The sequence below is a fragment of the Nerophis ophidion genome, linkage group LG13 (assembly GCF_033978795.1).
Source record: "Nerophis ophidion isolate RoL-2023_Sa linkage group LG13, RoL_Noph_v1.0, whole genome shotgun sequence".
Taxonomy (NCBI): domain Eukaryota; kingdom Metazoa; phylum Chordata; class Actinopteri; order Syngnathiformes; family Syngnathidae; genus Nerophis; species Nerophis ophidion.
In genome coordinates this window covers 31,948,890-32,093,068 of record NC_084623.1, presented here as the reverse complement: position 1 = coordinate 32,093,068, position 144,179 = coordinate 31,948,890, and the positions used below count along the sequence as shown (strand labels likewise).

At 40.3% G+C, this 144,179-nt stretch overlaps 3 protein-coding genes and 2 long non-coding RNA genes across 8 annotated transcripts in view; 4 read left to right on the top strand and 1 right to left on the bottom strand.

Moving 5' to 3' along the window:
• timm8b (translocase of inner mitochondrial membrane 8 homolog B (yeast)) overlaps positions 1–5,723 on the top strand; it is a 6,556-nt gene extending 833 nt beyond the window's left edge. Inside the window, exon 2 of the mRNA XM_061918788.1 lies at positions 5,325–5,723. Coding sequence (XP_061774772.1) covers positions 5,325–5,492 — 168 coding nt within the window. The 3' untranslated portion in view covers positions 5,493–5,723. The remainder of the gene's footprint in view (positions 1–5,324) is intronic.
• Positions 5,724–15,436: 9,713 nt separating this feature from the next.
• LOC133564454 (uncharacterized) lies at positions 15,437–19,737 on the top strand. The gene is made up of 2 exons (XR_009809283.1): positions 15,437–15,973; positions 16,028–19,737. It is a non-coding gene; the product is annotated as an uncharacterized LOC133564454 (long non-coding RNA).
• Positions 19,738–19,973: 236 nt separating this feature from the next.
• Positions 19,974–36,828, bottom strand: il4i1 (interleukin 4 induced 1). Its single transcript, XM_061918787.1, has 7 exons — positions 36,697–36,828; positions 35,999–36,213; positions 34,425–34,537; positions 31,628–31,829; positions 26,706–26,774; positions 26,468–26,604; positions 19,974–21,627 (listed from the first exon to the last, which is right to left on the bottom strand). The coding sequence occupies exons 1-7, from the start codon at positions 36,725–36,727 to the stop codon at positions 20,862–20,864; spliced, it is 1,533 nt and encodes a 510-aa protein (XP_061774771.1). The 5' UTR covers positions 36,728–36,828; the 3' UTR covers positions 19,974–20,861.
• LOC133564453 (uncharacterized) lies at positions 22,151–32,821 on the top strand. Its single transcript, XR_009809282.1, has 2 exons — positions 22,151–32,430; positions 32,515–32,821. It is a non-coding gene; the product is annotated as an uncharacterized LOC133564453 (long non-coding RNA).
• A 28,548-nt stretch (positions 36,829–65,376) lies between the features above and the next one.
• On the top strand, positions 65,377–128,267 carry LOC133564450 (sorting nexin-19-like). Of its 4 annotated transcripts, none has more exons than XM_061918784.1 (14): positions 65,379–65,508; positions 70,705–70,765; positions 77,566–77,760; positions 79,900–81,105; positions 81,203–81,401; positions 82,207–82,307; positions 82,401–82,520; positions 86,053–86,162; positions 90,452–90,545; positions 90,648–90,801; positions 93,112–93,238; positions 120,752–120,936; positions 121,379–121,466; positions 127,927–128,267. In XM_061918784.1, exons 2-14 carry the CDS (start codon positions 70,757–70,759, stop codon positions 128,048–128,050), a joined length of 2,712 nt encoding a protein of 903 aa, XP_061774768.1. In that variant the 5' UTR covers positions 65,379–65,508; positions 70,705–70,756; the 3' UTR covers positions 128,051–128,267. The 4 variants fall into 4 exon arrangements, with proteins under 4 accessions (XP_061774769.1, XP_061774768.1, XP_061774767.1 ...); XM_061918783.1 differs by having other exon boundaries at positions 70,705–70,960; XM_061918786.1 differs by lacking the exon at positions 81,203–81,401 and having other exon boundaries at positions 65,386–65,508; positions 70,705–70,960; positions 79,900–80,035.
• Positions 128,268–144,179: the final 15,912 nt, after the last annotated feature.

The window sequence follows — 144,179 nt, the reverse complement described above, 5'->3', positions numbered from 1 at the left end:
CTGGATGTATCTGGAAAAGTGCAATATATTTATCTGTACAGTACTATATTTATTTATATCTGCATCTTATTGGTCTTTCACCCTCCACTACCATGAGCTAATGCAACAAAATTCCGTTCTTATCTGTAGTGTAAAGTTCCAATTTAAATGACAATAAAAAGGAAGTCAATCAATCAATGTTTATTTATGCAGCCCTAAATCACAAGTGTCTCAAAGGGCTGCACAAGCCACAACAACATCCTCGGTTCTGAGCTCACATGAGGTCAAGGAAAAACTCCCAACCCAGTGGGATGTCAATGTGAATGACTATGAGAAACCTTGGAGTGGACCGCAGATGAATGTTAACCTTCATTTGACACTGCCTCTAGGTCACATTGTTGCAACCCAGCAATTTCATTGTTGTTGATTAATGAAGCATTTTTATAATGCTTGTGTAAAAAAGCAAGTATATCTCCACCTTGATAGGTAATGGATGAATATGAGTTACAAACATTGTATTCGATGATATCTGGATGTTCTGCTTACTAGTCTAAAGTCTTTTAAATTTGAATAACGTACGATGTGGATGAATAAAAGTTGTTGACATTTTTAAAGCGTACTCGTTGGGTATTTGACGTTTTTAAAAGATATGTTTGCGAACTCGTAAAAAAATGGTCAAATGCCTACATTTTGGAAAAACCTCCACTAAGAAGGTGTGAGCGTATTGAGTTAAATATTGATAGTATCGATGGATGGATTGAACTTAAAATTTACAACGAAAAGGATACACAGTTTGGGGTGGAAAGAACATGAACGCTGTTTGATTTGCTACAATGGCCGCACCCTGTAAAAAAAGGCGAGGAAAATGGTAAACATGAAGGGGGGAGAAGAGCATGAAAAAAATCAAGTCCCAAATTTGACTCCTTAACTCGGGGTGGTTTAGTTAGAGACCAGGAAAAAAAATTTCAAGCAGAGCATATACACATATTACAACATACAACTAGAGACTTGCAACAAGCAGTGATAGCTTGCGATGGGAAGTTAAGACCATTCAAAACAAAAAAGCAAGCGGGCGGGATGAGGGAGAGGGCTAGAGAGTGTCCATTCTTGATGAGTGCCAGGGAGAATAAAAACCTGGGTATTGGTATCAGATCAATGGAATCGATGCTTTTGATTCAGTTTCTTGTCTGTACGTCCATCAAATTACGTGCTTTTCCTCAATAGTTCATGTGAGTGCTGCATCTCTCTGTCTACTACTCACTCAGGCACACTTTTGTTTATTTCTTTAACAAATCTATAGGTGTGTGTCGACATTTGTTGTAGTTCTGTTATTTTTATCAATATCGTATTAAAATGTGTACTCTGACTTCCTGCTCAGAGTAACGTAAGCTTCAAAATAATAGCAGGACATTATTAACCTGGATTCTGGCACAGCAACTAACAAACTGCACCTGTTTAAAAATGTTTTGGATTCATATTTGTGCATGTGCAAAAGCTTTAAAACTTAAAGGCCTACTGAAACCCACTACTACCGACCACGCAGTCTGATAGTTTATATATCAATGATGAAATACTAACATTGCAACACATGCCAATACGGCCGGTTTAGTTTAGTAAATGGCAATTTGAAATTTCCCGCGGAGTTTCTTTTTGAAAATGTTGCGGAATGATGACGCGTACTGTCAGGAAATATTAGCGCAGCACTACTTGCGGCTAAAAGTCGTCTCTTTTTTCATCGTGCAATCAAACAGTATTCTGGACATCTGTGTTGCTGAATCTTTTGCAATTTGAAGTCAAAGTAGAAAGATGGAGTTGGGAAGTTTTAGCCTTTAGCCGCACAAACACACGGTGATTCCTTGTTTAAAATTCCCGGAGGTGAAGCTTCACTATGGATCAGAGCGGTCAAGCGAACATGGTTCCCGACCACTTGTCAACCGGCAGGTTTCGGTGAGAAAATTGTGTTAAAAAGTCCCCTCTTACCGGAGATCTGTGGAGTTTGCGCCGTCCTTGTATCTGCCGTCAACTTCCCTCAGACACTGGCCTCAAGACACCCGTGGACACACCCCTCTGACTATCAGGTACTATTTAATCTCGCTAAAACACTAGCAACACAATAGAAAGATAAGGGATTTCCCAGAATTATCCTAGTAAATGTGTCTAAAAACATCTGGATCCGTCCCAATGCAATCGCCTTTTTTTTAAACTCAATTTTTATTTATTTATTTTTTTCTAGTCCTCTGCTATCAATATCATCATCCACGAATCTTTCATCCTCGCTCAAATTAATGGGGAAATTGTCGTTTTCTCGGTCCGAATAGCTCTCGCTGCTGGAGGCTCCCATTCAAAACAATGTGAGGACATGAGGAGCCCTCACCCTTGTGACGTCATCGTCTGCGACTTCCGGTAAAAACAAGGCTTTTTTTCAGCACCAAAAGTTGCAAACTTTATCGTCGATGTTCTGTACGAAATCTTTTCAGTAAAAATATGGCAATATTGCGAAATGATCAAGTATGACACATAGAATGGACCCGCTATCCCTGTTTAAATAAGAAAATCTGATTACAGTAGGCCTTAAACTTTGGTCAGTTTTGTTTATATCAACAACCCTTTTGGTAGACATGTCAGCTATTCAGAGGGGTCTTAACTGTTAATATATTTGTTAAGGGAATGCTATCTTATTGTCACTACGTTTTCATGCACTGAATTATTCCGATTTATAAGATAGCTCGACTCTAAAGAAGCATCTTACAACCCATGGAAACACCTTAATCTGATCATGTTTGGCTTTTGAAAAAACGGACAAACACACCTAGATTACGCGTTTGGAAACCAGATCTCTCAAGTAGGTGTATTCTGTCGAATGGGGACCCTTTGTATTGGTCACAACAAGTGAGGTATTTCACCCGGAAGCAGATACCTTATAATCAAAACAGGCAACAACTGGAAATAAGGGGAAACTTTATTTGGCTTCCAAAGACATGCACCTGGGGATAGGTTAATTGGCAACACTAAATTGTCTCTTGTATGCGGGTGTGAAAGTTTTTTAATCCGTGTTGACCCTGCGATGAGGTGGTGGCTTGTCCAGGGTGCAGCAGGGATAGGCTGGGGGGGTTTCTTTCTCTTTGTCAAGAAAAAGGGAGGGTTTTTTTGGGTGGGTGCACTAATTGTAAGTGTATCTTGTGTTTTTTATGTTGTTTTAATAAAAAAAATATATATATATTCATATTTTTTTTAAATTAAAAAATAATTAAAATTAATACAAAATTATTCTGCGGCCCGGTACCAATCGAGACGTCACAAACACGCATCATCATACGCGTCATCATTCTGCGACGTTTTCAACAAGAAACTCCGCGGGAAATTTAAAATTGTAATTTAGTAAACTAAACCGGCCGTATTGGCATGTGTTGCAATGTTAATATTTCATCATTGATATATAAACTATCAGACTGCGTGGTCGGTAGTAGTGGGTTTCAGTAGGCCTTTAAGAAGGTAGCTTAAGCAATGGAGAGTGCGGATACTTGCGGATTCCCGTACAAGAAGGAGTGAGATGGAAGACAAGGGGTAAATTAAAGGCAAATAATCAAGCACACACGCAAACCTCTTCATGCTGCATGTGTGCACTCCAAACTTATTAGCAATTACTCTGTATTCCACACAATTGGCAGATTTGTACAGAACAATAGCGACCCCACATCTGAAGCGGCATCAGGGCACAATTAGTCTTTTCCTTTGGATTTAAAACTCCTTCCATCAATCCGCAGAGCCTTTTGAATGTACCCAACGACATTCGAAACATTTTGCTTCCGAGATTCTGTATCCAAAAATTCCTTCGGAACAATTCTGCCCCACCTGTCTTTCTGTGCTTCGAACATGCATCTGCTCTGAAACCTTCTTTGGAATAGCTTCATATTTTGGCGCAATCTATGATCATTTTTTATTTATTTAACATCAGCATAGTCAAAGTTGTATTCCTAATATGTACCAATTTTACAGCAAACATCAGGTACAAAAAGAGCTGCACTTTTGACTTGTAAGGAGCCTTGGACACCTTGTTAGGGTATGACATCATAGTCAACCGAAAAAGTAAAACCTTAAAGGCCTACTAAAATGAGATTTTCTTATTTAAACGGGAATAGCAGGTCCATTCTATGTGTCATACTTGATCATTTCGTGATATTGCCATATTTTTGCTGAAAGGATTTAGTAGAGAAAATCAACGATAAAGTTCGCCACTTTTGGTACTTCCTGAAAAAGCCTCGTCTTTACCAGAAGTCGCAGACGATGACGTCACATGGCTCCTCATATATTCACATTGATTTTAATGGGAGTCTCTAACAAAAACAGTTATTCGGACCGAGAAAATTACAATTTCCCCATTAATTTGATATTGTTAGCGATGGAGTAGAGGAAAAAAAAAAACACGATAACATTGGGACGTATTCCGATGCCTTTAAACACATTTACTAGGATAATTCTGGGAAATCCCTTATCTTTCTATTGTGTTGCTAGTGTTTTAGTGAGTTTAATAGTACCTGATAGTCGGAAGGGTGTCTCCACGGCCGGATGTTGACGCGCAGTGTCTCAGGGGAGTCGAAGGCAGCTATGGACGGCACAAGCTCAGCTTTTATCCGGTAAGAACTGACTTTTTAACCACAATTTTCTCACCGAAACCTGCTAGTTGACATTTGGTCTGGATTCATGTTGGCTTGACCGCGCTGTGATCCATAGTAAATTTTCACCTCCGGGAATTTTAAAGAAGTAATCACAGTGTGTTTGTGTGGCTAAAGGCTAAAGCTTTCCAACTCCATCTTTCTACTGTGACTTCTCCAATATTAAATGAACAAATTGCAAAAGATTCAGCAACACAGATGTCCAAAATACTGTGTAATTATGCCGTTAAAGCAGACGACTTTTACCTGTGTGTGTGCGTAGCGCTCACACTTCCTAAAACCCCGTGACGTCACGCGTACACGTCATCATTACACAACGTTTTCAAGACTAAACTCCCGGGAAATTAAAATTGCAATTTAGTAAACTAAAAAAAGGCGTATTGGCATGTGTTGCAATGTTAATATTTCATCATTGATGTATAAACTATCAGTCTGCGTGGTGGGTAGTAGTGGGTTTCAGTAGGCCTTTAATCTGCGCTAAAAATTAATAAGCGACCACAAGTGTATGGAAGGCATATGGTGTATGACCAATAGTCACATTAGAGAGTGCGCATGGATATTGAGACCTCACACGTTTGTGTGAAAATACAAAACAATATTTCAGAATTCAGACTAATTTTGTGCATGGAAATGTATTTTGATTAATCATTCAAATGTTTCTGTTTATTTTAGGTACACACCTTCACTGATGTCTGTTGGGACAAGTGCGTGCAGAGCCCCGGATCGAAGTTGGACAACCGGACAGAGATGTGCCTTGTGAACTGTGTGGAGCGATTCATTGACACAACCTTGAGCATCACCAACCGCTTCAGTCAGATGGTGCAGAAAGGCACTCATTAATGATGGACTGCAGACCTTTTATTAGATTGTATTCGAGCATATGAAGTTGTGTTGTGTCCCAAACATGTTTGTTGGGTAGGGACAACATCAGTTCATGTGTCCTGCTGTCAGGCATGTCTGTAGCTGCGTGTTTGAGTTGAAATTTTCAGAACACCCCCACCAGTAAATGTTGGAAGAGAAAATATTGTCAGAATGCTTATTGATAAATGCTGAGAGAACTTTTTAATGTTACTTAAATGTGATTCCCAATCCTGAATCGCACACAATATTGAAAAAGTCAGTGTAAAGGTTTTAAAATCATTTTAACAAGCATCATTTGAAATGTTTAGTGGGAGGAAAAAGTGAACATTTAACATGTACAGGCTGTGCTATGCTCCAGCATCATCTTTTCATCACATTTAAACTCCTTAAAAAATATTTGTTTTATTAAGTCATTATTTCATGCCTACAGAGTAACAAACAAAACTGAAATTTTGAAGTAGTGTACCATAAATAGTAAGGGTGTGGGAAAAAATCAATACGAATCGAATCGTTTGTGTTGTGCGATTCAGAATCGATTCAAATTTTTTAAAAATCGATTTTTTTTTTTTAAATAAAAAAAAAAAAAATATATATAATTTTTTTTTAATCAATCCAACAAACCACTAAACAGCAATACCATAACAATGCAATCCAATTCCAAAACCAAACCTGACCCAGCCAGACTCAGAACTGCAAAAAACAGAGCACTTGAGAGGAGACACAAACACGACACAGAACAAACCAAAAGTAGTGAAACAAAAATTAATATTATCAACAACAGTATCAATATTAGTTATAATTTCAGCATAGCAGTGATTAAAAATCCCTCATTGACATTATCATTAGACATTTATAAAAATAAAAAAAAAGTGTCACAGTGGCTTACACTTGCATCGCATCTCATAAGCTTGACAACAGACTGTGTCCAATGTTTTCACAAAGATAAAATAAATCATATTTTTGGTTCGTTTAATAGTTGAAACAAATTTACATTATTGCAATCAGTTGATAAAAAATTGTCATCTACAATTATAAAAGCTTTTTTACAAAAATCTACTACTATGCTAGCATGTCAGCAGACTAGGGTAGATCTTGCGGAAATCCTATGTATTGAATGAATACAGAATCCTTTTAAAGCGGGCAAAAATCATTTTTGAATCGAGAATCGAAAAAAATTGATATATTATCGAAACGTGACCCTAAGAATCGATATTTAATCGAATCGTGGGACACCCAACGGTTCACAGCCCTAATAAATAGGGCTTCACGGTGACAGAGGGGTTAGTGCGTCTGCCTCACAATACGAAGGTCCTGAGTAGTCTGGGGTTCTATCCCGGGCTCGGGATCTTTCTGTGTGGAGTTTGCATGTCCTCCCCGTGAATGCGTGGGTTCCCTCCGGGTACTCCTGCTTCCTCCTACTTCCAAAGACATGCACCTGGGGATAGGTTGATTGGCAACAATAAATTGGCCCTAGTGTGTGAATGTGAGTGTGAATGTTGTCTATCTGTGTTGGCCCTGCGATGACGTGGCGACTTGTCCAGGGTGTATATAGCTCGGTATAGCTCGGTTGGTAGAGCAGCTGTGCCAGCAACTTGAGGGTTGCAGGTTCGATCCCCGCTTCTGCCATCCTAGTCACTGCCGTTGTGTCCTTGGGCAAGACACTTTACCCACCTGCTCCCAGTGCCACCCACACTGGTTTAAATGTAAATTAGTTATTGGGTTTCACTATGTAAAGCGCTTTGAGTCACTAGAGAAAAAGCGCTGTATAAATATAATTCACTTCTGCCCGATTGTAGCTGAGATAGGCACCAGCGCCCCCCGTGACTCCAGAGGGAATAAGCGGTAGAAAATGGATGGATGGATGGATGTACCATAAATTGCAGTGTTGAATCAGTGTCACCCTGTCTAAAGTCCAACTCTCGCTCAACTGTGACCTTGAACAAATGAAATATATGTATATACATTCACAAATATGTATAAAAAATAGCAAATTAAATTGACCTTAAATCATATAATACATTGAAAACTGAATATTAATAATCCAATGAATGTGTGGGCCATTATCATTAAAAAGTGTCCCTAATAAGTGCTGTCAAATGATAAGCTTGTTAAAATCTTATATTTGGTATTACTGGTAATTGTAATTTAAGCATGTACTATTTAAAATAGAAAAATAACCCAATATTTGGACACAATTAAAATTGTATTTATTCTTTCAGCGCTTTACTTGAAATCACATCATTTGTTTGCACAAACTTTGGTAACAGTATTGTATGAAGTCAAGTCAGTGTATTTCGAAATGAAATTTACCAGCAGGCACACGAGTCGGGAGTCTCCTCACTCTTCAACGTATGTTGACCTACAAGGAACCTGCGTCGCTTTTATCAAAATCATCCACAGTTAAAGTAGAGGAGCATGTATTGGCAAATTAAATTGCATGATTAATCTGCATATATGCGTTAGTGATAATTTTTTTTCAAATCAGAATCAGAAATACTTTATTAATTCCAAAGGGGAAATTAAAATTTTCAGCACAATCCCATTCAAGAGCAGACAAACATTACAGGGAGACAGAACAGGATCGCTGGCGGATCTGCCAACTTCCGGTAGCCCTTACAAAAGAGGTAAGATGCAGGTAAACAAAGGTAAAAAAAAAATCTGTCGAAGCCTGGGCCCCTGGAGAATGGGGCCAGACTGAGGCCAAGGGAAAAAACAACTCATAGCCATAGCACACATCCCTCTTACATGTGTGTAAGAGGGAAACATCAAAGAACACAAAGGACATTAAATACATTAAAAGAGCAGAGCTAATGCAACCAGCCACCTCTACATACAGCTATGAATAAAAAGTAAAAGAAACATATACACTGTGGTGGCCTCTGTGGTGTTCCACGCCATTGTCTGCTGGGGTGGAGAGAGCACGAAAGTCCCACCCCTTGTCACACAGTCCCAAAGTGTCCCGAACCAAAAGGCAAAAAAAAACCATATACCGGTATATGTATATATACATATATTTACATATATATATATATATATATATATATATATATATATATACAGTGGGTCAAAAAAAGTATTTAGTCAGCCACCGATTGTGTAAGTTCTCCCACTTAAAATGATGACATAGGTCTGTAATTTTCATCATAGGTACACTTCAACTGTGGGAGACAGAATGTGAAAAAAAAATCCAGGAATTCTCATTGTAGGAATTTTAAAGAATTTATTTGTAAATTATGGTGGAAAATAAGTATTTGATCTACCATTCAACGCTCTCACTGATGGAAGGAGGTTTTGGCTCAAAATCTCACGATACATGGCCCTATTCATTATTTCCTTAACACGGATCAATCGTCCTGTCCCCTTAGCAGAAAAACAGCCCCAAAGCATGATGTTTCCACCCCCATGCTTCACAGTAGTTATGGTGCTCTTGGGATGCAACTCAATATTCTTCTTCCTCCAAACACGACGAGTTGAGTTTATACCAAAAAGTTCTATTTTGGTTTCATTTGACCACATGACGCTCCTCTCTGAGCTGCAACCTTATCGTGGTAGAGGAGTTTGCGTGTCCCAATGATCCTAGGAGCTATGTTGTCCGGGGGCATAAAGCCCCCTAGTAGGGTCTCCCAAGGCAAACAGGTTCTAGGTGAGGGATCAGACAAAGAGCAGCTCGAAGACCTATATGAAGAAGAAACATCATGGACCCAGATTTCCCTCGCCCGGACGCGGGTCACCGGGGCCCCCCTCTGGAGCCAGGCCCGGAGGTGGGGCACGATGGCGAGCGCCTGGTGGCCGGGCCTGTTCCCATGGGGCCCGGCCGGGCACAGCCCGAAGAGGCAACGTGGGTCACCCCTCCAATGGGCTCACCACCCATAGCAGGGGCCATAGAGGTCGGGTGCATTGTGAGCTGGGCGACAGCCGAAGGCAGGGCACTTGGCGGTCCGATCCTCGGCTACAGAAGCTAGCTCTTGGGACGTGGAACGTCACGTCACTGGGGGGGAAAGAGCCTGAGCTAGTGCGCGAAGTCGAGAAATTCCGGCTGGATATAGTCGGACTCACTTCGACGCACAGCAAGGGCTCTGGAACCACTTCTCTCGAGAGGGATTGGACCCTCTTCCACTCTGGCGTTGCCGGCAGTGAGAGGCGACGGGCTGGGGTGGCAATTCTTGTTTCCCCCCGACTCAAAGCCTGTACGTTGGAGTTTAACCCGGTGGACGAAAGGGTAGCCTCCCTCCGCCTTCGGGTGGGGGGACGGGTCCTGACTGTTGTTTGTGCTTATGCACCAAACAGCAGTTCAGAGTACCCACCCTTTTTGGGAACGCTCGAGGGAGTACTGGAAAGTGCTCCCCCGGGTGATTCCCTTGTCCTACTGGGAGACTTCAACGCTCACGTTGGCAACGACAGTGAAACCTGGAGAGGCGTGATTGGGAAGAATGGCCGCCCGGATCTGAACCCGAATGGTGTTTTGTTATTGGACTTTTGTGCTCGTCACAGTTTGTCCATAACGAACACCATGTTCAAACATAAGGGTGTCCATATGTGCACTTGGCACCAGGACACCCTAGGCCGCAGTTCCATGATCGACTTTGTAGTTGTGTCATCGGATTTGCGGCCTCATGTTATGGACACTCGGGTGAAGAGAGGGGCGGAGCTTTCTACCGATCACCACCTGGTGGTGAGTTGGCTGCGATGGTGGGGGAGGATGCCGGACAGACCTGGGAGGCCCAAACGCATTGTGAGGGTCTGCTGGGAACGTCTGGCAGAGTCTCCTGTCAGACAAAGTTTCAATTCCCACCTCCGGAAGAACTTTGAACATGTCACGAGGGAGGTGCTGGACATTGAGTCCGAGTGGACCATGTTCCGCACCTCTATTGTCGAGGCGGCAGATCGGAGCTGTGGCCGCAAGGTAGTTGGTGCCTGTCGGGGCGGCAATCCTAAAACCCCCTGGTGGACACCAGCGGTGAGGGATGCCGTCAAGCTGAAGAAGGAGTCCTATCGGGTCCTTTTGACTCATAGGACTCCGGAGGCAGTGGACAGGTACCGACAGGCCAAGCGGTGTGCAGCTTCAGCGGTCGCGGAGGCAAAAACTCGGACATGGGAAGAGTTCGGGGAAGCTATGGAAAACGACTTCCGGACGGCTTCGAAGCGATTCTGGACCACCGTCCGCCGCCTCAGGAAGGGGAAGCAGTGCACTATCAACACCGTGTATGGTGCGGATGGTGTTCTGCTTACCTCGACTGCGGATGTTGTGGACAGGTGGAAGGAATACTTCGAAGACCTCCTCAATCCCACCAACACGTCTTCCTATGAGGAAGCAGTGCCTGGGGAATCTGTGGTGGACTCTCCTATTTCTGGGGCTGAGGTCGCTGAGGTAGTTAAAAAGCTCCTCGGTGGCAAGGCCCCAGGGCTGGACGAGATCCGCCCGGAGTTCCTTAAGGCTCTGGATGCTGTGGGGCTGTCTTGGTTGACAAGACTTTGCAGCATCGCGTGGACATCGGGGGCGGTACCTCTGGATTGGCAGACCGGGGTGGTGGTTCCTCTCTTCAAAAAGGGGGACCGGAGGGTGTGTTCCAACTATCGTGGGATCACACTCCTCAGCCTTCCCGGTAAGGTTTATTCAGGTGTACTGGAGAGGAGGCTACGTCGGATAGTCGAACCTCGGATTCAGGAGGAACAGTGTGGTTTTCGTCCTGGTCGTGGAACTGTGGACCAGCTCTATACTCTCGGCAGGGTTCTTGAGGGTGCATGGGAGTTTGCCCAACCAGTCTACATGTGCTTTGTGGACTTGGAGAAGGCATTCGACCGTGTCCCTCGGGAAGTCCTGTGGGGAGTGCTCAGAGAGTATGGGGTATCGGACTGTCTTATTGTGGCGGTCCGTTCCCTGTACGATCAGTGCCAGAGCTTGGTCCGCATTGCCGGCAGTAAGTCGAACACATTTCCAGTGAGGGTTGGACTCCGCCAAGGCTGTCCTTTGTCACCCATTCTGTTCATAACTTTTATGGACAGAATTTCTAGGCGCAGTCAAGGCGTTGAGGGGTTCCGGTTTGGTAGCCGCAGGATTAGGTCTCTGCTTTTTGCAGATGATGTGGTCCTGATGGCTTCATCTGACCGGGGTCTTCAGCTCTCGCTGGATCGGTTCGCAGCCGAGTGTGAAGCGACCGGAATGAGAATCAGCACCTCCAAGTCCGAGTCCATGGTTCTCGCCCGGAAAAGGGTGGAGTGCCATCTCCGGGTTGGGGAGGAGACCCTGCCCCAAGTGGAGGAGTTCAAGTACCTAGGAGTCTTGTTCACGAGTGAGGGAAGAGTGGATCGTGAGATCAACAGGCGGATCGGTGCGGCGTCTTCAGTAATGCGGACGTTGTACCGGTCCGTTGTGGTGAAGAAGGAGCTGAGCCGGAAGGCAAAGCTCTCAATTTACCGGTCGATCTACGTTCCCATCCTCACCTATGGTCATGAGCTTTGGGTCATGACCGAAAGGATAAGATCACGGGTACAAGCGGCCGAAATGAGTTTCCTCCGCCGTGTGGCGGGTCTCTCCCTTAGAGATAGGGTGAGAAGCTCTGCCATCCGGGAGGAACTCAAAGTAAAGCCGCTGCTCCTTCACATGGAGAGGAGACAGATGAGGTGGTTCGGGCATCTGGTCAGGATGCCACCCGAACGCCTCCCTAGGGAGGTGTTTAGGGCACGTCCAACCGGTAGGAGGCCACGGGGAAGACCCAGGACACGTTGGGAAGACTATGTCTCCCGGCTGGCCTGGGAACGCCTCGGGATCCCCCGGGAAGAGCTAGACGAAGTGGCTGGGGAGAGGGAAGTCTGGGTTTCCCTGCTTAGGCTGTTGCCCCCGCGACCCGACCTCGGATAAGCGGAAGATGATGGATGGATGGATGGATGACCACATGACATTCTCCCAATCCTCTCCTGTATCTACCATGTGCTCTCTGGCAAACTTCATACAGGCCTGGACTTTCACTGGCTTAAGCAGGGGGACACGTCTGGCACTGGAGGATTTGATTCCCTGTCGGCATAGTGTGTTACTGATGGTAACCTTTGTTACTTTGGTCCCGGCTCTCTGCAGGTCATTCACCAGGTCCCCCCGTGTGGTTCTGGGATTTTTGCTCACCGTTCTCATGATCATTTTGACCCCACGGGATGAGACCTTGCGTGGAGCCCCAGATCGAGTGAGATTACCATTGGTCTTATATGTCTTCCATTTTCTGGTAATTACTTCCACAGATGATTTTTTCACACCAAGCCGCTTGCCTATTGTAGATTCACTCTTCCCAGTCTGGTGCAGGTCTACAATTCTTTTCCTGGTGTCCTTCGACAGCTCTTTGGTCTTGGCCATAGTGAAGTTTGGAGTCTGACTGTTTGAGGCTGTGGACAGGTGTCTTTTATACAGATAACGAGTTCAAACAGGTTCCATTAATACAGGTAACGAGTGGAGGACAGAAGAGCTTCTTAAAGAAGAAGTTACAGGTCTGTGAGAGCCAGAAATCTTCCTTGTTTGAAGTGACCAAATACTTATTTTCCACCATAATTTACAAATAAATTATATAAAATTCCTACAACGTGAATTCCTGGATTTTTTTCCACATTCCGTCTCTCACAGTTGAAGTGTACCTATGATGAAAATTACAGACCTCTGTCATCATTTTAAGTGGGAGAACTTGCACAATCGGTGGCTGACTAAATACTTTTTTGCCCCACTGTATACATATATATGTATATGTATATATATATATATATATATATATGTATATATATATATATATATATGTATATATATATATATATATATATGTATATATATATACATATATATATATATATATATATGTATATATATATATATATATATATATATATATATATATATATACAGTATATATGTCAATATATTATTTTAATATATAAAATAACCTATAAACTCATGTTCAATTTTTCTTTTCCAAGAAGAGGGCCGCTGTAGTGGCTGCTGTTGGCAGGAGTTCTGTGCTCTTGTGTCATCCTTTCGTGTTTCCCTTTTGTTTTCATGTTATTTTATATATATATATATATACATATATATATATAGGGCTTCACGGTAGGAGAGGGGTTAGTGCGTCTGCCTCACAATGCGAAGTTCCTGCAGTCCTGGGTTCAAAGCCAGGCTTGGGATCTTCCTGTGTGGAGTTTGCATGTTCTCCCCGTGAATGCGTGGGTTCCCTCCGGGTACTCCGGCTTCCTCCCACTTCCAAAGACATGCACCTGGGGATAGGTTGATTGGCAACACTAAAATTGGCCCTAGTGTGTGAATGTGAGTGTGAATGTTGTCTCTCTATCTGTGTTGGCCCTGCGATGAGGTGGCGACTTGTCCAGGGTGTGCCCCGCCTTCCGCCCGATTGTAGCTGAGATAGGCGCCAGCGCCCCCCGTGACCCCAAAAGGGAATAAGCGGTAGAAAATGGATGGATATATATATATATAAATATATAAATACATATACTGTTGTGGTCAAAGCAACATACCTGACCACGATCCTGACCTCATGGTAAACTACCGGCCGGTGTCCCACCTCCCCTTTATTTCGAAAATCCTCAAAAAAATTGTTGCACAGCAGCTAAATGAACATCTAGCTTCTAACGTTCTCTGTGAACTTTTTCAATCCGGTTTCAGGGCAGTTCACGCTAAGGAGACAGCCTTCGCAAAAATTACTAATGATCTATTGCTAATGATGGATTCTGATTCGTCATCTATGTTGCTGCTTCTTGATCTTAGCGCTGCTTTCGACTCAACTCAACTCAACGCTAAGAAAACGGAAATGCTGATTATCGGTCCTGCTAGACACCGACACCTATTTAATAACACCACCTTAACATTTCACAACCAAACAATTACACAAGGCGACTCGGTAAAGAATCTGGGTATTATTTTCGACCCAACTCTCTCTTTTGAGTAACACATTAAAAGCGTTACTAAAACGGCTTTCTTTCATCTCCTTAATATCGCTAAAATTCGTTCCCTTTTGTCCACTAACGACGCTGAGATCATTATTTATGCGTTAGTTACGTCTCGATTACTGTAACGTATTATTTTCTTATTTTCTGTTCTCCCTATGTATAGCATTAAAAGATTACAGTTGGTAAAAAATGCGGCTGCTAGACTTTTGACAAGAACAAGAAAGTTTGATCATATTACGCCTATACTGGCTCACCTGCACTGGCTTCCTGTGCACTTAAGATGTGACTTTAAGGTTTTACTACTTACGTATAAAATACTACACGGTCTAGCTCCAGCCTATCTTGCCGATTGTATTGTACCATATGTCCTGGCAAAGAAATCTGCGTTCAAAGAACTCCGGCTTATTAGTGATTCCCAGAGCCCAAAAAAAGCCTGTGGGCTATAGAGCGTTTTCTATTCGGGCTCCAGTACTCTAGCATTCCCTCATGCACAGTTAGAGATGCTACCTCAGTAGAAACACTTAAGTCCCATCTTAAAACTAATTTGTATACTCTAGCCTTTAAATTGACCCCCCTTTTAGACCAGTTGATCTGCCGTTTATTTTATGCTCTGCCCCCTCTCCATTGTGGAGGGGGGGCACAGGTTCGGAGGCCATGGATGAAGCGCTGCCTGTCCAAAGTCGGGACCCGGGGTGGACGGTTTGTCTGTGATCGGTTGGGGACGTCTGCGCTGCTGACCTGTCTCCGCTTGGGTTGGTCTCCTTCTGGCCCCACTATGGACTGAACTCTCACTTTTATGTTAAAGCCACTATGGACTGAACTCTCACAATATTATGCTGGATCCACTCGATGTCCATTGCACCGGTTTACCAGGGGCGCGGGGGACGGGGGGGTCCTCTCCAAGGTTTCTCATTGTCCCATTGGGTTGAGTTTTTCCTTGGCCCCGATGTGGGATATGAGCCGAGGATGTTGTTGTGGCTTGTGCTTTCCTTTGAGACACTTGTGATTTAGGGCTATATAAGTAAACATTGATTGAGTGATGATTGATTGACTTATGCAACGCATACCATCTGGTATGCATCAGGGAGGGTGATGAGTGGAAAACGGCATTTAATACCCACCTGGGCCACTTTGATTACCAGGTCATGCCGTTCAGGCTGACCAACGTACCTGCCGTTTTCCAAGCCTTCGTAGACGACGTACTCAGGGACATGATTGATCGACCGTTTCGTGGTTGTCTACCTTAACAATATCCTTATCTTTTCTTAGACCCTGCAGGAGAATCACCAACACGTCCGCCTTGTCCTTCAATGACTACTGGAATATCGCCTTTTCGTGAAAGCCGAACAATTTGAGTTCCACACCATCAGTTGACATCCTGGGCTTTGATATTGAGAAGGGTCACATCAAAGCTGACCCCAAGAAGGTGGAGGCGGTGGTGGAGTGGACCCAGACCTCGACTCGGATGGAGCTGCGGCGCTTCCTGGGATTCGCGGTATTCCACAGACGCTTCATCAAAGACTTTGGTAAGCTGGCCGCACCTTTTCCATGCTCTCACCTCAACCAACATTCCCTTTCAGTGGACCCGAGAAGCCAGGATGGCATTCTGGAACCTCAAGAGGAGCTTTGTATCCGCGCCTATCCTAGTTCACCCAGATCCTGACTGCCCATTCATTCTGGAGGTGGACGCCTCTGACTCCGAAATTGGGGCTGTACTTTCCCAGCACTCCAAACGGGACAACAGTGTCCACCTATGTGCTTATTTTTCCAGACGCTTATACCACGCTGAACAGAACTATGATGCCAGTAACAGGAAATGACTGGCTGTGTATCGTACACTTCGGTTTACCTGGACGGATTCTCGCTCATCCACGCGGACTGGAGATTGGCCGAGAACCAGTTGGCAGCCTAGGACCTCTTGGTTTCTTTGATGGATCTGTTCCTTTCTCCAGTAAGCAGTGGAGAAGCCACCGCAGTGTACAGTGTGTGAGTATTAAATTGGTATTTTTGTGATGTTTTGCAATCGTATGTGTACAATGTATTCATTGCTAATTTTTTGTTGTGTTTTTTGTAGCCGTATGTAGAAATGGCTGCATCAACTGTGTGCTCGGTTAGTGTCTTTTATGTCCTTTGTGTTTTTCGGTGTTTCCCTCTTATTTTCATGTGTTTTCTTACCCTATTTGTTGGGTTGTTTTTGTATACAACTTAAAGGCCTACTGAAACCCACTACTACCCACCACGCAGTCTGATAGTTTATATATCAATGATGAAATATTAACATTGCAACACATCCCAATACGGCCTTTTTAGTTTACTAAATTGCAATTTTAAATTTCCCGGGAGTTTCGTCTTGAAAACGTCATGTAATGATGACGTGTATGCAAGACGTCACAGGTTTTTAGGAAGTATGAGCGCTACACACACACATAGCTAAAAGTTGTCTGCTTAACGGCATAATTACACAGTATTTTGGAGAACTGTGTTGCTGAATCTTTTGCAATTTGTTCAATTAATATTGGAGAAGTCAAAGTACCAAGATGGAGTTGGGAAGCTTTAGCCTTTAGCCCCCCAAACACACGGTGATTCCTTGTTTAAAATTCCTGGAGGTGAAAATTTACTATGGATCAGAGTGCGGTCAAGCGAACATGAAACACGACGGAATGTCAACCAGCAGGTTTCGGTCAGAAAATTGTGGTTAAAAAGTCGTTTCTTACCGGAGAAAAGCTGAGCTTGCCCCGTCCATAGTTGCCGTCAACTCCCCTGAGACACTGCGCCCGTGGATGTACACCTCCGACTATCAGGTACTATTTAACTCACTAAAACACTAGCAACATAATAGAAAGATAAGGGATTTCCCAAAATTATCTTACTAAATGTGTCTAAAAACATCGGAATCCGTCCCAATGCAATCAGGTATTTTTTTATTTTTTTTTACTTTTTATTATTTTTTTTCTAGTCCGTGGCTATCAATATCTTGAAACACGATTCTTTCATCCTCGCTCAAATTAATGGGGAAATTGTTGTTTTCTCGGTCCGAATAGCACTTTTTGTTGGAGGCTCACATTCTAAACAATGTGAATATGTGAGGAGCCCCCACACCTGCGACGTCATCGTCTGCGACTTCCGGTAAAGGCAGGGCTTTTGTCCTAGCACCGAAAGTTGCGAACTTTATCGTGGATGTTCTCTATTAAATCCTTTCAGCAAAAAATGGCAATATTGCGAAATGATCAAGTATGACACATAGAATGGACCTGCTATCCCCGTTTAAATAACAAAATCTCATTTCAGTAGGCCTTTAACCACATAATTTCCCCAATGGGGTTTGAGTCAGGCCATTAAAGGGAACATTATCACAATTTCAAAAGGGTTAAAACCAATAAAAATCAGTTCCCAGAGGCTTATTTTATTTTTTGAAGTTTTTTTCAAAATTTTACCAGTCCCGGAATATCCCTAAAAAAAGCTTTAAAGTGCTTGATTTTCGCTATTTGCTTAAGCCACTGTCTATTTCCCTGTGACGTCACATAGCGATTCCAATACAAACAATGGCGAATAGCACAGCAAGATACAGCGACATTAGCTCGGATTCAGACTCGGATTTCAGCGGCTTAAGCGATTCAACAGATTACGCATGTATTGAAACAGATGGTTGGAGTATGGAGGCAGATAGCGAACACGAAATTGAAGAAGAAACTGAATCTATTGAGCGAATAGCTATTGATGCTATTCGGCCATGCATGTCTGCGTTAGCATCGCCGGTAAAATGTGCAGACCAACCGTTCAGGACTTTTGCATTAACTCTGGATCAACTTAAATCTGTCGATTGGTAAGTGTTTGTTTCGCATTAAATGTGGGTGGAAAGAAACACTGGATGTAAATATAGTATCAAATGTACATTCAGGTAGCCTGAATAGCATGTTAGCATTGATTAGCTGGCAGTCATGCCAAGACCAAATATGTCTGATTAGCACATACGTCAATAACATCAACAAAACTCACCTTTATGATTTCGTTGACTTTATCGTTGGGAATGCATCTGCTTTGAGTGTCACAGGATATCCAGACATTCTTGTAATCTCTGTGCCATCTCTGTCGTAGCATCCCCGGTAAAAACCAAATGAGGGACTTTCGCATCTCTTGACACTGGAGCAACTTAAATCTGTCGATTGCTAAGTGTTTGTTTGGCATTAAATGTGGATGGAGGGAAAGGCTGGATGTAAATATAGCTACAAATGAGGCGTAATGCTGCAATATGTACACACAGCTAGCCTTAATAGCATGTTAGTGTAACAAACAGTTCAGGGTGTCCCTCCAGTGTTGCCGTAGGGCTGTGACGTAAGGGGTCTATATAAAGGTGGGTTGTTGAAGAAGGTGAGGTATATGGAGAGAGGTGTAAAGAAGGGAACAATGAAGAAGTGGTGGAGACCGGACCTGCTCTCATGACTCCCTTTTATTATTTTATTTTATCAGTACCCGGAATATGCGAACCCAGGATACTCGGCTACAATGGTGGCAGCGGTGGGATTATTTTAACTGCTGTGTTAAAAAAAAAAGAAGAAAGTTTTACACGGGACACGTGAGTTTCCAGTTAGCTGCTAAGCTTCCCGGCCATTTTGCGGACACGTAGTGTGGTGACACGACTCTTTTTAAGCCCGGAAGCGCTGTTTGACGGACACTCACATGGCATGAATGTCGAAAGTGGACTTTTTTATTAAACCGCTTCTTTCACCGACGGACGGAGCCGACCGCGACTGCAACCAGGAGCTGGTGAGGATTTTCGGATCCTCCCGACTCGTCCCGTGGGAGACTGGGGGCAGTTTTTAAACAAAGACAATTAATGGACCGCTTCGGGGCCAACCTGCCGGCGAGTGTGCGTGCTCCGGGGGAGAGCTTGGAGGTGTTTGCTGCGGGCGTGGTCCGGCTGGTTGCGGAGGCGTTCCCGCGGTCTTGCTGCTGGCCCTTAGCGCCGAGAGACAGCCGACGGTGGCGTGAGAAGTACAGAGCGTGTCGGACCCGTTGGTGCCCTTAACGTCCCCGTGGGCGGGTCCCAGGGTTGTCGCCCCCCCGGAGGGTGGTCATGGACGTTCTGGATGTGGCCCGGAGGTTCCCATGGGGGGCGTGGGGGGCCCAGGGTGTTTCCCCTTCAATTAGACTCTGTCAGTTGCTTGAAAAAAAAGGACGCGCACCACTGCCTATAACCCCAAGTCTGACGGCATGATGGAGCGTCGTAAACGAACTATCTCACAAACGGACTATCTCGCAGGGGGTGACTGGGGTAACCTCATGCGCACCATCGTACCATCTCGCTGGGTGCGACCTCCTCCACATAATTGACTATCTTACAAATGGGGCGATTGGAGTGACTTCCTTCGCATCTGGGAGTTTTTGCATGTTTTGAGGGGCCAGTGTGTTAGCCTATGCAATACGGTGTGAAAAAAAAAATAATATTGTTGATTTATTGTGTGCATTAATATGTTGATTTTTTTTCCTTTTCTCTGTTCTATTTCACCTTGTTTGTTACCTATTTTGTTAGTGATGAAACGGGGACGTTTCTACTTGAGGGGGGGATGTATGTAACAAACAGTTCAGGGTGTCCGTCCAGTGTTGCCGTAGGGCTGTGACGTAAGGGGTCTATATAAAGGTGGGTTGTTGAAGAAGGTGAGGTATATGGAGAGAGGTGTAAAGAAGGGAAAAATAAAGAAGTGGTGGAGACCGGACCTGCTCTCATGACTCCCTTTTATTATTTTATTTTATCAGTACCCAGAATATGCGAACCCAGGATACTCGGCTACATTAGCATCGATTAGCATGCAGTGCTAATCGATGCACATTCTACGTAAATCAACTTGAATCCGTCCCTGATCATGTTGTTACACCCTTTGACAACACCGACGAGGCATGATGTCTCCAAGGTATCGGAAAACAGTCAAAAAAACGGGAAATAACAGAGCTAATTCGACTCGATGCGTGTGATGTGTAGGGAAAAATGGCGTTGAGTACCGATGTGACGTCACGTTCTGACGTCGTCGCTCAGAGAGGGATAAACAGAAAGGCGTTTAATTCGCCAAATTTCCCCCATTTAGAGTTCGGAAATCGGTTAAAAAAATATGTGGTCTTTTTTCTGCAACATCAAGGTATATATTGATGCTTACATAGGTCTGGTGATAATGTTCCCCTTTAAGTTCACACCAATAAAACTTAGTTCTCATGCCATAATAACGGAGTGCAGGCCGCAAACAGCCCGGAAGAATTTTGTACACACAATAATGCTTTTCCCGGTTTTGTGAGATAATCACTACTTTATAAGCTCAAATCCGCTACAATATGTACCAGCATCAATAAATATATGTATACAAATACAAACAAATAACAAATACATAATATAATGTGTGTTGAAATAAAATATTATGTTCTCGATTAAATGGTGAGGTCATTGATATTTTTTGCGGCTCTCAGAGCAGATTTCATGGATGTTTCTATCCAACCATGAGGTAAGGCAGTGTGTTCTCCTGCAAAGTGCACACGTCCCTCACTTTCAAACAGTTGACTTGTAAAGATGCGCTGGTAAGGCGTCAACAGGGCAAAGGCTCCAAAGCTGTAAGGATCTAATCCCCACTTTTTGACCAGTCCTCCTGTAAATAGAGGCCTGATGTCCTCTCCGTGGATCTTGACCAAGTCGTCCAGTACGACAGCCATCAGATCGTCCTCGCTCATACCTTGGAAGAGGGTGGACTCATCAGAGCAGGTGTAAGAGGCCAGTAGGGCACCTGCATCTGTTCCAGAGAAACTGTGGCTGGGGTAATAAATAAAACGAGAGGTTCTGTCTGTTATGCTCTTGCCTCCCCTGATGCCTTCTTTCTCCCAAAAGCGTTCCCTGAAGCTGAGTATCACTTTGGTGCTGCTGGTGTAGTGAGCCGAGCGTAGGGCTTCCATCTTGTCCCTGGAAAGAGGAGGCTGGAAGTCAATGAAAAGGGTCGCCTTGGCTGTGGCCGTAACCATGGCGTAGTCCACCGTCAGGTTGGTCAGGGATCCTGGATTATGGCGGTCCTGGTATGTGATTGTCACATTCTTGCCTCCCGTTTGGTTGATGAATTTGACTTTGGAATTGAGTAGAGTGGTGGCGTTTAACATCTTGTAGAAGGCCGTGATGATCTTGTCAAAGCCACCTGTCACTTCAAAGTACCTGTAGAAGCATCCAGAGGATAACCTTTACATTTACATTTACGAGTCATACTAAAGACTATAAAAATGGGAACCATTACCTCCCTGCTTGGCACTCAGCATCAAGGGTTGGAATTGGGGGTTAAATCATGAAAAATGATTCCCGGGCGCGCACCGCTGCTGCGTACTGCTCCCCTCACCTCCCAGGGGGTGAACAAGGGGATGGGTCAAATGCAGAGGACACATTTCACCACACCTAGTGTGTGTGTGACAATCATTGGTACTTTAACTTTAACTTAACTTAAAAGTTAAAGTACCACACACACACACACACACACACACACACACACACACACAGACACACAAACACACACACACAAGGTGTGGTGAGATTACCCTCTGCATTTGACCCATCCCCATTTTCCCCCTCTGTGAAGTGAGGGAGCAGTGAGCAGGAGCAGTGGCCACGCCCGGGAATCATTTTGGTGATTTTACCCCCAATTCCAACCCTTGACGCTGAGTGCCAAGCAGGGAGGTAATGGGTCCCATTTTTATGGTCTATGGCAGGGGTAGGGAACCTATGGTTCTAGAGCCAGATGTGGCTCTTTTGATGACTGCACCTGGCTCTCAGATAAATCTTAGCTGACATCGCTTAACACGATAAGTAATTAATAATTCCGCTGGTAATCACAGTGTTAAAGATAACGTTCAAATTATTCTCATGCATTTTAATCCAACCATCCATTTTCTATCGCACCTGTTCAAAATGTCGCATTGATGGTAAGAAGTATTATATTAATTATTGGTTAACTTTGGCATAACAATGTTATTAAAAAGAATAAGACACTTATTATACTCTAAAAACGTTAGTCTTACTTAAAAATGCACGCATTTAGTTGTATTCAGTGCTAAAAAATATTTTATGGCTCTCACGGAAATACATTTTGAAATATTTGGCTTTAATGGCTCTCTCAGCCAAAAAGGTTCCCGACCCCTGGTCTATGGTATGACTCGGGTTGGGTTTGAACTCACGACATGCCGTTCTCAGGGCAGACACTCGAACCACAAGGCTACTGAGCAGCTTAAACGCTATAGGTTAACATCCCTTGGCTGACTCACGTCAACATAAGCGGTTGTTGACACAACCCAAAATAGCTTTGACTTTGCCTTAGTAACGGGGGTGTCAAACTCGCTTTCATTGAGTTTGTACTGGTTAGTAGTAAACAAATATAAATGATAAGAATTTGCCTAAAAATTTTTGACAGACAAAAAAAATCAAGTGAAGTATATTTATATAGCGCTTTTTTCTCAAGTGACTCAAAGCACTTTACCTAGTGAAACCCAATATCTAAGTTACTGGGAGCAGGTGGTTAAAGTGTCTTGTCCAAGGACACAACAGCATTGACTAGAATGGCGGAAGCGTGGATCGAACCTGCAACCCTCAAGTTGCTGGCACGGCCGCTCTACCAACCGAGCCATACCGCCACCAGCTCTGTTGCAAGAATTTTCTTGCAAAATTTACTGTGACTTTTGGAACATATTACTGTAAATAGAAAAACATAACAGTTATTTTTACCATAGAGTCTTCGGTTGTTGTTTTTACTGTGTGTTACTGTAAATGGTAAAACTATACTGCAATTTTTTAAAGTAAAATTCTGGTGCCTGAGCTGCCAGGTTTTTTTTTCACTTAATGTCGTATTTCCTTGAATTGCCGCCGGGGCGCTAATTAATTTAAAACCTCTTCTCACTCTTGCGCTTACCAAAGGCATGCGGTAAAAGTAAGCATGCGCTAATTAATTTAAAACCTCTTCTCACTCCGGCACTTACCAAAGGTATGCAGTAAAAATTTTAGTGTGATGTAACCTTGGACCTTAAATCCTACTGAAAAGCTCTTAATCTTCTTCCCTTTATGCGATTTCAAATTACCGGCATTGAAATCAGCCTCCTCCATTTTGAAAATGATGACAGTGGAAGTGTCACTCGTGACGTCACGAGTTTGACCAGGCGGTAATACTAAGAGTGCGCGAATCATTTTGGTAAGCGAGTTTGACCCGGCAGTAATTCAAGGCAGGCGCATATTATATGCCCTGCGGAAATTCAAGGAAATACGGTAATCTACTGTGATTTTAAAGTGTACAATTTGATGTATGACTCGCTATTGAGTACATTGACATTTCATAAGTTTCATGTTTAAATTATGCACTGCATTTTCCGGACTATAAGCCATTACTTTTTTCCAACCCATTGGACCCTGCAACTTACAAAGTGTGCGGAAAATTTGATGGATTTTGCTTTGCAAACGGCCATAATGTTTTGTATTCAACAAATATTTTCATAAAACACCCACAGAGACACTCAAAAGGTGTGTTTTTGTTTGTGCTTCGTTCAAGTTTGCTCACTGCAGGTGCTGCGAGTGAAACGGCAACAGTATTTCCTTCTGTTTAATGCCTTGAACCAGAAGTACAAGTGCCGTTCCGTCTGCCAGTCATCCATAGCGATTATACTCGTATGGTCTCTTAATTTATCACTCCAAGCAATGTTTGCAAGTTTTACAATGTAACTAAAATAATTAATATTTACCGGTACTAAACTCGGACATGTTTGATAGTAGTGTTTTCATGCATATTTATACATGCTATCATAATGTAATCAAGTCAGCGTTGTTAGCATCAGTTAATATGCTAACACTTTTACAAGTGTCCGTGTTAGTATTATTATTAACTTACAATAACATTGTTTTTGCATTGTTTAGGTTTCCCAAATTCCTCAGCAAATTCGCCAAAACGTCACCGTGGAGTTACTGAGTCTGTTTAGCTGATTGGAAAACTAGTTTCCGCTGCTATTGGGTCCATGACGATGACTTCTGTTCTGTTTGATCAGCCGTTTTACTGCCGTGGAACAGAGTATGTTTTGACACAATTAAGGTATGTAAATAAACATTTACAAAATCTTTTTATGTAAATAACTCATTTCATAACGTGTATATATGCGGCTTATAGTCTGGTGCAGCTGATAAATGGAAACATATTTTTTATTTAAAATTTAGTGAATGCGACTTTTAGACCGGTGCGAGCTATTGTCGGGAAAATACGGTCGGTTGGAAAGTATATGAAGTGATTTAAGAGGTTTGAAGGTGTTTATATGTGTGTGTGAAAGCAGTAGGTAGGGTTTACACAAACTTTAAATGCATATAATCAGAGGTGGGTAGTAACGCGCTACATTTACTCCGTTACATTTACTTGAGTAACTTTTGGGATAAATTGTACTTCTACGAGTAGTTTTAATGCAACATACTTTTACTTTTACTTGAGTATATTTATAGAGAAGAAACGCTACTTTTACTCCGCTCCATTTAACTACATTCAGCTGGCTACTCGCTACTTTTTTTTTAATCGATCTGTTAGTGTTTGTTTTGGTTTACGACAGAGCTTCAAAGTAGGATCTACGCATGCCTGTGTTTCACCAATCACATGCAGTCACTGGTGACGTTAGACCAATCAAACAGAGCCAGGTGGTCACATGACCTGACTTAAACAAGTTGAAAAACTTATTCGGGTGTTACCGTTAAGTGGTCAATTGTACGGAATATGTACTGAACTGTGCAATCTACTAATATAAGTTTCAGTCAATCAATCAAAAGTGTAAAGGAAAAAATACACTTTTTATTTCAACCGTACTTCCTGTCACAAGCCTAAAGACTGATCGCACAGTTCCTATCTTCACAATAAAAGCGCCGCTTCATCGCGCCTGCGCTAACAAAATAAGAGTCTCCGAAAGCCAGAGCAAACAAGCTAGCAAGCTACGGAGTTTGCCGCCAATGTATTTCTTGTAAAGTTTATAAAAACAAATATGGAAGCTGGACAAATAAGATGCCAAAAAGCAACGACATTCATGTGGTATTAAACAGAAAAGAGGAACTTTTTTTCTCCTCCATTTGAAAAAGTGGACGTTATCAACACTACAATGCAAGTCATCAGAATCAGGTAATACACCAACTTATAGTCTTATCTTCATGAAAGATAGGAATCTATATGTTAAACATCATGCATGTATATTCATTAAAACACATTTAACATGTCAACAAAAACGGCATAATAAATAAATATAAATTATATACTGTATATATATATATATATGATATGTGTGTGTATATATGATGTGTGTGTATGTATATGTATATATGAGGTAGATCACTTGGTAATTTATTAAGTAATTGATTAACGTTGAAAAACTTATTGGGGTGTTACCATTTAGTGGTAAATTGTATGGAATCTGTACTGTACTGTGCAATCTACTAATAAAAGTTTCAATCAACCAATCAATCCATCAATCAGTCAATGAATACCTGTTGAGCCTATGGTGCTGTTAAGTTATTGTGGCTCAATGTGCCTAAATGTTTTATTTATTTTAATGTACTATTATTTAAAATATATTATTGTTTTAGTTGCTTAAGAGATATTCATGGCTCTGAATTTGCTCATTGCTATTTTTATGTTTTTGTGCATTATTTGTCCCGTAATCAGGTTACTCATCAGTTACTCAGTACTTGAGTAGTTTTTTCACAACATACTTTTTACTTTTACTCAAGTAAATATTTGGGTGACTAATCCTTACTTTTACTTGAGTAATAAATCTCTAAAGTAACAGTACTCTTACTTGAGTACAGATTCTGGCTCCTCTACCCACCTCTGCATGTAATATTCATAAAACTCATGAAATGGTGTGCCTGCTTTGCGAAAATTCCGTTATCGGGAGGGATACGCTCCAGAGATCCTTAAAAAACATACAGGTTTCTAAATACAGAACATGCCAACCCTTAACTCACCCACATAAATGTAAAAAAAACCCCATATATTTCTTACTCTGTGTTGTCATTGATGTCCATCTGTATGTAGAACATCTCAACAATGGATGCGTAGTATATGCTGTCCTCATTCAGGATATCTCCAATCATTTGCAAGGCGCCACGACTTAGATTGCCCTCCTTTACCAAGTAATGCTATTGATAAGACAGTATGTTCATCAAAAAATAATTAGTATATTTAAACTTTATTCTTTGCGTAGTTGAACTAAAACTTTGTTGACATGGATATTTCTTACTATGACGGAGTAGGAATCATATTTGTCCAATACAGCAGTGCAGCTGCTCGTCTGAAGGTCATCCTTCACCTGTGCAAAGATTGCAGTACAGTTAAAAACCAGAACTAACACATTCATAAAACATTTTTTGAAACCAAAGAAGAAGATTGAATAGAATTTGTGTGTGAAATGAGAGGTGCTGAAGCTGAACAAATTCTGAAAAGATTTACAAAAAATTTTGATCTACAAGAAAAATATTTTTGCTGTTGATCTGATTGGTGTTGGGATGATTGGCATCAGTTGATATTGTGGAGGCAGTAAAACTTCCCAAGACCTAATGGAGTTAGTGCTACATGGAATTGGGAATTGGGAAAATTTGTGTCTGGCAGGTAGTTTCATGTTGAAATGGTTTGAATAAGTTAAGACATTTGAAGAAAAAAAATCTATAATTTCTGTGGGAATTTTTGTGCCGAATTTTTGTGCCGGAATATGTGGAATTCCAGGAAAAACCTGGAATTTGTTCAATTCCAAAAATACATAGCCTGAATGTTGTCAGTGAGCTGAATATCTTGGGTTTGGAAAGGTGTGACTCAATTGGAAAATGTGAAAACAGCATAGATTTTTGAAAGCCAAATACAGTCAAACCTGTCTATTGCGAGCACTCAAAGGCAACAGCAAAAGTGACCACAATAGACAAGTGGTCACTATATGCAGGTTAGGAGCCATTTTGAGCCAGGTTTTGTGATAGTTGGACCAATGCCGTACTCAAACGTTGACGCTGGATACGACGGGCGGCGTTGGATTTATAAACACAAGATATTGGATGTTAGTAATGGAAATTATTTTTTGTGATGGGGAAAGAAGAGAGCTGCTTGTTGTTGTTATTAACAAATCATTACATTATAATGTCACTCGCAGCAAAAAAGTAAACAAATAACTGGGACTTCTTCTATCTTTGGTATTAGTGGCCGATATACGGAGTACCATACAAGAATTATTAAGAGATGCAACATAAGTGGTCGCTGGTTGCATTTAGGGTCAGGGTAAACTTCATTGTACTTTTAGGAAAATGTGTCTTGAGCATTGTGTTACTTTATTGCTTCCTGGAGCAGAAAAGATACAATCACCTGGACTTAAAAAAAGATCCACGGAGACATTGGACAATTTCTAATGTGAGTTAAGCACGTGTGTTCATTGCACATTGCTCTATTGCATTATATATATTTGTATGTATTTTTCAACAGATTGATAGAAACGGAAACAAATGATGATTTAAGATGGTTCTGTGTGGAGTTTGCATGTTCGCCCCATGACTGCGTGGGATCCCTCCGGGTACTCCGGCTTCCTCCACCTCCAAAGACATGCATCTGGGCGGGGCAGGGGGTTGTTAGGTTTGGTTGATATCAGCACTTCAGTCATCAACAATTGTATCATCAGAGAAATGGACATTGAAACAGTGTAGGTCTAACTTTGTTGGATACGTACAACAAGTAGTGGACATAGTGAGCTCAGAAAGCATAAGAACAAGTATATACATTTAATTTTTTACAATTGATTATTTACAATCCGGGGAGGTGGGATGTGGTGGGGGGAGGGTGTTAGGCTAGGGTTGAAGTTGCCTGGAGGTGTTCTTTTACTGCGGTTTTGAAGGAGGATAGAGATGCACTTTCTTTTACACCTGTTGGGAGTGCATTCCATATTGATGTGGCATGGAAGGAGAATGAGTTAAGACCTTTGTTAGATCGGAATCTGGGTGTACCGTGGTTTGTGGAGCTCCCCCTGGTGTTGTGGTTATGGCGGTCATTTACATTATGGAAGTAGTTTGACATGCACTTCGGTATCAGGGAGCTGTAGCAAATTTTATGGACTAGGCTCAGTGCAAGTTGTTTTACTCTGTCCTCCAACCTGAGCCAGTCCACTTTGGAGAAGTGGGTAGGAGTGAGGTGTGATCTGGGGTGGAGGTCTAGAAGCAACCTGACTAGCTTGTCCTGGGATGTTTGGAGTCTAGATTTGAGGGTTTTTGGAGGTGCTGGAGTACCAGGAGGTGCAAGCGTAATCGAAAAAGGTTTGAATGAGAGTTCCTGCTAGAATCTTAATGGTGATTTGTTGACCAGAGAGGGGATTCTGTAGAGAAATCTTGTTCGTTAGTTGGCCTTTTTGATTACCTTGGTTGCCATTTTATCACAGGAAAGATTAGGGTCTAGAATGGTATCTAGGTAGGTGACCTCATCTTTCCCGGTGATAACAATGTAACCAACTTTAATAGTGAAGTCACTGACTTTCTTGAGGTTGATGTGGGACCCAAATAGGATGGATTACGTTTTACCCAAAAGTATGGATAACTTGTTGTCAGCGAGCCATGTGCAAATTCTACAGAGTTCGGCACTGAGAATTTTTTCCACCTGTGACTTGTCCTTGCCGGATACCAGCAGGGCCAAGTCATCCGCAAACAGGAATAATTCACAGTCGCATGCTAATGACATGTCGTTCACGTATATTAGGAACAGTAAAGGTCCTAGTATATTGCCTTGGGGGACTCCACAGCTTACTGAGAGGGGGAGGGGGACACACGGTGCCGTTCATCTCTACCACCTGTTTCCTCCCCTCCAGGTACGATTGCATCCAGCTCGATGAGGTTTTATTGAATCTGATTGCTCTGAGCTTATCCAACAGTATAGCGTGGTTAACAGTTTCAAAGGCCTTCTGAATGTCCAACATGACCATGCCGCAGTATTTGCCCGCATCCACCTCATGGTTGATGTGGTCGGTCAGATAGAGAAGGCATGTGTCAGCGGAGTAGTTAGTTCTGAAGCCGGATTGAAATCTGTACATGAGTTTTTTAGTAGTAAAGTAACTATCGACCTGTTCATAAACAGTTTTTTCCATTACTTTCGAAATGGAACTGAGAATAGAAACCGGTCGGTAGTTGCCAGGTTCTAAATTGTTTATTATGTGTGTGATGATTGGGTCGATGGTGGTGGCAGAGTCCCTGAGGCCTGTGGCCTTGTTTAAATGGTAAATAAAAACAGAATACAATGATTTTCGAATTCTTTTCAACTTATATTCAATTGAATAGATTGCAAAGACAAGATATTTAATGTTCAAACTCAGAAACATTATTTTTTTTGCAAATAATCATTAATTTAGAATTTAATGGCAGCAACAGTTTGCAAAAAAGTTGGCAGAAGGGCATTTTTACCACTGTGATACATGACCTTTCCTTTTAACAACACTCAGGAGACCAATGTGGAATTTTTTCCCATTCTTTCTTTATGTACAGCTTAAGTTGTCATATTTTACGCTTCATAATGCGCCACACATTTTCAATGGGAGACATGTCTGGACTACAGGCAGGCCAGTCTAGTACCCACACTCTTTTACTAGGAAGCCACGCTGTTGTAACACATGCAGAATGTGGCTTGGCTTTTTCTTAAGCAGGTACATCCTTGAAAAAGATGGCAGCATATGTTGCTTCAAAACCTGTATGTACCTTTCAGCATCAATGGTGCCTTCACAGATGTGTAAGTTACCCATGCCTTAGGCACTAATACACCCCCATACCATCACAGATGCTGGCTTTTAAACTTTGCGCCTATAACAGTGCGGATGGTTCTTTTCCTCTTTGGTCCAGAGGACACGACGTCCACAGTTTCCAAAAACAATTTAAAATGTGGACTCGTCAGACCACAGAACACTTTTCCACTTTTCATCCGTCCATCTTAGATGAGCTTGGGCCCAGCATAGCCGGTGGCGTTTCTGGGTGTTGCTGATAAATGGCTTTTGCTTTGCATAGTAGAGTTTTAACTTGCACTCACAGATGCAGTGACAAACTGTAATTACTGACAGTTGTTTTCTGAAGTATTCCTGAGCTCATGTGGTGATATCCTTTACACACTGATGTCGCTTTTTATTGCAGTACCGCCTGAGGGATCATAGGGGACAGGAATTCAATGTCAGTTTTCGGCCTTGCAGCTTATGGGCAGTGATTTTCAAGATTCTCTAAACCTTTTGATGATATTATGAACCATAGATGGTGAAATCCCTAAATGCCTTGCATTAGCTTGTTGAGAAATGTTGTTCTTAAACTGTTGGACGATTTGCTCATGCATTTGTTCACAACATGGTGACCCTCACCCCATCCTTGTTTGTGAATGACTGAGAATTTCATAGAAGCTGCTTTTATACCCACTCTTGGCACCCGCCTGTTCCCAATTAGCCTGTTCACCTGTGGGATGTTCCAAATAAGAGCATTTCTCAATCTCAGTCTTTTTTGCCACTCATGCCAGCTTTTTTAAAACAGGTTGCAGGCATCAAATTCTAAATGAGCTAATATTTGCAAAAAATAACCAAGTTTACCAGTTCGAACGTTAGGTATCTTGTCTTTGCAGTTTATTCAATTGAATATAGGTTAAAAAGGAGTTTCAAATCATTGTATTCTGTTTTTTTTACGATTTACACAACATGCCAACTTCACTGGGTTTGGGTTTTGTGGAAAAGCAGTGCACTATACAAGTATGATGAATTTACCATTTAACCAATAAATGCCACAATAAACGAGAAAGAGGAGTATTTCCGATGATTAATACTTGTGATCAGAAACATGCTGCAAAATTGTCAGAATCAAGTCGTAAAAATATACAGGCCATTACACAAAATAATGAACTATCCGTTACTAGAAAACAGTAACAGCGTCAGTAACATAGCCCTATTCCAAATATTGACACTAATGTGCGTGTTAGTGCTCTTTAGCTTTAACACTGATAAGTTCCAGGTTTGAAGGGTTATACACCCTGGACAAGTTGCCACCTCATCGCAGGGCCAACACAGATAGACAGACAACATTCACACACAAGGGCCAAATATGTTTGGTCAGTTGAACAGTCTGTGTAGGAGAAGCTGTAGAGGATAATGATGGACAGGCACTGAATGTGACAAGTACAAACCTTGTCCAGAGTTTCACTGAAGAGTTGGGCTGCAGACTTCCCCCTTTCTCTTTCATTCAACGTGTAGTTCAGCACGCTCAAGTTGTCTTTAACCAGATAGGTTTTCTGCAGTATTCCGTTCACCAGATAGTATGTGTTCAAGTCTTCTTGGATAAAGGGGTTCAAGGGAATTTGTAATTTGGAGGCAAAGGACAGCAGAATCCTGTGAACATACAGCAAACTGGGATGTATATTCATGTATGTAAATTGTTTTATTCGATGCATGCAGCGCACACAGGTAAATATGGATATTCCTTTAATCATCTTTTTTTGTTCTCTTCCAACACCCTAAAGGGTTTTGCAACAAAAAACGATATGTCTAATGCTCTACTAGTACTAGGCAGATTGATCAATTCATTAATAGTATCAATGCCAAGGGTATTATCAGTACATTATAGGATTGACACGAGTGGAATCAATATTTTAAAAATTATCTTAAATGTTTATTTTGACTAGTATCTGTGTTTTGTATGTGTTGTACATATTGTTGCAATACACATATTGTTAAAATGTGAACAAATACGTTTAGTTTAAACAGATATTTGTTATGAGTCATACTCCTGCTGCCTGTCATCCTGCTGTGTACTCTGCTGAGAGCACCGCGGGCCAGGGCCACGGGCGTTTCCTCTCCGTTGCGGGCGCGTTTCCATGCGGCTGCAGAGGGTCTGCAATCAGTGCACCTGACCCTTGATGAGTGACTAGCCTTCATAAGCCAGCGCAGCCTGAGATCCAGTGCCAGAACGTAGTTTCTCGTACGCAGCACAGTAAGCCCACACGTCTCCAACCTTTTCTCGCATATGCATTCTTACCGCCGTGTTCACCGTCTCTCGTGTTGTGTCCTCCTTTAGCTTCCCGTCGTCGAGCTGTGTGTCTCTGCAATACCCTTTTGGATCCCCTCTTGCCTTCCTGGACTTCGACCTCACGCCTGCCCACCGACCACGAGGCCTCGCTCCTGTCCTCGACCATCCGCCTGCCCTCTGACGTCCGAGCCTCTTTTTCCCCTTTTGGACTTCCGCATCGATCTTAACCCGTACACTCAACAGCCTCAGGTAACCACGCTCAGATAATACTTACACATAGTCACATTACATCTCTTTGGGCTAATCACACACCGTACTCACATACTGAGCTGTCAATAAACACGCTGACAACTAACGACGTCATCGCCTCTCTACCCTCTTCTTCTCCCGCTGTTCTGTCACAATATTTTTTTGTTTAACATTTTTGTGCTGTGTTTTTTACGGGGCGGCGCCAATGTGGCAACCCGATCAGTGTTCCCGTTCTGTACACCCTGTAACTGCATGTCTGTTCTTGGACGGAGTTGTCCTAAAATTGAATTACGTTGTACTTTTTAAGCGCAATGCCAATAAAGTTCCATCTACATTGATTATAATCATGTACAACAAGTTACCGGTAAAATTACAAAATCATAAAATTAGCTTTACAATTTCAGGAAAAAGTATCAGCATAATTACCGTATTTCCTTGAATTGCCACAGGACATATAGTATGCGCCTGCCTTGAATTACTGCCGGGTCAAACTCCCTTCCCAAAATAATTAGCGCATGCTTAGTATTACCGCCTGGTCAAATTCGTGACATCACGAGTGACACTTCCCCTGTACTCATTTTCAAAATGGAGAAAGCTGATTTCAATACCCGTAATTTTAAATTGCATAAAGGAAAGAAGATTAAGAGCTATTCAGTAGGATTTAAGGTCCAAGCTTACATCACAGTCACATTTTTACTGCATACCTTTGGTAAGTGCCGTACTGAGAAGAGGTTTTAAAATAATTAGCACATGCTTACTTTTAACGCAGGCCTTTGGTAAGCGCAGGAGTGAGAGGAGGTTTTAAATTAATTAGCGCCCCGGCGGAAATTCAAGGAAATACGGTATACTGGATCGATCCCAAAATTTGTAGTATCACCCGTCTCTATGCAAACGTTTGGGCGATATAATAAAACTTTATTTAGAATTTTTGCAAATACTAATATACAAGAATACATATTTAATGTTCAAACAAGTACGTATATGCTAAAATCGAACATTTTTATTTGTTAAATAACCTTTATTGGAAAATAAATAACCCGCCATTTTTGGAAAGCCATATGTTGGGATATTCAAAGTACTGTCACATGACAACCACTCCAAAACATTTCCTATACATCACTGAGGGACTTAATCAGGTCAAGTCATGCTAAATTTTAGGACCTTTAAGGAGGCTTCTTTATTTTTGCAGCCAGTTGAAAGGCAGTGTCTGTGTGGCTGCATCATCTAGCAAGGCCACACAGTATTTGAGAGTTAATCTGTTATTACTGAGATGTGTTATTAGATATTACACTAATTTGCTTTGTCGTCTATAATACAAAGCTAATGAATGCCGACATAAACATTATTTTCAGATATCATGGTACAGTATGTATTGACCTATATCAGATTGGTTTTAGTATATTTAATGGTCAATGGGGTTGCATCCTTCAATTCAATTCATGAATGTGTCCCTTAGAGTGGAAGCAGTTTGGACAACCCTGGCATAGTGGTGTCCATGATCATGCACCATCATTCAGGGAGTGCTGCAGCACCCCATCATACAGTACCTACTTTTCATTGTGTTGTGCAGAATTACTTTTTAAAATAGTGATGCTGGTTTAAAACTTGGATTTGGATTCTACATCGAACGTTTGATTTGAAATGATATATAACATTCATAGCTGGCAACATAAGAAAGCTAAAATGTTAAGAAAAAGCAGCACACTCACTTGTGGAAGCTGGGGATTCGCATGGCGCCCAATTCTGCATACCAGCCTTCTCTTGTGTTCCTGAAGGTCTCTATACGACCTCCGATGCGGTGGCTGGCTTCTATTATGGTTACCTTGGTGCATCAGGTCACAATTTCAGTCATGTATTGTTGACAATACTGAGGAAAGTAACTACTGTATTTTTTGGACTATAAGCTACTACTTTTTTACATTGCTTTGAACCCTGCAGCTCATAAAACGGTCCAGCTATTTTTTTTATTTTTCTTTAATAATGGCAGTAATATTTTGTATTCAAGAAGTAGTTTTCATACACTGAAAAGGTGTTAGACTTCTGTGGCATATTGTTGCCGGATTCGGTCCTCCGTGGATGCGTCAGCAAGAACACAGCAAAAAGGTAAGAACTAAGTGATTTATTAAACAAAAATAGCTATGAACAAAAACACTGGTACAAATAGAAAAGGCAAATAAAAGCGCTAGCATGGAAAGCTAGGTCAAACTAACCGAGACACAAACCCTTGGCACAAAGAGAAAAAAACAAAACAACTAGCATGAAAGGTAGGAATAAAAAAACAGCTTAGCGTGAGAGCTAGCGAGATAGAGAGTGAGAGACAAGTCATAAGCAGTTGTATGAGAACAAACTAAGATCCGACAATGAGTGATCAGAAAAGGCTGGCTTATAAAGGGTGGTGATTAGTAAAGACAGGTGTGCTGGAAACGAGAGTAGCAGCTGAAACTAATGAGTGACCATGGAAACGAACAAAACAGGAACTAAGCATGTCAAACCACAGAGTGATATAAAAATGGAATGGTGATGATCCGACCATCGGATCACAACAAAAGGTTTGTTATTGTTTGTGGTATGGTGCCATCCTTTGTACGAGTTGGCTCACTGAAGGTGCTGCGGGTTAAAAATGTACTTCCTGTTTTGTGCCCTGAACCCGAAGGGTAACCATCCACAGCGTTCTGCTTGAAAATATTCTTATTTTATCTAGCAATGTTTGTAAGTTTACAACTTAAAAAAATAATATTTATTAAACCGTCCCATGTGAGATGTCTGTAAGAATGTTCTCATGCATATTTTTACGTACTATCGTTAGCATTAGCGAATATGCTAACACGTTTACAAAAACATTTTTTGTTATTATTAATTTACAATGGCATTCTTTTTGCATTGTCTCAGTTTTGTTAATTCACCAAAATGTGGGCTCGGCAACAAAAATGATTTCTTTGATGCTCTTCTAGTCATGGGCGCATTGGTCAGTTTATTAATAGTATCAATGCCAAGGGTATTATCAGTACAGTATAGGATTGACACCAGTGAAATCAATAGTCTGTTTGATGGTTGGAGAGCTTGCTTCCGCAGGTAGCCGGTCCATAACGATGACTACTGTTTTGTTTGATCATCCGTTTTACTGTCGTGTGTCAGGTACCGTTTGGAAACAAATAAGGTAAACAAACACATAATATTTCGTACGGGTATGTATCTGCGGCTTAAAGTTTGGTGCGGCTAATATATGTACAAATATATTTTTCTTCTAAAATTTAATACTAGCTCGAAAAAATACCATCTTTACCTTGTGTCCGACGTCTTCCAAAAACTTGGCTGCAGTTAGTCCAGCGATGCCGCCTCCAATAATTGCGACATGTTGAGGCGTCTTTGTGGCAGGAAGACCTTTATCCACCATATTCAGAAGCTCACTGTAATCTGTGTCTTGGAGACAGTCAAACAGAGGGTCTCCGGTGATCCCACTCACTGCAAACACTACTACCCCCACGACAACCAAAGGAACTGATGAGACAAGGGATGGAGACAAAATATGCATGTAAGTTTATAAAACTGCAAAGTAACGGCCAATCTATTTTCTTTGTATCGCTTGTCATTAAGGACACATATATTGTATGAACCACACTTAAACCTGTGCAAAATCTTGAATAATGGTAGTATTTTCTGTCTAAAGTTATAAAATATAAACATAGACTTTCTTATTAAAAATGCATGCATGTTTATGTGTTTAGACTTTACCAAACACCTGGATACATACATCATACCAAAACAAATGAATTCAATTAGAAATGACTTTATTAAGATAAATAAAGACGTAGCAAGTTATTTGAACAAAACAGGTAAAATTAAGTAATTGTAAAAATAAAAACAAATTTACTTAAAAATATAACATAAATACAATTTTACACAATTTGAATATATGCATTTTCATATTTACTGTAATAAATCAATCTGTGTAAAGCTTGATACAAATGAACAAATACTTACATAATTTGCAGAGTGACATGTGAGTGATCATGTCGACAACGGAGCACCACAGACTGGATAGTTTCCTCTTTCTGTTGACAGTGTCAGAGGCAAATGACGCCTACAGGCAAAAACATATTGTATTGTAGGTTATGAGCTCATTAACACGGTTCAAAACAAATATCTTCTCACAAATGTTTAGTTTAAAACTTGACTGTTGACAAATGAGCTTGGATTCTGATCTTACTCACCTTTAACAAAGGCAATCTCTCATCAGTTGTCATCAGTCTATTCATGATTGAGAAGCGTAAGGAGCTATACCCTTAACAAGAATACGTATGATATTTATCTCTACAAAAGCAGCCTCTAAAACCCGTTAGGTATGTGTGGATTGGCACACAAAAGTAATTTAACGGGGGACTGTGTGGATCCTCAGGTCTTCGAGCAAGATTTTCCCACACCAGCTCAAGAGTCAACCATACTGAACAAATAAGATTAGTGAGGTTTTACTAGGCAGCACAGCTCATTTCCTCCATATTAACACATTTTAGTGCTTAAAACTGCCAAATTGGTATTACTCTAAATGTGCTTTATCTTGTTAGAACTAACCAATTTCCTCTTTATAAAAGGTGTATAGTATTAAGTATAGTAAGGCAAAAAGTAAAGAAATCGAACTTACCCTTTCTCAATTTGTATCACACAACATCCCTTTATACAATATGATATTAAAATACAAAACGCGAGAAAACTATTTGAATTTCTCCACCTTGCATAAAGATGGGAGACGTTACCATGAGAATTGACTTACAGTCACATGCAGTGTTGTGTACTGTATATTGCAGGTAGTGAAAGAGTCCATATAAAGAGGAGACAGTGCTGAACACAGCATTGTTTGAGGTCAAAGGCAGACTTTATTTAAAATGTTGTCAATAAATGCAGAACACAGGTAAAAATGCTTTGTTAATGTATAATATGCATGGTCTAAGGTGACTGCAACATTGCACAATAGCAGAACTCAGAACCATCAGAAAGTCAGGCTAACTACTCTGCTTAATATACATTTAAATACAAATATTTTATTTCAATTAAGAAAATGTTTAGGAACTTTGTGAAAAGTAATTAATTTATTATATATAACCTCCTCCTGCCCCCTTTGTTGGAGACAGGCCAGTTGAGTACCTTCTGTGGGCCCCAGCGTACAGTGGGTGTTTTGGTACAATAGATCGATTGCGTTCATCATGTTTGATTTAAACATTTAGCTAAATCATATATATTTTTTTGGTAACACTTTAGTATGGACAACATATTATAAGTAACAAATACTTAATTAAGAGTTATTTGGACAGTAGGGGAACATATTCTAAGTAACAAATACTTAATTTAGAATTATTTGGTTAGGGTTAGGGTTAGGGTTGTACTGGTTGTATAATAAGTCCATGCACAATAAGGCATTAATAAGTACTTATCCATCCATCCATCCATTTTCTACCGCTTATTCCCTTTGTGGTCGCGGGGGTTGCTGATGCCTATCTCAGCTACAATCGGGCGGAAGGGGGGGTACACCTTGGACAAGTCGCCACTTCATCGCAGGGCTAATAAGTACTTAATAATGACTAATTAAGAGCCAATATGTTATTTTAGGTTGTTTTTTGTTGTTGTTTTTTTTCCAAGATGGTGCTGCTGTAGTGGCTGCTGTAGGCAGGAGCTCTGTGCTCTTGTGTCATCCTTTTGTGTTTCCCTCTTGTTTTCATGTGTTATTATATTTTTTTGCCTTTTGGTCCGGGACCCTTTGGGACTGTGTGACAAGGGGTGGCACTTTCGTGACCTCTGTGGTGCTTTTTTTGTGGACTTCTGGATCTGCCTCCCGGGAGCCTTTTGGCCATGGAGACCAGTGCTGGGTCTCTGCTACACCAGAGTCTGTTTGGATGTACTGGAGGAGATGCGGATGAGGGGACAGGGCTGCGGAGCTAGCACTGAGCGCTGGGACGGAGAGGCTTCGCGGTGTCTTGACTGGGTGAGCAGGTGTCGGACACCTCAGTCACCTTGGACGTATCCTTGCTCATCCATGCGGACTGGACATTGGCTGAGAGTGGAGTCAGCTGTCTTGGTTGCTTTGTTGGGTCTGCTTCTGTCTCTGGCCATGCTCCCTCCTCCCCAGCAGACGATGGCGTGGAACACCACAGAGGCCACCACAGTGTATATGTTTATTTTATTTGTTTTATTCATAGCTGTATGTAGAAGTGTCTGGTTGTATCTGCTGCTTTAATGTCTTTAATGTCCTCTGTGTTCTTTGATGTTTGATGTTTCCCTCTTACACACATGTAAGAGGGATGTGTACTATGGCTATGAGTTGTTGTTTTTTTCCATTGGCCTCAGTCTGCACCCCCACTTCAGGGCCTAGGCTAAGACCGATATTTTTTAATTTTATTTTAATCTTCTATTCCCCCCCCCCCAACCCCCCCCCCCCCCCCCGTCCCTCCCCCCTTGTTTACCTGTATGTCATCTTTTTTGTAAGGGGCGCTGGAAGCCGGCAGACCCGTCAGCGATCCTGTTCTGTCTCCCCGTAATGTTTGTCTGATCTTGAATGGGATTGTGCTGAAAATTGTAATTTTCCTGAAGGAACTCTCCTGACGGAATAAATAAAGTAATATCTAATCTAATCTAATCTAATTAATTTGCATGTTAATAGGCAATTAATTAATGGTGAATATTTTCCCCATACTAAAGTGTTACCATTTATTTATACATAAATAAAAGATTTGTGTGTGCAAATAAATATTTTGTGGAGAGTAGGTGTAATTCTTAAGTACTTATAATTTCGAGCTGTCACTTCAGCCTTCCTCAGAGCTGTAGCTGCTCCCTGATGTGACGTGTCTAAAAACGGGTGACCTTGTTTTTCGCCTCTCACAGCTCTTACCATCTAAACTATTTTTCTATTTGAATATTTTTTCAATAGTGTATGGAGGAATTTCCTACGTGGCTGTCAAACATGGAGCTTGTGGGATTTGCCGGAAATTGGACATGGCACACCTCGTACTGAGGTGTAGGCAGGAATAATGATCTTTCTGCAGGTTCACATGCGAAACCTTTGTTAAGACTTCTACCTTATTTACTCAGTCAAGTTTGATGTCTTCTCGGCATTGCATCAGAGCCAAGAACTTCGCTAAATCATCCAATCTCTTCTGGTTTAGTCTTTTTTTGAGGGTGAAAAAGTTGCATCTGAGATCTCTGTTTCGTTCACTTTAATGAAAATGTTATTTCTTTTTTAAGTTTGTTTAATTAATTTTGGAAGATTCATCGAATAGCCACTAGATCTGTATCCATGTGACTTTACTGACACTTGGTGATTATTCCGTAAACAGTACTACATTTCAAGACAATCTGTTTTTTTCTCCCCTAAAAAACAAACAAAAAAATATATATAGATTTGACTGGTGGGCAAAATCAAACAAATCACATTTGATTGAAAATCCTTAGTAGAAGACAGCCCTAATTTGGAGTATTGCAAATATGCATCTCTTTTCAAGGCAATTCTTGCTCTGCAGTAAAAAGTGTTTTGAAAGTTGTTTTTTTCTGGATCTTAAAGTTTCATATCTATGACTGGATGATACCAGTACAAACGGGTAATATTGTGAGTGTGATGGATCCCTAAGGATGGTTTTGGTTTTCCTTAGAGACTGTGTGGTATCTCATAAAAGGAAAGTAGTGGGAAACAGATGATCTTCTGGCCGGTGTTGATGACTCTCTGGAGCACTGCTGTGCAGATAGTATACCACACACACGCATTATTATAGGACAGTAATAGAACCATTAGTACCTGGTAATTCCTGATGAATCTCTGGAAATAACCATTATGCTGTGCCTTCTTGATTTCCCTTGGGAATCAATAAGGTTTGTCTCCGTCCAAGTCTATGCCTTCCTTAACCTGGAGGTTTAGGAGCAGGAAAATCAAAGAACCTCATTAAGTAGACCTCATTGATGATTAGTGGATGGACGTCTAATGGCTTCCTTCTTGAAATCTAACAGTTATCAACTCTTTAATTTTAGTAGTCTTTAGAACAAGGTTGTTGTCCTTACACCACCCTGAGTACTCCAGTCTGTCACAGTGTGTTGATGACGAACCCCAAGATGCAGAGAAGGCAGGCTTTGTGTAGGAAAACATGATTTAATGTCCATAAGATCAATAAAAAAAACACAAACCAGGAACCAGAAGACAGGAACCAGAAGACAGGAAACAGGATGCGAGGAAAACAGGAACTAGAAGACAAGGGACCAAAAGACAGCAAGCTACAAACAGCTACAGAATACAGTTTACCGCTACCGCACACAGCTATACTGACATCAACAGGTCTTAGCGACAATACTCCAGCACAGACTGGATGGCAAGGCAGGTTCAAATAGCAGCTGGCTGATTGACACCAGGTGTGGCCAGGTGCCAATCAGCCACTAGGGGACACAGCACTCAGAGGGACAAACAGGGAAACTGAACCAAAATAAGAGTGCTGACAGGAAATAAAACAAACACAGACGAAAAACTAAAACTTAACCAAACTGTCAGGGACAAGCCTGACACAATCTACTTTATTTTGTCGCTAAAAGGAGAGTGTTATAGCAGCTACAACTAAATAATGTGTTGAAAAACTCATTTTTATGGCAACTATCGAAAAAATTGGAAGAGAAGGCATTCGCAATGATGTTCTAGATACCCTCGTAATGAGTCACATAGGCACAGAAAAGACTGTTGACAGCCTTTCAGGTTGTATTATACTAAAGCATGACAGCGACTGTAGTATAATATATCCAGGCTCGTCCTAGTCCTAACTCCCCGGCAGACCTTGACGTGCACCTCCAAAAAAAACCTAATTTCATGTCATCTGCAGCATGGACCGCAGAGTTGTGATCGGTTGTCTTTTTTTAGCGCATCATTTCAAGTACATATTTTTCCTATTACTTCCTCCTGCAAAAGCGCCATTTTAATAATCCGCCAAAACGTCACTACACCTCAAAGATTATTTTGGAGGTGCACTAAACGCTCAGCAATAGGTTTTGCAGGGGGAGGAGCAATTTGTGTAGCGTGGTGCCTCAACACGAGCACATAATCCAGGCTTTAAGACATTGAACACAAAACTGAAATGCAACCAATTGCATGTTCAAAGGTCAAAATGAGTAACCTGACTCTCGCCAGATCCTTGTAGTTCCCTGAGATCCAGACAAGGATCTGGGCTCGAGGGCATTGCAAACTCCTTCAAGATAGCAAAAAATAATGAACCAATCAGGATTGCTGGGCGAGATTTCATAGATATGACTGTTGTTTATTTCAAAAAACAATGGCGGCAAGCAACAAGAATTCGTGTGCTGACATTGATTCCGCTATTGCAACTGTTTTGCGACATCGATTGTCTACTGACATTGCTGTGTGGTTTCAGTAAAAGTTCTCTAACTTTTCGCTCTGTCGTTATCCAATATGTTAGATGTTCTGTTTTGGACTTCCCAGCGTCGCTCTAATCAGCATCACGATTTCGATGTGAGTGGTTGAAGCAGCATGTCATTGAAGATAACGGCCAAGTGGTTTATCCAATCACATACAATGATTTGTTTACAAGGCTTCGGAAAGACATCTCCTTGAGAAACCCCAGATCCTTGTGTGGAGCTCAGCAAACTACAAGGATCTGGCGAGAGTCTGGACACAAAGTGAGTGCCAAGCGCAAAAATATATCCAGGCAAGTGAGCCATTTTTCTTTTTAAATAAACATTATAGCAGCAATAAAAACAATGATAATTAAAGAATGCAATATCCGTAGAAATTGAGGTTGATCTGAATTCAAGCGAAATTAGAATGTGGAAATTTTGTTCACAAAAATACAGAATAATGGAAAAAAAATAATATGCTGTTTAAAATAGGACAGTTCAGAGATTGTAAAACTTTTTTTAGATCATGGATGATTGACAGGGGATTTTTTACAATGTTGTTTAGAAAAAGAAACACATGTTTACTATTTTCACAAGATGCATGGACATATTCTAAACCAGGGGTAACCAAACTTTTTGACTCGGGGGCCGCATTGGGTTAGAAAAAGGTGCCGAGCTGTATACAAACCCCGTTTCCGTATGAGTTGGGAAATTGTGTTAGATGTAAATATAAACGGAATACAATGATTTGCAAATCATTTTCAACCCATATTCAATTGAATGCACTACAAAGACAAGATATTTGATGTTCAAACTCAGAAACTTTTTTTTTTTTTTTCGCAAATAATAATTAACTTAGAACTTCATGGCTGCAACACGTGCCAGTTGTTGGAAAAGGGCATGTTCACCACTGTGTTACATCACATTTTCTTTTAACAACACACAATAAACGTCTGGGAACTGAGGAAACTAATTGTTGAAGCTTTGAAAGTGGAATTCTTTCCCATTCTTGTTTTATGTAGAGATTCAGTCGTTCAACAGTCTGGGGTCTCCGCTGTCGTATTTTTTGCTTCATAATGCGCCACACATTTTTGATGGGAGACAGGTCTGGACTGCAGGCGAGCCAGGAAAGTACCGGCACTCTTTTTTTACGAAGTCATGCTGTTGCAACACGTGCTGAATGTGGCTTGGCATTGTCTTGCTGAAAAAGACGGCGCTTAGATGGCAGCATATTTTGATCCAAAACCTGTATGTACCTTTCAGCATTAATTGTGCCTTCCCCCATACCATCACAGATGCTGGCTTTTGAACTTTGCGTCCATAACAGTTTGGATGGTTTGTCCGGATGACACAATGTCAAATATTTCCAAAAACAATTTGAAATGTGGACTCGTCAGACCACAAAACACTTTTCCACTTTGCATCAGTCCATCTTAGATGATCTCGGAAAAGCCGGCGGGGCCCTGGACAAGTCGCCACATCATCGCAGGGCCAACACAGATAGACAGACAACATTCACACTCACATTCACACACTCGGGCCAATTTAGTGTTGCCAATCAACCTATCCCCAGGTGCATGTTTTTGGAGGTTGTGTCAAATGCTCTCCGACTACATATGCCTGCACGTTTAAAAAAATGTCTATAGCAGTAACTCGACCGCGTCCTCAACCTCAAAAGAGAATACACCTCCAAAAATATGCATTTTTTTTGTATTTTAATTTGTTTCCTCTTAAAGGCCTAATGAAATGAGATTTTCTTATTCAAACGAGGATAGCAGGTCCATTCTATGTGTCATACTTGATCATTTCGCGATAGTGCCATATTTTTGCTGAAAGGATTTAGTAGAGAACATTGACGATAAAGTTTGCAACTTTTGGTCGCTAATAAAAAAGCCTTGCCTGTACCGGAAGTAGCAGACTATGTGCACGTGACGTCACTGGTTGTAGGGCTCCTCACGTCTGCAAATTGTTTATAATGTGAGCCTCCAGCAGCAAGAGATATTTGGACCGAGAAAGCGACAATTTCCCCATTAATTTGAGCAAGGATAAAAGATTTGTGGATGAGGAAATTTAGAGTGAAGGACTAGAAAAAAATTAATTAAAAACAAGGCGATTGCATTGGGAGTGATTCAGATGTTTTTAGACACATTTACTAGGATAATTCTGGGAAATCCCTTATCTTTCTATTGTTTTGCTAGTGTTTTAGTGAGTTAAATAGTACCTGATAGTCGGAGGGGTGTGTCCACGGGTGTGTTGACGCCAGTCTCTGAGGGAAGTCACAAAGCTGCAGCAGGACAGAAGCTCCGCTAATTTCCGGTAAGAGGCGACTTATTACCACAATTTTCTCACTGAAAACTGCCGGTTGACATGTAGTCGGGATCCATGTTCGCTTGACCGCTCTGATCCATTGTAAAGCTTCACCTCCGGGAATTTTAAACCAGGAAACACTGTGTGTTTGTGTGGCTAAAGCCTAAAAGCGTCGCACCCCCGTCTTTCTACTTTGACTTCTCCATTATTAATTGAACAAATTGCAAAAGATTCAGCCACACAGATGTCCAAAATACTGTGTAATTGCGCGATGAAAAGAGACGACTTTAAGCCGTAAGTGGTGCTGGGCTAATACTGTATGTCTCCTCCAACCAATAACGTCACAAACACGCGTCATAATTCCGCGACGTTTTCAACAGGAAACTCCGCGAGAAATTTAAAATTTTAATTTAGTAAACTAAACCGGCCGTATTGGCATGTGTTGCAATGTTAAGATTTCATCGTTGCTATATAAACTGTGGTCGGTAGTAGTGGGTTTCAGTGGGCCTTTAAAGTAAAAGTGTCCCCAATCGTTGCATTTACAGCACTTTATATACTTACATTTCATTTAAGTATCATCTTATTTCTGTAAATGTGACCCCAGACAGGCTTTGTTTATTTTACAGCACTTTATATGTATAGAATAAAGTAGGCCAGGCCTATACGCTCAAGTTCAGGCTAGTTACATGGACGTAAGAATTTATGAATTTATGAATACATGTATACACAAGTTCAAGTGTTTAATTTGTTTTTTTGGGTGTTAAACTAGGGCCGCACAATGGAACAGGGGTTAGTGCATCTTCCTCACAATACGAAGGTCCTAAGCAGTCCTGGGTTCAATCCCGGGCTCCGGATCTTTCTCTGTGGAGTTTGCATGTTCTCGTGGGTTCCATACTACGGCTTCCTCCCACTTCCAAATACATGCACCTGGGGATAGGTTGATTGGCAACACTAAATTGGCCCTAGTGTGTGAATGTGAGTGTGAATGTTGTCTGTCTATCTGAGGCAGCGACTTGTCCAGGGTGTACACCGCCTTCCGCCCGAATGCAGCTGAGATAGGCTCCAGCGACCCCCTTTTACCCTAAAAGGGACAAGCTGTAGGAAATGGATGGATGGATGGATGTTTAACTGCAAATCTTTGTTTAATTTATAGCATTTTAGCAATTTTTATTGCTAATAAAGCACTTTATGTTATGTTCAGAAAAGGGAAGGAGGCGACAACCAGGGCAGAACTGCGGTATTTCAAGGTTTATATAAACCTTTGATGAATACGTGACGTGTGTATGCTACTCCAAGTGAATGAGTGTGACTGTGTGTAATATTAATAATGTAAATGTTACCAAGGGTTGTCGTCTGTGAGTGTCTGTTGTAATCTTTCGTCGAATCACAACGGGCAAGACAAAGAGGCAGTTCGTGGACAGGCAAGGGGTTGTGGGCAGGAGCGAGGCAGCTTGGTCTGGGTCCGAGCAGGGAGGTCGTGGATCGAGGAGGACAGATAGGAATCCGGATGGATGTCGAATGACAAAACTGGATCACGCTAGGCAGGGGAGTCACTGTGAATACACAAAGGGACATGGACCAGGGATACACGGAGAGAGAGAGCAGAGCAAAGGCGAGGAAAACACGGGGAAGGGAATGCCAGACATGAAACTTACGGGAAGGTTAGCGACGTTCTGGCAAAGGTTCCTCGGGTCTGCAGGTCTTAATGCCGCTCCCTTTCATCAAGTCCAGGTGTTTTGATTATTGATTGAATGCAGGCTCGTTGCTGCGTGGGCGTGCTGCGCTCAGCACGAGCGGGGGAATGTTTGAGTGCGCTGTCAGCGGAGGCGCATCTTAGCGCGCTGTCACAGAAGCGCCTCTTAGCGCGCTGTCAGCGGAGGCGCCTGCAGCTCGAGCTGCCAAGGAAACGCGGGTTCGACCGCGCGTCATGACACTTTAAACTTTAAGTATGACTAGATGCTTTCTTGACTACCCCTTCCTCACTGACCACCAAGTGACCCCAGAGGCTAATATGACATGTGAAATAATGTCAATTAAATCAAAGCATTTATTTTTTTCATGTACAAGATACACGTTTTTATGCATTTCAGGGGTTTCGGGGATCCAAACTCTCAAATTTCTTTCGGCAGTGCAGTTTTGCCGTGCCGCCGTGAGGAGTGTTCCTTATTTCCAGGTCTGAAAGGTGGCAACCCTACCTATAGCCCAGTTTCTGCTCCCTCTCCCTTCTCCGACTGGGCCGCCTCCCAGACCTGATAACATTACACGGAGAGCCCGGCGATCTCGCTATGTCTTCTGGGATGTTGTGCGTGTAGTGAAATACCACCAGAGACCGATATCTGGCATTCGACGCCGATATCCAAAAGTGTCTGGCAGATGTACTGTGTGTAGAAAGAACTGATAGTGAAAGCACAGGTAAGAAAGAAGTAGAAAAACAATAAAGAATGGCACCAAAGAGGAGAGCCGTTAGCCGCTGCAACCGTGTGTGCCGTCATCTTGAATCAATGATTAACAATATTATTAATATTAATATTGTAAGGATAATTTCAGATCAGTGAAATGATATTTGAACTGTTTCAATATAGTTTGCTGTGTCAGGCTTGGACTTGGATTTGGTTGACTCCTTCGACGCAGAGGGATTACAGGACGAGCCAGGCGAGAATTCAGGTACATAATGTTTTAATTTTACTCAAAATACCAAATGGCAAAACAAAAAGCACGCTCGATGGCGGATAATAATCAATGCTAAAACTTAAAACAAAAACAGCACAATGGAAATATAATCTACAAAACAAACAAAAGATACTAGCAAAAACATAACTTCAATCAAAAACTTACTGTGACAAAAAACGAGAGGCATAAACAGCAAGGTGCGTGGCAGGGGATCAATGAGCAGCAAAGGTCGTAGAATATAATGATAGTTAATGTTCCCAGACTGATGGACAGAAAGAAAATGACTTAAGTAGTGGCTGTGATAATTAGGAACAGGTGCAGGACTGAGGGCATGGGCGTGACAAGGAGGGCAAGGTGAAAATCAATGAGTTGTCATGGTAACAAAAACAAACCAGGAAGTGAAAAAACGGAACAACAGTCCAGAAAACAAAACAAAACATGATCAAACATAAAACCAGATTTACAGGCGTGACAGAGCCCCCCCATTAAGGACAGCTACCAGATGTCCCACAATGATTCAGTCATGGGAGGGCGGGAGGGGGACATGACGGTGGATCGCCACGTGTCCCCGTATCCATCGGGGCAGAGTCAAGTGGCGGCGACGCGTGGAGGACCGAGCTGGGCGACCCGGAAATGGCTATATCCGTGGCCGACCCCCTTGGCGTGGCGGACGACCACGTAAAGACCACATGGGGTGGTATAGCTCGGTTGGTAGAGCGGCCGTGTCAGCAACTTGAGGGTTGCAGGTTCGATCCCCACTTCCACCATCCTAGTCACTGCCGTTGTGTCCTTGGGCAAAACACTTTACCCACCTGCTCCCAGTGCCACCCACACTGGTTTAAATCTAACTTAGATATTGGGTTTCACTATGTAAAGCGCTTTGAGTCACAAACAAAACAAAGGAAACATGAAAACAAAACAAAACATGATCAAACATAAAACCAGATTTACAGGCGTGACATGCTGATACATTGTGTCTGCTAATATTAACATGTGCACAATGTTATAGCACATAAGCATCACACCTTGCCTGTAAAAAAATGAGCAAAGGCACACCCTGCCCAAAGGATGTATGTCATGAGGGTGGTTCTCCTGCTCTTTTTCCTCTTGTCTTCTTTTAGAGAGGGCCCTTAGGGAGACTTTAGGGTGTGTTCGTTCACTTTTGTCAGCGATCCTGTTCTGTCTCCCCGTAATGTTTGTCTGATCTTGAATGGGATTGTGCTGAAAATTGTAATTTTCCTGAAGGAACTCTCCTGACGGAATAAATAAAGTAATATCTAATCTAATCTAATCTAATTAATTTGCATGTTAATAGGCAATTAATTAATGGTGAATATTTTCCCCATACTAAAGTGTTACCATTTATTTATACATAAATAAAAGATTTGTGTGTGCAAATAAATATTTTGTGGAGAGTAGGTGTAATTCTTAAGTACTTATAATTTCGAGCTGTCACTTCAGCCTTCCTCAGAGCTGTAGCTGCTCCCTGATGTGACGTGTCTAAAAACGGGTGACCTTGTTTTTCGCCTCTCACAGCTCTTACCATCTAAACTATTTTTCTATTTGAATATTTTTTCAATAGTGTATGGAGGAATTTCCTACGTGGCTGTCAAACATGGAGCTTGTGGGATTTGCCGGAAATTGGACATGGCACACCTCGTACTGAGGTGTAGGCAGGAATAATGATCTTTCTGCAGGTTCACATGCGAAACCTTTGTTAAGACTTCTACCTTATTTACTCAGTCAAGTTTGATGTCTTCTCGGCATTGCATCAGAGCCAAGAACTTCGCTAAATCATCCAATCTCTTCTGGTTTAGTCTTTTTTTGAGGGTGAAAAAGTTGCATCTGAGATCTCTGTTTCGTTCACTTTAATGAAAATGTTATTTCTTTTTTAAGTTTGTTTAATTAATTTTGGAAGATTCATCGAATAGCCACTAGATCTGTATCCATGTGACTTTACTGACACTTGGTGATTATTCCGTAAACAGTACTACATTTCAAGACAATCTGTTTTTTTCTCCCCTAAAAAACAAACAAAAAAATATATATAGATTTGACTGGTGGGCAAAATCAAACAAATCACATTTGATTGAAAATCCTTAGTAGAAGACAGCCCTAATTTGGAGTATTGCAAATATGCATCTCTTTTCAAGGCAATTCTTGCTCTGCAGTAAAAAGTGTTTTGAAAGTTGTTTTTTTCTGGATCTTAAAGTTTCATATCTATGACTGGATGATACCAGTACAAACGGGTAATATTGTGAGTGTGATGGATCCCTAAGGATGGTTTTGGTTTTCCTTAGAGACTGTGTGGTATCTCATAAAAGGAAAGTAGTGGGAAACAGATGATCTTCTGGCCGGTGTTGATGACTCTCTGGAGCACTGCTGTGCAGATAGTATACCACACACACGCATTATTATAGGACAGTAATAGAACCATTAGTACCTGGTAATTCCTGATGAATCTCTGGAAATAACCATTATGCTGTGCCTTCTTGATTTCCCTTGGGAATCAATAAGGTTTGTCTCCGTCCAAGTCTATGCCTTCCTTAACCTGGAGGTTTAGGAGCAGGAAAATCAAAGAACCTCATTAAGTAGACCTCATTGATGATTAGTGGATGGACGTCTAATGGCTTCCTTCTTGAAATCTAACAGTTATCAACTCTTTAATTTTAGTAGTCTTTAGAACAAGGTTGTTGTCCTTACACCACCCTGAGTACTCCAGTCTGTCACAGTGTGTTGATGACGAACCCCAAGATGCAGAGAAGGCAGGCTTTGTGTAGGAAAACATGATTTAATGTCCATAAGATCAATAAAAAAAACACAAACCAGGAACCAGAAGACAGGAACCAGAAGACAGGAAACAGGATGCGAGGAAAACAGGAACTAGAAGACAAGGGACCAAAAGACAGCAAGCTACAAACAGCTACAGAATACAGTTTACCGCTACCGCACACAGCTATACTGACATCAACAGGTCTTAGCGACAATACTCCAGCACAGACTGGATGGCAAGGCAGGTTCAAATAGCAGCTGGCTGATTGACACCAGGTGTGGCCAGGTGCCAATCAGCCACTAGGGGACACAGCACTCAGAGGGACAAACAGGGAAACTGAACCAAAATAAGAGTGCTGACAGGAAATAAAACAAACACAGACGAAAAACTAAAACTTAACCAAACTGTCAGGGACAAGCCTGACACAATCTACTTTATTTTGTCGCTAAAAGGAGAGTGTTATAGCAGCTACAACTAAATAATGTGTTGAAAAACTCATTTTTATGGCAACTATCGAAAAAATTGGAAGAGAAGGCATTCGCAATGATGTTCTAGATACCCTCGTAATGAGTCACATAGGCACAGAAAAGACTGTTGACAGCCTTTCAGGTTGTATTATACTAAAGCATGACAGCGACTGTAGTATAATATATCCAGGCTCGTCCTAGTCCTAACTCCCCGGCAGACCTTGACGTGCACCTCCAAAAAAAACCTAATTTCATGTCATCTGCAGCATGGACCGCAGAGTTGTGATCGGTTGTCTTTTTTTAGCGCATCATTTCAAGTACATATTTTTCCTATTACTTCCTCCTGCAAAAGCGCCATTTTAATAATCCGCCAAAACGTCACTACACCTCAAAGATTATTTTGGAGGTGCACTAAACGCTCAGCAATAGGTTTTGCAGGGGGAGGAGCAATTTGTGTAGCGTGGTGCCTCAACACGAGCACATAATCCAGGCTTTAAGACATTGAACACAAAACTGAAATGCAACCAATTGCATGTTCAAAGGTCAAAATGAGTAACCTGACTCTCGCCAGATCCTTGTAGTTCCCTGAGATCCAGACAAGGATCTGGGCTCGAGGGCATTGCAAACTCCTTCAAGATAGCAAAAAATAATGAACCAATCAGGATTGCTGGGCGAGATTTCATAGATATGACTGTTGTTTATTTCAAAAAACAATGGCGGCAAGCAACAAGAATTCGTGTGCTGACATTGATTCCGCTATTGCAACTGTTTTGCGACATCGATTGTCTACTGACATTGCTGTGTGGTTTCAGTAAAAGTTCTCTAACTTTTCGCTCTGTCGTTATCCAATATGTTAGATGTTCTGTTTTGGACTTCCCAGCGTCGCTCTAATCAGCATCACGATTTCGATGTGAGTGGTTGAAGCAGCATGTCATTGAAGATAACGGCCAAGTGGTTTATCCAATCACATACAATGATTTGTTTACAAGGCTTCGGAAAGACATCTCCTTGAGAAACCCCAGATCCTTGTGTGGAGCTCAGCAAACTACAAGGATCTGGCGAGAGTCTGGACACAAAGTGAGTGCCAAGCGCAAAAATATATCCAGGCAAGTGAGCCATTTTTCTTTTTAAATAAACATTATAGCAGCAATAAAAACAATGATAATTAAAGAATGCAATATCCGTAGAAATTGAGGTTGATCTGAATTCAAGCGAAATTAGAATGTGGAAATTTTGTTCACAAAAATACAGAATAATGGAAAAAAAATAATATGCTGTTTAAAATAGGACAGTTCAGAGATTGTAAAACTTTTTTTAGATCATGGATGATTGACAGGGGATTTTTTACAATGTTGTTTAGAAAAAGAAACACATGTTTACTATTTTCACAAGATGCATGGACATATTCTAAACCAGGGGTAACCAAACTTTTTGACTCGGGGGCCGCATTGGGTTAGAAAAAGGTGCCGAGCTGTATACAAACCCCGTTTCCGTATGAGTTGGGAAATTGTGTTAGATGTAAATATAAACGGAATACAATGATTTGCAAATCATTTTCAACCCATATTCAATTGAATGCACTACAAAGACAAGATATTTGATGTTCAAACTCAGAAACTTTTTTTTTTTTTTTCGCAAATAATAATTAACTTAGAACTTCATGGCTGCAACACGTGCCAGTTGTTGGAAAAGGGCATGTTCACCACTGTGTTACATCACATTTTCTTTTAACAACACACAATAAACGTCTGGGAACTGAGGAAACTAATTGTTGAAGCTTTGAAAGTGGAATTCTTTCCCATTCTTGTTTTATGTAGAGATTCAGTCGTTCAACAGTCTGGGGTCTCCGCTGTCGTATTTTTTGCTTCATAATGCGCCACACATTTTTGATGGGAGACAGGTCTGGACTGCAGGCGAGCCAGGAAAGTACCGGCACTCTTTTTTTACGAAGTCATGCTGTTGCAACACGTGCTGAATGTGGCTTGGCATTGTCTTGCTGAAAAAGACGGCGCTTAGATGGCAGCATATTTTGATCCAAAACCTGTATGTACCTTTCAGCATTAATTGTGCCTTCCCCCATACCATCACAGATGCTGGCTTTTGAACTTTGCGTCCATAACAGTTTGGATGGTTTGTCCGGATGACACAATGTCAAATATTTCCAAAAACAATTTGAAATGTGGACTCGTCAGACCACAAAACACTTTTCCACTTTGCATCAGTCCATCTTAGATGATCTCGGAAAAGCCGGCGGGGCCCTGGACAAGTCGCCACATCATCGCAGGGCCAACACAGATAGACAGACAACATTCACACTCACATTCACACACTCGGGCCAATTTAGTGTTGCCAATCAACCTATCCCCAGGTGCATGTTTTTGGAGGTTGTGTCAAATGCTCTCCGACTACATATGCCTGCACGTTTAAAAAAATGTCTATAGCAGTAACTCGACCGCGTCCTCAACCTCAAAAGAGAATACACCTCCAAAAATATGCATTTTTTTTGTATTTTAATTTGTTTCCTCTTAAAGGCCTAATGAAATGAGATTTTCTTATTCAAACGAGGATAGCAGGTCCATTCTATGTGTCATACTTGATCATTTCGCGATAGTGCCATATTTTTGCTGAAAGGATTTAGTAGAGAACATTGACGATAAAGTTTGCAACTTTTGGTCGCTAATAAAAAAGCCTTGCCTGTACCGGAAGTAGCAGACTATGTGCACGTGACGTCACTGGTTGTAGGGCTCCTCACGTCTGCAAATTGTTTATAATGTGAGCCTCCAGCAGCAAGAGATATTTGGACCGAGAAAGCGACAATTTCCCCATTAATTTGAGCAAGGATGAAAGATTTGTGGATGAGGAAATTTAGAGTGAAGGACTAGAAAAAAATTAATTAAAAACAAGGCGATTGCATTGGGAGTGATTCAGATGTTTTTAGACACATTTACTAGGATAATTCTGGGAAATCCCTTATCTTTCTATTGTTTTGCTAGTGTTTTAGTGAGTTAAATAGTACCTGATAGTCGGAGGGGTGTGTCCACGGGTGTGTTGACGCCAGTCTCTGAGGGAAGTCACAAAGCTGCAGCAGGACAGAAGCTCCGCTAATTTCCGGTAAGAGGCGACTTATTACCACAATTTTCTCACTGAAAACTGCCGGTTGACATGTAGTCGGGATCCATGTTCGCTTGACCGCTCTGATCCATTGTAAAGCTTCACCTCCGGGAATTTTAAACCAGGAAACACTGTGTGTTTGTGTGGCTAAAGCCTAAAAGCGTCGCACCCCCGTCTTTCTACTTTGACTTCTCCATTATTAATTGAACAAATTGCAAAAGATTCAGCCACACAGATGTCCAAAATACTGTGTAATTGCGCGATGAAAAGAGACGACTTTAAGCCGTAAGTGGTGCTGGGCTATACTGTATGTCTCCTCCAACCAATAACGTCACAAACACGCGTCATAATTCCGCGACGTTTCAACAGGAAACTCCGCGAGAAATTAAAATTTTAATTTAGTAAACTAAACCGGCCGTATTGGCATGTGTTGCAATGTTAAGATTTCATCGTTGCTATATAAACTGTGGTCGGTAGTAGTGGGTTTCAGTGGGCCTTTAAAGTAAAAGTGTCCCCAATCGTTGCATTTACAGCACTTTATATACTTACATTTCATTTAAGTATCATCTTATTTCTGTAAATGTGACCCCAGACAGGCTTTGTTTATTTTACAGCACTTTATATGTATAGATAAAGTAGGCCAGGCCTATACGCTCAAGTTCAGGCTAGTTACATGGACGTAAGAATTTATGAATTTATGAATACATGTATACACAAGTTCAAGTGTTTAATTTGTTTTTTTGGGGGTTAAACTAGGGCCGCACAATGGAACAGGGGTTAGTGCATCTTCCTCACAATACGAAGGTCCTAAGCAGTCCTGGGTTCAATCCCGGGCTCCGGATCTTTCTCTGTGAGTTTGCATGTTCTCGTGGGTTCCATACTACGGCTTCCTCCCACTTCCAAATACATGCACCTGGGGATAGGTTGATTGGCAACACTAAATTGGCCCTAGTGTGTGAATGTGAGTGTGAATGTTGTCTGTCTATCTGAGGCAGCGACTTGTCCAGGGTGTACACCGCCTTCCGCCGAATGCAGCTGAGATAGGCTCCAGCGACCCCCTTTTACCCTAAAAGGACAAGCTGTAGGAAATGGATGGATGGATGGATGTTTAACTGCAAATCTTTGTTTAATTTATAGCATTTTAGCAATTTTTATTGCTAATAAGCACTTTATGTTATGTTCAGAAAGGGAAGGAGGCGACAACCAGGGCAGAACTGCGGTATTTCAAGGTTTATATAAACCTTTGATGAATACGTGACGTGTGTATGCTACTCCAAGTGAATGAGTGTGACTGTGTGTAATATTAATAATGTAAATGTTACCAAGGGTTGTCGTCTGTGAGTGTCTGTTGTAATCTTTCGTCGAATCACAACGGGCAAGACAAAGAGGCAGTTCGTGGACAGGCAAGGGGTTGTGGGCAGGAGCGAGGCAGCTTGGTCTGGGTCCGAGCAGGGAGGTCGTGGATCGAGGAGGACAGATAGGAATCCGGATGGATGTCGAATGACAAAACTGGATCACGCTAGGCAGGGGAGTCACTGTGAATACACAAAGGGACATGGACCAGGGATACACGGAGAGAGAGAGCAGAGCAAAGGCGAGGAAAACACGGGGAAGGGAATGCCAGACATGAAACTTACGGGAAGGTTAGCGACGTTCTGGCAAAGGTTCCTCGGGTCTGCAGGTCTTAATGCCGCTCCCTTTCATCAAGTCCAGGTGTTTTGATTATTGATTGAATGCAGGCTCGTTGCTGCGTGGGCGTGCTGCGCTCAGCACGAGCGGGGGAATGTTTGAGTGCGCTGTCAGCGGAGGCGCATCTTAGCGCGCTGTCACAGAAGCGCCTCTTAGCGCGCTGTCAGCGGAGGCGCCTGCAGCTCGAGCTGCCAAGGAAACGCGGGTTCGACCGCGCGTCATGACACTTTAAACTTTAAGTATGACTAGATGCTTTCTTGACTACCCCTTCCTCACTGACCACCAAGTGACCCCAGAGGCTAATATGACATGTGAAATAATGTCAATTAAATCAAAGCATTTATTTTTTTCATGTACAAGATACACGTTTTTATGCATTTCAGGGGTTTCGGGGATCCAAACTCTCAAATTTCTTTCGGCAGTGCAGTTTTGCCGTGCCGCCGTGAGGAGTGTTCCTTATTTCCAGGTCTGAAAGGTGGCAACCCTACCTATAGCCCAGTTTCTGCTCCCTCTCCCTTCTCCGACTGGGCCGCCTCCCAGACCTGATAACATTACACGGAGAGCCCGGCGATCTCGCTATGTCTTCTGGGATGTTGTGCGTGTAGTGAAATACCACCAGAGACCGATATCTGGCATTCGACGCCGATATCCAAAAGTGTCTGGCAGATGTACTGTGTGTAGAAAGAACTGATAGTGAAAGCACAGGTAAGAAAGAAGTAGAAAAACAATAAAGAATGGCACCAAAGAGGAGAGCCGTTAGCCGCTGCAACCGTGTGTGCCGTCATCTTGAATCAATGATTAACAATATTATTAATATTAATATTGTAAGGATAATTTCAGATCAGTGAAATGATATTTGAACTGTTTCAATATAGTTTGCTGTGTCAGGCTTGGACTTGGATTTGGTTGACTCCTTCGACGCAGAGGGATTACAGGACGAGCCAGGCGAGAATTCAGGTACATAATGTTTTAATTTTACTCAAAATACCAAATGGCAAAACAAAAAGCACGCTCGATGGCGGATAATAATCAATGCTAAAACTTAAAACAAAAACAGCACAATGGAAATATAATCTACAAAACAAACAAAAGATACTAGCAAAAACATAACTTCAATCAAAAACTTACTGTGACAAAAAACGAGAGGCATAAACAGCAAGGTGCGTGGCAGGGGATCAATGAGCAGCAAAGGTCGTAGAATATAATGATAGTTAATGTTCCCAGACTGATGGACAGAAAGAAAATGACTTAAGTAGTGGCTGTGATAATTAGGAACAGGTGCAGGACTGAGGGCATGGGCGTGACAAGGAGGGCAAGGTGAAAATCAATGAGTTGTCATGGTAACAAAAACAAACCAGGAAGTGAAAAAACGGAACAACAGTCCAGAAAACAAAACAAAACATGATCAAACATAAAACCAGATTTACAGGCGTGACAGAGCCCCCCCATTAAGGACAGCTACCAGATGTCCCACAATGATTCAGTCATGGGAGGGCGGGAGGGGGACATGACGGTGGATCGCCACGTGTCCCCGTATCCATCGGGGCAGAGTCAAGTGGCGGCGACGCGTGGAGGACCGAGCTGGGCGACCCGGAAATGGCTATATCCGTGGCCGACCCCCTTGGCGTGGCGGACGACCACGTAAAGACCACATGGGGTGGTATAGCTCGGTTGGTAGAGCGGCCGTGTCAGCAACTTGAGGGTTGCAGGTTCGATCCCCACTTCCACCATCCTAGTCACTGCCGTTGTGTCCTTGGGCAAAACACTTTACCCACCTGCTCCCAGTGCCACCCACACTGGTTTAAATCTAACTTAGATATTGGGTTTCACTATGTAAAGCGCTTTGAGTCACAAACAAAACAAAGGAAACATGAAAACAAAACAAAACATGATCAAACATAAAACCAGATTTACAGGCGTGACATGCTGATACATTGTGTCTGCTAATATTAACATGTGCACAATGTTATAGCACATAAGCATCACACCTTGCCTGTAAAAAAATGAGCAAAGGCACACCCTGCCCAAAGGATGTATGTCATGAGGGTGGTTCTCCTGCTCTTTTTCCTCTTGTCTTCTTTTAGAGAGGGCCCTTAGGGAGACTTTAGGGTGTGTTCGTTCACTTTTGTCTAAAAGTGCCAAATTTGGCACAGGTGTCGCTCAGCTGTTTACATTTGTAGCTCATCTGTTTCAAATGTTAAAAACAAAAGCTATTACAAGTGGCAGTTACATTTGATTGGCCACTGTGGCGACCCCAAAGGTCACCGGCGCGGGCGCCCCAGCTAAATATTTTAAAGGGGAACATTATCACCAGACCTATGTAAGCGTCAATATATACCTTGATGTTGCAGAAAAAAGACCATATATTTTTTTTACCGATTTCCGAACTCTAAATGGGTGATTTTTGGCAAATTAAACGCCTTTCTATTTATCGCTCTCGGAGCGACGACGTCAGAATGTGACGTCACCTAGGTAATAAAGCCGCCATTTTCTCAAACACATTACAAACACCGGGTCTCAGCTCTGTTATTTTCCATTTTTTCGACTGTTTTCCGTACCTTGGAGACATCATGCCTCGTCGGTGTGTTGTCGGAGGGTGTAACAACACTAACAGGGAGGGATTCAAGTTGCATCACTGGCCCGAAGATGCAAAAGTGGCAAGAAATTGGACGAAATGTGTTCAAAATACGAGTGTGTGGGGAAAGCCGACGAAATGGTCAGTCGTTTGTTTCGCACACTTTACCGACAAAAGTTATGCTACTACAGAGATGGCGAGATTGTTTGGATATCCTGCGACACTCAAAGCAGATGCATTTCCAACGATAAAGTCAAAGAAATCTGCCTCCAGACCCCCATTGAATGTGCCGGAGTGTCTGCACATTTTACCGGCGATGCTAAGGCAGACATGGCACAGAGATGTATGGATATCCTGCAGATGCATTTCCAACAAAAAAGTCAACCAAATCACAAAGTCGAGTTTTGTTGATGTTATTGACTTATGTGCTAATCAGACTTATTTGGTCGCGGAATGACTGCCAGCTAATCGATGCTAACATGCTATTTAGGCAATGCTAAGGCACACATTGCCGAATAGCGTCAATAGCTTCAGTTTCTTTTTCAATTTCATTTTCGCTATCTGCCTTCATACTTCAACCATCCGTTTCAATAAATGCGTGACCTGTTGAATCGCTTAAGCTGCTGAAATCCGAGTCTGAATCCGAGCTAATGTCGCTATATCTTGCTGTGCTATCCGTTTGTTTGTATTGGCATCACTGGATGACATCACAGGAAAATGGACGGTGGCTTCACAGATAGCGAAAATCAGGCACTTTAAAGCCTTTTTTCGGGATATTCTGGGATGGGTAAAATTTTGAAAAAAAACTTCGAAAAATAAAATAAGCCACTGGGAACTGATAATGTTCTCTTTTAAGTATGCCCTGACCTACACCTGTGCCAAATTTGGCGCTCTTGGACAAAAGTGAATGAAAATATCCCCAAGGGTTTCCACTATTACTCCCCTCCCCTCTTGTGTCTGTAAGTCTCCTACCCTGTCATTAGTTCCAGGGGACCTGCCAGTCATCTGAGCCCACCTGTCTCCAATCAACCACCAGATTTAAACCCTGGATCTCCACTGAGCTGGTGCCAGTTTGTCGGGTAGAGTTTAGTCTGAGCATATGTACTCAGTCTTTTTTCCCTGGACCTTGTGTAATCCTCTTCTTTCTATTTCCTCAGGTGGAGGACAGATATTGACCCGGCTTTCCTGGAGCTGAACTTTGTTACAATTAATTTATTTTCTCCAGTAATTTTTTGTTAATAAAAAAAGACTTATTCGGCTCTGCACTTGGATTCATTTTTAGATCACAACATTGTGTGACAAATCAATAGAAGTAAGAATTACACAAAGTACAAATATCCCTGTCGACTTCCACCCAGGACACGGCTCAAGACTATGGGGGAAAGGGCTTTTGAAGCTGCCGCTCGCCATCTGGAATGCCCTTTCTGACCACTTCAGGGTTCTCGCAGACGATGGATGCTTTTAAAAAAAGAGTTAAGACTCACATTTTTAAAACATCTTACAGCTAATTTTAATCTGTAAATCATGTGATTGTTTTTTATTTATAGATTTTTTCTCTCTTTAATTAAGTATTTTAATATGTAGCACTTTAAGATTTGATGTCAAATGAGAAGTGCAAGAATAAGAACAAAAAAATGTAGATAAGGTTGTTTGTACAAACCCTGTTTCCATATGAGTTGGGAAATTGTGTTAGATGTAAATATAAACGGAAAACAATGATTTGCAAATCATTTTCAACACATATTCAATTGAATATGATACAAAGACAACATATTTGATGTTCAAACTGATAAACTTTTTTTTTTTGCAAATAATCATTAACTTTAGAAATTGATGCCAGCAACACGTGACAAAGAAGTTGGGAAAGGTGGCAATAAATACTGATGAAGTTGAGGAATGCTCATCAAACACATATTTGGAACATCCCACAGGTGTGCAGGCTAATTGGGAACAGGTGGGTGCCTGTGTATAAAAACAGCTTTCCAAAAAATGCTCAGTCTTTCACAAGAAAGGATAGTCAAAGACTTTAAGAACAATGTTTTTCAAAGTGCAATTTAAAGAAATTTAGGGATTTGAACATCTACGGTCCATAAAATCATCAAAAGGTTCAGAGAATCTGGAGAAATCACTCGACGTAAGCGGCATGGCCGTAAACCAACATCGAATGACCGTGACCTTCGATCCCTCAGACGGCACTGTATCAAAAACCGACATCAATCTCTAAAGGACATCACCACACGGGCTCAGGAACACTTCAGAAAACCACTGTCGCTACATCTGTAAATGCAAGTTAAAGCTCTACTATGCAAAACGAAAGCCATTTATCAACAACATCCAGAAACGCCGCCGGCTTTTCTGGGCCCGAGATCATTTAAGATGTACTGATGCAAAGTAGAAAAGTGTTCTGTGGTGTGTGTGTGTGTGTGTGTGCGCGTGTGTTTGTGTGTGTGTGTGTGTGTGTGTGTGTGTGTGTGTGTGTGTGTGTGCGTGTGTGTGTGTGTGTAAGAGAAAGAGGAAGAGAGCATTGCTCACTGCTGGTCTGCTTGCACAATGTCGCAAAAATAATGTTTGCAGATACATTTTTACATCATGAATTCATAGTTTATACACTGTAGACTCTCCATCAGATTAGATGGAAGCATTGGTTTTCATCTAGGATGTATATGTACATTGCTGAATTTATCTTGGTCTAGTCAGGGAGGTGACCAAGAACCTGATAATCAATTTGTCAGAACTACAGCATTCATATGTGGAGAACCTTCCAGAACGACAACCATATCTGCCGCAATCCACCAATCAGGCCCTGTATGGTATAGTGGCCACATGGAAGCTATTTCTTAGTATAAAATGTGCAAACATCCACCTGAAATACTCTCAAACCATGATAAAGCAGAATTATCTGGTTTGGTGAGACAAAGATTGAACTCTTTGGCATAAATGCAAGGCATCATATTTGGAGGAACCCAGGCACCGCTCAAAACCAGGCCAATACCCTCCCTACAGTGAAGCATGGTAGTGGCAGCATCATGCTGTGGGGATGTTTTTCAGCGGCAGGAACTCAGAAATTAGTCAGGATTTTAAGTAAAGATGAATGCAGCAATGTACAGAGACATCCCGAAACCAATGCTTCCCATCAAACCTAATGGATCTTGAGTGGTGCTGCAAAGAGGAATGAGTGAAGAGGAATAGATGAAACAGTCCAAAGGTAGGTGTGACAAGCTCGTTGCAGCATATTAAAAAAAATGTGTATTCAATAATTGAGTAAATGCTGTAAATACTTACATACATGTGATTTTTTTATTTATTTTATTTTAACTGAATAGGCAATTTTAAAAAAACAACAACAACCTTTTCACATTGTCATTATGGGGTATTGTCTGTAGAATTTTGAGGACACAAATGTATTTATTCCGTTTTGATATAAGGCTGTAACATAGCAAAATGAGGAAAAAGTGAAGCGCTGTGAATACTTCAGGTGCACTGTATGTATAATATGTTATGCTAAGCAACGAAAATCTATTTAAGAAAGATGATTATTTTGTCCTGTTAAGGAGATGTTTGCAACCGTAAACGTGTTATGATCCGCCGCCCGGATCATATATTGTTTAGATTATTTGAGTCCTTTTGTATTCTTGGTTTGTTTTGGACTCTTCCGATTCTTAGTTTTCGCACTTCCTTGTTTGTTCTGTTACCATGGTTTCGCATTTGTTCCACCTGCTCTGTTTTTTGACGCACACCTGTGATAATTGTTTACTTCCCTGTTTAAGCCTGTCTACTCCCCTCATTCAGTCTGGAGCGTTTGTTTGCTCTAAGCAGTATTCACGTGGTAACCATCTTTGTCTTGTTCCGTGCTAAGTCTTACCAATTCCTTGCGGCCCGGACCACTCTGCCTGCTATTTCAGAGCACAATAAATCCCTAAAGACAATCTCAGACCACAGGGAGCGCATCTGGAATTCGCTTCCTGAGGGGGGGGGGGGGGGGGGGGGCTAGTGCTGAAAACTGTGCTATGGAGGTAGCACAGCTACGTCCAGCCAAACCGCTACCACCTGCTAGACCTCCACCACCGGTCTTTCGACCCACTAAGCCACAACCTCCTGCGCGGCCTCCTCCACCTGTGTTCCGACCTGCCAAACCGCAACCCCCATCTAGGCCACCTCCACCTGCACCACGGCTAGCTGCACCACGGGTTGCTCCTGTAGTTTGTCACAGTCTTAGTCATAGCCACAGTCATAGTCTTAGTCATAGTCATTGTCATAGTCCTAGTCTTGGTCCAAATTATAGCCCTAGCCCTAGTCCTAGTCCTAGTCCTTGTCCAAGTCCAAGCCCTGGTCCTAGTCCCAGTCTTAGCCCAAGTCCAAGCCCCAGTCCTAGCCTAGTCCTAGCCCGACTTCTGGTCTGATTTATGGTCCGACTTCGGGTCCAACTCCTGGTCCGAATCTTGGTTCGACTCCTGGTCCGACTCGTAGACTGAGTCCTGGTCCAAGTTCTGGTCCGAGTCCGAGTCCTAGTCTGACCCCTAGTCTTTGTCCTAGTCCAAGTCTTAGTCCTTGTCCAAGCCCGAGTCTTAGTCCTAGTTTAAGTCTTAATCCTAGTCCTAGTCTTAGTCCTAGTCTTCGTCCGAGTCCTAGTTCGAGTCCTAGCCTGACTCCTAGTCTGACTCCTAGTCTGATTCCTAGTCTGATTCCTAGTTTTAGTCCTTGTCCAAGCCCTAGTCTTAGTCTTAGTCCGAGTACTAGCCTGACTCCTAGTCTGATTCTTAGTCATAGTCCTAGTCACAGTCCGAGTTCTAGTCCTAGGCTGGTTCACACACCAGCACCTGGATCCCACTCCAGCACTGGACCGTTGTCTGGATCACTTTCCACCACCTGATCCTCGGCGGGCACCAGTACCTGCTCCTCGGCTGGCACCAGTACCTGCTCCTCGGCTGGCACCAGTACCTGCACCTCGGCTGGCACCAGTACCTGCATTCCGGCTGGCACCAGTACCTGCACCTCGGCTGGCACCAGTACCTGCACCTCGGCTGGCGTCAGTACCAGTTCTTGCTCCACGGCTGACACGCCAAACCTCGGCGCAATATTTGTCTGCTGCACCCGTGCCTGCTTCGGCTGCAGCACCTGCACCTGGTTCGTCTGCGGCTTCCAAGCCCACCCCGACAATGGCTCCGATGTGCCTGCCTCCACGTCTGCCACGGATGTGGCCGTGCCATGGTCCTCCTCCTCGCCGGGCGCATCCACCTCCACGTCGGCCACAGATGTGGCCGTGCCCCGGGCCTCCTCCTCGCAGTTCCCATTCGCCTCCACGTCGGTCACGGGTGTGGCCGTGCCCTGGTCGTCCGCCTCGCTGGGCGCATCCTCCTGCCCGTTGGCCACGGATGTGGCCTCTTCGAGGTCCCCCGCCAAGAATTGTGCGGCAGTGGCGTTTCATTCGCCGCCACCACCTGACTTGTCCCCGGTGAATTCGGGGACACACAACCTGGCGACCCTCCACCATGTCCTCCCTCCCTTCACTTTTGGACTGTATTGTTGTAGGGATGGGGAAGGGGGGGGGGGGGGTTCTGTGTATTTTGTGGGACATCTATGTATTTTGTGGGACAGCGTGGCGCAGTGGGAGAGTGGCCGTGCGCAACCTGAGGTTCCCTGGTTCAATCCCCACCTAGTACCAACCTCATCACGTCCGTTGTGTGCTGAGCAAGACACTTCACCCTTGCTCCTGATGGGTGTTGGTCAGCGCCTTGCATGGAGGCTCCCTCCATCAGTGTGTGAATGTGTGTGTGAATGGGTAAATGTGGAAGTAGTGTCAAAGCGCTTTGAGTACCTTGAAGGTAGAAAGGCGCTATACAAGTACAACCCATTTATCATTTATCATTTATCTGGGATCTGTCCCTTAAAGGGGGGGGTAATGTTATGATCCGCTGCCCAGATCATATATTGTTTTGATTTTCTGAGTCCTTTTGTATTCTTGGTTTGTTTTGGACTCTTCTGATTCTTAGTTTTCGCATTTCCTTGTTTGGAAGGAAAGCTGGCGTGTGCAAGCTGGCGTGCACATCACTTGTGCACGCCATCTTTCCGAGACTCTTTTGTTAGCGCAGGCAGCATGAAGCAGGGCTTTTATTGTGAAGATAGGAAATGTGCAGTCGGCCTTTAGTGTTTTGACGGAAGGGACGGCGCGAATGTCTGTTGAAATAAAAAGTGTTTCTCGCCTTCCTCTCTTTCATTTTTTCATAATAATGAACTGGCAGCAGCCAGCGTCATCTCACAAGACCCTCGGGTGCCGTGAATGTCAATCAAGCAAGCTACGAAATTTGCCGCCAATGTTTTTCTTGTAAAGTGTATGGAAGCTGGATGAATTAGATGCCAAAAACCTACCACTTTCATGTGGTATTGTACAGAAAGGACAACTTTTTTTCTCCTCCATTTGAAAATGTGGGCATTATCATCATTACTGTCTGATTCCAATCAATGCAAGTCATCAGAATCAGGTAATACACCAACTTATATACTTGTCTTTGTGAAAGAAAGACATCTATATGTGTTACACATGCTTGTATTATCATTAAACACATTTAACTTGTTTACAAAAATGCTTCTTTCATAAATAAATAAATATAAATGATATATATAAATGAGGTAGATCCCCTCGAGTTGGTCAATTGAAAAGTATCTCACCTGCAGAAAAAGTGTGGGCACCCCTGATTTAATCTCATAAAACACCAGCAACACAATAGCAGATAAGGGATTTTCCATATCCTACTAAATGTGTCTAAAAACATTTGAATCGCTCTCACTTGCCCTCGCCTGTTTTTTTTTTTACTTTTTTTTTTAGTCCTTCACTATCAATGTCCTCATCCACGAATCTTTCATCCTCGCTCAAATTAATGGAGAAATTGTCGCTTTCTCGATCCTAATTTATCTTACTGCTGGTGGCTCACATTGTAAACAATGTGAGGATATGAGGAGCCCTACAACCAGTGACGTCACGCGCACATCGTCTGCGACTTCCGGTAAATGCAAGGCTTTTTTTATTAGCTACCATAAGTTGCAAACTTTATCGGCGATGTTCTCTACTAAATCTTTTCAGCAAAAATATGGCAATATCGCGAAATGATCAAGTATGACACATAGAATGTACCTGTTATCCCCGTTTAAATAAGAAAATCTCATTTCAGTAGGCCTTTAAATCATGCGTTTACTTATTCAAAACATTTATTTGTATTACTTTAAATCATGCATCTAAATCAATTCTGTTTGGAGTCAAATAGTGTACAAATATGAGTGTGTAAATGTTCAGTCATCAGGTCATAGTCATCAATGAAGGGTGAAATAAACAAGAATAATCCAGTTGCTTCCATCTAACCTTTGCTTATATTATGAAACACATTTTACACAAATAAAAAGGTAAAGACTGAGCATTTTAGTGTGCTACTGGCCGTTTTGTATGCTCAAGTGCTTTCACAACTTCACAATCACAAATACAGCACGGCAAAACGCAGTGCACTCAGTCTAAGTACGGAAGTCCACTAACTGAGACACAGAACAAAAACACAGAACGTAGGGGGAACTAATTTGTCCAAAAAGGGCGGAATACGAATAATAAATTTAACAATATTACACTACAGCATCCGCACAATAACAATGGAATAATTTCTGAAGAGTACATTTACAAACACCGTTTATAACGATGTTTTTTTCTTTTTTTTACATTTGTCAGTTTTTTTCCTGTGGTCGCGATGGGCGTGTCGTCTTGTGATTGACGTCACACTACAGGAAGTAAACATTAGCTCATAGTTATCTTTGTGATCGAAATAGCGCAGATATTATTCTATTTTACGAAGGTAAGACCCAATTGTTCGTCATAGTTTGGCGTTATTCAACGCAGAAACCATATTATTATAATTAATACATATGTTCATACTAACCAGTGTCGTAGTTTGCCTCGTTGCAGAGAGAGGCGATTGGTGTATAAACCCAACATTTAGGAATATGTAATTATTAAAACACATTTACCGAATATTAAGACGTGTATCTAAATAGTGTATGTTTCAAACAATTGACATTTGCCAACATGTAATTGCTGTTTGGCAGTTATGTAGTATAATATCACCGCTAGGTGTTAAAACCACATCAGTATTTAAAAATAAAAGATAAACAGGGGAGTTTGGGTCATATTGGTTCAGTACGCCCATATAAGCAATGTAGCAGTTAGCTCATCAATGCAATCTTTTTTCTTTGAGAGGCATCCATCCATCCATCCATGCATCCATCCATCCATGCATCCATCCATCCATTTTCTACCGCTTATTCCTTTTGGGTTCGCGGGGGGCGCTGGTGCCTATCTCAGCTACAATTGGGTGGAAGGCGGCGTACACCCTGGACAAGTCGCTATCTCATCACAGGGCCAATCAGATTGACAGACAACATTCACACTCACATTCACACACTAGGGCCAATTTTAGTGTTGCCAATCAACCTATCCCCAGGTGCATGTCTTTGAGAGGCATTTGGAGCCAAATAAAACATAGCGACAGTGTTGAACAAATTGAAATCAGGCTGGTCATTACAGAAATAATTTTCAAAGTGCAGCACGCAGGATAAATTCGGCCCGCAGCTTGTTTTTGTTGGCTCACGGCATATATACGCGATACATTCAGTATCAATTATACACACACACTGTATATCAGGGGTCACCAACCTTTTCGAAACCACGAGCTACTTCTTGGGTACTGATTAATGCGAAGGGCTACCAGTTTGATACACACTTAAATAAATTGCCAGAAATAGCCAATTTGCTCAATTTACCTTTAATAAATAAATCTATATATATATAAAACATGGAAATTTCTGTCTGTCATTCCGTCGTACAATTTTTTTTCCTTTTACGGAAGGTTTTTTGTAGGGAATAAATGATGAAAAAAATACTTAATTAAACTTTCTAAAAGAGGAGAAAACACAAAAAAATTAAAATTACATTTTGAAATATAGTTTATCTTCAATTTCGAGTCTTTATAATTCAAAATTCAACTGATAAAAATTAAGAGAAAAAATAGCTAATTCGAATCTTTTTGAAAATATTAAAAGAAAATTTAGGGAACATCATTAGTAATTTTTCCTGATTAAGATTCATTTTAGAATTTTGATGACATGTTTTAAATAGGTTAAAATCCAATCTGCACTTTGTTAGAATATATAACACATTGGACCAAGCTATATTTCTAACAAAGACAAATCATTATTTCTTCTAGATTTTCCAGAACAAATTTTTTTAATTAAATTCAAATTACTTTGAAATAACATTTAAATTAGATTCTACAGATTTTCTAGATTTGCCAGAACCTTTTTTGGGAATTTTAATCATAATAAGTTTGAAGAAATATTTCACAAATATTCTTCGTCGAAAAAACAGAAGCTAAAATGAAGAATTAAATTAAAATGTATTTATTATTCTTTACAATAAAAAAAAAAATACTTGAACATTGATTTAGATTGTCAGGAAAGAAGAGAAAGGAATTTGAAAGGTAAAAAGGTATATGTGTTTAAAAATTCTAAAATCATTTTTGAGGTTGTATTTTTTCTCTAAAATTGTCTTTCTGAAAGTTTTAAGAAGCAAAGTAAAAAAATAAATGAATTTATTTAAACAAGTGAAGACCAAGTCTTGAAAATATTTTCTTGGAATTTCAAATTCTTTTTGAGTTTTGTCTCTCTTAGAATTAAAAATGTCAAGCAAAGCGAGACCAGCTTGCTAGTAAATAAATAAAATGTAAAAAATAGAGGCAGCTCACTGGTAAGTGCTGCTATTTGAGCTATTTTTAGAACAGGCTAGCGGGCTACTCATCTGGTCCTTACGCTACCTGGTGCCCGCGGACACCGCGTTGGTGACCCCTGCTGTATATAATCACCTCTAACACAAACCTAGCATGCTGATGTTTTGTTCATATAGGTTTGTTTTTCAGAATCACAATCACTTTTATGCTGCCACACAAGGAATTTGACTTGGTAGACAGTGGTCTCCCCGTTCAAAGCAAGAAATAAAAGAACACACAACTACCAGATAGCGCAGCAGTGCTAATTCTCAGCATTTTAGTTTTACTCATAGTCAATCAATGTTTACTTATATAGCCCTAAATCATTAGTCTTCATCATCAGCAAGATAATGTGGTTATAGTGTCCACGCGCTTTGAGGACCTTGAAGGTACAATACCCGAAACCAGTGAAGTTGGCATGTTGTGTAAATTGTAAATAAAAACAAAATAGGATAATTTGCAAATCCTTTTCAAACTATATTCAATTGAATGGACTGCAAAGACAAGATATTTAATGTTTGAACTGAGAAACAGAATTTTTTGGGACAAATAATCATTAACTTAGAATTTAATGGCAGCAACACCTTGCAAAAAAGTTGGCACAGGGGCATTTTTTACCACTGTGTTACATGGCCTTTCCATTTGTTTGGGAACTGAGGAAACCAACTTTTGTAACATTTCAGGTGGAATTCTTTCCCATTCTTGCTTGATGTATAGCTTAAGTCGTTAAAATTGGTAAATGTTTCATAATGCGCGACACATTTTCAATGGGAGACAGGTCTGGACTACTACCTCGTGCAGTTTTACTACAAAGCCACGCTGTTGTAACATGTGCAGAATGTGACTCGGCATTGTCCTACTAAAATAAGCAGGCACGTCCATGATAACGTTGCTTGGATGGCAACATATTTTGCTCCAAAATTTGTATTTACCTTTTCAGCATTAATACTTCCTTCACAGATGTGTAAGTTACCCATGCCTTGGGCACTAATCACAGATGCTGGCTTTTGAACTTTGCACCTAAAATGTTTCGGATGGCCCATTCCGTCTTTGGTCCGGAGGACACGACATCCACAGTTTCCAAAAACGATATGAAGTGTGGACTCATCAGACCACAGAACACTTTTACACTTTGCATCAGGCCATCTTCGATGAGCTCGGGCCCAGCGATACCAGCAGCGTTTCTGGGTGTTGTTGATAAATGGCTTTTGCTTTGCATAGTAAAGTTTTAACTTGCACTTACATATGTAGCGGCAAACTGTAGTTACTGACAGTGGTTTTTTGAAATGTTCCTAAGCCCATGTGGTGACATCCTTTACACAGAGATCTCGGTTTTAGATGCAGCACCGCCTGAGCGATCAAAGGTCACGGGCATTCAATGTTGGTTTAGATCCTTACTGCTTACATGAGTGATTCCTCCAGATTCTCTGAACCTTTATTACGGACCGTAGATGGGGAAATCCCTAAATTCCTTGCAATACCTGGTTGAGAAATGTTGTTCTTAAACAATGTGCTTATGCATTTGTTCACAAAGTGGTGACTCTCACCCTATTGTGAATGACTGAGCATGCATTTACAATGTATACCCAATCATGGCACCCACCTGTTCCCAATGAGCCTGTTCACCTCTGGGGTGTTTCAAATAAGTGTTTGATGAGCATTCCTCAACTTTTTCATTCTTTTTTGCCTCTTGTGCCATCTTTTTTGAAACATGTTGCAGGCATCAAATTACAAATGAGCTCATATTTGCAAAAGTTTTCTAGTTCACACGTTAAGTATCTTGTCTTCGCAGTTTATTCAATTGAATATAGGTTGAAAAGGATTTGCAAATCATTGTATTCTGTTTTCATTTACGATTTACACAACTTGCCAACTTCACTGGTCTTGGGTTTTGCACATACTGTCTAACATCCATACATACACAGTCACACACACACATATATATATATATATATATATATATATATATATATATATATATATATGTATATGGCTTCACGGTGGAAGATAGGTTTGTACGTCTGCCTCACAATACGAAGGTCCTGCAGTCCTGGGTTTAATCCCAGGCTCGGGATCTTTCTGTGTGGAGTTTGCATGTTCTCCCCGTGAAAGCGTGGGTTCCCTCCGGGTACTCCGGCTTCCTCCTACTTCCAAAGACATGCACCTGGGGACAGGTTGATTGGCAACACTAAATTGGCCCTAGTGTGTGAATGTGAGTGTGAATGCTGTCTGTTTATCTGTGTTGGCCCTGTGATGAGGTGGCGACTTGTCCAGGGTGTACACCGCCTTCCGCCCGATTGTAGCTGAGATAGGCGCCAGCGCCACCCGCGACCCCAAAAGGGAATAAGCGGTAGATGGATGGATGGATATATATATATATATATATATATATATATATATATATATATATATATATATATATATATATATATATATATATATATATATATATATATATATATATATATATATATATATACACATGTATATATATATACAATAATAATTACACACACACACACAGTATTGTGTGTGCTGTGGATTGGCAAAAAATTATTAGATATACATAAATATAAAAATATATCTACTGTTTGTTAATGTTGGTCAATGTAGCGGTACTTAGAGAGACAAGGTTTTTTTTGAGGTGGTACTTGGTGAAACAAGTTTGAGATCCACTGCGATAGATGACACACATCTTTGAGCCGCAAGTTTATGGCTCTTCTGGCCAAATCTGAACATTTGTGGTTTTAGAAGGCACAAAAAAAATAAAATAAAGGATGCCTGCTCGCTAAGTAGGGACTTTTTTTTATTTTTTTCACTTAGCAAACAGACAAATCTTGTCTTCCATATGCATACTGTATCTATTTGCGCACTAAATCCAAAAAACAAAAATGACACAATCCTGCATAAATCAGTAGCCAAAAGAGGGGCCTTTTAGACATTTTATTACTATTAATAATATTTAAATGTAATATAAAATATAAAATAATAATACACAATATGTTAACAATATAATAATGATATACAATATAATAAGTAAAGATGTATAAATAATCAATTTATAATTAAATCCTAGCCCCTGAACCAAATCAAACTGTGAGGTTTTAAAAGATTCCCACCTTTATGAAGTAACGAACACATTTAATTGATCTAATTTGAGATGCACCTCCAATTGCCCATGCTCTCTTTTATTAATGATGTACGTAATGCATAGTGTTGATTTTTTTCTAGATGGCGTGAGCGGCACTTTTCATCGTGACAGCGTCAAGCCAACCCTCAAAGCATGGCGGAGGTGCTTGGACAGAAGTGTTTGGTGGTCTTGGGTGTACTGCTGACTTGGCTGGTGCTTTTTCATCTGCTTGTTAATATCTGGCTGCTGTGCATGTTCACCAGCCTGCTGGTGGTACTTGGTGGGTGGCTTGGCTCACAGGCGATTTTGGAATCCAACAGCGTGATTCACTTGGAGAGATTTATCACACTGGAACAGGTAAATCACTGTGCACCTTTCACTTTAATGAATATTGTAGGTTAGATTAGATAGTACTTTATTTATTCCGTCAGGAGAGTTCTTTCAGGAAAATTACAATTTTCAGCACAATCCCATTCAAGATCAAACAAACATTACAGGGAGACAGAACAGGATTGCTGACGGGTCTGCCGGCTTCAGCGCCCTTACAAAAAAGATGAGATACAGGTAAACAAGGGGAGGGGGAATGGGAGAAAAAATAGAAGATTGTAGCAGTGATATTCAAAGGTTTTTTTTGATTGACTACAAGTAAATGTTGCTCATGTACATGTATTTAAATATACCATTATGAATGATTGGGTCCACTCTGAATAGAAAACAATGAACAAATTACAAGAAAAAAAGTATTTTCGGAAGGGAAAACCTTCAAATAACGTTACGCAACAATTTTTCATCTACAATCATAAATGGCTTTAATTGATTACCAAAAATGCTTGCTTACAGGAAGTTGCTGTTTGTGTTGCCCAACATGTGTTTGCTGTGCTGTAATTGTTCAGTTTCCGCTGTTATTATTAAGTTAGTGTCAAGCGGGATTTAAGATTGCTATAATGGCTGAGGGTGTGAGTGGCCGCACTTATACTAAACTATAAAGTTAAGGACCATAGAAATGCATACAGTTACAATGTGGTACATCACACACTGTATTTATAAATTCACATCTTGTCCAAAAAGGTATAGAAAGAAGTATAATTTATTTAATCCTACCCATTTTTGAGTTCATAACAATTTTTCACACATTTGTTCAACCAATCTTAAACACACGCAAAAAACTAATGAAATAAATCAATAAATAAGGAATCTAAAAAGTTCACATATGAGTATGTAGTTCTTAACTAGTTGTGATTAACATATTTGCTGAATATGTGATAAATGATAGATTATGTCACATTTATCAATAATCGTAGGGTCAACATTTTTATTAGGAATACCGGTATTCTTCTTCTTGTACTTTGTTAACACTTTGAGTTTGAACAACTTCTTGAATTATACTTGTACATTGTTTGAGGTATTTGCCTAATCCGTTCCATAATTTACTTCTAGATACTGGTATGCCAAAGGTTTAAAGTGTTGTACGTACATACACATGTTGTAAGTAATATGTTTCCCTAAAGTGTATACATCTCCACTTTTGTTGAGAATAAGTTGTTGTACGTTATTTGGTAGTAGGTTATTGTTAGCTTGGTACATAATTTAGCTGTTTGCAAAAGTACCTAATTAATGAATTTCATAATTTTTGATACCGTTTGTTATTATACCTACACATTTGATTTATGTTACCCTTTTAATGGCTATGCTGTTTATTGGACTGTGTTTCTTACTCTTACCAAATAGCATTGTTTTAGTTGTAATTAGATTCAACATAACCGACCTCCCTGTGGATTGCACTCTCACATTATTAACCGTACCCACTCTTCATCCATTTCACCGGTAACCTAGGGGTGGGGTTCCGACCTTGGCGGTCCCTCCCACGGTTTCTCATTTTTCCCCATAGGGTTGAGTTTTTTTTCTTGCCCAGATGTGGGATCGGATCTAAGGATGTCGTTGTGGTTTGTGAATCCCTTTGAGGCATTTGTGATTAAGGGCTATATAAATAAACTTTGATTGATTGATTGATAGATAATGTTTTTGTCAAAACTTCTCTTTAATTCATTGATTACTTTTGTTATTATTTGTGTCGGCTTTAGTGTGTTCTCTCCTGAGCAAAATTCATATTGTCTGCAAATAGTACTAACTTAAGTGCTTTGTAACTTTACAAATGTTGTTTGGATAGGGATTGAACATTTCTCGTCCCAGTGTTGATCCTTGGGTTACTCTGCAAGATAGAGTATTCATACAGTATTTAAATATATATTTAGTAGGTAAGAACATTTGATTGACAAATTATATCCATCAGAATAATGTAATTAGCATTGATTTCCACAAATGTTTAGTCAGTCAATAATGACGTGAGAATTAATGCAATTATTGAAACAATTTTTGTAAACAAAACAAATAAGTAATTCAATCTAAGAAGTCAGTGTTTTTCTTTATTGATAAACCTCTATCTGCTTCCATCAAAATCAGTTTCTAACATACTTATTTGCCGTCTACTGTACAGAATACGATAATTATAACCAGTTTTAATAATAAACTGCGGTAAAACTGCCAACGGTTAGTCTTACTGTTTTAAATAAAAATGAACCAAAACCGTGATTGATAACCACACTTACATAGACTTAGGAACCAGTGAAACTGTTAATTTACTAGAGTAGCAAGATATCGTGCTAATCGCAAGCTAGCTTCAACATGAATACAAGAGACATTAATGAATTTTCTTAGTATAGGCATCACACCCCAATCCAAACGTGTTAAAACAAATTACTGTCTGAGCAACTAAGCTATTCAATTTTGCACATTAAAACTACAGGCTGTTCTCATAGGTCGCACTTGACTTCACATAAATCTCACGTGTAAACCTTGATAAACATATTTAAACACTCAAATAACAATAATGTGGTTCTTAAGAAGCAACAATTGTGTGTATATGTTTATTCTTCCAAGGAAAGTATAGTGTGTGTCTATTTATTTATTCTAAAAAACTTGCACGATCAACATTACTACGACATAATTGACAACTGTGATAATTTCGGTCACAAAAGCTATGATGTGATATTTTTCATATAATTACATCTACAGAGTTGTTGCGGCAACCTACAACCATTGACAGTCCCAATTATGGCGTCACATTGGTGCCAAAAATCCAAGCGCATAAAAACTGTTATCGTGCGCTGATTCTCTTCGTGCGTGCGCGCAGTATCTATGTGAGCGTGCGCCGTCTTCGTTTTGGCACTAGTCTTAGACGGCCCCTCCTTTCTGATTGAAAAATGCTCAGGGCCAATCAGAAGTATAGCAGGGCGGGTCATCGTCAATATGTATCAAGATTTACGGTAGCTGAGATAGGCGCCAGCGCCCCCCGCGTCCCCAAAAGGGAATAAGCGGTAGAAAATGGATGGATGGATGGATTTACGGAGGAAGAAGTGGATAAAAAAATGTCAGCTGAAAATTAGGTAAGTTGAGGGACACAGTTACTTACAATATTGAACTGGTTTGGAGTGATTGTAAGGGTATATGTAAAATTGTAAATATTGAATGTATGCCACAATGTGGGACTATTAATTTTCTTTCCTCTATCTACTTTAAGTTTACAACAGAGTCTACCCGAACCCACTTATCTATGCGTACTTCATATCAGGACCACATGATTAGCATATGGGCCTAATTATTGATGTTATGATTGCAATTACTATTTTAGTAGAATAATGAATGACAGGTTATCACTACAATTAATGAATATGGTTTTAATATTACTATAAAAAGTATTTAGGTTTCTGCAAACAACTCAAACTATGGAAAATTAGATATCAGCCCAGATCAGTATAGATGGCAGAGTTAAAAATATGTATCTAAAAGAACAAAAAAAAAACTAGCTCCATACATTAGGCAAATAAATCCGAGAGATAATAGTGTAAGTCTTACTTGGTCAGCCATGATAGCCCCATTAAAAACGTGATTTCCTTTCTTTTAATCCCAGGGAACTGCCATGGACCTTTCATCATAGATACGAATAAACACTCAATGTTTCTCCAGCGTAGCGGCCATCTTACCTCGGACAGCTGGTCCCGATCATTTTATTGATGTCAATGGTACATGTACTATTTAAATATACCTATACATACAATAATCTGACATTTATAACAAATCAAACCGTTCGGAATTTAGTTGAAAATTGAGCAAGTTATGGTTATTTAAATAGTACATGTTCCTTGACATCTATGTACTGGGCGGGGCCAGCTCCCTGAGGTAAGATGACCCGCCCTGCTATGCGTATGAAAAATGCTTGGAGCAAATGAAAAATGCTCAGAGCCAATCAGAAAGAAGGGGCCGTCTAAGCATACCCGCCCCCAAAGTGCCAAAACAAACATGACAGTGTGAGGAGAGATGCCAGGAGTACACAGAGAGCGCACAGACCGAGACGGCGCGCGCACAATAACAGCACACGCGCGCAAGAAGGTGTTGTGCGCGCGCACGAAGTGGAGAATAAGCGCGCGATAACAGTTTTTATGCGCTTGGATTTTTGGCACTAATGTGACGCCATACCCAATATATTGATTTTATTAGCGAGGACAAACAGGTGGTGCCAAATATATTTGTGGCAGTCCAAATTTATTGCAATTTTCTTTACCAATATTGAAAATAAAAAATTGTAAGTGAAGAATAGTATATATACGAAGATAAATGTTTTTCTCCCACATCAAGATTAATTGTTTTAATTACAAAGACGGACAATACAGTAACAGCATTGACTCCGACAACAAACTGTAAATCATTCATTTAAACAGCAAAAGTTTTTACGCAAACTACACCAACATCAAACATTTTTTGATCAATTCGACAGCCCATTCAAAGTGATCGCTATCTCAGAGACTTTGATTGAAGATAAGAAAGTAATAGACTTTGATCTACAAGGATATGAACTCGGGGGGCGGTGTTGGGTGGTAGCGGGGGTGTAGCCCGGAAGAGTCAGCGCTGCGGATTCTGGGTATTTGTTATGTTGTGTTTATGTTGTGTTACAGTGAGGATGTTCTCCTGAAATGTGTTTATCATTCTTGTTTGATGTGTGTTCACAGTGTGGCGCATATTTGTAACAGTTTTAAAGTTGTTTGTACGGCCACCGTCAGTGTGACCTGTATGGCTGTTGACCAAGTATGTCCTGCAGTCACTATCATATGTCTGTCGAAGCCAAACACATCACACGTGTAAGTCGGCTCGCAGAAGGTTTGGTGAATGAGCGCACGCAGAGGGTGATAAAGCGCCGTCACGGTATGCTCGTGATATATTTGCCCGGGCAAACAACGGGTCAATCCTACGAGAAGGTCATCGAAAGTCTCGCGGTAAAACCGGTAGGATCGGTAAGTATGTTGCTAGGGTGTGATAGCCATTCATAGAAGGTGAACCCAGTTTGCACCAAGATCCTGCATCCAGTGGCCCCCCGGTAAAGTGAATGTGAGACCCTTGATCCTAACAATTCAGAAAAAATCTGTAAAATAATGGTATTTATCTGTGGAACTGCCAGCACTGTCACTTCATTAAAGGTGGTTGATCGTAATAATTTGGATAAACTCTGTAGAATAAAGGTATTTTTCTGCAGAACTGTTTGCATCGTCACTTTATTAAAGGTGGTTAATCGTAATAATTTAGTAAAAATCTGTAAAATTACGATATTTCTCCGCAAAACGTTTCATGAAAATTTCTGTAAATATAATGTTTTTGATTGTTATTTGGTTTACAATGTTTTACTTTAATTTTATGGTTTTCATTTGGCAGCCGAAGCTGCCAGTAGATGACCGTTTTTTTTTTTACATAATTTTTTTTAACAGCACATTCACCATTTTATGTACTTTCTATTGAATATAAACAAAACTACACACAGTATTTACTAGGGGTGTAACGTTACGTGTATTTGTATTGAACCGTTTCGGTACGGGGGTTTCGGTTCGGTAGGGGGGTATACCGAACGAGTTTCTAAGCTAAAGTCTTACCAAGCTGCTTTGCTTCTTCTGCCTCTGTCTCAGCATCCAGCATTGTCCCACCCACACAACCATTTGATTGGCTACATATATGCGGTAACAGCTAATCAGCAGTGCGTATTCAGAGCGGTAACATCCAATTAGCAGTGTGTATTCAGAGCGCATGTAGTAAATGCTTCAGCGTCGAGCAGAAAGGTGTTTAGCAGGTGAGCATAAGGCAGCGTACTCTACCCAAATGATAATAAACACCTCCAAGTCAACTACTACTAACATCACTATCAACCCATTGACCTTCTAGAAACTTAAACTGCAGCTCAGCTTGCTCGCAGTTCTGGCGTGAGGTGAAGGCTAATTAACTTTTAGCGTAACGTTAGCTCATTTTGCTGTGTGTGTGTCTGTGTGTGTGTGCGCGCGCGTGTGTGTGTGTGTGTGTGTGTGTGTGTGTGTGTGTGTGTGTGTGTGCGTGTGTGTGTGTGAGAGTGTGAGTGTGTGTTTTACAGACAGAACAGCTTTGAAAAGCAGGGTCCCTGCTATCACATGTTGATAAAAATATAACATTTACATAATAAAAATCAACTACAGGCTTCCCAAATGCTGTGATAAATTAGGCATGATGAGTTGACTTGAAACTGTTTAATGTTGCTTTTTTTCCATGTAGAAGATAAGTTTTGTCATTTTATTTAATCCGAGCAACAATTTGAGGCAGTTTAATGTTGATTAACGTGGGCAGAATTATTATAGTGTTCCCAATGTTAAAAGGATAAAGCCATTGTTTACAAATTTGGTAAATAAATAACCAAAACATTTATATTTTGTTGTTTTTTTACTGTACCGAAAATGAACATAACCGTGATTCCTCAACCGAGGTATGTACTGAACCGAAATTTTTGTGTACCGTTACACCCCTAGTGTTTACTGATTATGCCTGATATATATGTTTTTTACTTTATATAGTCACTTCCAATAGCATTCTACTCATTGCTGTTTTCTCTATTTTAGATTCCTTCCACTGAGGAGGATAAGCATGACTTGGATCAAGAGATTTATAATACTGTGGGGAAAATCATCAGGGACTTTGTTTCCTCCTGGTACTCGACTGTGTCCTCTGAGAGTGGCTTTGAAAAGGAGGTTGAAGAGGCTATGATATCCATGGGCATTGAGCTGAAAATGCGTGCAAAGCAGCTGGACAGAAAGGTAGAGATTATTTTGAACATGTCAAATATGAGTCAACACGAAACAAGTTTTTTTCAAATGTTTTAAAAACAAACAAAAAAACAAAACTTTTGTGGCATTAAGCTGTCAGACTTCGGGCCTGTGTTCTTTCGTTCCCGGATAGATATCCAAACAGAATTAATTCTCAAAACCTTATGCTGGTAGAGGATTTTGAAGACCGGATTAGTTCAATGTACACTCATTAAATATGATTGTTCAGAATAAGAAATATCTTATAAATAATAATAAAAACAACTATTCAATTTGTATGGTGAAACTTAGTTTTTTTTTTATTATTGTAAAATCCAGAAATTTGTGCTATACTTGCTAGGAACCGCAGCGCCCTATAGCTGTTTTTTTAGGAAGATATTACATGAATTAAACACGTTTGTGTAACATAAATTGAACTTGTAAGAAAAAAATATATGGTTTGCAAAACAGAGGAACAAATCTTGAACCTTGATTTAAAATATTTATTATATCTTAGTCGTAATATAATTTTTAAATAATACAAAAAAAAAAAATAGTACCAAAGAACCTTTTACCCTGAGGAATCCTACCAGGGGCATAAATATAATATTACAGTGGTACTTCAACGTATGAGTAATTTTAAATGCGAGCCTTTTCTCCGCTTTTTGTTATGCATTAAGTGCTTTATAAAGAACGTTACTACGGTATAGTAGTTTGCTGTCATAATGTAAGTTACGAGCATTTTCGGCACTGCTTGAAGTAGTAATTGTCCACTGCCCAGAGCCAGAGATCGACACAATCCTGCTCTCCAACCACCAGAACAATGAAAGTTAGTGCTAACGAACTGAAAAGGCAGAATATTTTTCTTAGTTCAAGAAGTACATCAGAGATTTTAGTACATAATCATTATGTAAAGCAAATTGGTCTGGTTAGAATTAAAATATAGCCCTCCATCCATCCATCCATCATCTTCCGCTTATCCGAGGTCGGGTCGCGGGGGCAGCAGCCTAAGCAGGGAAGCCCAGATCTCCCTATCTCCAGCCACTTCGTCTAGCTCTTCCCGGGGGATCCCGAGGCGTTCCCAGGCCAGCCGGGAGACATAGTCTTTCCAACGTGTCCTGGGTCTTCCCCGTGGCATCCTACCAGCTGGACGTGCCCTAAACACATCCCTAGGGAGGCGTTCGGGTGGCATCCTGACCAGATGCCCGAACCACCTCATCTGGCTCCTCTCGATGTGGAGGAGCAGCGGCTTTACGTTGAGCTCCTCCCGGATGGCAGAGCTTCTCACCCTATCTCTAAGGGAGAGCCCCGCCACCCGGCGGAGGAAACTCATTTCGGCCGCTTGTACCCGTGATCTTATCCTTTCGGTCATGACCCAAAGCTCATGACCATAGGTGAGGATGGGAACGTAGATCGACCGGTAAAATATAGCCACAAGCAATATTTAGTTTGCATTTGTATTGACTTGAGATGTCAAATATAAAACAAATAAGATATATTATTTTCAGATGCCTTCCTGTGCATTTTTCACTGACCAGATTGCACCTTAATTCAAATAAGAAGTTATTCCATATCAATCCTACACCTTTTTTGACTTGTGGGATAATAAGAAGATGTGATTAAATGTTCAATCAATAAATTACTGCATTCAAACTTACGCATTGACATGGCAGTAATTGTCTCTCAATTAATTCCAATATTATCTTACTGTATTACTGTTTCTATCTTTCTAAAAAACAAACAAAAAACTAATTAACTCCCCATTAACCATAAAATTCCAGTTTCCTATTCTAGGGTAAGTCAAGTCAAATTTCAGGTTATACTCAGAAATTGTTGAACCTCCCACCTGAAATACATTCCTGTTGTATAGAAAAACACAATACAATAAAAAAAACAAAAAAAAACCTTGATCTCCAAGTAAGGCGGGTAGGGTCTTTTAAATCAGGATTAATTAAAAAAATAAAAAGGGACGCTGATGAAGAACAACAAACAATGCGCTGTTTATAACTGCATGTCTGATCAACTATGTATGATCAACTATCTAGGGAACAATTTGCTTTTGAAGCCAGCCGGGCTCCAGACACTGTAATAAACGTAAATTTAGAATGATGAATTTAGAATGACCTTTTTTGGCATTTTGTATTGCTGCAGGGACTGACCCAAAGGATCTTGGAGCTGTTTGGTTGCCATCTACAGGACTACCTTAGAGCCAGGGATCTGGTTATCCAGCAGCAGGTTTCTTCAAGAAGGAGCAATAACAGCAAGAAATTGTGGATGGCGTATTCTGGTATTACTACAACTCATTTTGTCATGACCAGTGAGGCAGCAGAAGTCGATTACACACGAGCAATGGTGGACTTACTGCTGCATGTTTTAGTGCCGCGGCCTTACTTGGAAACACGCACTGGACAATTTGTTGTTGGAGAGCTCATCACTTGCAACGTCTTGCTCCCCCTTTTTGATAAATTGTCTGACCCTGACTGGCTGAATCTTCTCGTGATGGAAATATTTGGCAGATCTACTAAAGCAAAGGCGATGAATGGAGAAGAGCGCGTAAATTCATCATTAGCCCCAACACCTACAGAAATAAAACTCACTCTTTCGCAAGAGACCACTTTGGCATTTCAGAATAATACTGATGTCTGTCTGCCAAAAGCTCAAACTGAAACAGGAACCCATGCAGATATGGCCATGCATGAACTAGCGGTATTTGATAGGGATGAGTCAGAGATTGTGGACTGTCAAAAGACCAATACTGAAGATGAGACAATTCATTTGTTCTCAAGAAATTTGGTGAGAAGAAGCAAATCAAATCTATTTTACCAAGAACATGATTCTGATTTGGACTCTCCGTTAAGTGACTACAAACAGAGTTCCATTGACTCGCTGGTCATGATCGGACAAGAGGAGAGCTTTTATGACCAACAGAAAATATGTGGTACATCTGTTGACAGCAACAATAGCAATGACTTGGAGGATGTTTGCTTCATTCAAGAAGGTGGCTCTTGTCTTAGAGGGGCAAATTCAGAGACATTAGAGTATCTGAATGACCCAATGGAAAAGAGTGCAGAGAGCACTCCCATCGGTAGCCTTCAAAACCTTGAGAGTGAAGGTAGCTTTGCTTCAACAACGCTAGTGGGGGAGTTTCCTCTGGTTGTAGAACCGCCTGGGAACACCAATGAAGGTATTGTCATGAGCCCAGTACCAGGTTCCTCACCCTTACCTTCATTTAGTTTTGAGCCACTTATCAGCCCTGATGGACCAATCATTATCCAAAACCTTCGAATAGCTGGAACCGTCACAGCTAAGGAACACCGTGGCACCGGCTCACACCCTTACACTCTTTACACCATCAAGGTAAGAACTGTATTCATTTTGTTAATGAAGTACAGTCGACCAACGATGAAGTTTATACAGTGAATATTGCAATCTGTTTTGTTGTGTTGACTTTCAGTATGAGACAGCGATGAGTTGTGAAGCCACTGTGCAAATCCAACCATGCTCTGAGGATGGCAACACATTGCACATAGGTTTCGAAAGCTCTTCTTCTATTCAGCCTGTGGCCTATCACATGGTCAACAGGCGATACAGTGAATTTCTTAACCTCCAAACAAGAGTGGAAGAGAAAACAGACCTAAAGAAATTAATCAAAGGTATATTTGGATGTATTAATGTATCTTGTCAAGTTAAATCTTAGGCTCAATTCAAATACCTCCTCCTGTTTTTGTGACCTACCTCCTTGGTTTTGCTCGTTCATGTCAATCAAGAGGCGTTCAAATTTTCTGTCAGGTAGTGGGGAATGGTGAAGTACCAAAGACCCCTTTGCCCTGGGAGATTCCACAAGGGGCATGTACACCCTGTCTTTCCAAAATGTATATGGTTAATTCTATTTATTTGCGAAGTTTATACATTTCTCATAGTTTTTAGTAAATCATCCATTTTCTTTTGCTTATTCGGGTGCGGGTTGACTTCAGTAGGGAAATCACATCTTCAAGTTCCATTCAAGGCGTTTCCAGGCCATCTGTGGAACATAACCCCTCCAGTGTGTCCTAGATCTCCTGGCTGTGCATGCCAGTAACACCTAACCAGGAAGGCGTCCAGGAGGCATCCAGATGAGATGGGAAGGAGCAGGGGCTTTACTTTGATGTTGATCCAGTACCTCCTGTTTTTTTGCACAAGAACCAGAATAATTACTCAGTGCAAAGACAGTGTATTGCTTCTTGGCTCTAAAGTTTTTCTTTAATTTGACTTTACTTTTTATAAATCAAGGTTTCAAAAAGCAGGGTGCAAAGATAAAATTATTTTAGAAAAGAAAGTCAACAAGGCAAACAATGTGATGCTGGAATGTCTGAAGGATTCTTTTTGTTCCTAGATTGCAGATGAAACTATATTCATAATACTTGTATTTTGTTTATGTTAAGTATTTGAACTAAAATTCAATATTTCAATATTTTGAAGGTGTAAAGGGTCCAAAGAAAATATTTCCTGATATGCCATTTGGAAACATGGACAGTGATAAGATCGAGGCTCGAAAAGGAATGCTTGAGACGTATCTCAAGGTGCATAATTCATTTACTTTTTATGAAATTACTTACTTTCTTGTAGGCTTAATGTACTTTTATTCACAGAAATTTTTCAATTGTTTTTTTCAGCATCTCTGTGCTATACCCGAAATAGCCAACAGTGAACAGATGCAAGAGTTTCTGGCTCTGAATACGGATGCCCGGATTGCCTTTGTCAAAAAACCTTTTATTGTGTCACGCATTGACAAGGTGAGTCACTGGCCATATTTTCATTAAATAAGTCAAGTGTTTAAGTAATAATTGTAATTATCCTAGAAACAAACATACCTTTTATCTAAATTATAGGGTGTCTAGATTTGTTATCAAATATTGGTTCGTTATCAGCAAAAAAAACAAGTATGCAATTATATCGGCTTGCATCTATAACCTCCGATATAAGCGCTTCGATGCAAACAGTACTGCAGTGCATTTACTAGCGCAACAGCCATTTAACAGCTAAATGTCCTCCACAAGGTTGATCTTTTCTGTAATTTTAGTGAACACTGTGGGCTATAGGCTATTAGGAGCTAGCAGCTACACAACATTTAAGCACACAATAACACACAAGGTAGACATATATAATAAATGTCCTTAATTAAACAATACCACAATATAAATCAAGACATTTGTGAATACAAATAAGTATTAATTAATTATCATCGCGGTTACAAAGTCTCAAAGGCGAAAGCATATTAGAAAGTATTCAGTTACAAACGTGTCTGCATCATTTGACTTACTGCGTCTGCGTCATGAACTAAATACTGGTAAAATAGGTGTCTTTTTAAAAATCAATTACCACTCTATTTCAGCATAGGGGGGACCTCTGATGATTTTGTATCTATACTTAAAACACCGCCTTGTGGTTTAATATATATTGGAAATACTTTGGTGTAAATTTTGTGTGAATTGTGGCAAGGTAAAACAATATTTTTTTAAAAACAGTAAATACATTCACCCAATCACAACATTAGGTATACCTGCCTACTCCGATCGATACAGCACTGCTTCAAAAAGTGCTGATTTTAGCAGCATTTATGTCACTGTATGTTGCAGGTCAGTGATATTATGTGCATGCCAAGATTAGATGAAAATAATACTTTATCTGGCCTTCTCTTATGTTTCCCTAAACCAAGTAGTAATGTCGATTTTTGTCAGTTACTTTTTAAAAAGTAATCTGATTACTAATTATACCTTTGAAGAGTAACTTAGTTACCTTACCGAATGCTGTTTTATTTACACGTTATTGTAAATGGGTAAATGGGTTGTACTTGTATAGCGCTTTGCTACCCCTTTTTAAGGAGCCCAAAGCGCTTTGACAGTATTTCCACATTCGCCTATTCACACACACTTTCACACACTGATGGCGGTATACGTTAGATTATTAGTTTCATTTTGTTGCCAACACGGAGTGTAGAAAAAACCTTAATACTCCTTAACTTTAGCTGACAAAGTCCAAAATAATGTCTGTGTATTTTTAGATCCTCTTTAAATTGGACGCCATGGACTTTCTGAACTGTAGCAGAAATAAGTAATAGTAATTATAATACAAAATAATAAGTTGTTGTAATAATGTATGAGTAATAGTGCTGCCAAAAAATAGATGCAGACTCAATGAAGGACCCACAAACATTTTCATTAACTTTTCATTACTTGAACATATTCTAATTGAAATCATTGCTCTGTCATAGTAGATAATTATGGTCAGATCACGGGCATATTTGGGGTCTCAACACAAAACTAGTCACTGAAGCTCGCCACATAACAAAAACAATGTATAATTTACCATATTGTCACTACCACGCGAGCTGCACATTACTGCACAATTATCACCTATCCCAACTGTTACTGTAATTGATGGGAACAATTATCAACATCTGGTATAGTTTACTTTTTTGAGCACATAATACTCCAATATTTGTGATTAAACACGTCACTCTTCACGTCATTTATGCATCTTACACCGCTGCAGAGCACATACATTTAGTGTCACTGAAAAAAAGGTTGACACCACGAATAGTTTTATTAAAAACTCTTTATTTTTCTCTTGTCCGCTTTACTTGGTTGATTCCGCTTCATTTTCATAAAAATATATTTTGATCTCCCTGCACATGCCATTAATACGAAATGGTCCATTACATAAGAAAAAAGAAGGGGAGGCAATTTAAAATCTATTAGGATTGATTTAGCATTTTGATCCATTATTATGAGCACAAATTAAGACAAAATATACAGATAATTGTTTTGAATAAGAGAACATTTATTTATTGTTTTTATGAAACATTTAGGGGTCCCTATATCATGGCATGTTGCCCTAGGGCGTGCCACATTTTGAGTTTGTTAGTGTTTTCCTGTGTTTAGTGCTGCAGTTCCTGTCCTGTGCTTTTCCTTTGGTGGCACTTTAGTTTTTGCAGCGACTTGACACCTGCCTTTGAGCGCTGTTCCCCGCACTTGTTTTGTGTCATCAAACAGCACTATTTAAGTTGAGTTTTGGCCACCATTTTTTGTCGGGACCAAAATAAAAGCACAGGACAGTAACTAAAGCACTAAACACCCGAAAACTCAAAATAAGGCACGACCACCCTAAAAATCTTGTGGCCTAGGTAACTTTCAGTTTACCTAATTGTACACTCCTGGGTCTGGTCACCGCTTTTTGAATTAACCTTGTGCTGAAAACGTGACTTGTGGCGATTATGCAGTCAGTCCTCGGGACTCAAGAAGAGAACAAACACATATTTTTGCTAAGTAAAATTACAAAAATGGTAACGCACAGTGACTTTGGATAAGTAACTTTAATCTGATTACTGGTTTCGAGTTAGTAATGCTGGTCAGCTCAATAGAGGAGGAGACTTCCCGAGACAACATGTCCAGGTATGACTCCATATGTACATCCGCCAATGTGTGACGTCACAGATTCCCTAGTGTCCCAAATACTCAAAAACCTCGCGAACAGATGCATCCAAAACAGCGAGCCAGTTCACGGCCAAATGCTGCAACATTTGACGATTTAGCTTTGTTTAATGTTAGTATCCAACATTGTAGCAATTATTATTAAAAAAAGACTAAATTCATTATAGGTCCCCTTTGAAGACCGCATAAGTCCATTCCAGACCGGAAATACAAATGGTGAGAGTATTTCATACCTACCGTTGTTCCCTGTTTGAGTAATTTACCTTGATCAAGTCATTTCTAACATTCCACACTACAAAATAATAAAAGTATGCATGCGGCATGGCTCAGTTAGTTGAGCGGCTATGCCAGCAACTTAACGGTTTCAGGTTAGATTCCAGCTTCAGCCATCCTAGTCACTGCCGTTGCGTCCTTGGGCATGTCACTTTACACACCTGCTCTCAGTGCCACCTACTCTGGTTTAAATTTAGCTTAAAGATGTATATAGTAGGTTTTGCTATATAAAGCACTTTGAATCTGAAGAGAAAAAACGCTATATAAATATAATTCACTTCACAAGATTCATGCTGATATCGTATCGGATCAATATCAGAAATGTCAAAGTTTTATCGAGACACGATAAACATTATTATTATTAACAATTTCAATAGGGATTGAATATATTAAAACTAGATTAGACATTTTACATAGTGACATCCAACTAAAACATTTACATTACCATTGTGTTGAAGTGTTTTAAGTGCAGAAATATGATGAATGCAAAGAACTGTATTGTTTGGTGTATTTTTTCATAAATAATATTGTTTACTTTGTAATTGATGTCATATTAATGCAGATTGTGATGAATGCAATTGTGGACACCCTGAAAACCGCTTTTCCTCATTCGGAGCCACAGAGCCCAACTGAGGAAAATGAAGGCGAGGTGATCTTGGACAAAAAGAGCAAGTATGTGATTCTCACCCCGAGGGTGGGGATTATTGAGACTCTTACTCAATAGTTTTCGGTTTACCCAAGACTCAGTTTACTCTATTAGGAACTAAAAACTTAAACGCGACTGAGCTTAGCCGGTTTGAAATAAAAAGGTTTTCTCAATCTGCATCACTTCACCTGACAACCTAACGTCATATAATGTTCTTCACACTTTGAAAACCCTCTGCATTTAAAGTTTCAGACATGTGTAATGTTTTTTCATCAGCAAATAGTGTATGAATTTGCTCATGTTACAAATGATCATCTTTCTAAAGAAAAGATATGGCCAAGTAAAGCAAGGTGAACTACCAGTGAAGACCTTGTAGGTTTAGGAAGTTGTAGCATTGTCTTTGGTGCTAATACGGATTAACACATGTTGTATGTTATCACATTTATACACAATTTTTTAGGAAAATGTTTTCTGAATAATCAGAATCACACAAATTTGGCTTTTGGGTTAAATATCAGGTTGAACCTAAAATGCCTAAAAAAGTTTTTTTTAGGTTATCTTAATTTGACCCTAAAACATTTGAATGCTCATGTCCAACTGTTCAATTACTTTTTCCACAACTTGGTGTCTAACAAGGAACTGAATAGCAACATTCACAACGATGTGGGATCCATGAATGACCCAATTCATTTCTTGGTTCAATTAAAATAGCTTTTTTAAAAGTCCTCTTCATTACCGTTGAGTATTGTTAATTTTAGACATTATCCAATCCCAGTGCCAATGCTAAAACTGTACTTAAAAAAAGGAAACGTACACATTTGTCTAAAAACAATGCCTCTTTTCCTTTTGAAATTTGAACAGATTAGTAATTTAGATAGGCTTACTTCAATGGTATAAATGAAACCATAACTAAATTTGCAAATTAAACCAATATTCATAAGAATTTGCCACAGCAAATTCAGCAGCAATAAAGAAAAATGGGAATCTCCTGCCAAAATACCCACAATATTTTACAGTACTTTAATTGCATACATTTCGCTGTTTAAGTGCATACAATCAACACAATATGTGCAGGTGAAAAACTAACGTCAAGTGAAACACCATCCCTATGGTTGGGCATTGTTTGAATTTGTGCAAAATTAGTTTCCGATTATGGTTCCAATTCTTCAAGAGGCTGGGTTAAAAATTTACTATGGATTTCTCACAGGGATATTTTTGACCAGTATCGACCAATATCAATCCTGTGAACTTGAATATAAATGTTATACTATTCATGTCTACATGAGTACACTTCAACAAAAGTCTGACTTTACTTTTGAAAACCTCATAACAAAACATTTACACTTATCCTATTTATGTGTCAGAGATAGGGATGTTCCGATTAGGATTTAATGCTGCCAATTCAGATGCCGATCATTTGTTAGTGAAATCGGTATTGATATATGGTGAGTGCTATTAAAGGTGTAACATTGTCAATATATTTAAACAAGGTAGTTATTTTATTTTATTATTTACAAGTGTTTGATCAAAACAAAGTCAATAATACACAATAACTAAACAAAAAACAAAAACTACTATCTACTGCTCATTGAAATCCTTTGGTTCTTACCCTCAAAATCCTCCTGTATCCACAGACTTATTCTCTGAGTTTTGTAAAAACGACCAAAAAAGATTTTGAGATAATAGAAATATCAACCTTATCACTCTCGTATAAATCATATACTAATACTATTCTTGATATCAACATAATCGATCGAGCCATTTTCCCCTCGACTTCTATACTTCTTAGAGTTTACTAAGCACTTATTTCTTGTGTATTTCAGGATATTGTGGATTAGCGGCTATTTTAATGGCTTGTTTGGCTTTGCAATTAGCTTGCCTGCTTCTGCTTGCTCTGACTGTGTGCAACATGTTTTGCATAGAAGCCCCCGGACAACATAGCTCCTAGGATCATTGGGACACGCAAACTCCTCTACCACGATAAGGTGGCAGCTCAGAAAGGAGATGATTCTAACATGTTGGCAAAATACAAATACACACTACATATACTTACCGAATTTTTCGGACTATAAGTCGCAGTTTTTTTCATATATGTGCGACTTCTACTCAGGAGCGATTTACGTGTGAAAATATTAACACATTACAGTAAAATATCAAATAATATTATTTATCTCATTCACGTAAGAGACTAGACGTATAATATTTCATCGGATTTAGCAATTAGGAGTGACAGATTGTTTGGTAAGCGTATAGCATGTTCTATATGTTTTCAGTTATTTGAATGACTCTTACCATATTATGTTAGGTTAACATAACAAGCACCTTCTCAGTTGGTTATTTATGCGTCATATAACGTACACTTATTCAGCCTGTTGTTCACTATTCTTTATTTATTTTAAATTGCCTTTCAAATGTCTATTCTTGGTGTTGGGTTCTATCAAATAAATTTCCCCCAAAAATGCGACTTATACTCCAGTGCGACTTATATATGTTTTTTCCTTCTTTATTATGCATTTTCGGCAGGTGCGACTTATACTCCGGAGCCACTTATACTGCAAAAAATACGGTATATAACTCCCATTCATCCATCCATTTCCTACCGCTTGTCCTTATTGGGGTCGCGCGGGGTCATAGGGGGGGTCGCTGGAGCCTATCTCAGCTGCGTTTCGGGCGGAAGGCAGTGTACACCCTGGACAAGTCGCCACCTCGTCACAGGGCCAACACAGATAGGCAAACAACATTCACACTCACATTCACACACTAGGGCCAATTTATTGTTGCCAATCAACCTATCCCAAGGTGCATGTTTTTGGCGGTGGGAGGAAGCCGGAGTAGCCGGAGGGAACTCACGCAGTCACGGGGAGAACATGCAAACTCTGCACAGAAAGATCACGATCCCGGGATTGAACCTTCGTATTGTGAGGCAGACGCACTAACCCCTCTCTCACCATGCTGCCCCTTATATAACACATAAAACATATTTTATTATACTTTGTTAATCTAACCAGCAAAGCCAATTTGTCATACTTTTATTGTGATTCATTGTCATTGTCAATTCAATGCATCACACTTTATGTGGTTAAGATACAGCTGTTTGTAATTATGCATATGGCTAGCCGGTGGAATCTTGTGCCGAAGCAAGTATTGAAGCTTCGAGAAATTCTCGAACCAATTGGCTTAAGTGGTTCAATGCTTCACGAGGCTTCATCTGACCATCACTAATAAAGTGATGGTCAAATTTTATTTAAAAAAAAATAAAAAAATGTTTCTTCCTTCATTGTCTGTCACAAATATTGCAAAATAACAGGTCAAAACAAAATAAAAGAAACCTTTGCTTATGTCAATTTTGCATACTGATTTATTTCATCTGATTCTTCTTTAAATCTTCTTCGGTGTTCCAATGATGGGGAAAACGTCTCAACGTTGTCCATGCCCCAATATAGGGGCGGCAACAAGGTGCTTCTCGCAGTGGCTGCAATATCTTCCTCAAAGTGGATTCTCGCGGGATGAGATTTTTTTAGAATTACGACTCAAGACACAAAACACTCTTTAATGGAAACACATGCAAGTCGCAAATATACTTAATAAACATTTTGGAAATATCTCTTTTATTTTGCAAAAAAAACTGCAATGGAAAAGCAGCTCGTAATTAGCTGCTACATTAATTCATACAAAGTTGATAAAATAAACCTATAACAGGGACAAAAGTATTTCATTAAAAAAATTGGATAACATTTGCGATTTTTTCCATCTAAAAAATTGCTAATCCACTCTGACTAACAAATAAACACGTTAATGTCCCACGAGTGATTGATTGTCGAATCTTTGACAGGCCCAACAACCTAAAAATATGAAATACTAAATATGAAACCCATCAGCAGTTATAAGCTTTTTTGAAAAGAAAGGTCTTCAAGAGAGTTTTAAAATAGTCCAATCCCTGCCAAGCATAAAGTGTCCCAGACTGGCAGCAGGTTGTAACAGAGATACAGAGAAACTACAAATGGCATTTTTTTCTCCACAGAAAAGCACAACCGGTACATCAAAAATCGCCTGTTTGTTTTTCAGCTCTGCGTTAGAGAACAGTAAGTTGTACAAAAAGTAGTGAAACAAACCGTTGAACATGTGATTGTAAACTTTCAGAGAAGGTAAATTAAATTCACCTGTAAAGATTGCTATTTAAGTTCCTCTTGTAATTTCACCTGAAAGCCTATTATTTCTAACTTTTTGTGAGTATAATGTATATTTTTGAGTCACCCACTGCCCGCCTTTAATGAATAACTTACCGGCATATTATTTTCTCCCTCATTTTCTCAAGGTCACGTCTGAAATTCTCCAGTAGAAGCATCCCCTTTATGAATGGCTCAGATATTAGACTACCTGTATTGTTCAGCTCGGAACAAACTCACACTGTAAGTTCTTGAATTCATTTTCACTTCTCCACAGTCGTTTCGTTCTTACAATTTTTTATACCAATTTTAGCAGTTTTTGTGTTCTTTGATTTCCACTCACAGATGTTTAATGGGATGTCTATGGAGGATCTGCAAAGTTTTATCTCAAAACAAGAGAAACTATCTATCACACTTCTGCCAACTTGTGGGGATGATTCAAAGGTTACACAAAGAGGACACAGCTGGCATGAATGCTCTACTGGTAGTCAAAGACATGGTAAGATAGGAGTCGGAATATACAGATGCACTCAAAACGTATCACCTAATTATATTTATTTGATTGAAATATATGGCACGTACATTTTCTTTAAATGTGATATAAATACATATATTAGTATACAATGGGGGTTGAATAATTTCAGAGAGCTGTACTACATGAACAAGGAGATGGGTCAAATGCAGAGGACAAATTTCACCACACCTAATGTGTGCGTGAGAATCATTGGTACTTTAACTTTATCTTTGTACACATATATGTCCATATTTATACATGTATATAGTTTCAAGTTTTTCAAGTTTATTTATTGTTCTTCGGTCAATGGTCAACAAAGCAAAAAAAACATTTGTACATTCATAGATTGAAAATAAAAAGTTGTACATTCATAGATTGAAAACGAAAAATGTTACAGACCAAAAGGGTTTAGGCTGAAGTTAAACACTTATTGCGCCTAACCCTATAAACAAATTCAAGTACAAAATAAACTTCCGAAAGTTATAAAAAGTCCTTTGCAGAACATATTATAAATACACATTATAAACAACATTATAAACAACATCATAAACAACATGAACGTAGTTCAATTTTATACACAGTACAGGCATGTGAAATATCCCTGTGTACATATAGACCTTTGCACTAATTATATATACAATATATACAAACAATTGTACTTCTATTATTATTTATATCTCATGTTTGATTTTTAATTAACATTAATCATAGTATTAACTACAATGTTAATTCAAAAGTGATATATTTTTTCAAGACATTGGTCTTAAAGTGTTTTTTAAATGTGTGAATGGAACTGGAACATTTTAAGGAATCATCCAAGCTGTTCCACAGTTGAACTCCTCTAACAGAAACACATCTACTTTTTAAGCTTGTTCTTATTTTTGCTTTCTGAAAGAAAGCTGAACCTCTGAGGTCATAGGGATTCTCTCTGGGTTTAAATCTCACTTGTAAACATCCAGGCAGCATGTGGTTATGAGCTTTAAAAGCCACAATAGTAGTATTGAGGTCAACAAGATCGTGCACATGTATGTGTGTATGTATATTTGTCTGTATATGTGTAAATGTATGTCTTGTATTTGTATATATATATATATATATATATATATATATATATATATGTGCATATGTATACATGTATATACATGTATGTGTGTATGTATATTTGTCTGTATATGTGTAAATGTATGTCTTGTATTTGTATATATATATATATATATATATATATATATATATATATATATATATATATATATATATATATATATATATATATATGGGCTTCACGGTGGAAGAGGGGTGAGTGCGTCTGCCTCACAATACGAAGGTCCTGAGTAGTCCTGGGTTCAATCCCGGGCTCGGGATTTTTCTGTGTGGAGTTTGCATGTCCTCCCCGTTAAATGTGTGGGTTCCCTCCGGGTACTCCGGCCTATATATATACATATATATATATATATATATATATATATATATATATATATATATATATATATATATATATATATATATATATATACATATATATATATATATATATATATATACACACAGTATATGTATATGTATGTGTATATACATATATGTAATTATACATTTTCTTTTATATATGAACTCAAGTTGCCAATCTTGCCGATGTTTTAGTTGTGCATTTATCTTATAAGGATCAATCCCAAAAACAGTGCCATTGTCCACTTAAAACAGCATCGCTCTCGTTGTAGTTACAATCAATGATTAAGCATATGTTATGGCCCATGGGTGGGTTTATAAAATCTGTGGTACATAAACACTATTTAATCATGATTTGTAAAAAATGCACAAAGTAGAAACAAAACCTGTTGAAGAAGGTTTAGCATTTAGAGCTTACCCAAAAATACAACAGGCAAAAGCTGCAAGATTAGTCTATCCACCTGAGGGCACTGTCGGTTAGTGGATAAAGTAACCATAGCAGTTGTGTATTACTGAAAAAGTTGGGGGACATTAATATAAGGATTGTATATTTTCGCATAGATATGTACCTACATCTGCCATCCAAATGTTTACTTCACTTCACAATTGTCAGCTATTAATTATTTATAATCACCAAAAATCTGCAGCAGCACATTTGCACTTCAAGAGATTCAAAATGTATTTTTTCAAACATGCTAACTTTTAATAAATGGCTTTTTTTATGAAAACAAATGTTTTTTTTTTTTATTACAAAATTATTGCATGTTTTTAACAACAAATAACATTTACAATTTTGGTTGAATATTTTTGTGCTACATTTAATTCACATTACTTTATGTGTTTTCCATTAAGCTGAAACAGCTTTGGCTGACATAGCTTTGAACATCCTGTGTCTGCTCATGAGAGAGCAGTGGAGTTGGCTTTGCACTGAGAATATTCAAAGGACCATCAGGCTACTTTTTGGGACCCTGATTAACAGGTAAGACACTACATTCTTGTAACAGTGGTGCCTTTGAGAGAGAAGATCCCAGTACAGGAAGCAGAATGGTTGTGTTGTTATGGTAACTATACAGCTATCTAACCGGAAGAATATTCGCTAAATGCTTAACTAACAAAATTTTCGAAAAACAGAAGACAATTTTAAAACACAAGCACTTAAATGACAAATGTTGAGAACTATCAATCATTCCGAGACAAGCATATGCCGTGCGTATTTTTACAAAAAACACTAATGATGATTAGCACTGTTTGAAAGCTAACACTTAGTCCTTCAAACTGAAGAAGTATTCTCGTACAGTTAAAACTCACTGAATAATCAGCCTCATTCTCTCTCATCTAGTAGCAAAGATATGCACATTTTCATCGACAGTATAGATTAACCATCATTACCACAACAATAACTAATAATAAATCCAAATGTGTGTGGTCAACATGTTGACACTTACTATAATTAATTTAATCCGTGAAAGTTTGCTCACATACTGTGTGACAATGTGAAATTGGACTAATGCACACTACTCTAGTGGCCCTTAAAAAAGAAGACTACCTAGGCAGTAAACTAATATACAGACTCTTTCCTTTTGATCTCCCAGTCCAGTGCTGTGACCTCATGCTCCCTGGGGTGTCAGTACAAGAATATTGTAGCTTCATTTTGATACAGAGTCTGCTATTTTAAGATGTTCCACTGGCCAACTATGAAAGGCCTTGTGCTTTTGTTTGGCCTTGTCTAAATTAGGCAGCAGTCTGTCAGTATCGTAGTGACAACTCTGTGTGGCAGGTATCAGCTCTCATTTGTCATATCTTTAGATGAAGCATCTTCTCCCCTACAGTTAAGGAAGAAAATACAGGTTTTTCTTAGACCGCAATCTGGACGGAAATGAAACTGGACTAGATCGTTGCAATGACAATGAAGCAAAATTGAGCAGCCACGGTTTTCAGTAAAGGAGAGGACTGGGTCAATGAAGGTTATGTTCAAAATGAGACAATAAGCTCTACCATCCCCCTGTCCACTGATTAATTGTAAACATATCAATCAATCAACCAATGTTTATTTATATAGCTCTAAATCACAAATGTCTCAAAGGACTGTACAAACCATTACGACTACGACATCCTCGGAAGAACCCACAAAAGGGCAAGGAATACTCACACCCAGTGGGCAGGGAGAATTCACATCCAGTGGGACGCCAGTGACAATGCTGACTATGAGAAACCTTGGAGAGGACCTCAGAAGTGGGCAACCTCCCCCTCTAGGGGACCGAAAGCAATGGATGTCGAGCGGGTCTAACATGATACTGTGAAAGTTCAATCCATAGTGGCTCCAACACAGCCGCGAGAGTTCAGTTCAAAGCGGATCCAAGACAGCAGCGAGAGTCCCGTCCACAGGAAACCATCTCAAGCGGAAGCGGATCGGCAGCGTAGAGATGTCCCCAACCGATACACAGGCGAGCGGTCCATCCTGGGTCCCGACGAGCAGTCCATCCTCGACTCTCGACAGCCAGTACTTCATCCATGGTCATCGGACCGGACCCCCTCCACAAGGGAGGGGGGGATATATACAGTGAAATCTCTTGAAGTCGACCCCGTTTGTGTCGTTAATTTAAATTGACCAATTAATCAAGGCCTGGTCAATCATGTTTTTATTTCTAAAAAGGCTTTGTTTAAGCCAATGTCTACATACATGGTCAATCGCTTTTGACGACATAAAAATTGAGACCCAAACAGTAAAAAAATATAAAAATATTTGTAACTTCATCAAAAGTGTAGGAATAGTTTTGCCAACGCAAAGTTACGGTTATGTCAAAGTCAATAAAATCAAAAGACGAAAAGTAAAGGGGCAACAGAAAATGAACTTGCATTCAAAACTTCAGCATAAGACCACCAGCCCTGTCTTCTTTTGCAGTCGACTTCCCAGCTGTTCTTTTATTCCCCTCTATGGAAATAAACAAAATGTACCATTTAAATCTTGCACTAAAGGAGAAAAGCAATGCAAATTAATTATCATAAATTAAAAAATCCTTTATTATTACTCATTCTGGTTCCGTTTCTGGCCAAAGTCACAAATAAATGTGCAAACCATGGTTATTTTCAGTTATGTCGACGTTAACCAGCCAATCTGAGGGATGGTTACATAAACAAGGTTCCACTGTACAAATGTGTTCTTTTATGGCTTTAGTACGGGATATTCTATTGGCTTCCTTCACAGAGCAGCATAATTCATATATCCAGAGTCCAAATGGCACTACAGCTCCCCCAGTCTTCTGCTGCACCTGTCACACAATGAGTGATTGATTCTTTATTTTTTACTTCCTAAAATAGAATATTAATGCTTGCATAAACGAAGCCGATGGCACTGCGAGTACCTAATGACAGCTTGATGTTCGAGGTGAGGACGAGCTCAGGGATGGATGATTCGAAGCCTGTCAGCGGCTTCCTCAGGGAATGACCTCTGTCTTTCAATGTTTTTTTTTTCTGTTTTTTTTTTTTTGCTTCACTATTCAAGGGATCTTTCTCTGGCATTTATTTGTCTGCACATGTTTTGTAGACATACATTAATGAGACTTATTTCTCATTATACATTTTTTAAAAAGCCCTTTTTTTATTATTTGGTTAAACCTCCAACATTTAATAATCCGACAAGTTTTTTAAAGAAGTATCTTTTGCAAGAGAGGCCATTTGCATGAGTGTTTTGCAGGCATGTATATATTGTAGTCATATAAGATTGTATACTTATTATAATAATGTTTAATTAATAATTTCAGCAATGAGCATGCTTTGTGAGTGGAATGGTTGGTACACTATCCATCCATCCATCCATTTTCTACCGCTTATTCCCTTTCGGGGTCGCGGGGGGCGCTGGCGCCTATCTCAGCTACTATCGGGCGGAAGGCGGGTTATAAATAATGTATTAGAACTTTTTTTTTAAAAACTTTGATAAAAATTAGTCTAGACACAATATGGCCTGTGCTAGTGATGGGATTTTTTTTTTTTTTTGACTTGGGTCAATAAAAAGAGGTCGCTCCAGAATGGCTCATCTACTTTTTTTGTTCATTAAAATTAATTACCACAATCATATTGACTTTTATTATCAAAATGATTAACTAAAACAATTTTAATTATGTGAAAAACAACATATTAATTAAATATATGTGTGAGGGCTACGCATATTATATTTTAAGTACATTTTAGAAAATACAGTAGATAATTGGTTCCAGGCCTGACTGTGGTAAATACATTTGTGCCAAATAGCATTTCTATTATTAAAATAGAGCAAAAAAGCTGTTTACAACCTTTTAAATACATTCCTTTACACTATTAGAGTTTTCCAAACATAAAATAACACCCATATAATCACCTTTATACTTGTTTTACCCAATATAATAGCCTTAAGTGTGCTCCTGGTACCTTGCTGGTACCAGGAGGATCCATTATCTGTTATTGCCTCGGCTTTTGTCAAGGATTTCAACAAGACTACGTGGAAATATTTGTCACATCTAAGACAATTCCTCTAAGTTTGAACTGACCTTAAAAGTGCTCAACCATCATCATCATTAAATATAGCTCACATCATAGGCTCACTAAAGTCATGTGGGGCTGTGTTATGGATGTCAAAGATGAAGTATATCAGCAGTGTTTGTTTGCACTTAGCATGAAGCAGCGTAGCCAGTCCCATCAGTCCTGCTGCTTTTGGTCCAGCTTTTGTTGTTCGGCATCCCTCACGTCAAAGGTTTACCAATGTGGATGTGTTCTCTTGGTTACGCAGGTGTCGAAAATTAAAGTGCATAAAAAGTGTTAGCCACCTTTTTAAGTGGTAGCTTGACAACGATGCAATGACGCAACCGCGGGAACAACACTAAAACAAATCAAATGTAATCTGTGCCTCCTTTTTTGGGCTGAATTGAAGCACAATTTTGAAAACAGAACTTTTTTCTAGTACGGTCAAGGTGCACTCTGGGAAGTGCAATGGTGTTGTGATGGTGCGCCTGGAGTCACAAAAGAAAATGCACGTTTCAAGCATTTTTTTTTCTTCAAAAAACAAATGCAGGCAGACACTAAATCAAATCAATTGAATTTGTTGTAATCAGTCCCTTACGTCTTCCAGGAGCTATAAAGTTATAAAATGACATTGCTGAATTCACTATGTGTCTAATATGTTTATTTCTGACAGTTCCAATATGTTGACACGCACACAGACGGGGTATTCTTAATCCATTGTCTGTCTTTACAGCGCAAACCCTTCCTTTATCACATCCTTTTTTGTGTAACTGTGCTAGTTTGCACGTATCTATCAAACTTTTTAAATATCGCACAAACACAGTGGCTGCAAGATTTATCAAACACTTGATCCAAAAAAATACTTGATAAGTCACATTGCATGTGTAAAATGTGTTTTTTTTTGCATTTATGCATTTTTGCTTAAGTAGAAACATGTTTCTATATACACAAATTACATTTTTAATTATAGGTTACATTGGTCTGTGGTACTGTTTTACTGTAGTGGATGTCCTTAGAAACGTCAAAGCGGGTCTGTATGATACATCTGTTTTTTATTTGTCAATACTTTGTGCATATGTTGAGCACAATCATTTGTTGTAACAAATCCTTGGTCTTGTAGCCAGTTGTAGACGTGTCACCGTATTTTTTTGAGAAAGTGAGGAAAAACCCTGGTTCTTCTAATTAACAAGACAAACATTTATAGGAATCTGTTTTGAGATATTAGCAGTACTGAGAGAGTAGACATTTTTCTTTGGTTCTGAATCCCTCAAGTCTTCTTCCAGATGGGATTTTAACAGCAGTGGTTCCTACTATTTATTATTTTTGGACAGTTTTAAATGGCACTTGTTCCTGACAGATATATTTTTTTATCATGTGCTAACACAACATCTGACCACATGCTTTGGTATGTCAGAAACAGATGATTCTTCTTGACAGAAATCTGGTTAATTAACGATTTCTCTTCTGAATGATTGGACCCAATTCTTTCAACAAGTGTTTAATAAAAAATTTTATTTTTTTACTGTAACAATATCACTATCTTATTATTTTTCACTCTGACTTCACATATTTTTCCTGGATGAGGTTAGAAGTATGAAGAATTTTAGTAAAGCAGCTCTACTGTGACGTCTTGGCCATACATGTGTGGTCAGAACAGACTGACTGGGTATTGATGAGAGGAGGGGAGAAGTTGGATAAAAAAAAAGATTGTTACATAATCGGACATGTGCTCCGCATTGCTGGATTGGAGGAGGTGTGACATCTCTGTACAGACTGTTCCTGGGACAAAAGCGGTCACAGTCCTCAAAATGGAAGCAGACTGAGTGGTTTGTCTCTAACCAATAAGGGTCAGAGTTAAAGCAAAATAATCCAAGTAACATGCCAAATTGAGATTGCCAATTGTAGTGCTTTTTTTAAATATAATTTATGCAGTACAGTAAATACCTTCATGGTTGTTTGCAGCCTTGTGACACACACGCTTCTTAATGATATTCTAGTGACCATTAAGTTTAATTTGAGGTGACGTAACAGTAAATGCTTTTGACCAGTAATAACCATGGATACTTACGTGTCCCCCCCACCATGCAGCCATGCAAGGACATGGCTGTGTGGAATTAAAACAAGTCTTAAATAATCAATAATCAGCTCAGACAAAGCAGTGAGGTAAAACATAAATAAACATAGCAGCCTTGCAGAGACTTAACTAAATAAGGCACTGAGTAAAAATAGCAGAAAGCAGACGAAACAAAACTATGCAATGTGGCGTTCAGTGGTATTAAAGAGTTTACCGAGCCATCAAGAAATAACATGAAACAAATCCCACGCATAAAAACACAATGGTCTGGCACGGTCATCAACATTCCCACTTTAAAGGACTATTTACAAAATGAAAGACAGCTGTGTCCTGTTCTCTACACAAAGTCCAGTCTAGAGGCAGCAGTAAGAACCAACACAGTAAATATATGTAACAAAAATAAAATCACAGAACATGTAATAATGGCAAAAACAAACCAACAAAGAGTCCAAACTGTCATGAGGAACTTGCCAGGAACAGCGTAGTATGGAGCACACTTGACACTTACTTGTACTATGTTTACTGTACTGTGTTTCCAATAACATTATTTTTAGTTCGATTTGAATCGTCATTTCATTTGAAGTTATAAAACTTACAGCACATGTTAAATATTAATATATCTATATCGGATGAAAATCTCTAGAGAAAAAGCGCTTTATATAAATATAATTCACATGTTAAGTGTCACACCTGGGTGAAGTATTGTCTGGGTTTTGTCTGGTTTCATGTTGTCTTGTCATTTCCTGTTTTATTTTGAAAGATTAACTCTCCCTCTCGTTTCAGGTCACTTGCCCTTCCTCCTGTTTCACTGGTCTGATGTCTCTCCTGATTGCCTGATTGTGCCCACCTGTCATCCTCCCTCATGTGTATAAATGTCTGGTCCTCCTCTTGTCTTGTGCCAGAGTATATCGTCTCGTTACGTGCCTCCAGCCTTGTCCACAGCCTTGTCCACAGCCTTGAATCACGTTTGCTAAGTATTGCCTTGCCTTATTTATTGATTTCTTTGTTTCCTCTGAGAAAGAGTGATTTTGTTTAGAATACGTTGCATCTGAGGAACAGCCGGAACATGACTCACCGCCTGGGACCCCTTGGTTGGACACGAAACCACAAGATGGCCGCCCTCTCCGCAGTAAAAGCATCTTCCCTCTGGGGTCAGTCAGGCTCTCCCCAGCTGCATGGGTTCCTCCTCCCCATTTGTGCTTAGGTGAGGATCTAGCTCCGGAGGTGGGCGCCGAGTCGTCGACCAGCTAGGTGCGAAAGGACGGGTGGTTCTACCTGCAGCTTCCGATCCTTCACCTCGCTGCCGTTTGAGCTGGGCTAGTCGGTTGTCCGTCCTGATGGCTAGCGCGATGAGGGCATCGAGGTTATCGGGTAGGTCCAGGGGAATGAGGAGGTCCTGTATGGAAGTTCCGAGCCCCTTAAGAAAAACATCATAAAGCGCCAGGTCGTCCCACCCACTTTCAGCTGCCAGCGTGCGGAAGCGAATGGCATAGTCGCACACGGAACCGCTGCCCTGCTTTAAACTGCTTAGTTCTTGTGCCTTTTCTCTGCTGGAGGACACCGGGTCAAAAGTTCTTGTTAGAGCAGCTTGAAAGTCTGTAAACAAGTGGCAGAGTGACGAGTTCCGCCCCCATTCGGCCGAAGCCCACGCCTTAGCTCTATCCGTAAGATGGGAAATCATAAAAGTAATCTTGGAACGGTCAGTGGGAAAAGCACTGAAATTAAACACAACATTTTTGACATTTTGGCAAACAAAATCACTCTTTCTCAGAGGAAACAAATAAATCAATAAATAAGGCAAGGCAATACTTAGCAAACATGATTCAAGGCTGTGGACAAGGCTGGAGGCACGTAACAAGACGATATACTCTGGCACAAGACAAGAGGAGGACCAGACATTTATACACATGAGGGAGGGTGACAGGTGGGCACAATCAGGCAATCAGGAGAGACATCAGACCAGTGAAACAGGAGGAAGGGCAAGTGAATGAAAATGAGAGGGAGAGTTAATCTTTCAAAATAAAACAGGAAATGACAAGACAACATGAAACCAGACAAAACCCAGACAATACTTCACCCAGGTGTGACATTAAGTATATTGCAATGAGGTGGCGACTTGTCCAGGGTGTACCCGCCTTCCACCCGAATGCAGTTGAGATAGGCCTCCAGCACCCCCCGCGAACCCAAAAGTGACAAGCGGTAAAAAATGGATGGATGTTAAGTATAAGGTAATTGTGTCTTGTCATTTATATTTTCTGTTAAAACAATACTTTGAAAATTGGAATAATTTGGACATACAGTAGTTACAACTGATACATAATTATAATCAATTATTAAGAAAATGTGATTATATCTGATTAAATTGTTTTAATCATATTTTGTCCCAAATATTTTCTTGAAGTAAAGACTAATATTAGTCAGCAGTTACATCTGATGGTCCCGGTCAAAAGGTTACATTACATACACTCATCATGGGAATGAATGTCATATCCGTATTTTGGACCCTTATTCATTTATTTGAACATTTTTTTATCTTGGAAAGAACCAATCTATTATTTAGAAACAAATAATTTGGTGTGCAAATGAACATTTCTCAACTTTACAGAAAAAAATATACATACATGTTTAATATGTACTGTATTTATACCCCTACTTATTTGTAAAACGGTCCAGTTCCCAATTATTGCAGTCTTGAGCTTTGGTGGTTCCTGGGTTGGTCTTAAACATGTATGCCTATTTCAATCTCACAGACCTTGGAAACACATCTAATAATCCAATTTACCCAAGTGTTGCCAGGAAGGGAATTCCTACAAACCCCGTTTCCATATGAGTTGGGAAATTGTGTTAGATGTAAATATAAGCGGAATACAATGATTTGCAAATCATTTTCAAACCATATTCAGTTGAATATGCTCCAAAGACAACATATTTGATGTTCAAACTGATAAAAAAATGTTCTTTTTTGCAAATAATCATTCATTTTGGAATTTGATGCCAGCAACACATGACAAAGAAGTTGGGAACATCCCACAGGTGTGCAGGCTAATTGGGAACAGGTGTGTGCCATGATTGGGTAGAAACGCAGCTTCCATGAAATTCTCTGTAATTCACAAACAAGGATGGGGTAAGGGTCACCACTTTGTAAGTGTGACGCTTGGCTGGCATTGTGGCTATGCGGTTGCATTCTCTCGTTGATGCAGACGGAATAGACACAGCATAAAGGTAAGGAATGATGATTTATTTCTACTACAAAAACAGACTAGGAACAAAAACACCTGCACAAGGCACTACAGACAAAACGAACAGAACTACCATGGGAGCTAGAAGGAACTAAAGGCACTAGCGTGTATGCTAGGGAAACAAACAAAGGAATAGCGTGGAAGCTAACAAGTACAAAAAGACTTTACCACAGTCGGGAATAGCGACGTCACCTGTTGCATCGGATAGCAGACTAGACTGCGAGAATGTGTAAGGGAAAAGGTAGGCTTATATAATGAACGAAATTAGGAGGCAGGTGCGCATCAAAAACACTAGGCAGGTGACACTAGTACGTGACTATGACAACAGACAAAACAGGAAGTGCCACCAGTAACTAAGGAAGTCAAATACTAAACAAACGAGATACAAAACAGAACCAAAACCCGAATATGACATGATCCGAGCCGCGGATCATGACAGTAAGCAATTTGTAGAACAGTTTTAGAACAACATTTCTAAACGAGCTATTGCAAGGAATTTAGGGATTTTACCATCTACGGTCCGTAAAATCATCAAAAGGTTCAGAGAATCTGGAGAAATCACTGCACGTAAGCGATGATATTAAAGACCTTTGATCCCTCAGGCGGTACTGCATCAACAACCCACATCAGTGTGTAAAGGATATCACCACATGGGCTCAGGAACACTTCATAAAACCACTGTCAGTTACTACAGTTGGTCGCTACATCTGTAAGTGCAAGTTAAATCTCTACTATGCAAAGCCCAACCCATTTATCAACAACACCCAGAAAGGCCGCCCGCTTTGCTGGGCCTGAGCTCATCTAAGATGGACTGATGCAAAGTGGAAAAGTGTCCTGTGGTCTCACTAGTCCACATTTCGAATTATATTTGGAAACTGTGGACGTGGTGTTCTCCAGAACAAAGAGGATAATAACCATCGGGATTGTTATAGGCGCAAAGTTCAAAAGCCAGCATCTGTGATGGTATGGGGGTGTATTAGTGCCTAAGGCATGACTTACACATCTGTGAAGGCACCATTAATGCTGAAAGGTACATACAGGTTTTGGAGCAACATATGTTGTCATCCAAGCAACGTTTTCATGGACGCCCCTGCTTATTTCAGCAAGACAATGCCAAGCCATGTGTTACAACAGCGTGGCTTCACAGTAAAAGAAGGCGGGTACTTTCCTGGCCCATCTGCAGTCCAGACCTGTCTCCCATCAAAAACGTGTGGCGCATTATGAAGCGTAAAATACGACAGCGGAGACCCCAGACTGTTGAACAACTGAAGCTCTACATAAAACAAAAATGGGAAAGAATTCCACTTTCAAAGCTTCAACTATTAGTTTCCTCAGTTCCCAAACGTTTATTGAGTGTTGTTAAAAGAAAAGGTGATGTAACACAGTGGTGAACATGCCTTTTCCCAACTACTTTGGCACGTGTTGCAGCCATTAATGTCAAAGTTAATTACTTTTTGCAAAAAAAAACAAACAAAGTTTGTGAGTTTGAACATCAAATATCTTGTCTTTGTAGTGCATTCAACTGAATATGGGTTGAAAATGATTTGCAAATCAATGTATTCCGTTTATATTTACATCTGACACAATTTCCCAACTCATATAGAAACGGGGTTTGTAATTATTGTACCAGATGTGACTGTACATACCCGATTTAACAGTGCTCAGGACCAGTAAAACACTACTATAGACCGTATATAGCAGTGGTCCCCATCTTTATTTATTCGGGGGCCGCATTGGGTTAAAATAATTTTGCCGGGCTATTTATACATATATATATATATATATATATATATATATATATATATATATATGTATATATATATATATATATATATATATATATATATATATAATATATGTCTTGATTGGATTATCCAGAGAATAGTGCTCGATACCGTGGTAGAGCGCAATATGTAGGTGTTGGAAAAATCACAAGACTACTTCGGGGCTGCTACTGGGGCGGTTTTAGCTCGGTTGGTAGAGCGGCCGTGCCAGCAACTTGAGGGTTGCAGGTTCGAATCTCGCTTCCGCCATCCTAGTCAATGCCGTTGTGTCCTTGGGCAAGACACTTTACCCACCTGCTCCCAGTGCCACCCACACTGGTTTAAATGTAACTTAGATATTGGGTTTCACTATGTAAAGCGCTTTGAGTCACTAGAGAAAAGCGCTATATAAATATACTTCACTTCACTTCATCTCTACAGAACTGTTTCATGAGGGGTTCCCTCAATCATCAACTTAGCGATGTGTTGATAACTTCTGTCATCAGGAGATTTTCTCCTGATGATTGAGGGAACCCCTCATGAAACAGTTCTGTAGAGATGAAGTAGTCTTGTGATTTTTACCACACCTACATATATATATATGTATTCACAAATATACACATATATATTCCTAGCGCACTAATTGACTTAATTGACTGAAAACATGACATCAGGTGCGCTCTCCATCGATGGAAAATGCATTATTAGACAATATGATTTGCCTGAGCGGCAAGGAGACACAGAGTAAGAAGCAGTAGAAAATTAATTAGAAAGGACGGATTTAAAAAAAAATAATCAAAAATAATTGTTTGGTTTTTTTAAACTTGGGACTTCCCGTGGGCCTTATTTTGGGGACCCCTTACAGTTAAGCATGGGTCACCAAACTTTTTTACCTGGGGGCCGTATTGGGTTAAAAAATTTTGACTAGGGTCCGCGCTATTTTATATATATATATATATATATATATATATATATATATATATATATATATATATATATATATATATATATATATATATATATATATATATATATATATATATATATATATAAATACAGTCTAAACTTTCTTTTCCTTAAACTGAACAAAAGTAATTTGTCTACTGATGTTTAAAAACTCTACACTCAGTGTCTAATTTATGTTTTCCCAACGATTTCGCCATTTTTTCCCCTCGTGCACTAATTGACTGAAAGATCGCGCACTTTCCGACTTTGTGGCGCAAGCGTGATGACGTCCCGTTACAGCTGGTAAAATGCATTTTTAGACAATATGATTTGCTTGAGCGACTAGGAGACCCAATAACAAGCGGTAAAAAATGGAATGGTGGATGGGCGAAAAAGGACAGATTAAAAAAAATTATAATCAAAAAATAAATAAAAACTATTTTTATTTAGTTTTTAGCCAGGACTACTCGAGGGCCGGATTTTGGATGCTGGCATGCCGTATCTGCTTAGGAGACTCAGTAACAAGCGGTAAAAAATGGATTGATGAACAGACTAAAAAAATAATAATTAAAAAAAATATATATATTTATTTTTTTTACTTGGTACTACTCACGGGCCGGATTTTGGACGTTGGCGGGCCGTATTTGGCCCGCGGGCCGTGTTTGCGGACCCATGGTTAAGGCTGTCAAAGTTAATGCGATAACTAGTTATTGCTAATTTCCTACAACGGCGCCGTTTTTTTTTACGTGAGAATAACATTAGCGTGTCATGTGTGACTGTTGGTCGCCACCATAGAGCAGGTGGCTCTGCCGACAGGACCAAAGACATCCGCCGAGTCATCGCCATAGCAAATCGTATCCCAAATGCCAGTCGCTAGCTGTCAGCCGATGCAGAGAGCCCCCCTGTCCCTGACAGAGGTAGACCATGCCAGAAAGACCACTACAACAAAAGTTACAACCAACAAACCTACCACAGCAATTGCCGAATGAGTGGTAACAATCCCAATACTGCGACCAATCAGTGTTGTGGATTACAAGGGACTGAAAACAATTGTGTGCTGTGGCAATTTTTTGTTTTGTTTTTTTGTTTGTGTGAGAGATAGCGTTTATGTGTCTGTAAAAGAGTGTGTCTAATTTGTGTTAAGCTGTTTAAAAGAATGCTTAATGAAACAAACATTTGCGTAAACCATGTTGATAGTATTCAAAACTTGAAAATGGTCTTCTAGTTGTTAACTAGTTTACCATGGACAAATGCGAATAATCATAAACAAATATTTTAATGGTTTGATAGCCCTACTTATAATGCAGTTTTACCTTAAATTAACTAGCAGCATTGCAAGTGGCAACACTAAATTGGCCCTAGTGTGTGAATGTGAGTGTGAATTTTGTCTGTCTATCTGTGTTGGCCCTGCGATGAAGAAGCGACTTGTCCAGGGTGTATCCCGCCTTCCGCCCGAATGCAGCTGAGATAGTCTCCAGCGACCCCCCGCGAGCCCGAACTGGACAAGCTGTAGAAAATGGATGAATGGATGGCATTGCAAAACACTGCTATTGTCAGAAGAGCCTGGCTTTTGCCATATTATTCAACATCATGGGACTTTTGGAGTTATTGATCGTGCAAAGGGTGATATCGTACAAATACAATATTTATTATACTGTACATCTAGCTCTGCTGATTCATCTACAATGTTTGAACTGTTGAGCTTGAATGTCTCCAATTAGACTTCTCCTTCCTAGATCTTCACTGACTTCCTTGAACTAATTTATCACGATGCATATTCCTTTTATCGGTCCATTCTATAAAAATAATCATAAATTCAAAGTTTAACATTGGAACTGTAGGTAATCATCATCTCATCTCATTATGGGTTGGATATACCCATAGTGAAGGTTATAAAATATTTGAAATATATCCTGACTTAAAGCCTGTAAATCTCTATATGCGTTATCCTTATTTAGTTGTAGTCCATTGCAACCACATGCAAGACGGAACCTAATTATCAGCACTTCAGTTACATGGAGAACAAGTACGACATACTGAAACACCACTGGGATGTTTGCAAAATGATCTTGATGAAAGATAAATGCCGTGTCGTAAATAAGTCAGTAGCCGGATGAAGTATCGGTAATGTGGAAACCCTTTTGGCCTCTTCACAACCCTGGTGTCTGTTTTCGCCACTCACCTGATTCTGTGGCCTGAGATGTGCCAGGTTCATTCTCTGTCTCCGGAGACATACTTGTGCAATGACAATGTGTCTGTTGAAAAAAATGCGTGTTTATTTTACCTGAAAGTAGAGTGGATTTTACTTCTCTGTATTTGCCATAAAAGGCAACAGAATTGAACGGCGCTTGTGTCTGATACTATTGTGGTTGCTGGCCAGCTCAAAATTCTTTGTTCAATTAATCATTCTTGCCTAACACGTTGTCCAAACATTTGTCATATATTTGCTGTGATTTTCTGTATTGATTAGTTTAGGGGTCACCAACCTTTTTGAAACCAAGAGCTACTTTTTTGGTACTGATTAATGCGAAGGGCTACCAGTTTGATACACACTTAAATAAATTGCCAGAAATAGCCAATTTGCTCAATTTAACTTTAACTATATTTTATTATTAATAATTAATTATATTTAATGATTTCTCACAATACATATATATAGAAACAGATAAATATCAATATGCAACACTTTATTTTTATATTTTCTCTAAGTGCACATTTTTCAAATTGAACATTTTCAAATGATCACTTCTAACACAGTCTTGTGAAATCACAATATCCCATTTTAACTATCTAGCCACTAACATTTTTTAACAAATAATGAATTACTTTGGCACCATGTTTGTACAAATAATAACTCATGTAAAATGCAAAAGTCAACTTTCAAATTTTTAAATAAATCATGTCACACTTTGAACTGGACACCAAATCTTTTATCTGTTTCTTTGTCAATTATTGGGAAGCCTGGCTTTGCATGCTGTTAACTAGTGTGTTGTACTCTGATGTTTAACTTGACACTCCAAATCTGAGTGAGTCTTGCAGATGTGCATCAGTGAGGCGTTTTCTGTGTTTGTTCTTGATGAAGTTCATGTCAGAAAAAGCTGATTCACAAAGATAAGTTGAACCAAACAGGCTTGCAACCTTTATAGCTGCTGCGCATACACCACTGTACTTTCCTGTGTCAACAAGGCACCAAAGATTTGTTGCAGCGTGGTGGGCTTTACATTTTAAATTGTCAGGAAAGAAGAGGAAGGAATTTAAAAGGTAAAAGGGTATATGTGGTTAAAAATCCTAAAATCCTTTTTAAATTTGTATTTTTTCTTTAAAATTGTCTTTCTGAAAGTTATAAGAAGCAAAGTAAAAAAATAAATACATTTATTTAAACAAGTGAAGACTAAGTCTTTAAAATATTTTCTTGGATTTTCAAATTCCATTTGCGTTTTGTCTCTCTTAGAATTAAAAATGTCGAGCAAAGCGAGACCAGCTTGCTAGTAAATAAATAAAATGTAAAAAATAGAGGCAGCTCACTGATAAGTGCTGCTACTTGAGCTATTTTTAGAACAGGCCCGGTGGGCTACTCACCTGGTCCTTACGCTACCTGGTGCCCGCGGGCACCGCGTTGGTGACCCCTGGATTAGCTAATGGAATTATTTAGTCTGTGATCGCTCTTTGTCTTAGTGTCATTGTTAACTAATTAGTTTAATCATCCCTTCCATATACAGTGGCACCTAAGTTTCCAAACACCCTACCTTTTGTCCGATTCCTTTTTTGATTATAATTTTTGCAAAACATTTCTCCCGGTTTTGATATACATGTGTGTCGGTTATTGTACGGCCAAATAATTAGTACATTTATCTGATTATCATTCCATGCATTCGAGTGTCAAAACATACAATCCTTTTCATTGGTGACTCAGTCTCTGTGTTTATATTTATGACTATGATTGCAAAATAACCCACAATTGGGCCAAATAAAGTTGCACTTGCCAGCACATTGATAAAAAAAAGTGAGGAACACAAAACAATTGTTCCAAAGCTCTTATCGCCTTGTTGCTCAACAAAAGCCTTAATAAAACTTAAAGTGAGGTCAAATGTTCAGAAAGCCATTTATTTCCACATTCATATGTATTTCACATAGTTTCCTGGATGTAAACCTAAACTTATTCCATGTGAAGTTATGTTTGTTATTATTTTTGGGTGTCTGGAACAATTAGATTTTTCTTATGGAAAAAATAGCTTCGATTTTTGTACGATCCGGTCTTTGTCAGACCTTTTGGAACGGAAACCAAGATACTGCTGTATTATTATTATTACTTTTTGTATCATTCATTTTGCAAGTTGATTGACGAGACTTGTAACACGGTGGCATTTTCCTATCTTAAAAATATTATTTGGAAGTTAAGCTGTAAAAACACTGTGGTATTTGTATTGGCACTAACGCAATACAGACTTAAGACTCTACCAGACCGCAGCATCTACTATAGAATTTCTTGGCATTTGTTTGCTTTAATTGCCTAAAGAATGTGTGTGGTTTAGCTTAAGCCAATAGGAAATTGATCTTTATAATGATTGCCATACGACTGTAGTGGTGATGACAGTTGAAAACTAATTTGATTATTGTTATTGTAAAAGCATCTGGTGGAGACTAGATAAAGTATCAATGTGGTATGCACTGAAGTAAGACTGTTAATACAAAGTTTGTGTGCCATATGTGTGCCAGGCTGAAGCTTGGGTGTCTTGATTTGGACCTTCATGCAAATAATAGCAACATGAGAATCACAAAACCACGTGTGTCCACATTTAAATTACACGTGAAAACAGAACTAACATTTGTGAATGTCAGACTGCACTGTTGCCTGATTGGTAGTGATGATGTGATGATCCTGGGCCTACTAGAAAGGACTTTATGCTTTACCGGCAACAGACTTTACAGTGAGATGAAAACAACTTGGCTTCAGTGCTGACATAAGTTGTGCTTAGAATGACATGTCTGTCAACTGCATTGGCATTGCATCAACATCTCCAAGTATGAGGCAGCATAGTTCTACTCCACTGTAGACTATAACCATATTAATACAGTGAATGGCAAGGGCAAGTTTATTCATAATTCGTAGACAGGGCAATTCAAAGTGCTTTACAGAAAATTATAAGAAAGCTACAATAAAAATGTAATAATCACAAAGTAATTAAAATTAAAGTTAAAATCATAGAATAAAATCACCATAAAAACAATCATAATTAAAATTAAAATCAAAGAATGTAGATAAAATACTTTCAGTTGTCATATGCACAGACAAAAGTGGGTTCAGCCTGGATTTGAACATTGCCAACAAAACCCGTTTAAGTCGACCCTGATTACGTCAGCAATCTGTCTAACCTCGGATTTCCACTAGATGCTAAATGACAACAGAACGGCACCCGCGCTACGCCGGACTCTTTTTGTTTCGCTGTGTTAACTTCAGTGTTTACTTTATCACATTCGCGAGATCTCGTAAAGGTCTGCGCTATTTTGCTGCACAGCGGAGCCACCACAGAACGGCAAAGGCAAGTGCTAACTGGCAGCACCGTCCCATGGCAGCTATGTTTCGCTGTTGTATTACAACAGTTTTCTTATTACTAAAAAGTTCTCGCTTTTGTCGACCTAACAATCTACACCTCGTAGCATTGTTATCTTCATCATTATTGCTCATGAGATTTTGCAAAAGCAGATTTTTGGTTATGTCAAGGTCATAAAAAAACAAAGGAAAGGAACTTGTATCCTCTTTAATAGTGTAATAGAAAAGAAAATATCGATATAGTAGCTTACAAAACTGAGTGTGCCACTTGCATTTCAGCTCAAAGCTGTCCATACAATTTTAAAAGAATGTTGTTTTTATATTAGTGTTGTATTGAGTCTCATTCGGATGTGTCTGCCCTGAGATCGGTAGGTTGTGAGTTCAAACCCCAGCCGAATCATACCAAAGACTTTAAAAATGGGACCCTTCACCTCACTGCTTGGCACTCAGCATCTAGGGTTGGAATTGGGGGTTAAATCACCAATAATGATTCCCGGGCACGGCCACCGCTGCTGCCCACTGCTCCCGCAATAGGTCAAATGCAGAGAATAATTTCGCCACACCTCGTGTGTGTGTGACAATCATTGGTACTTCAACTTTATATAGTGTGGTTATATAGTATCTCATGAATGTAAGTACACCCTTCACATGTCAAACTCTATTTTATTACAGAATATCTTCTCAAGGGGCAATACGATAAAAATGAAACTTGGATATAAGTATGTAATGACAGTAAAAGTGAAGGCCTGTTAATGAGACCGCCCACCAAACAAAGATTCCCAAAGAGACGGTCAGAAAGAAGCTGTAGAAGGTCTGTGAAACATAATTTATGCAATATGTTTACCCCTAAAAAAACACCATTGCATGTTTTGTAGACCCCAAGATACTAGTGTAGAGGTAGAAAAAAAAAAATCATGTTATAACCCCTTTATTGCGCTTCATAAACCGGTGAGCCTTCTGTATGAAAATAGACCGGTTCATTGACAGTGCACCTTATAATTTGGTGCGCCTTATGGTCCGGAAAATATGGTAAATACTTTTTGAGCACATTCAACATTACCATGATGATGAGTGATAGTAACAGTGATCATTTTGGTCTCAATAATGGTAATAGTTTTTTTTTTATATCGTTAAGCACCTAGCAGCTCGTATAGCAGTAGTAGGCAGTACAAGTTAAATAATAGTTCCTTTGTTTTGCAGTCATGCTTTCTGGTGTAGCATTACACTGCGTGGCTACATGAGGTCTGGTTCATTAAGGGAAACTTGAATTCAGAGTGTTCTGTGACATGTTGAAACACAGCATGATCTATTTATTCCTTTTGCAAACATCCACCAGCTGTGCGATATCCTCATTCAGAAGTGGAAAATAATTATTTTAACAACTGTTCAGGTTTTTGATCATAGATCATCCCATTCCTAACAATGCCACACATTTGTTTAATTTGTTGTTTACTGCTACAAGCAAAATACTACAAAACTGATTTATCCAACAAGACAATTTTTCCTTTTATCAGTACTTGTGCACTAAAACTTAGAGCCAGGCCATAGCCTTATATAGTCTTACGCTTCCATATTACCACAGCTAGTTTTTGTGGTATGTTGAATAAAGAGACTTAGGGGTGTTCTTTTACTCTGGAATTATTTGGTCATGGTCCTGCCACGTCCCCATAATGGCTGCTGATTTCTTCCTTCCTCACAGTCTGCTGATTAATGATCTCATATGTGGGAATGTAAACTGTTTTTGGGATGTTCCCGCTCTGCTGCTGCTCTTCTTTCAAGCATGTGTGTGTTTGCATGTGTATGCAGCACATTTATATGCTGTTTTGATTGCTGTGAAATGTAATTTTTTTAAAAACAGATTAATCACACTTTGGAATTTGGATTATTCATTATCAATTACAGGTTATTACTTGCTTGCATAATTTAAAGAGGTCATATTGTGCAAAACCAACATTTCTTACATGTGGGCACCTGTTTTTTGCGCATCTGGGAAAATGTTAATCCAAACCGTGGAGGCGTATCGGAGATATTTATAAATCACTTTTTCCTCTTTTTAAACTACAAACCCCGTTTCCATATGAGTTGGGAAATCGTGTTAAATGTAAATATAAATGGAATACAATGATTTATTTGCAAATCCTTATCAACCCATATTCCAATTGAATGCACTACAAAGACAATATATTTGATGTTCAACTCATAAACTTTTTTTTTTTTTGGCGCAGTGGAAGAGTGGCCGTGCGCAACCCGAGGGTTCCTGGTTCAAATCCCACCTAGTACCAACCTCGTCACGTCCGTTGTGTCCTGAGCAAGACACTTCACCCTTGCTCCTGATGGGTGCTGGTTGGCGCCTTGCATGGCAGCTCCCTCCATCAGTGTGTGAATGTGTGTGTGAATGGGTAAATGTGGAAGTAGTGTCAAAGCGCTTTGAGTACCTTGAAGGTAGAAAAGCGCTATACAAGTACAACCCATTTATCATTTAATTTCATGGCTGCAACACGTGCCAAAGTAGTTGGGAAAAGGCATGTTCACCACTGTATTACATCACCTTTTCTTTTAACAACACTCAATAAACGTTTGGGAACCGAGGAAACTAATTGTTGAAGCTTTGAAAGTGGAATTCTTTCCCATTCTTATTTTATGTAGAGCTTCAGTCGTTCAACAGTCCGGGGTCTCCGCTGTCGCGTTTTACGCTTCATAATGTGCCACACGTGTTTGATGGGAGACAGGTCTGGACTGCAGACGGGCAAGGAAAGTACCCGCACTCTTTTTTTACGAAGCCACGCTGCTGTAACACGTGCTGAATGTGGCTTGGCATTGTCTTGCTGAAATAAGCAGGGCGGTCCATTAAAAAGACAGCGCTTAGGTGGCAGCATATGTTGTTCCAATACCTGTATGTACCTTTCAGCATTAATAGTGCCTTCACAGATGTGTAAATTACCCATGCCTTGGGCACTAATGCACCCTCATACCATGGTTCGCCTCCCCTATGGTCCGGATTAAACAATGGTGAATATTTCCAAAAACAATTTAAAATGTGGACTCGTCAGACCACAGAACACTTTTCTCACTTTGCATCAGTCCATCTTAGATTATTAGATTAGATTAGATTAGATGGATAGTACTTTATTTATTCCTTCAGGAGAGTTCCTTCAGGAAAATCAAAATTTTCAGCACAATCCCATTCAAGAACAGACAAACGTTACAGGGAGACAGAACAGGATCGCTGACGGGTCTGCCGGCTTCCAGCGCCCCTTACAAAAAAGGTGAGATACAGGTAAACAATCGGGGGGGAATGGGAGAAAAAAATAGAAGATTAAAATAAATTAAAATAAAATAAAAAAAAAACGGTCTAAGCCTGGGCCCTGGAGAGGGGGTCCAGACTGAGCCCAGGGGAAAAAAACAACAACAACAACTCATAGCCATAGTACACATCCCTCTTACATGTGTGTAAGAGGAAAACATCAAAGAAGACAAAGGACATTAAAGACATTAAAGCAGCGGATACAACCAGCCACTTCTACATACAGCTATGAATAAAAACTAAAGGAAACATTTACACTGTGGTGTATATGTTCTCGGGCCCAGAGAAGCCAGCGGCTTTTCTGGATGTTGTTGATAAATGGCTTTCGCTTTGCATAGTAGAGCTTTAACTTGCACTTACAGATGTAGCGACAAACTGTATTTAGTGACAATGGTTTTCTGAAGTGTTTCTGAGCCCATGTGGTGATATCCTTTAGAGATTGATGTCACGTTTTGTTACAGTGTCGTCTGAGGGATCGAAGGTCACGGTCATTCAATGTTGGTTTCTGTGGAGTGATTTCTCCAGATTCTCTGAACCTTTTGATGATATTATGGACCGTAGATGTTGAAATCACTAAAGTTCTTGCAATTGCACTTTGATAAACGTTGTTCTTAAACTGTTTGACTATTTGCTCACGCAGTTGTGGACAAAGGGGTGTACTTCGCCCCATCCTTTCTTGTGAAAGACTGAGCATTTTTTGGGAAGTTGTTTTTATACCCAATCAAGGCACCCACCTGTTCCCAATTAGCATGTACACCTGTGGGATGTTCCAAATAAGTGTTTGATGAGCATTCCTCAACTTTAGCAGTATTTATTGCCACCTTTCCCAACTTCTTAGTCGGGTGTGCTGGCATCAAATTCTAAAGTTAATGATTATTTGCAAAAAAAAATTTTTTTAGCAGTTTGAATATCAAATATGTTGTCTTTGTAGCATATTCAACTGATAATGGGTTGAAAATAATTTGCAAATCATTGGATTCCGTTTATATTAACATCTAACACAATTTCCCAACTCATATGGAAACAGGGTTTGTATAAATTTGGAATTTGCGATCATTCCAATATATTTTGTCATAGTTACGTCAGCAGTTGTCTCCATACATGGTGAAGGTTTATCCGCTTTTTGTGAGTCCGCCATTTTTATTCCGTTGTATTCAATAGGTTCCTTATTTTTGTCTATCCTCTTGTACTGACTTGTACGTGCACTTGCATGCTAAAATATTACACTGTTGTTCTGATAAAACAAGGAGCACTACAAACTGCAACATGGAGACACATTCTCGAAATGGGATTCGGCACATAAATATGACCGCCAACAAAACAGTGCATTCTGTCGAGAGAGTCAGAAAGTGGCTTGAAGACAAATCTACAGCAATGCAAAATGATGACTATTATATGTATACACAGAGAAGTGAATAAAAAAATCATCATATGACCCCTTCTAATTGACTTAAAGACCCCAATGTTTGGACACGATTGCAGTTTTGCTGTCAGATTGTCACCGTATAATATTAATACAATGTTTTCCTTGGACACTATATCATTTATTTACTCAAAACTTGGTCACAGTTCTGCCTACTGGCCAGTCAGGGTGTATTGTGGACTTAAATTTGCCAACAAGCACACCAGTCGGAGTCTTGTCACTTTTTTTTCCATTAGTGTATCCATTGACCTCATCACTGACCGTAGCATACTTACACCACCTATTAAGTAGCCATCCGCGGTTGAGGTAAAAAAGCATGTATGGTGGTACCTCAACTTCCCAATATCTTAACTTACGAGTAATTTAAGATATGAGCTGTTTCTCGGCTTTTTGTCATGCTTGAAATTGTGGCCATACCTTGAGTTACAAGTATTTTCGCTCTCAGTTGAGGAAATGTACTGTAGTAGGTTATTTTTAGTACATGCTTTTGTAATGCTTTTTAAATTGTATTTATTATTTTAAAGTTTTTTTTTCTTACTAAAGGCATTTTACATGTTGAAATTTTCGAGCTTGGTCGTAGAATGCAATGTGCTTGTACAAACCCTGTTTCCATAAGAGTTGGGAAATTGTGTTAGATGTAAGTATAACATTTTCGATGGGAGACAGCTCTCGACTGCAGGCGGGCCAGGAAATTACTCGCACTCTTTTTTTACGAAGCCACGCTGTTGTAGCACGTGCTGAATGTGGCTTGGCATTGTCTTGCTGAAAGAAGCAGGGGCGTCAATGAAAAAAACGGCACTTAGATGGAAGCATATAATTTTTCCAAAACCTGTATGTACCTTTCAGCATTAATGGTCCCTTCACAGATGTGTAAATTACCCATGCCTTGGGCACTAATGCACCCCCATACCATTACACATGCTGGCTTTTGAACTTTGCGTCGAAATTAGTCTAGATGGTTCACCTTCCCTTTGGTCCGGATGACACAATGTCGAATATTTCAAAAAACAATTTGAAATGTGGACTCATCAGACCACAGAACACTTTTCCACTTTGCATCATTCCATCTTAGATGATCTCGGGCCCAGAGAAGCCGGCAGCGTTTCTGGAGGTTGTTGATAAATGGCTTTCGCTTTGCATAGTAGAGCTTTAACTCGCACTTACAGATGTAGCGACGAACTGTATTTAGTGACAGTGGTTTTCTGAAGTGTTCCTGAGCCCATGTGGTGATACCCTATAGAGATTGATGTCGGTTTTTGATACAGTGCCGTCTGAGGGATCGAAGGTCACGGTCATTCTATGTTGGTTTCTGGCCATGCCGCTTACGTGGAGTGATTTCTCCATATTCTCTGAACCTTTTGATGATATTATGGACCGTAGATGTTGAAATCCCTAAATTTCTTGCAATTGCACTTTGAGAAACGTTGTTCTTAAACTGTTTGCTCACGCAGTTGTGGACAAAGGGGTGTACCTCGCCCCATACTTTCTTGTGAAAGACTGAGAATTTTTTGGGAAGCTGTTTTATACCCAATCATTCCAAATAAGTGTTTGATGAGCATTCCTCAACTTTATCAGTATTTATTGCCACCTTTCCCAACTTCTTTGTCACATGTTGCTGGCATCAAATTCTAAAGTTAATGATTATTTGCACAAAAAAAAATGTTTATAAGTTTGAACATCAATGTGTTGTCTTTGTAGCATATTCAACTGAATATGGGTTGAAAATGATTTGCAAATCATTGTATTCCTTTTATATTTACATTTAACACAATTTCCCAACTCATATGGAAACGGGGTTTATAGGTTGAGGTACCACTGTTGAGTCAAAATAAATTAAGTTGTTTAATATACATGTGTAAATGTTTGTGATTAATCACATGAGTTAAATTGCCCACCTGATCATTATCAAAATATCATGAAATGCTTTAAATACGACTTTAAAAGGTCTTTAAAAATATTAATGTTATGTTTATTCAAAACAAATGCGTAACTTGGTCTCACTTTTAAATATTAGAATTTTTGATGGTGCTATTCATGGCGACAAAACAGAACTAAAGTATCTGCAAAGCTCGGTAGAAAATGATCGAGCATAACCAGAATGTGCTGCAATGTTACTGCGGATTTGATCCCAGCAACACGTGACAAAGAAGTTGGGAAAGGTGGCAATAAATACTGATAAAGTTGAGGAATGCTCATCAAACACTTATATGGAACATTCCACTGGTGTACAGGCTAATTGGGAACAGTTGGGTGCCATGATTGGGTATAAAAGCAGCTTCCATGAAATGCTAAGTAATTCACAAACAAGGATGGGGCGAGGGTCACCACTTTGTAAGCAAATTGTCGAACAGTTTTAGAACAACATTTCTCAACGAGTTATTGCAAGGAATTTAGGGATTTTATCATCTACGGTCCGTAAAATCATCAAAAAATTCAGAGAATCTGGAGAAATCACTGCACTTAAGCGATGATATTACGGACTTTAGATCCCTCAGGTGGTACTGCATCAAAAACCGACATCATTGTGTAGAGGATATCACCAAATGGGCTCAGGAACACTTCATAAAACCACTGTCAGTAACTACAGTTGGTCGTTACATCTGTAAGTGCAAGTTAAAACTCTACTATGCAAAGCAAAACCCATTTATCAACAACACCAAGTAACGCCGCTGGCTACACTGCGCCCGAGCTCATCTAAGATGGACTAATGCAAAGTAGAAAGGTGTTCTGTGGTCTGACGAGTCCACATTTCAAATTATATTTGGAAACAGAGGACATGGTGTCCTCCGGAACAAAGAGGAAAATATCCATTCGGATTGTTATAGGCGCAAAGTTCAAAAGCCAGCATGTGTGATGGTATGGGGGTGTATTAGTGGCCAATGCATGGGTAACTTAAACATCTGTGAAGGCACCATTAATGCTGAAAGGTCCATACAGGTTTTGGAGCAACATATGTTGTCATCCAAGCAACGTTATCATGGACGCCCCTGCTTATTTCAGCAAGACAATGCCAAGCCACGTGTTACAACAGCGTGGTTTCGTAGAAAAAGAGCGGGGGTACTTTCCTGGCCTGCCTGCAGTCCAGACCTGTCTCCTATCGAAAATATGTGGCGCATTATGAAGCGTAAAATACGACAGCGGAGACCCCGGACTGTTGAATGACTGAAGCTCAACATAAAACAAGATTCAGAAAGAATTCCACTTTCAAAGCTTCAACAATTAGTTTCCTCAGTTCCCAAACGTTTATTGAGTGTTGTTAAAAGAAAAGGTGATGTAACACAGTGGTGAACATGCCCTTTTCCAACCACTTTGGCACATGTTGCAGCCATTAAATTCTAAGTTAATTATTATTTGCAAAAAAAAAATAAAGTTTATCAGTTTGAACATTAAATATCTTGTCTTTGTAGCGCATTCAACTAAATATGGGTTGAAAAGGATTTGCAAATCATTGTATTCCCTTTATATTTACATCTAACACAATTTCCCAACTTATATTGAAACGGGGTTTGTAGATCAGGCCCTCAGTCTTTTCACCAGGTCCTGCCACAAATCAGCGGTGAGTTGTTTTCACTGTGATTTGCATGTGAGGCAAAACTAAAACTTCTCAAACACGCGATACCTGCTTGCATCTTTAAAGGGTTGTCTGATTAGAATCTGTTTGAGGACCCGAAAGCAAGGAAGTAATGCGAACGTCATCTTGTCATTCTAAAGTAATAAGTCTTTGTTTAATAGCAATATTTTTGTAAACAATTTCCTAAAAGCTGGTAAGAATGTAGTGAATGTGTAATACATACTGTACCAGATACAAAATAAGCTAAGCAAATATGAATATCATCAACATTCTTCCCATTCAAATTCTGTTTGAGACTTGCAATCTGCAATTGCTTTCTTTATTTTTAGACACTTTTTCTTTCTGCTCTCCCTGCTTTGTCACAACTTAGGGCAGATGGTAGTACTGTAGATTTTTTTGTTTGTTTGCCCAATTCTGACAGCCGAAAACACTGCAAACGTTAACCATTTAGGTTTAGCATAGCTGCCAACAGTCCTTTTCACAGACAATATTGCTGTGCATTCCTCCATCATTGTCAACATCCTGTTTGGTGACGTCACACGAAAACTCTCAATTTAAAGCACAGTGCACCTTCTTCAAGAAAACGTTTGAAAATCGGGCATTAAATCATTGGATTTCGATAGCAAATCAGAATAAGGTCCCTTGCGATGTTTGCCAATATTTATTTCAGTGTTAAAAATACATATCAAAATACTAAAGAGTTCCCTCCGGGTACTCCGGCTTCCTCCCACTTCCAAAGACATGCACGTGGGGATAGGTTGATTGGCAACACTAAATTGGCCCTACTGTGTGAATGTCAGTGTGAATGTTGTCTGTCTATCTGTGTTGGGCCTGCGATGAGGTGGCGACTTGTCCAGGGTGTACTCCGCCTTCCGCCCGATTGTAGCTGTGATAGGTGCCAGCGCCCCCCGCGACCCCGAAAGGGAATAAGCGGTAGAAATGGATGGATGGATGGGTTCTGGTGTTTTTAGTTAGGTTAAGATGTGGTCCCGATAATATGTATTAGATATGCTTTGATGTACATTTTGATAATATGAAAATTATCCATAATCTTACCTTTTTGTTTCCTAATTGCCTGAATCACCTTCTAAAGGCTTGTTTAATAATTGCTTCCGCCTTGCGGCGACGTCACAATGTAGCCAGACTGCAAAAGCCCACGTGCAGAGGTGTCCAAAATTTTGCGCAGGCTTACGCCAAAATGCATGGACTTAATAATGTGATGCTCTGGCATTGTTTAACACAACTATCTAAGATTGCAACAACAATTATAAGTTAGAAAAGATTAAATTCATCATAAGCATTTCCTTTTTCAATGTGAACGGGTAGTAAGGGAATTTGTATACTTTCAATTTATTTGGGCCGATTTCTCTGCATGTTTTTGCACTTTTCTGTCGGTATAGATGTGAAATGGGTCTTAAACTGTATTCTTTACTGTCTTAAAACTCTTGACTTGTTGAAACCTCAAACAACTAGCTGGGTAGTATCTTTTGTTTATAGTGTTTTACAAGCTTGACCAATGCCGTGCCTCAATGTCTGAGCTCTCTAAAAACATTTTTTAGCTTTTACTTAGTGCTCTAAATAAACTTCTCTCCTCATCTGGGTGGCGACTGTCTGTGTTTCCACTGCTCAGATGATAAATCCGGGTGTGAAAGAGGCCTGGATAGAACAAAATAGTCAAGGTCCCTTAGCAGCACCCAGCCTATTGAATTTGCTCATCACAAGACCTTAAATCCACCAGTAATGCAGAAGGCTTTGAGGAAACATACTGTGATTGCTGCTGAGACCATGCCAAGTTGGACATTAACAATGCACTTGAAGTTTCAAATCTGTGTGGGAATGCAATGAGGCATGGTCTTAGTTTAAAAAGGATTGCATGGTCTGACAGCATTATATTTCAGTGGTGGTCACATCAGGCTTGCTGACAGTGTCCCAACAAACTGAACTCCACAGCCGTTATGTTGACCAATAATGATGGGAGGTTAACATACTGTTGCCAAGGTCATTGTGACATGTCTTGTTTATTTTCGAAAACTACAATGAATGCATAATTACCTCAAATTAACCAGAAATCCCCGTTTCCTTCCATTGCCCACAAATTAAACCTTTCTTGTCTATGTGTAAATTTCAGATGGCTGGATGTGAGTGTGGCCAACCTGACATCTGTCAGATACTGGGTACATTACCTCCAGGTCATCCAGGAGTCGGTGTGGCCAGGAGGAGTTCTGCCCAATTCCCCTCAAACAGAACGAAGTCAGAGGCAGAAAGATGACACCAAGAATCAAGTGTTGTATTGTCTAATGGGTCTTATGCCAGGTACATAAGTGAGGATATTCAGGACAGTGGAACCTCTAGACTCAAACACAATCCATTCTCAGGCCAACCTATTTTGTTTTGATTTGAAACCAATTTTTCTACATACACTTAAAGGCAATAGAAGATTTGCTGAAGTCATGCAGAGTGGCAGTTGAAAATCTCACTTTTTGTGCTAAATACACACTGTTCATCTTGTAACTGAATATTTTGCTGGCCACTGAATTTAGAGGTTTCTCTGTGATTTGCATGTGAGGCGGAACACTACAACTTCTCAAACATGCCATACCTACTTGCTTCACAGACAACTCAAACGCACACTACAATGTTGTCTTTGTTTACCTTTGTGTATTGAAATTAATATATACATATATATATAGAGAGCGAGAGAGAGAGCTTATTGCAGGACCAATTATTTATGGATTATTTTCCTTTGTGTTTCCAGATTTATTTTCAGATTTGCTTGGCTCAAACAAGTACAAGCTCAGTTGGCAGATTGTTCTTGAGTCCTTCCAGGACCCCTACATTAACAGGTAAGCATTACACCACTGTCCATCTCAGCTCATTATTGTTACAATCTGTACATTGGACATTGGTTGTGTTGTGAAACCTGATGGTTGATAAAAATGTGATGTACTCTCAAAACAAAAAAACAATTTCCCTTGTGGATTTAATAATGTTAAAAATCTATTGTCTATGTCATGTCAACACAAGTCAAGTCAAGTCAATTTTATTTATAAAGCACATTTACAACAACTTTTAAATTAAACCCAAGGGCTTTACAGGTTAAAACAGACAAAGAACATAAACAATGAGTGAGCTGAACAAAATGGTGCAAAAAGCAATACGGTAAAAAGCGTCGAATAAAAAGTAAAACAAAAAAATTGCTAAATAAAAATCATGATAATAAAAGTGCGACAAATAGAAAAATAAAACTAAAGAGAAGAGGACGGGGGGGGGGGGGGGGGGTACTGGAAAATGGTGGCCTAGTGGGCAGACTCAGCTGAGGTCAAAGGCCAGCAAGAAGAGGTAGGTCTTAAGAAGGGTTTTGAAAACCCCCAGGCTCTGGGCTGACTTAATGTGGAGGGGAAGGCTGTTCCGGAGCTTAGGGGCGGAAATGGAAAAGGCTCTGTTCCCTCTGGTGTTTAGCCTGGATCTAGGGACCGCCAACAACAGTTGGTCAGCTGACCTTAGGGCTCTAGACGAGGTATGATGATGCAGAAGCTCAATCAGGTATTGTGGGGCCAGACCATTTAGGGATTTAAAAACAATTAAAAGTAATTTGAAATCAATGCGGTGACGGACAGGGAGCCAGTGGAGTGAGGCCAGGATTGGGGTGATGTGCTCGCGTTTTTTGGTGCTGGTGAGGAGACGGGCAGCCACGTTTTCCACAAGCTGCAAACGGCAAAGTGATACCTGATCAATGCCAATGTAGAGTGAATTGTTGTAGTTTAGCTGGTGTGTGATGAAGGCGTGGATAGCAGTTTCCAGGTCGCTCTGGAAGAGATAGGCCTCGGTCTTTGCTAGGGTTCTGAGATGGTAAGAGCTGGTACTAAGGTCCACTGAGCTGACCTGTTTGGTGAATTTGAAGGCACTATCGCAAATCACTCCGAGATTTCTCACGGAGGACCAGATGTTATCACCCAGAGGACCTAGAGCACTGACAAACGAGACTGGAGATGTTTCGCCGAAGATGATGATCTCGGTCTTGCTCTCATTAAGGTTGAGGAAGTTAGCACTCATCCATGCTTTAATGTAGGGCTGGGCGATATTGGCTTTTATCAATATCACAATATTTTTATGCCATATCGCGATATACGATATATAGTTCGATATTTTTCCTTAGCCTTGAATGAAGACTTGATGCATATAATCACAGCAGTATGATGATTATGTGTGTCTACATTAAAAGATTCTTCTTCACACTGCATTCATATATGCTTCTTTTAAACTTCCATGCACAGAGGGAAATCTCAACTAAGTCAATTGACCAAAACTGTATTAATTAAATACTCTTCATTCTCTCGCGGGTGACTTTTTAAATGAAAGAATGAATTAGTAGTGCTGCTACCTTTTATAGCAACACTTCTGCTGCATACTTTGTATATTGCTGTTGTGTGCTGAATATATCCCCGTTTGAAGCCAAACCACTGCCAGATGATGGACCCCCTGCTGTTTTTTTTGGGCATTAATTGTTCTTTCTCCATTTGTGATTAGTTTTGCACCCTCTCTCTCTTGTAATGTCACTCAACTCGCTCCGCTCTGCTTGTGCCTCCTGCCTCAGCTAACGTTAGCCATGTTGCTACCTCTCTGCTCGGCAAGAGCGTATGACGCTAAACACGCGACAGTATTTGACGTATGTAAGAAGGCGGGCTTGTTTTACGTCCCTGTGAGAAGGACAGACGAGAAGGAGTGAGAAGAGCCTGTAGTGTAATGCCCGCAGCTGAAATCAACTGCGCGAGAACATATACTCGAATATTACAATATAGTCATTTTCTGTATCGCACAGAGACAAACCCGCGATATATCGTTTGTATCGATATATCACCCAGCCCTACTTTACTGTCGGTCAAACTGTCAAGGAGTGGCTGAAGTGTGACCTGTCCTGTGGACTTTAGAGGTAAGTAGATCTGAACATCATGGGCATAACAATGGAATGAGACAATGTGCTTGACCAGGATTTCACCTAAAGGTAGAATGTACAGTAGGAAGAGTATGGGACCTAGGATTGATCCTTGAGGAACACCACAGTTAAGGGGGGCCACCAAGGAGAGAAAGTCTCCTAGCTGCACAGAGAAACTCCGGTCAGTTAGGTAGGACTGAAACCAGCTTAGGGCTACACCTGAGATGCCCACGTACTGCTTCAGACGTGACAGTAGGATCCTTTGATCCACCGTGTCAAAGGCAGCTGTGAAGTCTAGGAGCATCAGGATCACAGGACTACCAGAGTCAGCGGCCAGAAGCAGCTGGCAGAGGTGTCACATGGTTTGAGTGCAGAGATTTTGTCAATGAATGGTAAATGGGTCGTACTTGTATAGCGCTTTCTATCCCTTTTTAAGGAGCCCAAAGCGCTTTGACAGTATTTCCACATTCGCCCATTCACACACTGACCGAGAGAGCTGTCATGCAAGGCGCTCACCAGGACCCATCAGGAGCAAGGGTGAAGTGTCTTGCCCAAGGACACAACGGATGTGACTAGGATGGTAGAAGGTGGGGATTGAACAATAACCCTCAGAATGTTGGCACAGCCACTCTACCAACTTCGCCACAGAGGACGGATGAGGGGACAACAGGTGACACATAGCGGGGGTTGATGAGACAATTTAAAACTTTAAAAATAACTTGGGGTTCATGACTGTTACTGGAGATCAAGGTAGAAATATACTTTGTTTTCGATGCTTTTACGGCTCGTTGGTATTCAGACAGGGAGTCCCGCAGGATTTGGAGAGAGACATGAAGCTTATCCATAACCCACTTTCGCTGCGCGCGCAGGCAAGCGCATCTGAGAGCGCGTATAGAGTTATTTAGCCATGGTGTTAGAAGAGCTTTTCTACGTTTGGATCTAAGGAGCGCAACAGAGTATAAAATATCAGTACAAGCCGAGGTAAACATAGAAAAAATCTCGTCAGCAGTAAAATCACAGTTTTCTCCCAGTGCACGGATCGAATATCTATTGAAGGCAACTGAGACCATAGCAGCAGTTGAAGGGTTGATCATGCGTGAGCGGCGCTCAGGAACACGGGAATTATTACCAGAGCACGGGATTACCGTTGTAAACAAAATTGGTGAATGGTCGGAGAGAGACATAGAACATATTTCATTAACAGACACAAATAAACCATAGGATACCACGAGATCTAAAGTGTGTCCCTTTTTGTGTGTCGGGCCAATGACAGATTGCTTGAGGGCAAATGAGTCAAGGAGATTCAGAAAATCTCGGGCCAGAGGTTTAGATTGGCAGCAAACATGAACATTTAAATCGCAACAGATTCCAATTTGGTCGTAATTCACCAAAATCCCCGATAGAAAATCAGCAAAGTGATGTAAAAAGTCTTTGTTGAATTTAGGTGGACGGTACACCACTGCGCACAGAACAGGGGGAGACAGAATTAATTCAAAGAGTTGCAGTTCAAAACTAGCATAGGTAATGTGTGGAATCTGCCGGCAAGTAAACGAAGATTTGTAAACAGAGGTTAAACCTCCTCCACACCTGCTTGTAGTCCTGTGAGAGATGAGGAAATCACAATCCAGTGGAAGCAATTCAGAGAACGCCACGTTATCTCCAATAGTCAACCAGGTCTCGGTGAGGAACATAAAATCCAACTCACGGGTGGTAAAAAAGTCGTTGAGCCAGAACGTTTTGTTCGCCAAAGACCGGACATTTATCAGGGCCATCCAAAGACTAAACTCCTTGCTAGCAGGTAGTACAGCACGCTTCAGCATGCGTAGGGCGGAGCGGTCCAAACCACGCCCACACCCACGGGCCGTAGAGCGCCGTGAGGCCAGGCCAGGATGTGCGAGGCCCAAAGATTCCGCCAGGTTAACCGGGAGGAAAAGCAGCGAAGAAGAGCCGGAGGCAGCAGCGGCCGCCGGCGCCTGGAGGTCGCTCAGGGTAGGGGCGACAAGTCGAACCCAGTGCACTATGCGGAGGTACGCCGGCAGCGTCCACCAGGAAGGAGGCGATGATCAAACGTGCGAGAGGATGACAGCAGGATCTTGAGTTTCACCAAAATACCTCCCCTCTTCCCCCGCCTCTTGGAGTCTTGCGTCATGGCTATTGAACTGGTGCCCAGGGGGCACAATCCGGCTCGGGTACCTGCCCCCAATTTTGGTTTAAAACTTAGGAGTTGAACATTTTTGCAGCAATGTCCTAAAAACACTAGAGGGCTCCTGCTGTAAAGAGGAATTTGGACAACTTGAACACTGGTGTATAAACGTGTGATATACATAACCGAGGTGTTCCTCAAGGCACCTTTTAAGTCTTCTTCTTTTTGGTAAATACAAATTTTTTCGTAATGGAATTTATACAACTAATGTGTTTCAGTTGTTTGTTTACTTTGGATGCAGTCTGTAGGCATAAGTTTAACTTCTTCAGTTGTATTAGTCGTTTTCCCCAAGGTTCCATTTTAGATCCTCTCTTTTTCATAATTTGGGCTATTCAACTGATGAACCGCAAGTTCAGTTAAAACAAACTTGAGAGACTCACTTTTTTGAAGCAGATTTTTAAAAACACTAGTGTTGTCATAGAGATGTTATTTGACGAGCTTAACAGCGGAGTTGTCTGACTTACTTTAAAATAGTGTGAGCAAGCCATGTGTTCGTTTTAAATCTATTAGTTCTGTTCTCAATCCGAATCCAGCCACTTCACTGGAGGTGACAAGTGAAATTTGTGAAAAATGTATCTCCTTTTTTAATGACAGGGTTGCTTCTATTCGGGCAAATATTTCTCCTTCTCCATTGAGTTTCAATGTGGGCACTCAGTGCTCGGCTGTGTTTTGTCAGTTTGAGCCTGTGTCGATGCCTGAGTTTACAGGAATAGTTGACAAACTAAAACCCTCGTCCTGTACCACAGACCCAGTCCCCCCTCGCTTTTTTAAAGAAGTCTTGGACTCTATTGACTTGTCTGTTAGGGACATCATCAACAGCAGCTTAATTTCTGGCAGTGTGCCCTCTTTGTAAAGGAGCTGTTGTTGAGCCTTTGATCAAAAAACAGGTCTTGATCCTACCAGTTTGTCAAAATATCGGCCCATTTCTAAATTACCTTCAGTGTCAAAAATTTGGGAGAAATGTGTTTTGGCGCAACTGCAGCCTTTTTTTTAGATGAAAATAGCACTTTAGATCCATTTCAGTGAGAATACAAAGCTTTGCACAGTACTTAATCCCCACTTTTAAAGGTTTAAATGACTTGCTTTTAATGTCTGATTCTGCCAGCTCTACCATTTTAGTGGTTTTAGATCTTACAGCTGCCTTTGACACAGTCGATCACACAATTCTTTTAGGCTGCCTGAGAGACTGTGTGGGTGTTAGGGGGACTGCATTAGAGTGGGTCAGATCTTACCTGTCAGAGAGGTCCTTCTCTGTCAGGCTGGCAGACGCCAGTTTTCTTCTGCTCCACTTTACTATGGTGTCCCCCAGGGATCTATTCTAGGCCCCATCCTGTTCGCTCTATAGCTCCTCCCTCTTGGAGAGATTTTTAAGAGGCATGGAGTGTCTCACTTTTATGCAGACGACTGCCAAATTTATATGCCGATTTCAAAAGGCCACGGCCCTCTGACACCCCTCCTCAACTGTCTATGCGACATCAAGGCTTGGTTAGCCCAGAATGTTTTAATAATTGGGACCATTGCAAAATTATGTGCGTCCCAAAGTCACCAGCCTTGGCGTCATTATAGACAGTGATTTTAAACTTGACAAACAAGTCAATGGCATTTTAAAATCATGTTTTTATCATCTTCGACTTTTAGCAAAGGTAAAACCATCGCATTTCTGCTTAAAAGGATTATTCATTAATCACTCCAAGCAACGTTTGTAAGTTTTACAATATAACTAAAAAAATTGCCATGTGTGACGTCTGTAGGAGTGTTTTTATGCGTATTTGCACATGCTATCCTAATGTAATAAAGCTAGTGATGTTAGCATTAGCAAATACCGTATCATGTTTACAAGTGTTAGTATTATTACCTTACAATGGCATTCTTTTTTTATTGTTTAACTTTTGTAAATTCAATAAAACATCATTGTCAGCCGTTTTACTGCTATGTTACAGGCTCCGTTTGGAAATAATTAAAGTATGTCAATAAACATTTACAAAATCTTTCGTACCGGTATACATCTGTGGGGTATAGCCTGGTGTGCCTTATATATGTAAACATATTAATTTCTTTAAAAATTTGGTGGGTGCAGCTTAAATATTGGTGCGCTCTATAGCCCGAAGAATATGGTATTTGTTCATGGGGTCACCATTAATGCCTTTTTTTTTTCTTTCTTTTTTAGACACCTGGTTTACTGTCTTTGTGACCTTTTATTGGAGTTCCTAGTCCCTGAATTACCGGAGCAAAGTTTTCAGAGGAGTTTGCTGCAGAGCCCCGCCAAGAACCCAGAGAAGCTCTTGGCATGAGGAAACACCACAAACCACTGTTTTTTTTTTTTTTTGTGCCAAATTTGATCCTCCAACACAGGAGTTTCTGCCGGTGGCCATAAACACCCTCAAACGTTACTTATGACTGTTACCAAGTGATCAGACTACTGTAATTGTTACACATGCATACAATAATTTGTCCTGCGATTCTGTTTACATTTTCTTGTCACATCTAATTATAAATTGGAGAAAATTAGTATTTTGTGCCCTGCTATTCTGTCAGTCAATCCCCTTACAAAGATATGAACAGTCCATACTTTTTATTGTAGGTTTATATGTAACAGCTAGCCAGAATGTGAGAACAGTAAGAAATAGAGGTTATGGGTCCATGGTCCTCACAAATGAGTCATGTTTCTTTAGGAAAGTACACCTGATCTCAACTCTTTATGTGTGACACAACCATGGGCAAGACCAAAGAGCTGTCGAAGGACGTCAGACAAGATTGAGACGCGCACAGGACTGAAATGTGTTACAAGACCGTAAGCAAGAAGCTTGATGAGAAAGAGATCGCTATTGGAGCTCTGCTGGACCTCCATGCAAGATGTCACCTACTCGGGTAAGGATGATGCTTAGAAAGGCGAGGGACCAGCCAAGCAATATAAGGGATGCGCTACTTAATGACTTTAAAGGGGAACTGCACTTTAACATGATGACGGATAGATTTTTTGTGCCTATGTTTTCATCATCGAGTGGTCTGCTGCTTCCTTGCGTTCTTTGTCCCTTTATGTTTATTGTAGATCACCAATCATGCATCTCACCTGAAAAATAGATGGCTGAGGAGATAATCGGACCAGTCGGGTCACTTTGACAGCAGTTTCCAACCAGGAACTGCCGACAACAACACGAAAAGTGCTTGTTCACCCATACACCTCACCACCACGTTGTTTCACGAGGATTATGAGACATTTTTAATTAAAATGGAAGTATATGAACATACTAGCAGTCGGAATCCAAATGACGGCCGACCTTGTACAAACCCCGTTTCCATATGAGTTGGGAAATTGTGTTAGATGTAAATATAAATGGAATACAATGATTTGCTAAACATTTTCAACCCATATTCAGTTGAATATGCTACAAAGAGAACATATTTGATGTTCTAACTGATAAACATTTTTTTTGTTGTTGCAAATAATCATTAACTTTAGAATTTGATGCCAGCAACACATGACAAAGAAGTTGGGAAAGGTGGCAATAAATACTGATAAAGTTGAGAAATGCTTATCAAACACTTATTTGGAACACCCCATAAGTGTGAAGGCTAATTGGGAATAGGTGGGTGCCATGATTGGGTATAAAAGCAGCTTCCATGAAATGCTAAATAATTCACAAACAAGGATGGGGTGTGGCTCACCACTTTGTAAGTGTGACGCTTGGCTGGCATTGTGGCTATGCGGTTACGTGGCAGGTGACACTAATACGTGACTATGACAACAGACAAAACAGGAAGTGCCACCAGTAACTAAGGAAGTCAAATACTAAACAAACGAGATACAAAACAGAACCAAAACCCGAATATGACATGATCCGAGCCGCGGATCATGACAGTAAGCAATTTATAGAACAGTTTTAGAACGACATTTCTCAACGAGCTATTGCAAGGAATTTAGGGATTTTACCATCTACGGTCCGTAAAATCATCAAAAAGTTCAGAGAATCTGGAGAAATTACTGCACGTAAGCGATAATATTACAGACCTTTGATCCCTTAGGTGGTACTGCATCAAAAACCGACATCAGTGTACCGACATCAGTGTGTAAAGGATATCACCATATGGGATCAGGGACACTTCATAAAACCACTGTCAGTAACTACAGTTGGTTGTTACATCTGTAAGTGCAAGTTAAAACCTTGCTATGCAAAGCAAAACCCATTTATCAACAACACCAAGGAATGCCGCTGGCTTCACTGGGCCTGAGCTCATCTAAGATGGACTGATGCAACGTGGAAAAGTGTCCTGTGGTCTGATGACTCCACATTTCAAATTATATTTGGAAACTGTGGACGTAGTGTCCTCCGGAACAATAAGGAAAATAACCATCCGGATTGTAATAGGCGCAAAGTTCACAAGCCAGCATCGTTGATGGTATGGGGGTGTATTAGTGACCAAGGTATGGGTAACTTACACATCTGTGAAGGCACCATTAATGCTGAATGGTCCATACAGGTTTTGGAGCAACATATGTTGTCATCCAAGCAACATTTTCATGGACGCCCCTGCTTATTTCAGCAAGACAATGCTAAGCCACGTGTTACAACAGTGTTGTTTTGTAGTAAAAGACTGCGGGTACTTTCCGGGCCCGCCTGCAGTCCAGACCTGTCTCCCATCGAAAATGTGTGGCTCATTATGAAGCGTAAAATACGACACCGGAGGCCCCGGACTGTTGAACGACTAAAACGCTACATAAAACAAGAATGAGAAAGAATTTAACTTTCCAAGCTTCAACAATTAGTTTCCTCAGTTCCCAAACGTGTATTGAGTGTTGTTAAAAGAAAAGGAGATGTAACACAGTGGTGAACATGTCCTTTCCCAACTACTTTGGCACGTGTTGCAGCCATGAAATTCTAAGTTAATTATTATTTGCAAAAAAAAAAATAAAGTTTATGAGTTTGAACATCAAATATCTTGTCTTTGTAGTGCATTCAATTGAATATAAACCTGTATGTTAGTACAATACGTTTATACTTACATCATGTATAGAAAACCCTAATGAAGGCGTTTGGATGTTTTTCAGAGGCTCTATAGGCAGAATTGAACGGCTCCCATAGGCTTCATTGTCAATCGAATGTATTTATAGTTAGAATGCATTACACAAAAAACATCTGTCATGTCTTTTGTAATGATTGTTAACGACAGGCAAAATTCCAAAAACAGCGCAGTTCCCCTTTAAAGGAGTTAGGAGCAAAGTCATCAGCTGTAATGGATTGAGACCGCGTAATGCACTCAAGATCCCCTGCTTAAGAAGACACATGTACAGGTCTGTCTAAAAAGTTTGACAATCAACTCCTGAATGATCCACACAAGGCTTGTGAAAATGTGATGTAGCCCCTTTAGACCAAAACTGAGCTCTTTGTCAACAACTCGACTGAATGTGTTTGGAGGCAGATACCCACCAAAACAGTCAAACATGCAGGTGGAAACATTTTGCTTTGGGGCTGTTTCTCTGACCAAACTCCCTCCTAAGATACACTATCCAATCCAATCCACTTTATTTGTATAGCACTTTTAAACAACAAAAATGTTTCTAAAGTGCTGCACAACATTATCAAAAACAATATTCAAACATTATCCTATATTGCCAAAAGTACTTGACCACCTGCCTTGTCTCACATATGAACTTGAAGTGCCACCCCATTCCTAACCCATAGGATTCAATATGATCTCAGTCCACCTTTTCAAGCTATTACAGCTTCAACTCTTCTCGGAAGGCTGTCCACAAGGTTGCGAAATGTGTTTATAGGAATCATTGACTATTCTTCCAAAAGCGCAATGGTGAGGTCACATGCTGATGTTGGTCGAGAAGGCCTGGCTCTCAGTCTCCGTTCTAATACATCCCAAAGGTGTTATATTGGGTTCAGGTCAAGACTCTGTGCAGGCCAGTCAAGTTCATCCACACCAGACTCTCTCATCCATGTCTTTAAGGGACATTGCTTTGTGCCCTGGTGCACAGTCATGTTGGAAGAGAAAGGGGCCTTCTCCAAACTGTTCCTACAAGGTTGGGAGCTTGGAATTGTCCAAAATGTTTTGGTATCCTGGAGCATTCAAAGTTCCTTTCACTGGAACTAAGGGGCCAAGTCCAACTCCTGAAAAACAACCCCACACATAATTCCTCATCCACCAAATTTCACACTCTGCACAATGCAGTCCGAAATGTACCGTTCTCCTGGCAACGTCCAAACCCAGACTTTGCCATCAGATGAAAAAGTGTGATTTATCACTCCAGAGAACGCATCTCCACAGCTCTAGAGTCCTGTGGCAACGTGCTTTACACTGCTGCATCCAACGCTTTGCATTGGACTGTGTGTTGTATGGCATTCATGCAGCTGCTCAGCCATGTAAACCCATTCCATGAAGCTCTCTGCGTACTGTACGTGGGCTAATTGGAAGGTCACATGAAGTTTGGAGGTCTGTAGCAACTGACTGTGCAGAAAGTCTTAGCCCTATGCGCTTCAGGATCCGCTGACCTCTCTCTGTCAGTTTACGTGGCCTTCCACTTTGTGGCTGAGTTGCTGTTGTTTCCAAACTCTTCCATTTTCTTAAAATACACCTGACAGTTGAGTTTGGCATATTTGGAGGAAGGAAATTTAACAACTGGATTTGTTGCACAGTTGGCATCCTATGACAGTTGCATGCTGGAAATCTCTGAGCTCCAGAGAGCGGCCCATTCTTTCACAAATGTTTGTAGAAACAGTCTCCATGTTTAAGTGCTTGATTTTATACACCTGTGGCCGGGCCAAGTGATGAGGAAACCTGATTCTCATCATTCGGATGGGTGGCCAAATACTTTTGGCAATATAGTGTATGTTCAATTCCATAAAAAATCTGACCTCCATGCCACACCAAATACGAGCAACGGCATTTTTTGCTTAGTACTTATTTCCCTCGATCAAATTATATTATTACTTTTATTTATTGTATTTTTTCTCTAAGTGTATGTTTTTCATTTTGTCACTCTCTTACACAATGTTATCTTGGAATATCAATAGTTAATGCTAAAGATACATATTTTTTTATCTTCCATCCATCCATCCATCTTCTTCCGCTTATCCGAGGTCGGGTCGCGGGGGCAGCAGCCTAAGCAGGGAAGCCCAGACTTCCCTCTCCCCAGCCACTTCGTCTAGCTCTTCCCGGGGGATCCCGAGGCGTTCCCAGGCCAGCCGGGAGACATAGTCTTCCCAACGTGTCCTGGGTCTTCCCCGTGGCCTCCTACCGGTCGGACGTGCCCTAAACACCTCCCTACTCAGTGGCCTAGTGGTTAGAGTGTCCGCCCTGAGATCTTTAGGTCGTGAGTTCAAATTCCGGCCGAGTCCCACCAAAGACTATAAAAATGGGACCCATTACCTCCCTGATTGGCACTCAACATCAAGGGTTGGAATTGGGGGTTAAATCACCATATATGATTCCTGGGCGCAGCACCGCTGCTGCCCACTGCTCCCCTCACCTCCCAGGGGGTGATCAAGGGTGATGGGTCAAATGCAGAGAATAATTTCTCCACATCTAGTATGTGTGTGACAATCATTGGTACTTTAACTTTAACTTTAACCTAGGGAGGCATTCGGGTGGCATCCTGACCAGATGCCCGAACCACCTCATCTGGCTCTCGATGTGAAGGAGCAGTGGTTTTACTTTGAGTTCCTCCCGGATGACAGAGCTTCTTACTCTATCTCTAAGGGAGAGCCCCGCCACACGGCGGAGGAAACTCATTTCGGCCGCTTGTACCCGTGATCTTATCCTTTCGGTCATGACCCAAAGCTCATGACCATAGGTGAAGATGGGAACGTAGATCAACCGGTAAATTGAGAGTTTTGCCTTCTGGCTCAGCTCCTTCTTCACCACAACGGATCGGTACAACGTCCGCATTACTGAAGACGCCGCACCGATCCGCCTGCCGATCTCACGATCCACTCTTCCCTCACTCGTGAACAAGACTCCTAGGTATTTGAACTCCTCCACTTGGGGCAGGGTCTCCTCCTCAACCCGGAGATGGCACTCCACCCTTTTCCGGGCGAGAACCATGGACTCGGACTTGGAGGTGCTGATTCTCATTCCGGTCGCTTCACACTCGGCTGCGCACCGATCCAGTGAGAGCTGAAGATCCCGGCCAGATGAAGCCATCAGGACCACATCATCTGCAAAAAGCAGAGACCTAATTTCGCGGCCACCAAACCGGAACCCCTCAACGCCTTGACTGCGCCTAGAAATTCTGTCCATAAAAGTTATGAACAGAATCGGTGACAAAGGACAGCCTTGTCTGAGTCAAGTCATTTGTTTTACCTATACCTGTTTATTACCCGATAGATCCTGTGACGACTGTTCATACTTTGTCAGCATGGAGTCTACCGTCACTTTCCTAGAATTATGTGCACTTTAAAAATGGAATTACAGTAACATCTCTTTGGCTTAGTTCTTCTACTCAAATAAGTGTCCCGTTCAATCAAAAACCACCTTCGTTATTAGGATCCGCTTTATTCCTCGCAAAAGTCAGCTTACCTACATCATAAATGCTTAACTGTACATTTCCTTAGACTTATTGTTGGCAAAATACTTAAGTCTGAAGAGAGCTTTTAAAGTTGTTGTAAATACAAACATGTTGCATGGTTGTTGTACACGTTCACAGTATTTGGATTTCCCTTACAGAGTGGATCATCGTTTTGAGAGCTTTTCTTTGCATGTGTTGAAAATAAGTAATAAACTATGCTTACATAAGAAAATTGAACGACAATCCTTTTTTGCTTGATATTCAGAACTCCTATTACAAGCATATAGGGATATACTTTTGGGTGAAATTTCAGAATGAAGCTAAACTGTACTATAACTAGAGCTTCCACATAAAATGCTTTTTTAAATTTTGCAAATGTATTAAACATTTTTTTATAAAAACACGTACACAAGTATTCACTGCTTTTGCTCAATATTTTGTTGGTGTATCTATCAAGTCTTTTTGAATATGATGCCACAAGTTTGGCAGACCTCTTTTTCGCCCATCGTCATCTTTGCCCACTTCTCTTTTTAGCAACTGTCAAGTTCCATCAGGTTGGATGAGAAACCGTTTTTATGCAGAGTGTGTCTGTACATTACTGCATTCATCTTAGTCTTAGTCCAGTCAAGAACCCGATGGTCACTCTCTCAGAGCTACATCAATCCTCCGTGGAGGGATTAGAACCTTCCAGAAGGACAACCATCTGACCACTAATTAGGCCTTAACTTTTTCCAAGTACACCAGCTTCAAAATCATGAGCTCAATTAGTTCTATGGCCGAGTTCGTAACTCAAAACACTTGTATCTTAAAACAACGTCGCCCGATGAAATGAATTGAAATCAATTTAATCCGTTTTTGGCCTACCCGAAAAAACACAATGTTAACACTTAACATGTTTTTAAAAATAAAAACAAACTTTTAGACAGTAATAATCATCTTTTACTTCTGCATGGTGGCAACACGCAACATGCTTGCAACTTAAAAGGATTACAAAAAAGCTAAGCGACAGCTCGTATCTCTGAATATTTGTACATTGAGGTAATGTACATACCTCGTTTCCATATGAGTTGGGAAATTGTGTTAGATTTAAATATAAACAGAATACAATGATTTGTATCATTGTCAACCCATATTCAGTTGAATATGCTACAAAGACAACATATTTGATGTTCAAACTGATAAACATTTTTTTTTGTTGCAAATAATCATTGACTTTAGAATTTGATGCCAGCAACACGTGACAAAGAAGTTGGGAAAGGTGGCAATAAATACTGATAAAGTTGAGGAATGCTCATCAAACACTTGTTTGGAACATCCCTCAGGTGTGCAGGCTAATTGGGAACAGGTGGGTGCCTTGATTGGGTATAAAAACAACTTCCCAAAAAATGCTCAGTCTTTCACAAGAAAGTATGGGGCGAAGTACACCCCTTTGTCCACAACTGCGTGAGCAAATAGTCAAACAGTTTAAGAACAATGTTTCTCAAAGTGCAATTGCAAGAAATTTAGGGATTTCAACATCTATGGTCCATAATATCATTAAAAGGTTCAGAGAATCTGGCCGGAAACCAACATTGAATGACCATGACCTTCGATCCCTCAGACGACACTGTATCAAAAACCGACATCAATCTCTAAAGGATTTCACCACATTGGCTCAGGAACACTTCAGAAAACCACTGTCACTAAAAACAGTTGGTCACTACATTTGTAAGTGAAAGTTAAAGCTCTACTATGCAAAGCGAAACCCATTTATCAACAACATCCAGAAACGCCGCCGGCTTCTCTGGGCCGAGATCATGTAAGATGGACTGATGCAAAGTGGAAAAGTGTTCTGTGGTCTGACGAGTCCACATTTCAAATAGTTTTTGGAAAAATTCAACTTTGTGTCATCCGGACCAAAAGGGAAGTAAACCATCCAGACTGTTATTGACGCAAAGTTCAAAAGCCAGCATCTGTGATGGTATGGGGGTGCATTAGTGCACAAGGCATGGGTAACTTACACATCTGTGAAGGCACCATTAATGCTGAAAGGTACATATGGGTTTTGGAACAACATATGCTGCCATCTAAGCGCCGTCTTTTTCATAGAAGCCCCTGCTTATTTCAGCAAGACAATGCCAAGCCACATTCAGCACATGTTACAACAGACGCTGTTGTAACACGTGCTGTATATACAAACCCCGTTTCCATATGAGTTGGGAAATTGTGTTAGATGTAAATATAAACGGAATACAATGATTTGCAAATCCTTTTCAACCCATATTCAATTCAATGCACTACAAAGACAAAATATTTGATGTTCAAACTTATACATTTTTTTTTTTGTTGCAAATAATAATTAACTTAGAATTTCATGGCTGCAACACATGCCAAAGTAGTTGGGAAAGGGCATGTTCACCACTGTGTTACATCACCTTTTCTTTTAACAACACTCAATAAACGTTTGGGAATTGTGGAAACTAATTGTTGAAGCTTTGAAAGTGGAATTATTTCCCATTCGTGTTTTATGTAAAGCTTCAGTCATTCAACAGTCCGGGCTATCCGCTGTCGTATTTTATGTTTCATGATGCGCCACACATTTTCGATGGGAGACAGCTCTGGACTGCAGACGGGCCAGGAAAGTACCCGCACTCTTTTTTTTACGAAGCCACGCTGTTGTAACACGTGCTGAATGTGGCTTGGCATTGTCTAGCTGAAATAAACAAGGGCGTCCATGAAAAAGACGGCGCTTAGATGGCAGCGTATGTCGTTCCAAAACCTGTATGTACCTTTCAGCATTAATGGTGCCTTCACAGATGTGTAAGTTACCCATGCCTTGGGCACAAATGCATCCCCATACCATCACAGATGCTGACTTTTGAACTTTGCGTCGATAACAGTCTGGATGGTTCGCTTCCCCTTTGGTCCGGATAACACAATGTCAAATATTTCTAAAAACAATTTGAAATTTGGACTCGTCAGAGCCAGGAACACTTTTCTACTTTGCATCAGTCCATCTTAGATGATCACGGGCCCAGAGAAGCCGGCAGCGTTTCTGGATGTTGTTGATAAATGGCTTTTGCTTTGCATAGTAGAGCTTAAACTTGCACTTACAGATGTAGCGACGAACTGTTTTTAGTGACAGTGGTTTTCTGAAGTGTTCCTGAGCCAATGTGGTGATATCCGTTAGAGATTGATGTTGGTTTTTGATACAGTGCCGTCTGAGGGATTGAAGGTCACGGTCATTCAATGTGATTTCTCCAGATTTTCTGAACCTTTTGATGATATTATGGACCATAGATGTTGAAATCCCTAAATTTCTTGCAATTGCACTTTGAGAAAGGTTGTTCTTAAACTGTTTGACTATTTGCTCACGCAGTTGTGGACAAAGGGGTGTACCTCGCCCCATCCTTTCTTGTGAAAGACTGAACATTTTTTGGGAAGCTGTTTTCATACCCAATCATGGCACCCACCTGTTCCCAATTAGCCCAGCACACCTGTGGGATGTTCCACATATGTGTTTGATGAGCATTCCTCAACTTTATCAGTATTATTGCCACCTTTCCCAACTTCTTTGTCACGTGTTGCTGGCATCAAATTCTAAAGTTAATGATTATTTGCAAAAAAAAATATGGTTAACAGTTTGAACATCAAATATGTTGTCTTTGTAGCATATTCAACTGAATATGGGTTGAAAATGATTTGCAAATCGTTGCATTCCGTTTATATTTACACTTAACACAATTTCCCAACTCATATGGAAACGGGATTTGTGTGTATATAGCATGACATTTAAATAACACATTCAGAACATTCGTTTTCAGGACTGGACTGTGCACTACATCGGTTTGCACTATTTGTCTTTTATTTCCTTCCTATGTTTTGCATATTTATAGACTGTCGCACTGATACTGGAGTTGCTTTTAACCTCATTGTAGCTGTGTATAGTGACAATAGAAGGCATTCTATTCTATTCTATAAAGCAACATACATAACCTTGTTGTTTTGCAAAATAATACACCAACATTGTACAAACATTACGTGAGCTGTGTCTCAAACTGGACACGGCTAAAAAGCTCACCATTGCCAGTAAGAGACCATCAGTAATAGTGCATATGACAAGCCTCGGTTCCAGGAAGACTATTTATGGAGTTTGACAGGTCGCTGGGTCTGTCTCAGAGCACAGTGCTCGGTGCTCTAAAAACAAATGATCTTCTCTTGGTGTTGCAAGCAGTTATGGTTATGATGATGTCACCTCATATTTAAAAAACGGGTTTCGAGACTTCCTCCTGTGTATGTGTAACAAGCCTTGAGATAATTTCTGTTGTGAATTGGCATTGGTACTATATAAATAAAATTGACTAGACTTATATCGTGAAATTTTCTAAGACAAGAAGGTCAATTTAAAAGTAAAAAAAAAGTACCAATGATTGTCTCACACACACACACTACATGTGAGGAAATCATTCTCTGCATTTGACCCATCACCCTTGATCACCGTCTGGGAGGTGAAGGGAGCAGTGGGCAGCAGCGGTGCCGTGCCCGGGAATCATTTATGGTGATTTAACCCCCATTTCCAACACTTAATTTGAAAGTGAAGTGAATTACATTTCATGTAGCGCTTTTTCTCTAGTGATTCAAAGTGCTTTATTTAGTGAAACCCATTATCTAGGTTACATTTATACCAATGTGGGTGGCATGGGAGAAAGTGGGTGAAGTATCTTGCCCAAGGACACAGCGGCAGTGACAAGGATGGCGGAAGTGGGGATCGAACCTGGAATCCTCAAGCTGCTGGCACGGCCGCCCTACCAACCGAGCCATAAAAAAACAATTTGCATGACGGTAAAAGTTGGAGTTTTTGGCAAACTGTATGATGGAAAGACTAGAATGAGTAGAAAAAAGCCATTCTTCTCAAGGACAAAATTAGGGACGAACGATTAGAATATGGGAAACGTTTACATTTTTGGAATCGCGTATTAAACTGAGCCATTTAAACCACAACGCTCAGTGGCCTTGTGGTAAGAGTGTCCGCCCTGAGATCGGTAGGTCATGAGTTCAAACCCCGGCGGAGTCGTATCAAAGACAATAAAAATGGGACCCATTACCTCCCTGCTTGGCATTACGCATCAATGGTTGGAATTTGGGGTTAAATCACCAAAATGATTCCCGAGCACGGCCACCATTGCTGCTCACTGCTCCCCTCACCTTGCAGGGGGTGAACAAGGGGATGGGTCAAATGCAGAGGACAAATTTCACCACACCTAGTTTGTGACTATCATTGGTTCTTTACCTTTAACTTTAAAGAGCTGGAATTTGAATCAGTGGTTGTTGGAGGTACCGAACCCCACCACTTTCATATAGGCCAGGCTTGGGCAATTATTTTGACATGGGGGCCAAATTTAGAGAAAAAAAATGTGTCTGGTGGCCGGTGTATATATTTTTGGGGAAACTAATATAAAACCTCACAATAAAGTCTGATCGAATGATAAAAATGTTATGAGAGACCGCCTTAAAAACCGAATGGAATTTTACATTTTTCTATGAACGATAAAACCCTGAATATTGGCAACATATAAACATCACACCCCCTCTCCATCGACATATTTTACAATCAAGTCAAATGCAACAAAAATGCAACAAACAGCAAAATATGGACGCGAAGGGTAAAAAAACATCTACAATCTGAAACATCTGATAAATCACTAAACTTTAGAACTTTCCTGTAAAAATCTCCTTCTGCATCTGTCCGGACACCCACATTTCAGGCTCTGGAAACACTCTGTGGAAACGCTCCGCACCCACACTGCTTGGTGCCTCGTCTGAGCTGCTGTGACATAGATTATCATAGTCACTAGAAGTGTTGTACGGTATGCGGGTATTGGTATCGTACCGCGATAATAATGAATCATATTCGGTATCATACCACCTCTGAAAAGTACCGATCCGCCACACCCTAAGATCTTTTGTTAAATAAAGCCAATAATGCATTTTTTTGGGTCCTATTTATTTAGAAGAGTATTGAAAATTACCGAAAAGTATCGAAATAATGTTGGCATCGGGACAACACTAGTCACTAAAATATCATGCAAAATTGCACATTACAACCTTTGAAATACTTTGTATAGTTGAAGACTTGCGGTTATTAGAAAACGTCACTGCTCATCATATTGGCAGCTACACTTTCCATCTTGAAGATCTAAAAAAATTATTTGGGAGTAGACTGAAAAGCTTAACGGGCTGCATGTGGCCCCCGGGCCTTAATTTGCCCAGGTCTGATATAGGCATTCCCCGAACCCTTCTTTAATGAAAAATAAAATGTGTTTTTTTTTTCAAATTCAAGATAAAGTAATCTGTTTCTTTTACTGGTGCACAAAATGAACCGTGCATTAACATCACCTTGTTTAAAGAACAAAACCAACACAGTGCATGAACTCACAACAAATTACACACCTGCAAATCAGATGGAAAATTAGAGGGGAACATTTTTTGGGGGTATCCATAATACGCCGATAGGGAAAAGTTTGTATTTACACGATGAGCCGGGTGTGTCTTGACCTCCATGACGGAGGCTCTGCTGAACCCCTGAGGCCGACTCACCGAACCCCAAGGGTTCGATCGAACCCAGGTTAAGAACCACTGGCTTAATCACTAAACTAAAAAAAAAAGTAATGGAAAGCCCATATGATTTTTGCATTCACGTAACCATGGACGTAATCACATGATTGTCATATAAAATTGAATTAGCTGTTAAACACAGAATATCACAAAGATTGACATACATGCAAGTGAAAAATTGTCATTGTGAGAAAAAGGAAGATTTGTGTGGGAAAATAATGAGTCCGGCAGCACTCATTTATCTGTGAAACACTCAACTGCCTCCTCCACTGGAGACGGCCCCTTGAAACAGTGACTAAATTACAACGTTAAAACTAGCGAGGACAATCCAGGCTCCCACAACACAGCTCATCTGCTTGTGTTGTTGTGAACGACATCATCAGGGCAGAAGTCGTAACTTGAGAGGCTCGCTTTCTTTCTTTTTTTTTTAAAAGCAGCACACTTCCCTCCTTTACAATAAAGCGCTATGCACAACATCCAGTCCGACTGTGCTAACAAAATAAAGTTATCAAAAAGTACCTAACACAAGCATAATGTACTTAAAGGCCTACTGAAATGAGATTTTCTTATTTAAACGGGGATAGCAGGTCCATTCTATGTGTCATACTTGATCATTTTGCGATAGTGCCATATTTTTGCTGAAAGGACTTGGAAGAGAAAATCGACGATACAGTTCGCAACTTTTGGTCGCTCTTAAAAAAGCCCGGCCTTACCCGTAAGTACTGCGCGTGACGTCACAGATTGTCGGACTCCTCACATTGACCACACAATCATGGACGCCGGCAGCGCGAGCGATTCTGACCGAGAAAGCGACAATTTTCCCTTTAAGTGGAGCGAGGATGAAAGATTCGTGTTTGAGGATATTGATAGCGACGGACTAGAAAAAAAAAAAAAAAGCGACAGCTCTGGGCGGCGGCAGTGTGAGCGTTTCAGATTAGTTAATTGTGTAATTAGTAATTAGACACATGTACTAGGATAATTCTGGATGATACCTTATCTGCCTATTGTTTTAATAGTGTTTTAGTGAGATTTTAAAGATTGTAAAGTAAAGATTGTAAAGACATACCTCGAGCTCGGATGGCTGCGTTGAACACACTGTGTCTCAGAGAGAAGCCGAGGAGCAAAGCTCACAGCTGTTGCAGAACGACGAATAATCCACGGATGTCTTCGGTAAGATATATATCACAATATCCCCATCCAAAAACATGCTGGTTGACGTAGAGAAAACATGTTCGATTGAACGCTCTGCTTCCAAAACAAACAAAGAAACACTGGCTGTGTCTCGGTGCTAAAGACAGCTGCAATCCACCGCTTACCACCAACAGCATTGTTCTTTATAGTCTACATTATTAAATGAAAAAATTGCAAAAGATTCAGCAACACAGATGTCCAAAATACTGTATAATTATGCGGTTAAAGCAGACGACTTTTAGCTGTGTATGTGCGCAGTGCTAATATTTCCTCACAGTCCGTGACGTCACGCAACGTCATTCCGCAACGTTTTCAACAAAAAACTCCCGGGAAATTTAAAATTGCAATTTAGTAAACTAAAAAGGCCGTATTTGCATGTGTTGCAATGTTAATATTTCATAATTGATATATAAACTATCAGACTGCGTGGTGGGTAGTAGTGGGTTTCAGTAGGCCTTTAAAGGGGAACATTATCACCAGACCTATGTAAGCGTCAATATATACCTTGATGTTGCAGAAAAAAGACCATATGTTTTTTTAACCGATTTCCAAACTCTAAAAGGGTGAATTTGGCGATTTAAACACCTTTCAATTGATGGACTGTCGAGCGATGACCTTTCACCCGTGACGTCACAACATGAAGCAATCCACCATTTTCTCAATCTTATTACACGCACCAAGTCAAATCAGCTCTGTTATTTTTCGTTTTTTTGACTGTTTTCCGGTACCTTGGAGACAACATGCCTCGTCGGTGTGTTGTCGGAGGGTGTAACAACACTAACAGAGACGGATTCAAGTTGCACCGGTGGCCAAAAGATGCAAAAGTCCGTCGTTTGTTCTGCACACTGCACCGACGACAGCTATGCTACGACAGAGATTGCAAGAATGTGTGGATATCTTGCGACACTCAAAGCAGATGTATTTTCAACGATAAAGTCAACGAAATCACAAAGTTGAGTTTTGTTGATGTTACTGACTTATGTGGAGTGTGCTAATCAGACATATTTGGTCACGGCATGACTGCAAGCTAATTGATGCTAACATGCTATTTAGGCTTGCTGTATGTACATATTACATCATTATGCCTCATTTGTAGCTATATTTGCATCCAGCCTTTCCCTCCAGCCATATTTAATGCCAAACAAACACATACCAATCGTTGGTTAGAAGGCGATCGCCAAATTCGTACGCACCTCCTCCCGTACCGCTGTCTGTCGTGATATGGCTCAATAGTTTCAGTTTCTTCTTCAATTTTGTTTTCGCTATCTGCCTCCACACTCCAACCATCTGTTTCAATACATGCATCATCTGTTGCATCGCTTATGGCGCTGAAATCCGAGTCTGAATCCGAGCTAATATTGCTATACCTTTCTGTGCTATCCGCCATGTTTGTTTCTGGTGGCTTCACGCAGTGACGTCACAGGACAATAGACGGGTGGATATAACGACGGTTAAAATCAGGCACTTTGAAGCCGTTTTTCGGGATATTGCGTGATGGGTAAAATTTTGAGAAAAACTTCGAAAAATAAAATAAGCCACTGGGAACTGATTTTTATTGGTTTTACCCCTTCAGAAATTGTGATGTTGTTCCCCTATAAGCACTTATTGATATATTCACACAATTATTATGCTTTGATTTGAAGTAGTGATCCAAATTGTTCTAATGTAGCGTCCCGGAAGTGTTGGTGCTGCGGGGAATTCTGGGAATGTGTTCTGTGTGTTTATGCTGTGTTGCGGTGCAAATATTCTCCTGAAATGTGTTTGTCATTGTTGTTTAGTGTGGTTTCAATAAATAGCACATGTTTATGACAGTGTTGGCGTTGTTCATACGGCCACCATTAGTGTGACATGTATGGCTGTTGACTAAGTATGCGTTCATTCACTTGTGTGTGTGTTCAAAATTAACAGGATCATTAAAAATGCAATGATTGGACAGAGTGCAACCTTTTTTTAACATCTTCAATTAAAGACCATCATTAACCCATCCAATGCTACAATATCTTGCACAAATGTGTGGGGATCTTTGCATGTAATTAACATACTTTTCACTACACTTAATTAATGACACAAAAAGCACACACTCTGGGATATTAAAATAGTTGTAAAAAGAAAAACAGAACTTC

Bases quoted from the DNA above. Each gene is read 5' to 3' on its own strand.
- LOC133564450 (XM_061918783.1), top strand. From the start codon at position 70,757: ATGGCGGAGGTGCTTGGACAGAAGTGTTTGGTGGTCTTGGGTGTACTG. The intron at 90,802-93,111 runs GTAAGATAGGAG...TTTTCCATTAAG, and splicing joins TACTGGTAGTCAAAGACATG to CTGAAACAGCTTTGGCTGAC. The intron at 93,239-120,751 runs GTAAGACACTAC...TGTAAATTTCAG, and splicing joins TTTGGGACCCTGATTAACAG to ATGGCTGGATGTGAGTGTGG.
- il4i1 (XM_061918787.1), bottom strand. From the start codon at position 36,727: ATGATCACTCACATGTCACTCTGCAAATTAT. The intron at 34,538-35,998 runs GTAAAGATGGTA...TGATGCACCAAG, and splicing joins TGGAAGACGTCGGACACAAG to GTAACCATAATAGAAGCCAG. The intron at 31,830-34,424 runs GTGAGTGTGCTG...GTATGTTCACAG, and splicing joins CGAATCCCCAGCTTCCACAA to GATTCTGCTGTCCTTTGCCT.